Source organism: Mytilus trossulus, chromosome 10 (genome assembly GCF_036588685.1).
Source record: "Mytilus trossulus isolate FHL-02 chromosome 10, PNRI_Mtr1.1.1.hap1, whole genome shotgun sequence".
Lineage (NCBI taxonomy): Eukaryota > Metazoa > Mollusca > Bivalvia > Mytilida > Mytilidae > Mytilus > Mytilus trossulus.
The window spans coordinates 65,236,402-65,366,905 of record NC_086382.1 but is presented as its reverse complement, the minus strand read 5'-3'; the positions used below and the strand labels follow the sequence as shown (position 1 = coordinate 65,366,905).

General features: G+C 32.1%; 3 protein-coding genes across 3 annotated transcripts; 2 read left to right on the top strand and 1 right to left on the bottom strand.

Annotated features, from left to right (window-relative positions):
* Window positions 1–38,399: 38,399 nt before the first annotated feature.
* LOC134688383 (uncharacterized) lies at window positions 38,400–40,197 on the top strand. The gene is made up of 2 exons (XM_063549066.1): window positions 38,400–38,431; window positions 38,598–40,197. The coding sequence occupies exon 2, from the start codon at window positions 38,606–38,608 to the stop codon at window positions 40,139–40,141; it is 1,536 nt and encodes a 511-aa protein (XP_063405136.1). The 5' UTR covers window positions 38,400–38,431; window positions 38,598–38,605; the 3' UTR covers window positions 40,142–40,197.
* Window positions 40,198–73,295: 33,098 nt separating this feature from the next.
* On the bottom strand, window positions 73,296–101,651 carry LOC134688382 (translocation protein SEC63 homolog). The gene is made up of 19 exons (XM_063549065.1): window positions 101,427–101,651; window positions 96,044–96,149; window positions 94,330–94,444; window positions 93,570–93,685; window positions 92,442–92,503; window positions 91,676–91,734; window positions 91,225–91,275; window positions 90,664–90,772; window positions 90,052–90,146; window positions 88,573–88,708; window positions 87,890–87,979; window positions 82,452–82,600; window positions 81,301–81,448; window positions 80,664–80,821; window positions 80,244–80,453; window positions 79,399–79,680; window positions 79,045–79,143; window positions 78,440–78,544; window positions 73,296–76,547 (listed from the first exon to the last, which is right to left on the bottom strand). Exons 1-19 carry the CDS (start codon window positions 101,545–101,547, stop codon window positions 76,422–76,424), a joined length of 2,337 nt encoding a protein of 778 aa, XP_063405135.1. The 5' UTR covers window positions 101,548–101,651; the 3' UTR covers window positions 73,296–76,421.
* An 18,843-nt stretch (window positions 101,652–120,494) lies between these two features.
* LOC134688381 (uncharacterized) lies at window positions 120,495–129,649 on the top strand. Its single transcript, XM_063549064.1, has 6 exons — window positions 120,495–120,782; window positions 122,070–122,255; window positions 125,301–125,460; window positions 126,157–126,227; window positions 126,576–126,706; window positions 127,770–129,649. Exons 1-6 carry the CDS (start codon window positions 120,648–120,650, stop codon window positions 128,002–128,004), a joined length of 918 nt encoding a protein of 305 aa, XP_063405134.1. The 5' UTR covers window positions 120,495–120,647; the 3' UTR covers window positions 128,005–129,649.
* Window positions 129,650–130,504: the final 855 nt, after the last annotated feature.

The window sequence follows — 130,504 nt, the reverse complement described above, 5'->3', positions numbered from 1 at the left end:
GTTTGTTTTCCAACTACAGACTATAAATATAAGAAGATGTGGTATGAAAACCAATAAGCAGTCTCCATCGAAATCACAAATTGTAAAGTAAACCAATAAAGGTCATAGTACGGTCTTAAAAAGTGACCCTTGGCTAACATTTAACAGGAAGCTTTAAATAGCTAAATGAATAACTAGTATAAAACCATTCAAACGGGAAAACCAAAGGTCTAATCCACCCAAAAAAAACGAGAGAAAAAAAAGAGAAACGAGAAACATTTATGAGCCACATCAACAAACGACACCTACTCATCATCCGATTCCTAGACACTTTATTGTTCTCTTATGTTGTTATTGTATTTTTAAAACTGAATGATAGAATTTTCACATAAATGTCGCACATAGCTTTTAACCACTTTTTTTCAAGAAAGGAAAGTATATATTACCTTTCCCTTACAATTTTTTTATTATCTTATTTTACCAAAGAAATTCTGCGTTTGTAAAGTAAATGGACTACCAAACGATACATCCTATGTTTTTCTTGCATTGCAATAAGCAGTCCCGTAAGAACTTATACATTACCATCAACATTTGCCAATTTCAGTGAATATTTTAATATTGATCCTTAAACAGGTCAGGACCACTACCTTATATGGAAATGCATAAATTAGCATACTTATGTTCTCGCACATGTAATTGTTTATTTACATGTGACGCAATTCATTTTTACCTAGGTTTTTGACCAATCCACTAAATGAGTCACAATGCATGATGGACTACTACGTGTTTACAATCAACCAAGAACACGTGCTGTTTAATGAAATACAACACATTTTTTCGTGCAATGCGGGATTCACAATTTTGCTTAGTTTTTCATTTTGTGAATCCTCATTTATAGTTCGTGATATAAAGTATTACTTCCATGCTCAGATTAACGAAGAGTTGTTTCTATGCGAAGAAAATAGGGTTTGAATTACCCGATATATAGCCATTAACATGTTTGAAGATGGCACAACGATTTCATGTATTTGTCAACCAGAAAGCAACGAAACAACAGCGAAAAAACACAATTACCCATGAGACAAACTTACTAGTGTAAAGTAAGCCGTCGATAACAGCCTGTGCTAATATTCACGTGTGCAGCAATTTTCGTATAGATAATTAAAGACAAATGTGAGATCCTTGAATTTTGTGTTCGTAAAAAAGGCGAAGAAATATTTACATACATGACAGACATGGCAGTGTTAACAAAATCTATAAGTATTTATTTTTGTCACATTTCATTATACAGAACTTCCAAACTGTTCCCTTTGTTTTAAAGGTAGTGAAGTCAGCAACTGCTGTTTCTGTTTGTTCGTTTTTAGGTCACCTGGCCCGAAGGGCCAAGTGAGCTTTTCTCATCACTTGGCGTCCGTCGTCCGTCGTCCGTCGTCCGTCGTCCGTCGTCGTCGTCGTCGTCGTCCGTCGTCGTTAACCTTTACAAAAATCTTCTCCTCTGAAACTACTGGTCCAAATCAAACCAAACTTGGCCACAATCATCATTGGGGTATCTAGTTTAAAAAATGTGTGGCGTGACCCGGTCAACCAACCAAGATGGCCGCCACGGCTAAAAATAGAACATAGGGGTAAAATGCAGTTTTTGGCTTATAACTCAAAAACCAAAGCATTTTGAGAAATCTGACATGGGGTATAAATGTTTATCAGGTCAAGATCTATCTGCCCTGAAATTTTCAGATGAATCGGTCAATCGGTTGTTGGGTTGCTGCCCCTGAATTGGTAATTTGGAAGAAATTTTGCTGTTTTTGGTTATTATCTTTAATATTATTATAGTTAGAGATAAACTGTAAACAGCAATAATGTTCAGCAAAGTAAGATCTACAAATAAGTCAACATGACCAAAATGGTCAGTTGACCCGTTTAGGAGTTATTGCCCTTTATAGTCAATTTTTAACCATTTTTCGTTAATTAAAGTAATCTTTTACAAAAATCTTCTCCTCTGAAACTACTTGGCCAAATTAATCCAAACTTGGCAACAATCATCTTTGGGGTATCTAGTTTAAAAAATGTGTGGCGAGACCTGGTCAACCAACCAAGATGGCCACCACGGCTAAAAATAGAACAAAGGGGTAAAATGCAGTTTTTGGCTTATAACTCAAAAAACCAAAGCATTTTGAGGAAATCTGACAAGGAAATTAATGTTTATTAGATCCATCTGCCCTGAAATTTTCAGATGAATCGGTCAATCGGTTGTTGGGTTGCTGCCCCTGAATTGGTAATTTTGAGGAAATTTTGCTGTTTTTGGTTATTATCTTGAATATTATTATAGATAGAGATAAACTGTAAACAGCAATAATGTTCAGCAAAGTAAGATCTACAAATAAGTCAACATGACCAAAATGATCAGTTGACCCGTTTAGGAGTTATTGCCCTTTATAGTCAATTTTTAACCATTTTTCGTAAATTAAAGTAATCTTTTACAAAAATCTTCTCCTCTGAAACTACGGGGCCAAATTAATCCAAACTTGGCCACAATCATCTTTGGGGTATCTAGTTTCAAAAATGTGTGGCGTGACCTGGTCAACCAACCAAGATGGCCGCCACCGCTAAAAATAGAACATAGGGGTAAAATGCAGTTTTTGGCTTATAACTCAAAAACCAAAGCATTTTGAGAAATCTGACATGGGATAAAAATGTTTATCAGGTCAAGGACTATTTGCCCTGAAATTTTCAGATGAATCGGTCAATCGGTTGTTGGGTTGCTGCCCCTGAATTGGTAATTTTTAGGAAATTTTGCTGTTTTTGGTTATTATCTTGAATATTATTATAGATAGAGATAAATTGTAAACAGCCATAATGTTCAGCAAAGTAAGATCTACAATTAAGTCAACATGACCAAAATGGTCAGTTGACCCCTTTAGGAGTTATTGCCCTTTATAGTCAATCTTTAACCATTTTTCATAAATCTTAAGTAATCTTTTACAAAATCTCCACTAAAACTACTAGGCCACAATCATCTTTGGGGTATCTAGTTTGAAAAATGTGTCCGATGACCTGGCCATTCAACCAAGATGGCCGCCACGGCTAAAAATAGAACATAGGGGTAAAATGCAGTTTTTTGCTTATAACTATGAAACCAAAGCATCTAGAGCAAATCTAACAAGAAGTTAAATTGTTAATCAAGTCAATATCTATCTGCCCTGAATTTTTCAGATGAATTAGACAACTGGTTGTTGGGTTGCTGCCCTCCAATTGGTAATTTTTAAAGAAATTTTGCCGTTTTTGGTTATCTTGAATACTATTATAGATAGCGATAAACTGTAAACAGCAATAATGTTCAGCAAAGTAAGATCTACAAATAAGTCAACATGACCTAAATGGTCAATTGACCCCTTAAGGAGTTATTGCCCTTTATAGTCAATTTTTAACAATTTTCATTAATTTGGTAAATTTATGTAAATTTTTACCAAATATAGTTCTCTGTTACTAATGGGCAAAGTTCATGATAGATATAATTGTAAGAAGCAAAATCGTTCAGTAAAGTAGGAACTTCAAACACATCACCATCACCAAAATACAATTTTGTCATGAATCCATTTGTGTCCTTTGTTTAATATGCACATAGACCAAGGTGAGCGACACAGGCTCTTTAGAGCCTCTAGTTTAACAGGCTCGGACTTTTGCCAAACTGTATAAATCATTACAGCTGATTTTGCATACATGCAAAGTAAAACTTTGATTGGCTTGCTTGCTTTGTTTGTATAGTTGTTTATACAAGCTTTGAACTAAGATTGACATCCTTAAACAATATATATATAGGCATAGTTTAACTTGTATCTTTCATATTTTGTACAATATACAAACAAACCAAGTAAGCCAACCAAAGTTTTGTTCTACATGCATTAGGAAATAAGCTGTAATGATGTTATCCATATGTGTGTGCGACAAGGTGGAAAATTTGATATTTTTTGTGAACATTGCAGCGTTGGATCTAAAATTAAAAAAAAGATGTGGTATGATTGCCTATGAGACTGCTGTCCACAAGAGACCAAAATGACACAGAAATTAACATTTATACTTCACCGTACGGCCTTCAACAATGAGCAAAGCCCATACCGCATAGTCAGCTATAAAAGGACCCGATATGACAATGTAAAACAATTCAAACGAGAAAACTAACGGACTTAATTATATATAATTACATTCGATGTATGTTACATTATAATACATTTTGTACTTTATTTTGATTGGCCAACTGCACATCACTTGTTATTCCGTAAGCAGTTGCATCACTCAATAAAACTTTTCATTCATGATAACACGTGGTCCCACAAAAAAGTGCACAGGTGAATAAAATACAAAAATTGTAAAATTCGTGTTTTTATGATCATAGCTAAAAAATGTAATTATAAGTATTGAATGCTTCTTTTTGTAACTTTATAGTTTTCGTATTTGATAAAATGGTCTTTCGAAAAATCTCATTGTAATTTTATTTGCTGTAACTCGTTTAAGGCCTTTTTCTGTAACGAAAAAGGAAAAGTATGCTAGATACACTTACTGGAAATGTGAGGATATGATTGAAGCTTTAAACTTTCTGCTTGATAACATTTATGTACGTTTCGGCGATAAAGTGTATCGTCAGGTAGTAGGTATTCCTATGGGCACCAACTGTGCCCCTTTAATAGCAGATTTATTTCTATATTGCTATGAATCTCAGTTTATGACCAAACTCAGGAAAGACCCATCATTGTTACATTTGGTTGATACATTCAATAATACCTACCGTTATCTGGATGATATTTTTTCGTTGAATAATCCAGAGTTCTCTAAATATACTTCAGAAATTTACCCAAACGAACTTACTTTAACTAAATCTAACATAAACAGCAGCAGTTGTCCTTTTCTAGATTTGGACATTTCAATTTCAAACGGGAAACTTCACACTAAAATTTACGACAAAAGAGACGATTTTTCATTTCCTATTGTTAATTTTCCTTTTTTAGACGGTGATGTGCCGTTGGCTCCATCATACGGTGTTTATATATCGCAACTCGTTCGGTTTGCCCGTGTGTGTTCTGATGTCATAGATTTTAACGAACGTAATCAATGCATCACTGGTAAATTGTTGTGTCAGGGAATTCGATACCATAAATTACTTAAAACTTTTACTAAATAGACCACTTTCGAGTTCATCCGTTACCGGAAAAAACTCGTCAATTATACGCGCCTTTATCACCGTCATTTGTGCGTTTAGGGGCGTCGTCACTTCCCTTCCAATGTTGAGCGAGTGGTTGGAAAACTATAATTATATATTGTACGAATTATTCGGCAAATTGAATTCTGAAAATTGACAATCAACCCTGCTGTCATTAGGGAATTGTCAGTAATTACCTACAGAGCAACCATTATTTCTAGTTTATCCTGCACAAAGACGATCACTAAGACGCTTGATGAACGTAAATAGTGCAGGGATACAGGTGACCCCCTCTATCTGGTAAATGACGTCATAAAGGCGTGCATAATTGACGAGTTTTTGCCGGTGACGGATGAACTCGAAAGTGGTCTATTCTTTCATAGATACAAAGATTTGATAAGTAAATTTGGCTATACCTGTAGAAAGCGTATTAAAAATGGTATTTCACATCCTAAATTTTATGGTAATATTGTACTTAAAGCGAGGAAATCACTATGTGATCCTTGTAAACTCATCGAACCTTTAAACAAACTTATAAGTAAGGGTTATCGTACCAATATTGTAATTAGATCTCTGAATATAGTTCACACTGGCACTAATATTGATTTTGTCATTAGCAAATTAAAACATAACTAAATTTCATTATCTTTTGAGGCGAGATGTATAGAGACACAGACACGTTAACTTTTATTTCTATAGAAGTCGCTCTTCGCTATACTACTACCTGTCGATACATTTATTTTTGGCATTGCACAAGTCATGTCTTCTTTGACTATTAATGACGTTAAAGTACTAAATCCCTGTGATGTGTTTTAGTCGATTTTAGTCTCTGATGCATGATTTTTTACTTTTTGTTGGTTTTGGCTTTTAACTAGCTGTCAGTAACTGCGAGTACTCTCAAATCGTATTTTCTTGTTAATTCGACCTGTTGATACTGTTTATAATTCTTTTTTGTTATTTTTTTATTTATATGGATCTTGTCTGTACACCAGCTTTGATTATTTGTAATATCTTCAATTTTTCACTTATTCTTACAACATTTGTATAAACTTCAAGATTATAAAAAAACGGTTTTTTTTCTAAAGTGAACATTGATTGGTTAAATATTTCTCAGTGTGTTTGAATTTGTTTGTTAGCTTTTTGGTCATGAATGTTTGTCTCTAATATTTAATTTACTGTGCATTTGTATTCAGATATCGCAGATCAAATTTATTCGTTCATTGTGTAATCATACGTTTTTTGATTGAGTTAAGTCTGCCAATTGATATTTTATTGTATGTTTTTCTATGTTGTGATGTTATGCTATTGTTTCAGAAAAAGGGAGGAGGTTTGGATCCATTAAAACGTTTAATCCCGCTGCAAATGTTTGCACAGGTCTGTCCTAAGTCAGGAATCTGATGTACAGTAGTTGTCGTTTGTTTATGTAATATATACGTGTTTCTCGTTTCTCGTTTTGTTTATATAGATTAGACCGTTGGTTTTCCCGTTTGAATGGTTTTACACTAGTAATTTTCGGGCCCTTTATAGCTTGTTGTTCGGTGTGAGCCAAGGCTCCGTGTTGAAGGCCGTACTTTAACCTATAATGGTTTACTTTTTAAATTGTTATTTGGATGGAGAGTTGTCTCATTGGCACTCACACCACATCTTCCTATATCTATTGTGGAAGCGTTGACCGTGTGCACATTTTTAGTATGAAGCGCTTCCGCGCTTCATACAAAATGTACTTCAGTCAACGCTTTTACACCCCAATAAATTTACAAAAAGAAGCATTCAATTCTTAAATAAAAAAAAAATGAACGAAAAACAAATATGTAACACATAAACAAACGACAACCACTGAAATACAGGCTCCTATACACTATAAATTTTTTTATGGGATAGATTTCGTCTCCTTTTATATATTTAATTGGGCCGGTTTTTTTTGTTGTTTTGTTTTTTTTTGTTTGGATTGTTTTACATAAGTAATTTTTGGGTCATTTATATCTTACTTTTCAGCATTGAACCTATGACTGCTTACTTTACTGAATTATGTTTTTGTTGGAAAGATGTCTCATTAGGCACTCATACCTCATCTTCTTATTTCTATATACAAAGCATGCTTAAGAAAAGAAATAATAGGTAATATGGCACCCACTATGATCCAGAGATTTTTAATATTGGAGATATTTTACATATGTCAACAGGACAGCAGCCGAACGATAAAAAACCTCTGAGGTATATTTTGTGATAAAATTAGCAACAAAAATTAAGCGGATATTATCGATGGATTAAACTATAAAAAAATGTATTGAACTATATACCGTACCCGCTCCAGGAGATCGGGGGTTCCGGGGGATGGACCCCCCTTTTTTTGGACGATCAGTGCATTTGAATGGGGATATGTAGTTGGAACCCCTCCCCTTTTGTCCAGGGTAAGGACCCCCTTTTAAAATGGCCAAATCCGCCCCTGCCGCTTTCATAACACTTATGTTTAGCCTACTGAATATTATGCAATTCTTACTTTTAGTTCAGGTCTTGATAAAAAAAATTACACATTCAGTACAGAAAGAAGTGTTTCAATGAAAGTTTCGTGTTTTTCTAGACAGAAATGAATTTGGAATGACATTATACCGGTCTAAAAGAGCTCAAATGATTTTCTTACTGGACAGTGGTCACTTCATTGGATATTTCACTGTTTCGTGACGTGAAATTAATGCAGTTTCAATTCATAACAATGCACAAAACCGGTTCAACTACTTTTGCAAGGCGGAAAAGAAAGTCGAATCGCGAAGCCAGTAAACCATATTGTTTTAATCTGAGCATGCAAATTGAAGATTACATTATATATTTAACATTAAATATATTTGCAGAATAAAAACATTGGTAATGAGAGTCCCACACAATTTATTAGATGACTGTTTTCCCACTAATTCCACGTGTTTTAAGTAGTAGTTTACTCGTAGTAGCCCACAATGCATTGTAGTTCATTGAGTCGATTGGTCAGTTTTTCAAGGCCATATTGGCCTTGTGTTTAGGAAATTACTATGCAAATATATTCTGACGTCAGAAAATCTAGAGTTCTCGACCTGTTAAAGATGACCGAACACTCCCATACTACATAATAAACGATAAGTATCACAGGAATAAATTAAATTGTGTTCATATTGGCACACATGTAGTATGCTGTTGAAATTTAATTTTGTCCATGTATATCTATTTACTTAGTAAAATTTTATAATCAAAGAATCCAATGTTTGATCAACAGTCGGGAATCGAACAATGTTTCTCTTTTTGAAATTGTTTGCTTCTACATATTACCTGCGGCACCACAAAAACTTTTGTTCATGATCAGAAAAATTCAAACTTTCACTGATTCCTGCAAAACTACTTTTCCTTTGCAAAACCTTTGAGTTCTCTTTGTAGTAGCAACTTTGAGACTTATAAACGATTGAATATTTTATACTTATCGTCAGGAGAAAATATTTCATGCGTGTTTATGGCGAGAATAAATTAAGCTATACATTAAGTGATATTTTTTACAAGAAAGGAACACAATTTTGCGTCCTAAGATCCCATACGGAACCATTAACAAGTTGCTGCAACATCAAGGCGGAAGATATAAGAAGGCAAGTCAAAACTCGAAGTCGAAGAGAACTTAATAAATATGAAAATATATGATGAAAAAACAACATAAACATCAAACAGTGTAGCTCCACCCAAAACTACAACTGATACTTATTTTAAGGTTGTCGAATAGGATTTGTTTTCGTACTTTCCAAAATATAAAACCAATCAAAGTTCCTGGCAGCTAAGCAAAGCAGAAAATAGAAACATGTTCGTCTGTCATATTGACAGTATAGGTGCCTACCGATTTCAATTATATTGTGCCTCAATGTTCAAAACGCGACCATTATGAAAGCCTGTGCTGGTACCATTAGGGCTTTCATTCTGAATTTTTAGGGCTGGACAAATCAAAGCAATGTGTAGCTTAATGTTCTAGAAAAATTCCTCAAGATCGAGATGAGCTATGCATGTGGCCACTAAAGACCGTTTTTTTCATGACCAAATATATTTTCTGGATATTGTTAAAACGATTTTGAGTTATGCCGCTTTATATATTTTTATATCTAACTAAATTTTGCTATCATTATCAAGTGAAATGTTTTTGTAATTTTCATTGTTGGGCGATCAATATCAATAGAGTTGTAATACTATCATTAAAAAAATTTCTATGGTTAAAATGTGTTATTAGTTTCGACATCCTTGACCTTTTTAGTTTTAGCGATACAAATATCTCTAATTTCAAGTCCAGTTGCAAATATTTCATGCATTGTTCAGGACTACGTATAACCTGGAAAAAGTGCTCGAACATTTTAAATGTCATCATTAAATAAAGGCATTTCGAGTAAAGTAGGAAATTTGTTCATGCAATGTATCTATCCAAGTACTAAGTATTGTTGTCTACGACTCCAAAAGAACACCTCAACATTTCTTTTCAAGGAAATACCAATTAGAGTATACATACTAAAAAAACCGATTCATATCTATTTTTCTTACAAAGTCACAGTACAACCTTTAAAAAGGATCAACATCTAAACGTAACTTCCGAGACTAAGTTCAACATGACATTTAGTCCTGGTTTGCGCGGCATTATTTCCTAGTTAAAATACATTTATACATTGAAGAAGTCTAAACAGAACACCGTTGTCAACATCATTTGACCCACATAAAATACAAAGATCAAACGAAAAATTACAAACACACTACACCATGAGCAAACGAAAAATGACGAACATACAATACCTTGGACATATGACGAACAAACAACACCCGGGTTAAACGTTAAATTACGAACAGACAACACAATGACCAAATGTCGAACAGACAACACCGTGGCCAAACAAGAAATGACGAACAAACAACGACATAGCTAAAGTTACCTTGTCAAATTACGACCAGATGACAAAAAACAAATGTCGAACAGTAAATACAATGACCAAACAACAAATGACAAACAGACAACACCATGGTGGAACGATGAATGACGCACAGACAACACCGTGGCAAACGTCACTTGACCTACATAAAACACAGACCAAACGCAAAATACGAACACACTACACCATGAGCAAACAAAAAATGACCAAACGCAAAATACGAACACATTATACCATGAGCAAACAAAAAATGACGAACAGACAATACCATGGACAAATGACAAACAGACACCACCATGGACAAATGACAAACAGACAGCACCATGGACAAATGACAAACAGACACCACCATGATCAAATGACAAACAGACACCACCATGATCAAATGACAAACAGACACCACCATGATCAAATGACAAACAGACACCACCATGATCAAATGACAAACAGACACCACCATGATCAAATGACAAACAGACACCACCATGATCAAATGACAAACAGACACCACCATGATCAAATGACAAACAGACACCACCATGATCAAATGACAAACAGACACCACCATGATCAAATGACAAAAAGACACCACCAAGATCAAATGACAAACAGACACCACCAAGATCAAATGACAAACAGACACCACCATGATCAAACGAATAATGACAAACAACACCATGGTAAGACGATAAAATGACGAAACTGTGTCCAATGTGTAAAATTGTTATTCAGTAAGTTTTTTTTAATTTTTATATCAGGCCGTTAATTTTATTTCGTTTAAATTGTTTGATATAAAAAAGAAGATGTGGTATGATTGCAAATGAGACAACTATCCACAAAAGACCAAATTGACAATCATAGGTCACCGTACGGCTTTCAATAATGAGCAATGCCCATACCTTGAGTTCTTTTCAGGTTTGGGCCTTGTAAAGCTATGTATTATATTACGGTATGGGTTTTTCTCATTATATAAGGTCGTAAAGTGATCAACAGCTGTTAAAATTCGTTTCATTTTTTACTCTTATTTCTTCCGCGACTCGGATCAATCAAGAGCATGACTTATTATATAGACAGCCATTATTGAAGACCGTATATTGACCTCTAGATGTCTTTTGGTTTTTTTCTTGTGTATCATTAGATCGCTGCCTCGTAGACGAATACTCGGCATTAGATTAGTCATATTCTATTTATGTCCTAGGAATTGTAAACTAGTATGTCGATTTAACCTGAATATGCCTTCCGTATAGTACTTGCTATAAATATGTATCTTAGTTCCTCGTATTCCTGGTACATGTGGTATTGTGGATTGTTTTGTTCGTGACATATGCTGTTTACAAATCTGTCTTGTCGCTGGTATATTATATTTGGCCTTGTCATTCAGATAGTCACCATGACAAGTCCTTTGCGTTGGCTTAGATCCATTATTCAATTATAAAAAAAAATAAGTAGAAGGTTATATTTTTTGCATATGATAAATCTATTTCATTTAAAAATCAATATCCAAGTATTGTCACTTTATTATTTCCATAAATCAATTTAAAGCAGACAAGACTTTTAAAGATAATGAAGAATAAAAATATATAAGACACTAAACTGACGAACTCAAATCATTTTCAGAAAATATTAAATTCGTTCAATATATTTAATTCTATAAATACACTGTCAAGGTTTGTTTACAATCATATCAAATGTTCTCAGTGATCTTTTAAAAGTTAATGTTGACAAAACAAGAAATTTTCAATTTGTGTGAAGGACTATAATATAAAAAATTAGTTACGCTGCATTTTGTTTTAAAATGTTTTATGAGATAAAAAAAGAAATGCAGCTATTTACAGTGTTTAAATGCAATGTTCTCTCTATGACTACAGTTAAATTTCTGCATATTTTATTTAATAGTCCAACGTTAAATTGATTGATTGATTGGCGTTTAATGCCACTTTCTTGAACACTATAATGCTATTCGTGGAGGTAAGTTTTTATTTGGTTTACGTAGCTGGAGTGCCTTGAACCACCGACCTTCGGTTGGAAAACGTACAATATAGTCAATTCAAATTGGAGTCGAGTATACCTGCTCTGTGCGAGATTGACTGGCTATTGAAAATTATTCAACTACTTTTCTCGGTAACCAAGGCGACTGGTCCTACGTTAAATTGAAACACATTAACAACCACATAAAAGTCACACATAGCAGTATTAAAGCTGTCAACAGAAAGTTTGAATCATTTACATGTACGACTATCCCTACGAACAAAAGTATAAATCGGGCAAGGATCAATGGCTTGTTAATTTGAAGCAAATATTAACTAGTACTGCTTTCAAAACAATGATACTATATTTGATATAGATGTTTTATATTTTGTTGAATTATAAAAAGTTATGGTACACAACTGTCTTGTTAAATAAATTATGTAAATAATCTAAAAAAATACCTGTGAAATAAAGCTACTTTAAATTAGGTTTCACATCCACTGGATTGATATTCCATTTATTTTTACTCACTGGTCATTTTACACTTATATAGAACTGATCAATGTGAAAGACTAGATATTATTATAAATCAAACGATTTTTCATCTTTTTTTCTATGATGATTCGCGGAAGATGCTTTAGCGGATGTACAAGGGTCTTACGACCAGAGGGGCAGAAAAGTTGATTAATGAGATGCCATGAGATATTAAGTTTCTACATTTGATAAAAAGAAATTAACATATCTATTAGGAATTGAAGTGGAACACAAGTGTTGCCTAATCTTGAATTTTAGATATTAAACTCCACTTCCTGTGTGAATAACCTTTAGACTTGTCCCGTGTAAATACATTTAAAGACGAGGATATAATTGAATTGTTTCTTTTTAAATTTAATTTTATCTTATCATGCGCATATTTTATTTGCTTCCCCGTTTTTTTCTGTCAGGTTTATTTGTAAAAACATTTATAAAAACGTAGTAAAAAAATTGAGAATGGAAATGGGGAATGTGTCAAAGAGACAACAACCCGACCAAATAAAATAACCAACAGCAGAAGGTCACCAACAGGTTTTCAATGTAGCGAGAAATTCCCGCACCCGGAGGCGTCCTTCAGCTGGCCCCATAACACATATATACTTGTTCAGTGATAATGAACGCCATACTAATTTCCAAATTGTACACAAGAAACTAAAATTAAAATAATACAAGACTAACAAAGGCCAGAGGCTCCTGACTTGGGACAAGCGCAAAAATGCGGCGGGGTTAAACATGTTTGTGAGATCTCAACCCTCCCCCTATACCTCTAACTAATGTAGAAAAGTAAAAGCATAACAATACGCACATTAAAATTCAGTTTTAGATGTAGATTTTAATTTAGATTTTTATTTAAACTAATAATCGATATTTCATTTTCCTGTTCTAAATAGTATATATCAAACTTTCATCAGATACGAGTTTTTTTTTAGCTTTATTTGAGCAAGGAGGTCATCTTATATAACCTCTTCGATTTGAGCAACTCGATGGTAAACAGCTTACCATTAATGAGGTAGATCTTGAGTCGGTTCGATCCTGTTTTTAGAAGAGAGTTCTGGAGCTTTTAATTTGAAACCTGTTTTTAGCAGGGAGCTCTTGGGCATTCGATTTATCTCCTGTGTTAGAAGGAGATTCGGTTTATCTCCTGTTTTTAAAAGGAGCGCCCGATTGAACTCCTGATTTTAGAAAGGAGCTCTGACGGATGTTAGTCTATTAGTTTTCATGCTAGCTAGTGGCTGCTAGCTTGAGCCTGGTAGTTTTAAGTACAATTTGATTTACCGTTTTTTTTTAAATTATTTCTTTTCTTCTCTAGACCATGGTGTTGTCTTTTATCATGGCCATCTTATCTCATTTGGATAAAGATTTAGCTGTGAATAAAAGGTTGGCAAGTGTTTAAACAACATGTCTTGTATCGTTGAACTGTCCCAATTAAGTGTAGTCTGTATGTTAAACTAAGTATCCGCACTTAGTTTTGTTTTAGCTGCGTACATATATGGCTGTAATATAACCTATGAATCCATCTATCCAGTAAAAGAAGCTAACACATAAATTGTACCGAGATGATACAGAAATTAAATACTAGCACCAATGGCAAATATGAAAAAACTGACATACATTGTAGTACGACACTCAAATTTTTAGTATTGCGAAAAAGCAAGATAAATACTAAAGATTAAATTTCGTCTACGACTAGCTGGAAATATTTGCTGTAGACATTCAGTAATCTAGTAACGATTTAAAAACTAAGGATGATGCGATACAACTCATGGATTGATGTCGTTAACCAACTATCTGGTAACCTAATACAACAATTTTAAACCTAGAAATGTTCTGATGGAGTCGGAAACTAAATATAATTAAAAGTTTTATCAATTATTGTTTTATATTTGCGAAAATTCCTGGATGAGTACAAAGAGACGTGAGTATATGCCTTTGAGTCAGCAACCCGACGAAACTTTTTATCATGAAAAACACTAAACTAATCCTTTCCCATTACCAAAGAAAAAAAGAAACACCAATAACGATTAACTGAATGTAGGACAGAAAGTCACAGGACAAAAAGTCACAGACAAAAAGTCACGGACAAAAAGTCACAGGACAAAAAGTCACAATTCATTTTTTCTGATTATTTTCTTTGAATAAAAAAAAACGCAAATTTCACAAAAATATTTTTGTATTTTTCTTGAATTATTGTATATAAACCAACTTTGTAAACAAAATTTACCCAAAAAATATCAAAGATGATCAAACAATTGTTAAAAAAACAAAATGTCAAAGTGGCTTGGCATTTTAATGGCTTCATTGTGCCAACTTACGAAATCTTACTTTTGCATGATTAAAATTAAATAAATCTTCATTTTTCAAATATAATGACACATTTCCTAAATTTTAATATGAATATACTAGTATGTATTAAAAAGTAAATATTTCAAGATATTTCTCTTATATATAACAATTGTCAACATATTATTTGTGACTTTTTGTCCTGTGACTTTTTGTCCTACCAAATTTGTGACTTTGTGTCCTGTGACTTTTTGTTCTGTGACTTTCTGTCCGTTTACCGATTAACTAACAGTCTTCAACAAGAGTGATAAGATTGTAACAAGTGTGGAAAGCCATTAATCGTAGAGGGACTGGTCTAGAGAATAAAGTTTATTTCATTTGGTGAAAGGAGTAAGTCCGGTAAGGACTCATTTTGGCCTTAAATTTTAGTTTCATCTGACGAAACATTTTGACCATTTTTTAAACACTTAAGTGTCTATTTCACTTGATTCAATTAATCTATGTGAAACATTTTAACGGATCAAGTCATTAAAAACGATCCGATTCAAGCTCAAATATGAAAAATCTCTCAAATATGCCATAAACGACACTTCAGATGATTTTTGTCAAAAACGACAGTGGCCGCATCCGTGTTCATCCAGAACCTTTATATATGTTATGTATTATCATGAAATACTACTGACATTTCAATATTAAGGATGAACACGAATGCGGCCACTTTCGTTTTACAAGGAAACCGTCTAAAATTTAACTAAAATGATAGAATGTTGAAGATTTCCGTAATTTAGCATGACTTAATAGTGCTACAACCAGATATATGTGCATTGTATTGTCAAAAACTGCCCATATTTACGTAGCAGAATCATTTAACTGTCCAATAAATAACTAAAAGTTTACATTTTAACAATTTTGTAAAACTGTTATATTTTGGGGCCAAAAAGGGGTCTTACCGGACCTACTCCTTTGTATAATCTCATACAGTACTGTTTTTGCGCGTTTTGATTTTCCCGGTTCAAACAAACAGCTAGATTAATCTAGTTTTATGAAACTCGAGTTAGATATGTCGTTCAACCTTTTTTTTTATGACAGGAAATATCACATAAAAATGTCAAATCTTTTCAAGGAGCGGCTAAAACCAACAGATTACCGAATATATCGCGCTTTCTTGGTATGTGTAGAGGTTTTATTTGGTTACCTAACTCGAATGTCAATAAAAAAGGAGAAATTTTGTGAACAATTTCAAACTTTATTAGTTTTATTGGACATTTATAACTTCACTTCAATTTGTTTTTAAAGTACACAGTTGCAACAAAATTAAAAAATCGTTCGCCAAAAACTTTAAATAGACATCCTTAACATTGAGTTATTATTAGTTGACATATATAATTTATAATAACAAAACACTTAAAAATAATTATTTCTATTTTCAACAAATATACGTTACCTAACAGTTTAAAGACTTTTAAAGTTTAGATGATCTTTCTGTCTGAACAAAAAAATATTAAACATGTCACAAATATCTAGACTACGGAAGCGTAGGGACATAGAAAAAATAAAATTGTCAGTGAACTTCTTTTTTTTCAAAGTCGAAATTTTGACTTCTCAAATTCCGAAATTTTGACTTTAACTTGAAATTTTGACTTTTCAAATCCCGAAATTTTGACTTAAACTTGAAATTTTGACTTTCTAAAATCTTAAAATTTTGACTTTCTTAAATCTGGAAATTTTGACTTTCTAAAATCTTGAAATTTCGACTTTTTGAAAAGTCGAAATTTTGACTTTTTTAAGACTCGAAATTTCGACTTACAAAAAGTCGAAATTTCCGCTTTAAACTCGAAATTTCGACTTTTTTAAAACTCGAAATTTCGACTTATTTGAAACTCGAAATTTCAACTTATTTTAAAACTCGAAATTTCGACTTATTTGAAACTCGAAATTTCAACTTATTTTAAACTCAAAATTTCGACTTATCTAAAAGCCGAAATTTCGACTTATTTAAAACTCGAAATTTCAACTTATTTTAAACTCAAAATTTCGACTTTTTGTAAACTCAAAATTTCGACTGTTGAAATCTCGAAATTTTGACTCTTTCTAAGTACTATGAAAACTTTGATGTTAGTATTCAAACACAGTTACGACAATTTTAGAAGGATTAGACATAGACGCAAATTATTAAAGCGTCATCCACACATTTTGGCAATTTATCTTCAGAAATTGGTTTTGTTCTTAAACTAAGATATGGATTAGCATTTAATATTGTGAAGAAGTCATTCGTAAAGAGCGTGCATGTTGACATAATCCCCCCCCCCTATTCCATGTTTTAGTTTCCACGACACTGTCATAGGATCGTCAGATCTAAGGACATTTAGCATCACAGTTTCAAAGGCCTGTTTGGTATCCCAATAGCAAGTCACTGACTTTGCCTTGTTTACAAAATGGTAAATCAAGTAGCCAAAAATGACATGCATATTTAGGACGACTAATGAGCTGCTCAGTTTTCTAGTTTTGGAAGTTTGCATTCTTATAACATAACTGTTAACCCTTGTCTCTATATATTAGACTGTTGAGTAAAAGTATCTCGTAATATAGGTGTGTCGGAATAGCGGGGTTGTCTTGATACACATATCAGAAGTCCAGACTAGAAATATGTATTTGAACGTGAAACCTTTTTTATTTATTCTTCAGCAAGAACAAGATTTTCGATCTATAATAACCTCTTTAAATTGGTTTAGTTTATTAAAATATGCTTATGAAGTTTGTGATGTATATGGCTCTCCGCCTTGCTGATATAAATGACTGTGAATATGGAAATCGCAAACGTACAAATACTGAGGAAAAGTCGAAATTTTAAGTTTAAATTTTTTTTTTAAATGTATTTGAAATTAACATAACAAAAGACTAGATGTACGGATACTTTGAAACTGCTTAAAAAATACAGGTAGCTTTTGTGAGAAATAAAAAAGATACAAAACATACTTTATCTAAAAAAATTATATATGGTGAGAAGCAAAGATATATAGATCGATAATGATTGCAGGTACATGTACATTTGTACAAGGACAGATAATATTTTTAAAGGTTGATGTTAATAATTTATAGTGTGAGTTTTTTTTCTCATGTGCTTTTCTCCCGACAAATGAGACTGTAACAATTGGGGCCCCCTTAGTTGCTCCCCTGGGCAACTGAGGGTTGATGTAACAGGCGATTGTTAATAAAATATGTTTTATATTAAAAAAAAAAAGAAGAAAAGAACAAGATTTTCTATCTAAAATAACCTCTTTAAAATGGTTTATTAAAATATGCTTATGAAGTTTATGATGTATATGGCTCTCCGCCTTGCTGATATAAATGACTGTGAATGTGGAAATCGCAAACCTATAAATACTGAGGAAATGTCGAAATTTTAAGTTTAAAAAAAGTCAAAATTTTGAGTTTAAAAAAAGTCAAAATTTTGAGTTTAAAAGAAGTCGAAATTTTGAGTTTAAAAGAAGTGGAAATTTCGAGTTTAGAAATAGTCGAAATTTCGAGTTTAGAAAAAGTCGAAATTTCGAGTTTTGAAAAAAGCGAAACTTCGAGTTTAGAACAAGTCGAAATTTCCAGTTTAAAAAGAGGTCGAAATTTTGAGTTTAAGATAGGTCGAAATTTTGAGAACGAGTATACAGCTGAATTAATGAACTCTGATATAGAAAAAAAATACTTATGGTCTCAACAATGGCTTGTTAATTCTAATCCAAGAAAATCTGAAACCATGACTATATCTAGAAAGAGCAAAACCCCATAATCCACCAATATATATATGAATGATACACTGATACAAGAGGTTGAAGAACATAAACATTTAGGGTTAATTTTTCAAGAAAACGGTTGTTGGGAAAGTCATGTAAACTATATTATTGATAAAGCTACGCCTCGCTATGCCCCCGTCACACTAGACCAAGTTCCTATCACGTTCCCAGTGCGTTCTGAAAAAGTAGGCGAACGTAGTGGGAACTTCTAAGTCGTGGTACGAACGCAGTGCAAACTTATATGGTCGTACTGCGAACTTGCATGGACGTGGTTAGGTCTTCATGGACGTGAAGGACGTGAAATAATTTTGAACATGTTCAAAACAAACGTAGTGAGAACTTACTGATGATAAAACGCAGTAAAGACCTAATAAGAACGTACTGAGAACGGCTTGGTCGTAGTAAGGACGTAGAGGACACTAGTTATGAACCGTATGGACGTAGTACGGACGTGATAAATTTGAAAGCCGTCTTCACTGCGTTTTTACTACGTTCTTGGAGATTGCACCAGGACCTTACTACGACTGCTCTACGTCTTTACTACGATCTTTTAGAACTTGGTGATTTAGGGAAGTTTTCAACACGACCTCGCGAAGATTATTCTACGTTCTTATTACGTTCCTAAAGACCTTAGTACGTTCTTTGTACGACCTATCGGTATGCAGTACGTCTTTACCACGTCTGCGGTGCGTTTGCAGCAGGTTTGCATCGGATCTCTGTTACCCATGTTGAATATGGTATATATAGGTGTTTTTTTTTAAGACGGAATCATTTGTAATTGTATACTGTTGAACGATGGAACAAGATTTACTTCTACTTCATACATCATTACAAGGACAACAAGCTCTTCTTGATGCTCAAGTTGCGCTTTTCTGCTTCAGGATAAAAAGAAAACAAAGGAGACCCAGAACATGGTGGGTGCGTCCCTGGCTTACTCAAGAAAGAAGGCTTATGTTTGGCCACTATGATAGACTGATGTAGGAGTTGAGAATGGAGGATCAACAGTCGTTTTTCAACTTTCTGAGAATGCCGCCCGAGATGTTCGACGAAATATTGAATAGAGTAGGTCCCAGAATTCAAAGGAGAGATACCCGGCTTAGAAAAGCATTGGATCCAGGCCTGAAGATCGCTGTCACTATACGACACTTATCTTCTGGGGATAGATATCCAACTCTACAATACGACTTTAGAGTTGCCCGAAATACAATTTCTATGTTTGTTCCCGAAGTCTGCCAAGCCATTGTAGACGAATATAAAGTCGAAGCAATTTCTTGTCCCACCACACAGCGCGAATGGCGTGATATTGCTGAAGAGTTCCAGCGAAAATGGAATGTTCCACATGCCTGTGGTGCTCTCGATGGCAAACATATAGCCATTAGATGTCCTTCAAATACAGGATCACTCTTTCATAATTACAAGGGATTTTTCTCAGTGGTTCTTCTTGCATTAGTTGACGCGGATTACAAGTTTTTGTGGATTGACATTGGTGGTTGTGGATCAATGTCTGATGCTCAGATCTACAACAATTCTGAACTTAAAGAGTGCTTGGAAGAAGAAACGATTGGCTTTCCAGACCCGGATCCAATGCCGAACGATGACAAAAATGTGCCATATTTCATTCTTGGAGATGACGCTTTTGGTTTGAGAACATATCTGATGAAGCCTTATTCTCAACGAGGCTTAACAGATGAACAATTGATAACTAATTACAGAATATCGAGAGGAAGACGTATGGTTGAAAACGCATTTGGTATACTGGCCCAACGATGGCAATTATTACTTACCACCATCATGCAGCAGCCAAATGTAGTACGAAACATTGTCGAGTGTTGCGTTTGTCTGCACAATGTGATGAGACTACGATATCCAACACAACAGAACGCGCAACTTGACATGGAAAATGACCAGCATGACTTGATTCCGGGCTTATGGCGAGCGACCGCAAATATGTATGAAGTAAACATGGTAATTGGACCAAACAGAGACACCGTAGCTGCAAAGAAGCAAAGGGAATACCTTCGACTATATTTCAATAGTCAAGCTGGCTCAGTTCCTTGGCAAAACCGCATGATAAGTGCATAGTTGGTAACTGATGGAACAGTTTTGATTTATAAAGAATGTACACATGTATTACAAGGATATTTGAATTTTTGACTATATTATTATATTTATATATTTGGCTTTGTGTTACTTGTCCTACGGGAAACCTTGTCTAAAACAAAACTCGTATTCCAGAATTACAACTTGGCTTATCCTACCTTAAACGATCATTTTTAACTCTTCTGTTTTTTTCTTGTGGATAGAGTGTGGTCTCTCTGACACTTACCCCATATCTGTTCTTTTTCATATTTGGTAGATTTTCTGTCAACTGACTTCTGTCTTAATTTCTGTCAATGATACATTTAAATCTTTGAAACTTATACATGTATCGGTACCGGTAAAAAGTTTACGAGATCGAAAAACTGAATTTTAGATGAAAAAGAAAACTAATACATAGGATTGTTATCATAGGAAGTGAATCAGCACTTTCCGTAATATTGTAGTTTCAGAATCAAATTTATTAGCCTGCTAACAGTTAACAGCAGGATGGATTTGCATGATTGTTTATTGTGCGAGAATCTCATAAAACTTTCAAGGTTTATTTTGAAGCCTATATTTGGTCACAATCAACAAGCACATTTGAATAAAAGTAGAAACTTAAGTTTGAAAAAAGTTTTCTGGGTGAAAGCACATACAAAAAACATTTAACAATAACGACCCTCATTTTAGCTAGATGAACTGTAAATGTTTGATAAATCAGCATCTCAATCTCAAATGAGTGCCATCATTTATTTTTTCATAGGGTTGCCTCGTAAAAAAAAATATATCACGAGAGACACAATAGAGGTTTTTTCTCTGTGATGTATTGTTTTCTGGTTGTCTCGCTTGTGAGAAAATTTTGGATGCTTGAAGTTTTTCTGCTACGTACAGTTTTGGTCAAAATATTAAATTTTATTATCAATCAAGTGACAGGTTTCATCCGATAATATGTAAAAAAGTATCTAACAAGTGATTACATTTATTTCAAAAATGCTGTAGCCCTCGTGCACAAAACAGTTTATGATTAAAGTTACATTAGAATGACAGTCATACACAGAGTTTCTACAGGTTAAATCAGTTTAATTGTCATATTTGAAAAAAGACCAGTCCATGGTTATAAGCACATTCCGTACCTTGAACAAATAACTAAAGTACATAACATATGTGATACTAGCAACATTAAACACATACCACGCTATAAACAAGTAACATGAGCTCACAGCTGTGATTACAACCCAAAAAGTAAATTGAAACCAAAACTTCTTTCAACACAATACGTTGCACCATAAAAAAAATCAGGTATTAGTAAGAAACTGTTCAGTGATGTCAGAGTCACTCATGTTGTACATTTGACAAACACTGCTCGACTCGCTAGACTTTGAAACCCCTCCTTGCAAAAAATTAGGATTCGATGTAGCGATCACGGAGGATGTTCGTGGCGGTGCCAGTTGCGTCAAAGGTTGCAGCTGGGTCAGTGGTTGCTGTCTTTGATGAGGAAATTGTTGAGACACCCAGTTGGCATCCTGTGACTGCCAGACGGAAACACTAGATGAAGGCTGACCTGGCCACTGCGACGGTTGAGGCTGCCACATAGCAGGACATCACTGTGTCTGTCCCTGAAGAGACTGTTGTGGCTGTCTGGCAGTTGAGGGAATTGTTACTCCTGACTCCTTTATTTTTTTCAACTTATCGTTCTCGCCAATATAACGATAAAGAGTTGTGCTAATTTCCTGCTGAAATTGTCTCCAAATATCCTTGTCGAAGTCATTAACGACAGACTTTATCCAGTCCACAAATGTATCTCGCTCTCTGTTAGAAGATGGCTTCATTGACTATATTCGATTCGTTGTGAGACTTATAAATCTGTTACTGTGAAATTACTTTTATTCATGGAAAACAATTTCAGTGGCTTGTTAAATATCATGGATTCGTGGGTTTTTTAATTTGTGGTTTCAAATAAATTTCAGTATTAGTCATCATCCTATGGAAAGAGCGAATCGAGAACGGTCATTTCTACTATAGCATTAGTATTGCGACTCATCGAGGGGTCATTTCTACCATAAACACGCGAATCGAGACAGGTCATTTGTACTATAATCACAAATGATTATAGTAGAAATGACCTTTCTATATAAATTAACTATATCGCTAATTGTGTTTAAAGTAGAAATTAAATTTATCGATTCGCACTTTCCATAGGGTTGTGAGAGAAAATAAGAAATTCGTGTGGTAATGGATTTCGTGGTTTAAGCTAACTGCTGAATCAACGAAAATTGGTTCCCAATGAACAATAGCAGATCATGGTACTTTTACAGTATTTAAAGAGAGGGAAAAATTTGAAACAAAAACAAAAGAATATAGTACCATAGTCGCAAGATGTACTGATAGTCAAGGAACAATAAATAAGACTTTTTGGGTTTATACGGGACCTACCATTCAACTTGCAAGGCAGTGTGGGACATTTTTTACGAAGAGCAAATTATTGTTTCCATAAACTTTACATTATGCTATAATGTGTAAATATTTATTTTTTCTGTCTTTCTGAGCCAAACTTCTTCTAAAACTTCAGTATCAAATTATTTTTTAAGTAAATACATTGTCTCTACCTTACCCCTTCAATGACTTTGATTGTCTTTGATATATATTATATTTCTCGTATACTTACGCTGACAATTGTTTTCTTCTGAACCTCATAGATATGTGGCCTCAAAAACTCAAAATTTCTTAGCACCCAGTCGTCTCTCTCAGTTAATTCACCATCACCGGAACCAGATCGTAACTTCTTGAGCTTTCCATATCTACTTCTCAAACTAGAATACCATATCTTCAAAACATCGACAGATTTTCCCATCTCAACTGCTTTATCCCGCCAAAGTTTTTCTTTTTTCGCCGTATCTTTATATAAATTTAACTTCTTATTATACAAAACTGGGTTGGCCTCTAACCACTCGATCATACTTTGCTCCTCTTCTGGTGAGAAATCAATAACTGGTTTCGATTTTTTACTTGCCTTAGGAACATCAGTACTAGCAAAGTCTGACTGAACTGACTGGGTATCATCTTCACTATGTCCCCCCTCTAAGTCATTTTGTGCATGAATTGTTGGTTCTTCCTCGGGTGTTGCTTCTTTTTCAGCAATTTCTCGCTGATTACATGCGGGTGTACTCCTACAAACTCCCGTTTTACTCTTTCTTCCGCGGCCTCTAGCTGGCATGTTGCTGAATGAAATAAAAAATGCCCGTGAATTTTTCTGTTTTGTATTGAGTAGTTAAGACGTAACTAGAACCTACAGAGGTCGTTCTGCAAACTTTATGGACGTTGTAAGGACGTGGTAGGAAAGTAGTGAAAACCTTATGGTCGTAGTAAGAACGTAGTGAACACCTGATGGTCGTAGTAAGAACGTAGTGAACACCTGATGGAAGTTATATAGACTTGACACGAACCTAATAAACACTTGTTGAACGTGGTGCGGTCTTTGTAAGGACGTAGAAGGGTCGTGTTAGAGACCGAATAACGGTATTATCAATCGAATTTGAGCAAGTTTCTACTACGTTTTAAAAAAAAAATAAGACGTAGTGGAAACTTCATGGACTCGTCTCAGTGTGACGGGGGTTAAATTAATTAAATCTTAGGAGGAGTTTAAAGTTTAAGCTATCGCGTAATAATCTACAAGTTATATAATATCAGCTTCATCGGGCCTATTCTCGAATATGCGGACACTGTGTGGGATAACATACCAATTTATTTGAAGGACAAACTAGAGAGCATTCAAATAGAAGCGGCTCGTATAGTCACAGGTGCCACTAAGCTTTGCTCTAAATCTAATCTTTATAATGATACTGGTTGGGTTTCTCTGAGTGAAAGAAGATCCAGACATAAAACTATTAAATTTCACGAAATGTTTCATGACCAAGCTCCTAATTATCTTTGTAGTCTCGTTCCTCAACAACTATATCAAGTCTATAACTATAATACTAGAAGTGCATTTAATTTTCAAAATATGAACTGTAGTACTACCTTTAATCGAAATTCTTGCCTGCCATCTGTTATTCGTGAATGGAACAGGCTCCCACAAGATGTTAGATGTAATCCTTCAAAATTTACACTTAAAAATTATATAAATCGAGATACTAAGAAAGTCCCCACATATCATGATGTTGGTTGAAGAAAAGGCTAAATACTTCACGCCAGACTCCGATTGAACTGCAGTGGCTTAAATGAACACCTTTTCCAGAAAAATATTGTTCTTTCCTCCTTATGTATATGTGGGCAAGTTGAGAGCAGCAAACACTATTTGCTAGAATGTCACAATTATCGACTCATCAGAACACAATCTATTTCTACACTACCAATATATAATATACACACATTATTATCAGGTATTCTAATATGACGTGCTTCTTTCGCTTTGTAAACAACACTGTGATAAAATTCTCGATATATCTATACTTAGCGCAGACTCCGAGATGTACATAATAATGGCTGTTACAATATACTTCCCACGTAAATCCACATGTATTGAAACCTGTTTGCAAACCCTTTGCCGATTTTATTGTTTTAAAAATTGCAATTAAAAAAGACAAAATCACTTTTATTCTTATTCGGATGCATAATAAAAAGAAGTAATGCAAAACAGCTCGGAGAAACCAACAAAATAAAAATAATTAAAATTCCGCGAAAGTTTATTCATGTATTTGGCGCTATCAAAGTCATTTCAAAACATGACGTCATACAAATGAAAACGCTAGAGTTGAAAGTTTTCTGTTACGTGAACCATTTAAATTTCGTTTCCTATTGTATTAAAATTGATTCTCAAGGTAGGTTTTGTTTGATTATCTATTCTATTGCATTATTCGCATATTTACTGATTTCAGCAAGTCAACATGGCGGCTCCTTAGTTAAGAAATGTCAACTTTGGATTTTACGGTAGCTTACGAGAAAAACATGTAAATCAAAATAGCAATTGTTGGTTTTGAGAATGAAACAGATTTTTTTTCGGCGGTTGTTCACGAAATAATCCATGCAAGCTACGGATTTTTTAGAATGTTCGAGCTTTATCTAACAGGGAGTAAAAAAGAACAGCCGCACACACAGCATACCCACCCTCGCTTCAGTTTTTTTTAATGATCGTATTTGTCCTATTAGAATCGAAATAATTCATGGAAGCCAGGATAAAATTCGAATATCACGGCCCAGGCCATGTGTAAATTTCCAATAATCTATGGCTTCCATGAATTATTTCTTAAGTGAACTAATCAGTGATGAGGAAAACGAAAATATTTTTAAAGTTCTACAAAGTTGGAACTTTATAGGATGTAACCTTATTTTCGAAACATTAACATATTTCCCAGCTTCTTGCACTATAATTATGAAAATACGAGTTGATCACATTTTCCGATCAAACTGAGTTCTGAGTAACGTGCAAACCACGGAATAGACATGTTAGTTAAGAATTGAAAATAACATTATACGAGTTTCTTATGCTATGTTTCTAATTTCGTCATTTTTTAAAGGGAGTCGGATTTAAATAAGTTTTTCTTGTTTCCGAATCCCTGTATTTCATATTGTATAATTATATTTGTGCACTTTTTTAAAACAAAATATTGTTTAAACTAAGCAGTTTCTACTGTAACCACTAGCCATTCAACACTGAGGCTGTGAGTTCGAGCCCCGGTCGTGCGGGTGCACTCGACTCCACCTTAATTGACTAGCATTTTATTTTTGTTATCAAAGTACGTGGTTTTCCCCGGGAACTCGGCCTTACTAAACCAATAAAAACTGACCGCCACGAAATAGCATAACTGCGGTGCTTAAAAGTGGGGTTAAAACACCAAAAAAATCAAATATATATCTTTCATTTTTATGCCATCGAATTAGCACATTATGAGGAATGTTTGCAAAGTGTCTCTGGAGCATCATGTCTATAACATAATAAAGTTTAATGAAGTTATCACATTGTTTACATTTGAGATCAGAAAAATTGACAAATAAGAACCAAACCTTTGTTGATCTCATTTTTACGCTCGATTACTGATTGAAAAAATCATCAATAAAAAAGAAGGTTCAGACATTAGACATTTAAGACAAGTTTGGTATCAAATAAATAAAATATTACCCAGGATGCATTAGATGATGACATGTCTAAATAACGACATAATGATGAATGTACTTATTTGCCTGTTGAGATAAATACACGTAAACATCAAATATGAAGAAAATGACAAAATTGATTAAATATACTTTATTGCATAATTATATAAAGCAAACATTGCAAAACATTGCATTTTGCAATGAGATTAATTTAAATTCGAATATATAAAATTGTTATTTAAGAAAACAAAAAACACAACATAAACCTTTTATCACTTATATATATATATATATATATGTCAATAATAAGAAAAATGCATTGTTGTACTTATATGTTGGCCGATGTAAATCTTAATGGATTCATGAAAGATCATTTGAATGAAATACAATATTTTGAAAGAAATATAATCCTAAAAAATAACCTTGAACAGATTAGGGTTGTTCTATTTCAAATTGAAATACGAACTTTGACAGCTTGAGGTTTTTGTAATATTTCATCAAATATGAGACCTTTAGACAAGTTAGAAGAAAGGCTGGTAGGAACATCCGGTTGATAACTTTTGTCATTTCAAACAATAAATTCCTTTACGTGAGTTAAAAGACTAAATTCTTGTCATTAATAAAACTTAACATGCAGCACATATTTTCATAGTTTCAAAGGTCCCAGGCTTATAATTTAATACGCCAGACTCGCGATTCGTCTACATTTGACTCATGTGACGCTCAGATGTAAACAGTTAAAAAGCCAACAAAGTACAAAGTTGAGAGCATTGATGACCCCAAAATTCAAAAAAATTGTTTCAAATACGATAGGTTATCTATGTTTGGAATAAGAAAATCCTTAGTATTTCGAATAATTCATACTTTTGCAAACAGTAAATTCATAAAAATGACCATATATAATTGATATTCATGTCAACACCAAGTTCTAACAAAACAGTTCACTAGAGCTTCATACTTACAACCATATCAATAACGAAGAAACATATTCATAAAAAAAAATAACGATAAATTCTATTAAGTTGCAGAAATCGTATTTTACAAAACAATGAATGGGCGTCTTGTGTTATCATTTTAATATTTCTGGATTACCTGACCGTATTATAGTGATATCAATCACGTGTTGTAAGGATAACAGGATCGAGTTCAATATCGTAGCAGCTACGTAGCTGCTATCAATATCTATGAAACAACAAGTATATAGCTACACGTTCAATAGTCAAAATCTACGTAGCACTACGTAGCCGCTACGATATTGAACGCAGCCCTGTCTAAGTTTATGCATTCGTCTTAAAATATCACTTAGTAGGTTAATGCGCAGAAGAAAAGGAAAATCCGTTATTATGTAATCGCCGTATTTTTAGACAAGTGTATTTATAAAGAAAACTAATGTATTTATTTTTAAGTCTTTAATTAAGCTGTTGATTGCAGATGATTACATTTTCTTTCCATAATAGACTGGAAATATTTGTCCAGACTGACGGAACAAATTTTTTTTAATTTCTTTTAGACATCACTCACAATTTACGGGTAGCGTCTAAAAAATGAAACAATTCCTTGATTTTTTCTATTCGATTTTTTCTTTATCTTAACTGCACCCTGTCAATGGATGATTAATTAGAAACAAATCGCGCAAGCGCGTGTGTGTGGGGGGATAATTAAATAAACTTAAATCAGGTTCCCTATTTCACCCAAGTATTTAAGGATAACCACCATCAGTAGAATTAAGGCTTGGTACAAACAGCCCGAATAATTCCATGATCATTACAAAAAAACATGTCCATGTATTTTGGTATTTAAAGTATTCTTAAAGATTTGCTTTGTTTTTACATTTTAATCTGACCGTATATTTTTCTATGACTTATGTGCTTGTGCATTATACAATGGATAACACCTGCTTGTAAATAAAGTAAGATAAACAAATATTTAAAAAATATCCACCGTAATGGTAATGCGCGTAAATGTATTGCGCAAAGAATAACTTAATATTGTTGAAAACCTACCTTGTAAAACAGTATTTCCAATTACATTTCGCACTACCTTTTGCGTATAACTACTTAAAAAACAACCCCAAAAACCGCTATGTAAATCAATTATTGTGAATGGTTGGTACCAAAACGTTTGATTTATACTGATACAGGAGCTATAAAATATAATTCTAAGTTCAACTTAAGTTTCGCTTTAAATATCATGTAGTCTAAGAAAAAAATGGCTTTAATTGTTATTTGCTGTTCTAAATTTGTTTTTTCTTTGTCCTTTCAAATGTTCAGCATTAACCATAACCAGTAAAGATGAGTAGAAATCGGAAGTCTTTTAGAGTTAAATTTTGTTAGTGGAAACTTATACTATTCTGGTTATCTGTATATATATATAGCTTTCCGAAATATTTGGTTTGAAAGTTCCTTATGAAACTGATGTTAATCGAAAAGAGTGATTCGAACGCAATAAATTAAAAGGGTTATTTCTATTGACAAAGTTAGTGTTGAGTTTTGTAATGTCCAGTTAAACAGACATAAGTATGCCAAATTCTATTCAGTGCACATTGCTATGGTCAACAATATAAGTTCGTTTATGTTCATTGTAAATAATAGTTACTTGCATACATTTTATGTCAAAATCTTTAATCGTTTCTTTGAAAATGTCATATAAAGAAATATTTAAATTTAAAGCAGACCTTTATATTATTCTTTGAAACAATTTGCATATCTTTGTGACAATACCATTTGTGTACATACATGTATATACATATCGTTTATCATGAGGTTTTATCTTTGTGCATGCTTTTTTTTGTATCACCTTCTGGAGTCATTCCAACTTAGTTAAACCTATTATTGTATTTATTGTGAGTCCCACCCGTGTAGTCAAGATGGTTTATTATCAAGTATTATCTTTCTATTAGAAAACAATCTTCTGACGGCTACAGTAAAATTTAAAAGATGAAGGTGTAATTCCATGTATTAACGATATATGAGTGTGAATATGAAGCTGTCGTAGAAACACAAAATATTTAGAAAATAATTACTAAAAAAATTTCTATTAAATATCTGTGTTATGCCACAATGCTTTGAAACCAATGTAAAAAAAAGGGGCGATCGTTTAGCTGCAATGGATTTCGGAATACTCAGTCACGTTACGTCAGAGTGAAGATCTTGAATTCGATACCACGTGCAGGAATAGTCTAATTCTTTTTACACTATAATACATTTACAACTTAGGACATGAAAGTGTAACAATGTAAGAAAACAGTTAAATCCACAACAAACCTTTTTTAAACGGCTTCTAAATTTCGCATCATTTATCACGTTTGTGCCATTCCGCAGAACACATTTATTTTTGTTTTTGTTTATAGTTATGTGTTTTTGTCTTGGATATACATGAGGCATTTACCAATGGGAATTCAGAAGAAAAAAAACCCAAAACCCAGCTAATCCAGTTGTCATTACGCGTAAATCGGAGAGTGTATCGAATGTCTTTCAGAGCACTTTAGATCACAACCAATTGCTAAAACATTTAAATAATTCCAAAAACATGTATGAATTGATGCCACGGCTTTAATAAAATTTGGTGATACTTTTAAGAATATTAAATTATCTATGCTTTTTTTAATCCGTTATTGGTTTGGATATCCATTTTTTCACTTTATACATAAATTTTGAGACTTGTGTAGACAAAACACGCGTTTTGAATTCAAAGCCTTTGTATCTTCGGTGAGTTTTGATACCTTATGGGTCATTGTCACTGGTGGTGGGTGTTTCGTCTCTGGGAAATCAATCAGGGCAGTAGTTAGTGCTCCTAGAATATTCATTGATATGAATTAAACATCAAATTCTTAATGGAAATAAGGTTAGTTTTGTACTCCAGGTGTAAATACTCTTAACTAGATTTGTCACCTTTGTCATATTTCTGATGATCTTCAATTCCTTTTCATTTGGGTTTAAAACTGTTTTTTGAGCAAGAACATCAAAATATCGTAGTTTTTGTAAAATACCCACAGAATATTGATTACTATTTGGAAACCTTTTTTTTTATTAAGAAAGTCTTGCATATTTTTTTTCTAAATTGATTAAACATAACGCTCGCATTTCATTAAAACCTAATTCTTATTTTTTTCAAATAGCTTCGAAACGTCACAACAATCCAATAATTGATTGTTGAAGTTATTTTGGTCATTCGTTTGGTGTGTTTAATCTTTTGATTTTGCCATTTGATTAAGGATTTTCCGTTTTGAATTTTCCCCAGAACTCAGTATTTTTGTAAGTTTACTTTTTATCTGCAATACTCAATTGCAAATAAATATTCTTTTGAACAATTGAGCATATTTGTTTCATAGATTGTTGACTTTTTGTAAGTACAGTCAAACAAACAGAAGAGTATATAAAATTTAGTGTAATTTGATTATTTGCAAACGGTACAATTTCGTGCACTTTCTTTTTAAAGAATATTTACCTACGTCATTTAATCGATTCTTTGAAAATGCTATGTAATGAAATATTTAGATTTAAAGCAGACCTATATATTATTCTTGGAAATAATTTGCATATCTTTGTGACTATACTATTGTTATTCATGTCCATAATATGTGTGCGTATTTTTGTTTTGCACCACCTTCTGAAGTTATTCAAGCCTTTTAAGATTTATTAATCATTTTATTTTGAGATCCATATACACTGTAAATGGTGTCAATAATTACACATTATGTTTACAGACAAACTATGGACGGTTTCAGTTACATTTATTGTATGAACGTCTTATTCCTATTATGATTATACATAAAAGTGAATGTGCAGGGTGCCACATGTGGAGCAGTATTTGCTTACCCTTCCGGAGCACCTGAGATCACCCCTCGTTTTTGGTGGGGTTCGTTATGCTTAGTCTTTAGTATTCTATGTTGTGTCATATGTACTACTGTTTTTCTGTTTGTCTTTTTCAATTTAAGCCATGGTGTTTTCAGTTTATTTTCGATTGATGCGTTTGTCGGTCCCCTGGCATCTTTCGTCCCTCTTTTATAAGAAAAAAAGAATAAATTCAGAAAATATTTTTTCTATTAAATTTTAAGAGTAATCCTACCAGTAACCCCTATGCTAAAATGGTGTTTATTTATCTGTTTGTGATGTATAAAATACAGTCTGGCTTGTTTAGACAGTCGGAGTGGAGACGTTAATTCCAATAACACTTGGAGGGAGAATGTAACTCTCTTCGCGCCTGTACCTATAAAAGGTAGAACTATATCACATGTTCTCCTTTTACAATGGCTTCTAAATTTCCCTTCTTTCATCCCGTTTGATCTATTCTGCGGAACATATTTACTTATTGCTTTTTTCTTGTCTGGATATGAATGAAGCATTTGCTACTGGGCGTTCAGACCCCCCCCCCCCCCCATCTAACCCAGTTGTGAGCACGCGTAGCGTAAATTGGAGAGTATTACGAATGATCTTTTAGAGCACTCGAATTCACAACTAATTTATAGAATAAATCACACAAATCATTCCAAACACGTAGGCATTGAAAGCCTTATTCAGATTTGGATAATTGTTTTGTTTGTGTTCTTTTTTATTAAGGAAAAGACACTATTTAATGCTCTTTAACTTCGGCACTGATTTAATTATCTAAGTTGTTTGCTTTATTCGTCACTGGAGCCACCTACATGTATGTAATAATAATAATAATAGTCTTTTATTCAGAAGCAATACAGCTTATAGAATTTACATATACAAATATAATAGCATCAGTGAATAATTACATACATGTTTTATAATTACAAACAGTTTGTGGTTTAGTACGCCAGACGCGCGTTTCGTCTACATAAGACTCATCAGTGACGCTCATATCATGTAGAAAAAAACATCCGCGTCTGTCGTATTAAATCAAAAGCCTTTGTATCTTTGGTAAGTTTTGATGGATGTTACTAATTGTTGAAATTCATTAGCCCAGTCGTTAGTGCTCCGGTAATATATTTGAAATATAGAAATAAAAAAATCTGGTATGATTGCAACGAGGCAACTCTCCATCAGAGACCAAATGACAAGGACAATATATCTTTAACACACATTGTTATATGTAAATGTTTTGTGTGCCTAACGTGACGGTACCCAAATTGCACCTATTTTGACAATTTTTTCACCTACGTTTTTTTATGATCAGGAAAAAAATGTCCATACTGTGTTTATTTTGTAGCCCTATCCTTCTTTGTCATATGGGTACACCAATTTAATATTTAGTCCATATTGAGTCATTAAAAAATGGGTTTGAATCAACCTCCAAACTATCCATGATTCTGTAATGAGGAGTACCCAAATTGCATCCATGCTTAAATTTATATCATCAAAAGTCTAATAACCGAGATTTTGTTTAATTTCTTCAAATATTTTGAACAATTGGATATTTGTCCATGCTTACTATTCATATTTTACGAAATGGATACTTATAATATATTGTATTTGCCTATTTTAAAAAGATGACGTTTTGATGACGTCGCATGGTGACGTTTTCGTACATTTTGTTTTTTTCAGTAAACAGTCCATCTGTTGATAAATACTGTGAACGTTTTGTGTATAACTAAATATGTTTACCTATGTTGAAAGACGGGCATAGTATCAAATCATAAAAATACAACTTGTTTAGTCTCTAGGATATCTTGCAAGATTTTTATTGCTATTTTTTTCTAAATAGGTGCAATTTGGGTACTCGGTGCAATTTGGATACCCTTACGTTATATTAGACTTTCCTGGTGGAACTATAGTCCTGTAATCTTTGTTTTTTATACACTTTTACGAAGGTATCACCAGCCAAGTAGTCAACACTTCGGTGTTGACATGAATATCAATAATGCTGTCATTTTTATAAATTTCCTGTTTACAAAACTTTGAATTTTTCGAAGCCTTAGCCGTATTTAGCACAACTTTTTGGAATTTTGGATCCTCAATGCTCTTCAATTTTGTACTTGTTTGGCTTAATCACTATTTTGATATGAGCGTGATTGATATGTAGACGAAACGCCCGTTTGGCGTACTAAATCACAATCCTGGTACCTTTAATAACTATTAATTGCGAAATATTTTCAAAATGACAAAGACATGTTTCAATTGAGGCAATAGTCTATATTCGAACCACAATGTTCTTAAAGTATAAAAGACGGGCGAAAAATACCAGAAAGACATTTAAACTCATAAATCAAAGAAAAAACTGACAACGCCATCGCTAAAAAAGAAAACAAACCAACAGAAAAACAATAGTGCACAAAACACAACATTCAAAAAGTAAAGACTACGCAACACAAACCCAACCAGACACTAAGGGTGATCTCAGGTGCTCTGGAAGAGTAAACATATTCTGATTCACACGTGGCTCCCGCGGTGTTGCATATGTTAATACAAACCAGGTAATAAGTCTAATTCGATAACTCACATTCGTAAAAATGGAACGGGTTTGTAGTTTCGACATAAGAAACATATCCGCTTATATCTTTTAAACGAATATTCCATAGTCTAGGGTCAACCAACTTGTGATGTCGTCCATAAAATATACGAAATGATGACCTCAACTTTACCATTTAGAACTCTTTGTTTAATAGCTTCCTTGTGAGTACTGCTGTGATGTTGTTCAATATGAACTTTGAAAAAATGGTTTGGAAAGCTAGAAAAATAACTTAAAAGATTTTAACCCAAATGAACATGCTATGGGATAACCGACTGCAGGTGTTTTTATTTAGGAGATTACCAAGAATTTAATACTTATTATATCACAAAGAAAATGCGTATGAGGGATCAAACTAAAGCACTCTAAAAAGTGATTCATAAGGAAGATTAATGTCAGATTTAAAGAAATAAAATATTTCCTCATAATAAAGGAAAAATGATTACAAATGCATCTGCTGTTTAACACATGGCCCTGATAACAAAGTGGCTACACAAAGTTTCGTGTCAATATCAAATTTCTTTTTTTCCCCAATATCGCTTATCAGATTTGTTTTTATATATAAACCAATAATAAACCAGTAAGAACTTTTTGCAGACCCTATTTGTATCCTTTGAAAATATCGGTATATTTTGTTTTTGGATGCCTGTGTTAGCCTTCCATTTAGGCAGAGAAGGTTTAGTAACTGGAAAATAGAAATTATCTGAATACGAAAGAAAAGAAAAAAGGAAAATGTAAAAAATAACGAATAAATATTTATCTACAGCCTTATCTTTTAACATCGATACATGCTTATACTACATATAGAAATGATGTTGTTTTCATTTATATGCATTATACTAATTCTAAGCACAATTTTCAAGAAATTAATTTTTATTTTAATGTTCTCCTTTTATTGAATTTATTCTGGTCGATATTTTGTATAGAACGTTTTAACCCTTTATTTAACAAAATGTCAGTAGTAAGGATAATGCAAGTATTAAAACGAATCTTTTTAAAGAAATTGTTTCGTATGGACAATCGAGGGGCTGTGAAAACAAACCAACAAAAAAAAAAAAACTACCCGAAGTTAGAAAGATTATAATGCATACATTTACTACACCATCACAATCACCTTTTCAATCAAAAGAACCTTTTCCTTTTTTTTGAATTATAATTTCATGTAACTAAGGTTTTTTAGTCGACACATAAATTATTTCTAATATGAAGTCTACCGAAGGAGAATTTAATACTTTATCAAGTAATTGAATTTCATATATGCCTTGTGATATTAAAATCCTCCTTTACAATTTTAGAATTTAATTTATATTTTGTATATTATGTCACTTGGGAGGTGTTGTGAAATAATTTCCAAGAAAATAAAATGTTGTCATCACCGACTTTCAATTTCTTGTGCCTTATTTAAATAGTTATTATAAAAAACTTCAAATACATTTAAATTCAAGTAATATATAACGTAAATTTATTGAAACACCTGTCAACTTAGAAGAAACAATATGCATGTTTACTAAGACAAATGATGTCCCAAAATGGTCCTTTCTATGTAGTCATTTACAGAACTTATACCAGACGTGAACAAAACTCTTTGAAAATCCGACAACAGTACACTGATTTAATTAATAAGGACACCGCTGGATAGTTAACCATAAAAGTTTTATTTAGTTTGGAATGAAAGTAGAACAATGTCTGCAGTAAAACGTGGGATCACCTTTGGGAAATACTCTCTATAAGAACCGATGATACGTTTTAAGCAAAAGTAGTTAGACACATATAATACAATATGCCTTCATCAAACTTCAATTTAGATAAAAAAAAATCGAATCACCATTCTCCACATTCGATACTTACAGACTAAAAACCCTAAATCACATTGACAGTATTTTATCTTATTGAACGCTTCTATTTGTTTTTTTTCCAGTTTTAGCCATGACGTTGTCAGTTTATTTTCGATTCATGAGTTTGACTTTTCCTCTGGTATCTTTCTTCCCTCTTACCACATATATTGTTTTACCCTGCCCTTCCCAAAAAAAGAAATTACAACCGTATTAGAATAAGTATCAGAAGTTGGCCACACAACAATAACAAAAACATTTTTTTTTATTTGAAAATTCCATCAGAATTGGTGTGTTTTATAAACAAAGTTATAAATATATTTTTCCTATAATTTTGAAATTTTTATGCAAATTCTGATAAATTTTTCTTTTTCCTGTTTTGTCAATTTACTTATAACCTATATTTATATGAAACTTTCAAAAAATTCTTCACAATAGAAAGATCACGATATGGCATGCAACTTGATAAGTGATATTTAGCAGTATGCAAAAGTATCATACACAGGATAAGGAAGCTTACCTGTGGTTATCATATGTGTTACTATTTTAGACAAAGAAAGAACATTATTGAATGTACTATACACCAACAATTTGATTATAAAAAGATAAGTTGCATGACAACACAATACATTTCAAAAAGAATAAAACCATAAAAGTTAAAAAGGTTATCAATGTGAAAAAGAATTGAATGCAATGCAAACACATATTACTTAATATATTTTTATTTTTTGTTTATCGGTTATTGTAAACCGTAACCAATTGAATAATGTCCTTGATTTTGTAAATCAACCTTTCACGGCCGATCAGGATATTTCGTTGATGCTCTCTTATCTTCAGAAAGCTTTGGTTTGTATGTTCATGCGTCCGTCGTAAACATTGTTACAATTTTCTGTTTCAAATGTAAACTTTAGTTAGTTTCAGTTTAATTCAATTTACTAATGAGATACAAATAATCTAAACGAAATTTATTTAATTGAAAGATGAACTGAGGTCAGGTTTATGACTTTTTGTCAGATGTTAGGACTTCATGTTTCTCCTTTACCGCCATTTAAAAAAAACCACTTAATTATATATCGCAAAAGCATTTCAATAACATAGCTATATTTTAGCTGATTTTGTTCCTAACCAGGTTCAATCCACCATTTTCTGCATAAGAAAATGCCTGTACCAAGACAGGAATATGATAATTGTTATCTATTCGCTTAATATTATTGAGCCAATGGATTATGTATTTTCCGTTTGAATTTTCTCAGAGTTCGATATTTTAGTTATTATAATTTTTACTAATGCTCTTCTGTTTCAATAACTTGAATTCTAGATTTGTTTATATTCACCTATACTATGTCCTTAATAAAACAAATTGGACACTCAATTAGTTGAATACTCAAAAAATTAAATACTCATGTGTTGATATTCCGCCGCATCTGTGTTCTTCAGTTAAAAAAAACCCCGAAGGATAATACCAATGTTTAACACTGAGTATCTTGTACTTTTATTTTTTCTATTTTAGCAAACCACAATCTAAAAGGCTTGGAAATGTGAAATGTATAAATACGCGGCAACACCTGATCGGAATAGGGACATTTAACTAATGCTGGGGGATAGAGGGAACGCACAAATCACTTTCAACAAACATTTCCGTAATTCTTTTTACCATCAAACAATTTTGTTTTATCCGATGACAATCTCGGAATTCCCCGCCTTCAATCCCGACTGGCCCATTTTTCTTAATCTACACGCTATAAGTTATTAATTATATCTGTCCTATATATTGACCATTGGATGCTATGCAAATCACAAACAATCATTCAATGCAATGCAGTGCACAAATGGTAAGATATCTACATCTAAGAAAGCTGAATTTCGTACGAAATTTGTTTCCCTTACAAATAATGTATTTTACTATAACGTTTAACATGTTTAGTATCGTACATTTAATTTAAGATATTTATAAGTGTTAAATCATTTAAACGATATGTGTTATCTCCTGAGTTATAACTGTAAGACTTAACGTAAATTTTCACTTAATAAGTCTATAAATATCACATACATATATTGCTTGTAATATTTCACTTGTCTATTTAAAAGCTCTCTAATAAATAGAATATTGTATATTATTTATCAAATCACATTTGTTTTTATTTCTTTAATATACATTAGGTAAACATCTGATAACATGGATTTCGTTACGTTTAGTATAAATTATTAAGAAACTCTATATATAGAATTAAACGGAAAAGGTATGGAAAGTTACCAAGTTCTGAATCGTACCCAAAAATAAATCTAGGTTTTCCAACTTGATCTTATATTACTGACTGTTGTTTAAGTTTGAAATTATTTGTACAGTGACAGCCAATTGGATAGGTATATCTTTTGCTTCAGTAAAATATAATTTGGATTAATTTTTGCATTTTACAGAGGAAAACAGAACATATAGATTTAGTAAAATTCAAAATTGTTATTGATTTAATAAAAATTAAATGATTTTTGATAAAATTTATGTATAATAATTTTTTTTTTTATATTTCAGACAGAAATATGACAAAAGGAGAGCTACCAATGGCACCGAAGGAGTCAGATGGTCCTAACATTGGACAAGAATTGACTGGAGTTATGGTTCCACATGCACTTAATAATTACCAGCCTTCAAATAAATATCTTTACTCTGGAAACGATATCCACAAAGACAGTGGCAAACATTCGATTCTTTACTCAGACGATACTAATAATAACAATATCGGAGATTGTCAATTTAACATTGCTGAATACGTTCAGAATCTGCATGATAATAGAGTTAGAAAACAACTAGTTAAAGCTCTGAGCACGGATGAGCCAGATGAAAGTTTGGACATCGAAAATATGGATCATTATCTTCTAGTCGCTAAAAGATCAAATTTACACAACACTCTGATATGTTGTGAAAATAAGTTAATTTCCAATTTGAATGCAGTTAACTGTGATGAATATCATGAGCTTGCTGTAGAGTATGAATTACGAAATTTACAATCAAAGGCACTCGCAATCATTGAAAGAATCAAAAACCCGAATGAATGCAGCAACTTCATAAATCAGAACAATAACTTTGCCATAAACAATCTATGTGACAATTCAACTGGATTGTCCGTGGGCAGTTCGAGAATAAAAAATTATAAAAACTACTTTTCACTTTTCACATGTGGTACCTCTGGGTCTAAACGTACTATAACGACAATTGTTTACGACTCAAACATGAGAAAAAGATGCTATAGAGACATTCAAAAGGGAAATAATATAAGCAAACCATTTCAATGTTGCTGTATTCAAGGTGATGAAAACAATCCACCAATAATTTATTGGTCCTTTGGGAGTTCAGTGTACCAGTACGACCCACTGATGAACAAATGCAAGCAAAGATCATCTCTTCGCTGCAAACGAGCAAAGTTCAGCATGATATCGCATGGAAACCACTGTTTTGTGATAGGGGGTGTTTACAAGAGTCGTAAAGTCTTGGAAATCGAAGAATACAACACAAAAAAAGATTCATGGAAAAAAGTGGCATACCTCCCTGGAGATTCACTTCCAATAGATCCATCATGTGTTGTTTTTGATGGCTTGATTTACATTTTTTCTGCCATTCTGGACATAGAAGGAAATATAAAACCTAGAGCTACTGCTGTCTATGTCTTTAATCCTCGTACACAAACAGTAAAACAGGTGGCGGAGATCCCGTTTTCGTTCAAACAGATGAAAACATGTGTTGTTGACTCTTATATTTACATTGCCTCTGACAGGAAACATTTGATTAGATTCTGCCCAAGTGACGGATCGTGCTTGTCATTACCGGACCAGATTCAGGAATGTAAAGACTTCGGCATGTTTACAATGGACACATCGATTATTCTTGCAGGAGGTGATTGTAGGGGAAAAGAATACAAAGACATTAACGTATATTGTACCGTTTCAGGACATTGGGAAACATTGTCAGAAAAATTACCAGACGATATGGCTATTTATGGTGCATGTGAACTGAAAATCCCAAATAGTGCAGGAACAATAGTCCCTTTTTACGAAACAAATCTTTTCGAAAAGAGGTGACTAGGCTCTGTTTTGTTAATATTATTTGTTGTTGGAATAAAATGTTTAAAATCAAAGGTACTGTCTTTTATTTTCTCGAAAAAAAAATGTTGTTTTCCCCTATTTTGTTTTCTATATGATATATTTTTTTCATTCCTTGATGTTCAGTATTTTTTTGTCTGAACTGTGTACTATACATGTCAAAGTCTAACAAAATACCGAGTTAACTTCAAATAGGGGAAGTTCATAAAAAAAAAAAAAAAAACGCTGTCAATCAATGGCACAAATGATAAAAAAATGTCACACTCCCGACTAGGTACAGGCATTCCGGAACATAATTGCGGATTAAACCTGGTTTAATGCTAGCTAAACCTCCCACTTGAATATCAGTTCTTAAAAGTTATTTTGTGAAAGTATTGCGGAAACGTAACTGAAAAACCGCAAATGTTTATTTTTTTTCTAGAAGTGGGTTAACACATTTTCAATTTGATTGATATTGAGCAATCTAAACGGTCAGAAGTAAATGAAACCTTTTAGGTTTGGAATAAAAGCTATAAGACATCACTAAGAAGAAAAAAATCATAAGTCGAGACCAAAACAAACAATTTAAAAAAAAAAAAAAAAAAAAAAAAATAACAACAAAGCAAAATGTCTTGTACAAATTTTTAAATTCAAGCCATATGGACACTTACTAAAAATGAGGGTAAATCTGTTGCTCTTTCTCAATCTTAAGTGGTTCTCTGACTTTTCTAAATAAATCGTAGTTTGGTACAAGTTATGGACAATAACAGGAGGATGGAAATGATGCGTTGACAGTGGTCATCTTTGGATGTTTAGTTTTCTTGAGTGGTTATTGTTTGACGCCGAATCAGCGCAATAGACGATAGTGCAACTGTGACAAATATACGTAAACTGTTAAACTGTTTCGACGTCGTCATAAAAAAATCAAAACGGAATACTTCTACTTGGTTCCAATTCAACATCAGCCCTTCACCTAAAAACTACTAACAATTAGCCAGCACTTGTTAGAATCGTCAATTTAAATGACGAATATCTTATAAAGGAGACAAAAATATATAACAAATAGCAACTGCTTGAATTGTTATATTAGATTTACAATTGCTAGTTTGATATGTATATGCAAGTCGTTTCTGCTTTTAAACTAATTAAAGTATACTTAAAGTCTAACATTAAAAAAACACATCAGATGATTCAACCATTAGATATAATGATTGCAACTTGAAAAACAATTATTTGGAATATACAAATCTAGGGATAACCAGATGGAATTAAACATTCTCAATATGAGCCGACACGGTCAACTGGTTCAGGTTCAGAGAATCATAAAATTGAGTATTCTGGTACCTTTGATTACAAGGGCTACCAAAGACTGAATGTTTAATAAGTTGAGAAACAGACATAGATACATTTCTCCGGTAAAACAATTCGTGAGTTAAAAACTATAGCCCACAAAAAAAAAGTACGATTCAAGCCAACCAACTGTAAGTCAGATCATTTGTGAAATGCAGCAAACAAATTAACAAATCAAAATAACAGCCATAGATATACTTGACATATATCATCACGAGTTAGGAATATCTAGAATTGAGAACAAAGTAAAATAAAAAAAGACCTGCTTAGTAAATATTCTTCTTGAATACGTAAAGTTACTTTGCATCTTTATAATTCAGTTTTGCCAAATTTAGGAAGTTATATTCGTAATAATGAATGATGTGTAATAATTTCCGTTTGGTGGTGTCCTATCAATTTAAAGTTTATAACAAGGAACAAATAGGTATATCTTATTACAGAAATTATTCATATGACTATAAATTCCGTCTTTTGTTGTCCTTTTAATGTTTTTATTCGGTATTCTTAAATATTTATCACACATAAATGATAGTTAACAAGGAACAAATTGATACAAGCATATCATATACTGATTTAATTTTTTTTTATTCATATGACTAATAGCTTACAGAATATACTAAACACATTGAAAACGTATATATCAATGATCTAAAAAAAAAATCAAAATACTTGGAAAAGGTGCTGAATTTACGATTGCGCATGTTACCGGTGTCAGATTTAAATACTGCCAATACTTGACGGTGTATGAAATGATAATTAAACTTTGCATGTTTGTAACTGATAAATACTTTATATTTTATATGTCAGCCAAGTATCACACCTAGACAACTCTCTCATAATAACGTGTTTAGCCCGCAGTCCCATGTGAACCAAGAAAAGATACGTTATTTAAAAAAATATTTGTTTCATTAGATCAATACAAGTTAAAAAAAAAAACATAATTTGTTTTCAAAAATATTTTTCTTTCAGCATTGTTGGCAGCACTTTATTTGTGTCGATATTACAAATGCCACGTCAGTTGTATTCGAGCAATGGCAGAGATGAAAATAAACTTTCATGTCGTATCTGCTCGTTCATTTAAAAAGTAAGTTTACATGACGTTTTAATCGTGAAACGACGGATATTATATTAAGTAAAGGCTTCATCAAATCTAAATGGCTATCTACGGTCAAATTCGAATTCAAATTTCTTACTAGAATTGAAATAATTTCATAATATTATTTTGTTTCTCTAAACATAAAAAAATAATGTTTATGACACAATAACGATAGTTATCAAGTAACAAATTCAATTTGGTAAATCAAATTATGAATTTTATCTTCACCGTTAATCTAACCAATAAGTTACAGTTGTAACTAAAGACCATAACAACCTAAAAACCTACGATCTCAAGAAAGTCAGAATACTCGGAAAAGGTTCTAAATTTAGTTTTTACAACTGCGCATATAACTAGTGTCAGATTTAAACACATTATTTCTAGCTACATAAAATTACAACAAGTTTATGCCTGTTTGTAACTGAGAAATATATTTAATTTTCTATGTTATACTAGTATCATTCTTAGACTCTTCTCTAGAAATGAGAGCTTTAATCCAAAATCCGATATGGATAAAGAGCCGGTGCGACTTTTTGTTTTTTTTAACTTATTGATTTCCCAATGCAAAATAAAATGCAAATAAATTCTAATTTGACTTTCTTCTTTCTGCATTGTTGACAAAGTCATGTTATACTTTTATCAGAACATGGACTTGGTGCACGAAATTGGTCAATTAAAATTTCACTCGTTCGTTATGCCCTTGTCTGTAGTGACATATTATATTTCGGTTATCGCAGTCCATGTAACTAGTAAGTTGTTAAAACAGGGACTATTCAATTCCAGAAATAACGTGCAAGCTTTACTTAATTCTTTCTTGGATACAAAGATTTGCTTTTGCAAAAGACTATGCATATAAAATCTTATTTTAGGCGAGATAGCACATCCTTGATTTACCGAGCCCGGAAATTTATATACGATCCGTAGTTAAGGATTGCCTTTTCTGTGTCTATTGTTGGTTGGTTTGTATGAATCCTGTGATAAATGATATAGAAAAAAATGATATAACAAATAAGTTCCCTGCCTTTAAAGGTCGAATAATATTGTCGAAGACTGTAAATATTTTATTTTCCAACAATTTAATTCCCAATTCAAGAGAATTATCCTACATAACATTCCTGGAAAGGGATTGATATAGTTTTTTATAAAATCTTTTCTAGATTACAAAGTTGTCTTTATCGAAATGGATTAATTACTAAACTTTAACAAAAGATATATGTATGATTATACCTGATATTCATATGATGAAGACATAATCTTTCAATCAGTTTAATTGAGGTCTGGAGCTGGCATTTCAGTTAACTGCTAGTAGTCTGTTGTTATTTATGTATTATTGTCATTTTATTTATTTTCTTTTGTTACATCTTTTGACATCGGACTCGGACTTCTTTTGAACTGAATTTTAATGTGCGTATTGTTATTCTTTTACTTTTCTACATTGGCTAGAGGTATAGGAGGAGGGTTGAGATCTCATAAACATGTTTAACCCCGCCGCATTTTTGCGCCTGTCCCAAGTCAGGAGCCTCTGGCCTTTGTTAGTCTTGTATGATTTTAAATTTTAGTTTCTTGTGTATAAATCGGAGTTGAGTATGGCGTCCATTATCACTGTACTATTATGCATATTTGGAAGGACACCTACGGGTGCGAGAATTTTCGCTACATTGAAGACCCATTGGTTGCCTTCGGCTGTTGTTTGCTCTATGGTCGGGTGGTTGTCGCTTTGACATATTCTCCATTTCCTTTCTCAATTTTATATATCATTTCCCTTTTAGTCATGATGTATTTTTAAGGAAAGTATTATGATTAGTAGCTTGATAAAATGCTACGTCAAGGAGACTGAAAAGTTCATGAGTAAAATGGAAAACAACGTCCTGTTTTTAATAAAATTGATGTTATCATTCAATTATTAAAATGTCTTGTGTATGTCCTTTAGGGTAGTAGCACTGCACTTATTGTATTGACATGCCTTGTTCATTTTCTGTAAATGTACTGTAAGATTTTAATTACTCGCCTTATCCATACTTTTCACATCTTTTCGAAATATTCTGTTTTAATGCTTTTTAAATTTGTATTTGAATCGCCCTACTACTGTTTTAAACCAAGCACTAAACTCCAAAACATATTAATGAACTTAAATTATAAAACATATAAGACTTGCAAAGGTCAGACGCTACTTTCTTATGACAGGTGCAATAATGCGGCGGGGTTAAACATGTTTTGTGAAATATCAACCCTCCCCTTAACCTCTAGCCAACATATAACAATACGCACAGTAAAACTCAGTTTAAAAGAAGTCCGAGTCTGCTGTCAGAATCCACATACAAGTGTGATAGGTGCATCTGAATATCTAAGTAATATATTTAAATTTTTTTAAAGATATAGTTATAATTTGTCTATATGATAGTGTAAAGGAGTATGTCCAGTAAGACCCCTTTTTGGCCCAAATATATAGCAGTTTTACAAAATTGTTAAAATGTAAAATTTTAGCTATTTATTTGAAAGTAGAATATTTTAGACGGTTTCCGTCCTAAATCAAAGTGGCCGCATCCGTGTTCATTCTTGATCTTGAAATGTAAGTTTTATTTGATTATAATACATAACATATATAAAGGTTTAAGATGGACACGGATGCGACCAATTTCATTTTTAACAAAACCATCTGAAAAGTGGCATTTTTTTTGCATATTTGATAGATTGTTCGTATTAAAGCTTGAATCGGAGCGTTTTTCATGAATAAATCAGTTAGATCTTTTACAAAAACTAATTGAATCAACCGAAATAGACACTTAAAAGTCAAAAGTCAAAAGTGTTTAAAAAGTGTCCAAAATCTTTCGTCAGATGAACCTGAAATTGAGGCCAAAATCGGCCCTTACCGGACCTACTCCTTTAGAGTACTCTTTAAAGAATGATAAAAGTTGACTGTTTAAGTTTGTATTGAAATTTACTGGTACGTCGTCGATTTTGTTTTCTTCCATTTTAAATTGAAAATTTAACATTGTTACCCCGCCACAAATCGTTAATATATGAATCCACTTTTTATGAATTCGTATTCAAATACATCTGTAGGCAACACTATTCGATTTGTATTTGATTTTGCCATTCGATTAGGGTCTTTCTATTTTGAATTTTCCTCGGTGTTCAGTATTTTTGTGATTTTACGTTTTGCGTAATAATATCAGGTGACATTTAGACAAGGTATGGCCGTTCAGCGATGCTATTGTTACTTTTTATAACAGTCAGAAATCTAATATAAATCTTGAATAGGTGACAAAATCTAAAAGGACAAGCAAAACCCGGTAAGTAATCAAAACTATATATGAGGAAAGATTAATTCCTCATCAAAGTTTTTCTCGAAAGGGATGTGGTGATGGCATACTTCTCATATTTCCATCAATTGGAATATTCTCTTCATTTTGTTGACTTAAGGTACAACAAATGGAAGTTTTTAACGACCTTGACTGGCTATACAGCCCTTGCATGGTCAGAAAACTTAAGGTAGATAGGGTGTCTTCCTCCGTCTTGGACTTGGAAATACCAGAAAAAAAAAGGTTTAGCTCTTTAATAGAATGTGCAAATTTTAAGAGTAGTAGGTAATTCATGTGTAAGAACTTTCACTTCATTATAAAAAATGACATGTATTATCATATTTATGGCTGGATTTTACAAAAAACTGTTAACTTTTGTAAAAAAAAATTTCCCCATATTTGCCACATAAGGGGGAGGTAACTCAAATTCAAGGGCAGATAATTCAGATAAAGAATTTGTTCAATAGAATGTGTTAGGAATTTACCTATTTTATTATGTAGCAAGAAAACGGGTTGGTGACCCCATTTTTTCTGTTTCTTAATTGAAAGCATACTATTAAAGATATCTTCTCCTCTGTTTCCTCAAAATTCTATGGAGTAGTTTACGCTTTATTGTAGAAAATTGGGTTTTTATGCATAATCTATACAAAATCTGTCAATTTTGAACACCGTGTAGCGTGAAAATAAGCACGGTGACCCATTCTTTTTATTAATTTTTTTAGGAAAGCATTATGAAAACTACATTTTGACAAATTATTAAAAAATTCTATGGACACCCATTTACCTAAACTTGACGATTTAAACAAAATAAGCATGCGCAACAATCCCCATTTATATGTAACGGTCTCATAAGTAATTATCGACTCTATAAAATAAATCTTAATTTATTTTTTAAAATACTTGTAACACATGTTCCTATCCTGATCTAGATCTACCAGTTTTAAAATATAGTTCGTGTAAACAAGCAAAACTTTTTATTAAAGTAGCACAATGGTTCGCAACCAACACGTTTGACTTTTTTTTCGGTTTTTATGGTCTATAATAATATAATGAATCGTAGAGTTAAAAGTAATAATGAGAGACTTTATTTTTGTAGGTTATCTGTTTTTTTAATTTTTATTATTTATTTTTGTAAGTTTCTTAGAATTAGACGTCGATTAGGTCTTACACACGTAATACCGGGAATATTAACACCATAAAAACTTTCCATAACACAAATATCAAAGTGATACAGCAAAAATCATAAATTAGAGCTTTCAAAATACAAAAAAAATCTACATTATTTAATCATCATAAATACCATGATTGAAATGTGGTACGACAGAGGCACGTATCGTCTATAATAGATGCATAAGTGAGTTCGATCAACACAGTTAAAAATACCGAATAAAGAATTAAGTAGAAGAGCATAGAGAACCCAAATAACAGAATTTTTTTGCAAATTCTGAAATCACGAAAAATCCTCAGTATTCTATATAAACTAACAGTTTACATATAGATATAATCATCAATGAGAACACATTTATAGGGTTTAGTACAAATACTACGTTGAGAGTCTGAATAAGCATGACCTTGTGTAACGCCAAAATATAAGTTTTGATATGGTGTTCCTAACTGTGAAACTATACAAAACACTGCACGGTATCGAAACACTCAAAATGCAGCATTTGAAAGTCAAAGTTACACATATTATACATGTACATTAAATGTACGGTTTTCCCCAGTTTTTATGTAATATGAAATAGCGCCATTGAACTTCCGTGATTTATACAGATTATCGTTTATCATCTCAACGAGATTGAATTTCCCGCTTGCGCCGGTACGATGAGATGACCAATGATAATCTGTTTATCGCGTTTTATCAATGGCGATATTGTTAATTTCATTGAAAAGGGGCATGTGCGCCCTTCATTTCTATCGATAATGTTTTTCACTCCATTGTCCGGAGAAGGGAAATAATCAGTCAGCAAGATCAAAGGAAAATTTCGAAAAATATAAGTGTGCAATCAACTGCCTCATAAACAGGGATAACGGAAATCAAAACTAGTATTAGAGCACCCCATGAATGATTAGGGATAAATAAATGAATTCATAAATTGAAAATTTAATAAATTAGTTTTGGATGTAACGTGTCTTCTGATTGGCTGACGTTATTTTGTTATGAGCCCACAGACACAATTTAGTAATGTGATCGTGACGTCATCAACGTTTTTTCATGGTTTTCTACGGGTTAAAATGGAATTTATAATTAAATTATTAGAAATGCTACGCGCGTTATTCAGTGTGCACCAAATTTTTTATGTAATTTCTTCATAGACAGAAAAAATATTACAGTCATTCCTTAAATAAATTCTTCTACAAATTGTATATTAACTACACATACAGCTACATACAATGGACTTTAGTTTTCCACAATAGAAAAATGAAGTTTTGTTCAATGTAAATTTTACATCTTATTTTGCACAAATTGGACTGTTAATGTTTTGAAAGGTACGGAGTTATCGTTTTTTTTAACTAAACTATATTGTGATTGATTTATTGATTGCTTGATTCATAGATTAATATAATGGATATCTTTGTGCTTTCAGTCATGAATCTTGTATTCCCTTTTTTCATTTGAAAATGATTATTCTATCATTAAATACAAAGATATTTTGTATATGCATAGATGTAATGTGATCTAACTGTAATTGTATATATTACAAACAGTCAGTTATTCTTCATTGATATTTAAAAGAACTATTATTTATATTTTATCACTTAAATCTGTTTAGGTGATAGTAATTGAAACGTTTTATGTGTTATTAAGTGTTTTGGCCTATAGCCATACATAACAAACCACAGTTTTATATTTTTGAAAAGTTTCCAACTATGTCAGTATATATATAGAGCTAGCTAATGCAACACGTACACACTGACCTTATTGGAATCCTACCATTATGTTTTGATTTTGAATTAAAATCGTGTTCTCTACATGATTTATGACCCAGGGGAAGTCTATTCACTATATGACATTTGCTTATAGTTCCCTTATATTAACAAAATGAGGTAAGCAATGCCCTAGTACTCGTCCTTATCTTTAAAACGAAACCACCAAAACCCGTGTACAAGAAAACTCGATCCGAAGAACTGGTGTTAGAGTTCTCACATGCGCACAGTAACGTCATATAAGTGAGAGGTTTAGCTAGCTATGAAACTAGGTTTAATCCATCATTTTCTACATAAGAAAATGCCTGTACTGTACTAAGTCAGGAATATGACAATTGATTTCCATTCTTTTGATGTGTATAAGCGTTTGTTTTTGGATTTTTTTCTCGGAGTATAGTATTTTTTATAATTTTACTTTTTAATGAAAAGTATTTCAAAGGTTATGCAACAAACAAAAAAAGCACGTTTAACTAGCAGTACACATTCAATGCTATAAGTGGCATAGGCAGTCTGAGAAAAGCATCGCCTTGTACAATGCCTAAATATAAATATCGACATTTTGTTATAAGTTAATTTAAAATTTCCAAACTTTACAGCAAGACACATTTAACTTTTTTTTAACTTATTAGTTTATATGAGATAATATTAGTAATTATAACGCTTGTACCTTATACGCATGTTTCAAATGAAACTACTTCTATCAACAAAAATTTCATAGGTTAATCAATAATGAAAAATAAAGTAAAATCACAAAAATACTGAGCTAAAAAAAAAAAATCAAAGCGGAAAGTCCCTTATCCAATGGCAAAATCAAATGATAAAACACATCAAACGATTAGACAATAACTGTCATATTCCTGATTTTGTAAAGGCCGTTTCAAATGTAGAAATGGTGGATTTGGATTGAACCTGATTTTATAGCCCTAAACCATTCACTCGTATGACAGACGGATAAAGTTCAATTATATTTACAACAATGCGTGAACATAACAGACATAATTGGTATTTTTTTTAAATAGGGTGTAGCATTCATCACTGTGTTACAATCTCAATTAAAAACAAAAACAATCAAATGTTTAAATAAGAAGCACACAAATCATCTATCAGGAAACACATTGTATTTTTCTCACATCAATTTATGATTTTTGACAGAGTGAACCCATTACTAGTTTACTCGAATTTTGTCCTGTTCAACATTCCTAATCAATGTTTGCATGATATATAAACATAAGGGTCTTACAAAAGAAGTTATAGTTTGATAACGGCATTTAAATTGTTGGCAAAAAAGAGAGCACACCAAATGGACCAGAGTGATACCGTATTTTTGTCTATGTCTACTAAGAAATGGTTCAAATCTCCTTCAGTATGTGGTTTTAAAATAATGAAAAAAATATCAGTGTACAGCTAAGTACGTGCTTTTATGAAAAGAATCATTTTTGGTACTATTGCAATATAAGGATTGAGGGAAAAAATAAAACATGTAAATGTGTCAACTACAACACAATAACCTAAGAAAAAAGTATTGGAGATTTTGTCTTCCTTTTCAATTATATTCGTGCAAAACAAACAACAAGCTAGACGAAACTTTTTGTCCACTACGATCGAAACGGTTTTGTCCACTACAAAACTCATCAAAGTTGCCACTACGTAACATGAGTTGCACGTTCATATGCGAAGTGCTGTCTTATTTTTATCGATAGAAAATGGTTCTCAAAATTAGAACAAAAAATGAAATCTTTCTAGTTAATAAAGTAAAAAAACTCGAATGTTTATCGGAGACATTAAAATGCAATAAGATGTGCGTTTAAAAGCAGTTTCATAGTGGACAAGCGTTCCCTACAAAACAGTACGTAAATTATGAAAATGATATCATTTTAAAGAATATTTCAGATTGTACTTTTAATCTAATGATAGAGGTATTCAAAATAACTCTAGAAAATAAAAATGATGACAAGTTGATTACATTTTTTAAGGTCTAAAATTCAAACTTTTATTAAAAATCGCCCTCATAACTGACAACAGTATGCATAACCTTTTAATATATACATGTACCTGTTAAAGATATGGAAAATAAAGCAGCTGTCGAGTTCATTCGTTCATTCATGTCTTTATTTTCTCATAATTGAGATACAGTGAATAAATACAATAGTTAAAAGTTTCAATGTTATGTGCGCTTCAAGGTTTTTTTTGGTTGATAAAATGGCGGGAGTATTAGGAATATCCCATATCACAAAAGTGCAGTTATTAATTTCTCGTCAAACTATCTTTGTCGAATTCTCAACGTTTTTCCTACTTCATAATGACATACTATGATATGGACTAGAATTGAATCAGCAGTGGCTTTCGGGGACAGAAATAACACATATAGACACCTGCAATAATGGATTTAAAACACTATTTGCTACATTTACTATGTTTTTATTCAGGATAAATCAATGTTTTTAACAATCTTTATCACAAATCTGATGTAGCGTACCACATGCATTTTGCCCGACAATTATTGCTATATATCTAACTTCCTTTCAAATTGCCTTTTCGCTCAATCCCATATTTTGTGACATTCATAGTTCTTGGGAGTTTTCTGTATTTTAACATAGTTGGTGTTTCAATTTACAAATGTCTTGAAGCCTGTTCACCTTTCAAATTTTATGATATAATAGTATGTAGCTGTTTTCATTAGACATTAGAACTATCAATAAAATATGCATAAACAGAACTGTCATAAGATGTTGAAACGTGATGAATTCATCACCATAATTTTATCATATGCTATCAAATATACGTTTAAGTGTCAATATCAACAAAACACTATCAAGGTACGATTATCTTCTAGTTTTTTAATAACATAATTACGATTATTTTTTTGCGAGTTACGATTATCATACTGAATTTTTCAACGGCAATTTTTAAAGCGCTTAGACAATTCCAGCGCGCCGTTACGATTAAATTAGATGTAATGGTATAGAAAAACCTTGAAGCTATTGACAAAAACATGCTACATTTGAGAAAAATGACTCCAAAGATTTTACCTATATCTTTCGTCGCTATAATGGGATAATCGTAATTTCATTTACGATTATCTCTTTATAACCAGTGTACATAAAATTGTATACACTACAAACAGACAATTAATGTTCATTGATTAGGAAAAAAACACGTTTATTCATATCTTATCGCTTCAATCTGTCCATGAACAGTATGAGAACGCTTTATTAAAATTTAAACCTCTAATTGAGTGTTGATGGTCTATACATGTAGCCATACATAATTGAACGAAACACGATTAATTTAATTTGAAAATTTTCGTACTACGTCAATTTAGATATAGCGCGAACTAAGACAATGTGTATACACTAAACCAATTGAACTCAGGTCATTGCGGGTTTTTGTTATTATAAGAAAAAAACATGTGTTGTTATTTACACAATTAACGCTCCACAAGAATTATGTCAGTTTATTTTTTACGTCGTGCTATTTAATTTGTTAACATAGGGCTGAAAGTCCCATTAAAAGAGAAACTTCCGGGTATGCAACAACAAATAAGTACTGGTAATATTCTGTATTCGTAAAATAAAATAGGATTGTTCAATAACTGAAGCCATCAATATATGCGATACGTTTTAAACACATAGACTACGTTTTCTTTCATTTACGTATGTCCAATCGAAAAGAATAGAAAGGGAGATTGTGTCAGTCTAAGCGTCCATCCGAATATTTGTAACGTACCGTAAAGTAATGTTAAAAAAAAATTGTAACCTAGTACACAGGTGATTATGATGTGAACGTTATATCCTATATGCGAACTAAGGATTCTGTTCTGATATACATTTCGCTTTTCCTTTTGTTTTCTATTAAATTTGAAATTTATTTGAGTGAACTCTGTTCATTCTTGGGTTGAATAATTTATTTTGGTTGATGAAAAAATAATTACTATGAAGAAATGATTCCTATCTTTATTTTAGTGTTATTTTAAACTATGTTTTCAGTTATAACTATATTCCTTATGAAAATGTTAGTCAGACGCAATATTATTTTTCATTTCTATTTTATTTGGACTGTCAATTTTTTGAATGTGCATTGAGTACGTGTGTATTGCCGTCCAACACATCAAAAAGTCATTTATGAACTGAAATTCTATGTACTACCTTGTTGAGATATTTTGCCGACATACACATTAACATGATGTTTGGAAACTATTTTTTTTAAGAAACATCTATATTTAATGGGTGTGTGATTTATGCAAAGGTTAAATATACGTTTTAAATTTATATATGAATGCATGTAGTACATGTGTCCTAAAATTATACATATAGTAAAGACATGACAGCCTAAACTTTTGGAATCCAAATACGAGATTTTTTCACAATGTGATCTAATTCATTCAACACAGACCGTTATAGTACAATAATATTAAGAAAAAAAACTTTAATTTATTTCTAATCGCTTGAATCTGTCCAAATTTCAGAAATATGTTTTGCTTGTAAGTACTAATAGTATATTTGACGTAGTTGATCTATAAGACTTTACACCAAGACTTACAGCAAATGTATTCATGAGCATATGATAAATACCATATTTTGCTGTTCACTAATATTGTAATGTGATTGCATAAAATCTTTTTATTTTCGGGAACAAAAATTAAGCTAAGTCAAAGAAAATTTATCACCGTGACGAGATGGCCATGTTCTTATTTATAGCGTCGCTTTATCTCATTTACCACGTATTAATTTTAATCATTAAAGTATTCCAGACGCAATATTATACAGTGATGACTGATTCATTCCCATATTATATTTCTTGGAGTCAATTCACTATGGGTTCATTGTTATCCTAAAATTTAAAAACGTACTAGTTTCAACGGAAAGTCTTTGTATCATATTGTTGAGATCTTCTGTAAAAAGTAAAATAAAAATTACTGAAATCAAGAGAAAAAATCAAAAAGGAAAGTTCCTAATCAAATGTCAAAATCAAATGCCCAAATTCATCAAACGAATGGATAACAACTGTCATTTTGTTACATACACCTAAGTCTTATGTTTGTAAAATGATCTTTTAGGAAACAGAAACATCTTAATATAAGGAGGGAGTGGACTCCAAATATGCCCAAAAAAATATTCTCAAATAAACAGTATACTTATTTATGCATGTCTATAATACGGGTGTCATATAATTATACATACTAATATAATGAAGACACACAAAAGAGCATTTTTTGTGGATCCAGCTGTGCACGATAATGGTATTAACGCTTAAAAATTTTAGATCTGTCCTTTAGATGTGCTTCATTGGATTATTAATTATCCAGGAACAGTACAGGAAACTTTTTTTATGAAAATGTTAACCTCTGATTAAGTGTTGTTGGCCTATAGCCATACGTACTACAAAACACAATTAATATTATTTGAAAAGTTTCTAACTACGAAGGGATAAACATAGAGCTAACTAATACGATAAGTATACAATGAACTTATTAACCACATGTCACTATGGTTTGCTATTATTTAAATGTTCTTGGTCTTCTAGTATACGTCTGGCGAAGGTTTCGAAAAGTAGGATAGGAGGAAACTCCAATCGTAAATATACTTCCGTGTATGTAACGACAGAATAAGGACTGGTCATGATCTATATTCGCCAACTGGTTTTGTTTTAAAACCATAATGGACTAGAATGATTTTTTTTCTATTTCAAGCTGTTGTTTTTGAAAAAGTATGAAGTAGACATACAATTTGTCTTACAAACAAAATTATCAAAAAAGAAAAAAAATATCTAGCAATACATACATTTTTTTTATAAAAATGCCAGACGCAATAGTATACAGCGAAAACTGGCTTGGATCATTCCCTTATCATAGTTTATGACAGTGTATTCACTATGGGATCATTGTCCGTACAAACATATAAAATAATATTTGTATGTACGAAAAATCCATTTATTATATTGTTGAAATATTCTGTAAACATACACCTTAGCATGATGTTTGTAAAATAATCTTTTAGAAAACATAAAACATCTGTTTAAAAGGGGGAGTGGATAAAAAAAATGCAAAGGTAAAGTACAAGTTTCAAATGACATTTTTCAAAATAATTTTAAAATAAACTAAAAACCTAATGTTTGCATATCTTTGATTAATGTGTCATAAAAGAAGGACATAACTAAACGGTCAAAACTTTTCGTATCCAGTTGTGTAACGCTAACATATATAAGAACTGTCTTTACAATCTGTTTCTTCGACTTGAAAGGTTAACTGAAAAGGGTTGTAATCATACCTTTAATAACTGCGTCTTTTGTGTTTTGAAAACATATATCAATTGCTAATATTTAGTTTGAAGCAAAACGCATTTTTCCTATCATAGTTTGTTTCTGAATAACCACAGGATCATATATATTTGAATGGCTATCTGTCCGTTCGTCCCTGATTAATTCCGATGCATGTTCATTATAAACTACAAATAATAGCTTTCTGACATTTGTTATTAGGCTTTATGTCAGCATGCTAAACCGCACGAAGCAGCTTCAAATTCATCGCTCATTAACTTTTTGTATTTACCAATTGTGTTTATTCTACTTAACATGAGAGAGAGAGAGAGAGAGAGAGAGAGAGAGAGAGAGAGAGAGAGAGAGAGAGAGAGAGAGAGAGAGAGAAAGAGAGAGAGAGAAGTGTAAGTAATACTAAGTATGGTAAAATTAAAATTTCCAAGATGATTTTATAGACTATTCCGGTCTACTGTTGTCTGACTTAGTTTAAACCATTCGCTTTTCATGATATATTTATGTCAGTTCAGTTGCAAAACATATGATACTTGAACGTTTTGTAAACATAACACAATCGAGCAATCAATTTAATTTGTACCTCGGCTGATGATTAATAGTCATCAATGGACAATAATAATTTGATGTGACTGATACAATTTCGCCAATTTCGCCAAATATTCCCTATTCACAAGTAAGAGAAAAATCAAGGTCAACTTATAAGGAATTAAATATTAATCGTTTTAATGTTGTATAATTTCCCCGCGTGAATATCTATGACAAATCAAACCTATAAATATTTATAAAAATGTATCAGACTTCCTATAAAGTTGGGTAGTCTGGGTCATTTCCTTTTAAATTTTACTTTGGGTTTTCCATAATATATCGGGTAAGATAACAAAAATGCGTGCTTAAGTTAAGATTTTAAATAGAAATAAAATTTGTTACATGATAAATAGGAAAAGTAGTTAGATTAGGCAGAAAAAGATCATTGAATAAGGTAAACACAAAAAATCACTCCGATATTAAATCTTCAACTCCATGAAAAATATAATCCAACAGATATTAACAAAAAACAGTTATAGTTTGCACAATACATGAATAAAAATGAATAAGAATGAGCAATAAAAACAATCTTATGGTCCAATTCTATGCATATATTACACAGTTTTACAAGTTAAATCATAAAATACTAAATAAACTTATGACTTTTTTACCCGTTATGTCTGTTTGTTTTGTTCACGCTTCGTTGTCAATATAATGGAACTTGATGAGCCTGTCGTACAGGTGAGAGGTTAAGCGCTATAATACCAGGTTCAACCCACCATTTTTTACATAAGAAAATGCCTGTACAAATCAGGAATATGACAGTTGTTATCCGTTCGTTTGATGTGTTTGAGCTTTTGATTTGGCAATTTGATTAGGGATTTTCCGTTTTAAATTTTTCTCCCAGTTCAGTATTTTTGTGATTTTACTTTTTATGTGAAAAGCACAAAAACAGTTCAGGAACATCAGAATAAGCCTAATCTTAAAAAACAACTCAAGATGAAGATAATAACTTTTGAACATAGTCTGGAACAAATCTATGACATCAATTCACTCAAACGAATGCGTCTACAGCTATACCTGTTTCGGAAACCAGATATAGCAGTTTTAAATTTAATACAAACGACTGCAAGGCAACAATCAAAACTTGTTGCCACAAACGATGCGCTTGCTTTGATACTTCAAAATTTCTTGCTTCAATTTAAAGCAGGTAATGCCAGTGAAACCAATTACCAATGCTCAGGACGGCAATGCAACTAAAATCCGTCGAGAAACGAATTTATAAGACAAAAAATGGTTAACTTGGCTGACTTCAACAATTTACATTTTTTTCTACAATATATATACAGCTCTTAATTGTCACTAGCCTCATAAAGATGTTAACAGATTTAACAGTGAAAATCATAAGATTTGCCTACAATTAAAACAATTCCGTATAACAAAAAGACAAAAGATATGAGATCAACAAACGATGTTCATGGTTTTGAACCTGCACATGATTCAACTAGGCTCTTTGTCTACATTTGTTTGAATTTTAATATTTTCCACATTGAAAGTGTTTAGTGTTATTCTGTTATTATTACAATATAATGTATACGTAAATCATCAATGTCTATAGAAATAATCATAAATGTGGTATGAGTGCCACATTCAAGTCACAATGTTTAAAAACTTAAATATCAAAGGTCACAGAACGGCCTTCCACAATGAGTTTGAGCTCACAACGAACTGCAAGGTATAAAAGGCAACACAATGAGTGTAAAACAATTCAAACAGGATTTGTAATCTATAAAAAGGAAAAAGATGTTATGAACCACGTCAGCAAACGACAACCACTGAACAACAGGTTCCTGACTCAGGCCAAGTGCAAAACAAATGTATAAGATTAAAGCGTTTTAACAGGCACCACATATTACCTGATGCTGTAGTTTACATGTTACATGTATTACCAAAAAGAGGATTTAGGGGGGGGGGGCGGACAGGGGGGCCGGGCACCCCCTATTTGGGAAAAAATTGGTTGCTTTAATAGGAAATCACTGAAGCGTGGCTGGAGCGGGCCCCCTCTTAGGAAGTCAGTGGGCCTCTACTTACAAAAATTCCTGGATCCGCCTTTGTTACGTTCAATCAATGCAGACAAGTACATCTTCTACCCACTTATCTCAATTGTAAGAAAACCAGATGACTTTGAATATTTGGTAGTTTTGGCAAATGCTTTCCATACTAGTCACTGCTGTATTATTTTGTTTTATCAAACATGTTCATCTATCGTACTATAACAAGCTGTTTTAAATCTATTTAAAAATATACAAAAGATGTACGGATTTTGAGCTAAATCTGTATTGGTCAATATTCAAATTTAAATGCATGTAATCTTTGAATATTGTGATAATGTCTTTTGTTTATTGTAATTGTTTAATTAAATATCTAATTAGATAGGTCCCACGCAAGTTCATTCGGTCCATGCAGAAAATATATGGACCAATATCCACTAGGTACTAAAAGTATATGATAAACAAGATAGATTTCCACGAAATTACTTATCAATGTTAAAAACCGTGGTACACATTTTTATTCATGCAGTGCTTTGACTTATGTGACACGGCCTGGGAGTGCAATTTTCTATTTGGTTTGTAAAGTCATTAAAAGGAGAGAAAAGTTATCAAATAGTTATCAAAGGTACCAGGATTATAATTTAGTACTAAGTATTAAACTTTGTTATGTCACTGATAGATGATTAGAGAGTGATAGAGAGAAGGAGGGAGAGAGAATGTTTTATACCGAAGTCATATTTTTTTTTATTAATAAACATGAAATGTATATGAATGCATTCTTTTTATTTACCTGCTCTTGCACTTATTTTTCTGACGATTGTATCGTAACAATAAACACATGAATCCGAGTTTTACATGTATCTGTCCCTTGGTAATATATTGTAGAATGATTGCAGTAATCGCTATTAGTCTAATGTTTTAACTCACCGAGCAAGTTTAAGTTGAAGAGTTGTTTATAAAGCTAAAAAAAACTATATTTCTGGTCAAACGTATTCAAAGGACAAAAAACGTAGATGAATGGTTTAAAATGTCCCCAATAATTTCAAAAATATTTCGATATAGAAAATTGGTTACGGCGTTAAACAAAAAGTAAAATCACAAAAATACTGAACTCAGAGGAAAATCAATACGGAAAGTCCATAATACATGGCAAAATCAAATAACAAAACGCATCAAAAACGTATAGACAAGAACTGTCATATTCTTGACTTGGTACAGGCATTTTCAAATGTAGAAAATGGTGGATTAAACCTGGTTCTATAGCGCTAACCCTCTCTCTTTAATAACAGTCTCATCAAATTCCGTTATATTTACATGATGCGTTAAATAAACAGTCACAATTAATAAAATAGTCAAAATATGGGTACATCAGTCATCATCGCATAACAATTTTAAAAGGGACAATTTAACAGAACACAAAAACATATATCTACGAACACATGGATTGACTTGAGTGTCTGACGTCATAAAATTTGTATACGTCACATAAATTTGTCGTTCAATGTGCATACAAACAGTTTTAAAATTTACATAGGCAATGTAAGCATACAGAGTTAAAAAATCAAAAGTATGTAAGAACAAATTACAGAAATAGACCGAGATTTAAACTAGTCCAAAAGTTATAGGTAGCTTTTATGAGAATCCAAAAATAGTTAATTCCACTACGCGATTGAATGATTTTGACGTTTGTGGTTCAACGTATATAGTAATTCATAATAGAAATATATCATAATGGCATATAAAAGACCAAAATAATACTGACGGGATCTTTTAAAGTACAGAGTCACGTAATAAGAACAAAAGAAATACAAAGAGTCGTATATACAAAACAAACCACCAAAAAATGAAAACCAATACACACAAATTGACGAGTGTAACCAAAGTAACCAAGAGGTGACCAAAACGTTTTGATTATTGGGTATGCTCCTTGACATGAAGAAAGCGCTATGCTAAATACAGCATCTCATCTTCCCTACTTTGCATTATTTAAAAAGAACAAATTTACAAATACCATTATACTAGTATATGCAAGTCTGCATCTTAAGTCTGTTACAGTGTAGCTTGATCATATAACACAGTATTCCGTCATTATCTTGCCTGATCGACTATATAAATAAAAGTGAGCTTTTTGCGTAAGTAAAACACTGTTTTAATTCCTACACATTGTGTATTTTGAAAATGCTGCAATTCAAAGCTTCTGTTTACCTTTCATTATATACTTTCTAAGACCTTAATCACTATTGAACTGCTTTTTAATCATCATGAATTTATGGTATGCACTGCGCTGGAATATTAGATATTAATTTAAAACATTTTTTTTTATCTTTCGTGAATTGCAGATTTTGGTCTGCCGTTCTGATCACCATTGCAAGGCAATCAAAGTTGCAATCATGAAAATCCGATGTTCACTTATCTGTATCACTGATTGTATATGCAGTATTGATAATCTTTATATAACTAAAACTGATAATTTAAAAACATAATCAACGTAGAAATGTTTCGAACCTTTTATGTAAATTATACATTGAAACTGCATTTGAATTTCATAAATGGCTGCCCTCATTTGACAACAATTTTGCCCAAATCTTAATCATTATCTATGAACTACCTTGTATGAAAATGGGTTCCGATTATATTCCAATTATGAGCAATATTTCATGATTATACATCATACGAACGTGTGATGATCATTTTTATAAATTTGTGTCACGTGTAAATTTGTTTTCATTTAACCATGGGTTGGGCATTTATATTCGATTATTTTACACTGCTTGTTCGCGAGGGGTAAAATACGATGATAAATGATTTTTTTCAATTCTAATAGGACACATTCGGTACTTTTTCTAACCGTGAAAGCCCTATACAAACGATACTGTTTTTGCCTTTCCATGTTACCCAATTTTTATAATATTAGTAATAATATATATTTCAAAATGAATGATTTTTTTTAATCGCATTTTTCACTTATATATTTTCGTTTATGAGTAACATAATCATCTTTGATGAAAAATACCCTTGTAATTTGAATTCAAATTAACATAAAGAAAATACATTTTAAATGGCCATATAAATGTTGACATTTAAATAATTAAATTCGAATTGTAAAATTATATTTAAATGACAATGAACCCCTAAACCGAAACCAAAATATAAACGAATTACACAAACCCTAAATATAACCCGGATGAATATGAGAATAAAGGAGGAAGTCCCAAGATTGGGTTTGTGCCGAAGACATTATTGCATAAAAATATATTTGGATAGGCCGGGACACATAACAATTCTAAAGAATTAAGCTTGCTTAAGAACGATGACACAGCAAGAAATAGTCCATCCAGCATATCATATAAAGCAAATATGGTTGTGCAATCTAAACCAAAAAAAGATATGTCGAAAGAAATTAATGAAGGGGTATCAAAAGTTAGTTATGAAAATAGGCATTATTGAGTTAAAAACACTAAATACGCAATTGGTAATTACTACGGTTGATGCTGATATTTGCGTTTTCGTCGTTGAAATGTATCACAAAATCACAAAGAAATTATTTATGTAGCTTTTTTTATTTTCAAAGCAATAAAAGATGTATCAAATTGGTATATTATTTAATAGTATGAATGTAAATACTAGCAACAAAACAATGCTAATCTACTTTAAAAAATGAAAATAACACATTAAAAAAGGCCTTGAGTCCGAAGTGATTTTGCTGGTTTAATTGCATCAGGGATGACCAAAACCAAATATTTGAAAGCAAAGAATGTATAATAACCGAAACATTTTAAGGGCTATATAACTAAAAACAAGATACTAAAATAAGTGTCATATCCCTCAAACTTACGGAGGGAGTTGAAACTATACATTTTTTGATCATTTATAAATTTATAAATAATATAAGTCACAATTAAGGAAATGCTTTTTATGAATCATGTCAATGCTGAACAGATGATATTGATAATCTGCAAGCAGTGGTATTGACCAACTTCTGCATAAAATGAAATCAAAACTTTGTACATCTCATGCGTCCTAAACGATTTTCTGGATAAAACCGCCAGAAACGCCAAAAAGCCGGATAATTGAAAGCCAATAATGTGCACGACGGAAAAAGTTGGAGAGATATAAAACACTAAAAGCCATAAAATTAATGGCTTTTCCATCTGACGTCAACTTCGCCTGAGGAAGTTGAAACATTAGATTCTTAATATTTTCTATATTTATCAATGGACAATTTAAGAAAGATTTGGGTCGGTTGATAACAAAACTTTTCTTACGCCCAGGAGTAGATTACCTTAGCCGTATTTGGCACAACTTTTTGGAATTTGGGGTCTTCAATGCTCTTCAACTTTGTATTTGTTTGGCTTTTTAACTTTTTTGATCTGAGCGTCACTGATGAGTCTTATGTAGACGAAACGCGCGTCTGGCGTATTAAATTATAATCCTGGTACCTTTGATAACTGTTCGACAAAAGAGATGATTTCAGATTTCCAATTGTGAAATTTCCATTTCTAAGAAACAACATTCCAGCAGCACCTGCATACGGGTTATATATCTTCCAATTGATACAATATTCCCGTGCTTGTATTTCCTATCGTGATTTTCTTGATAGAGGGTTGCTGCTCACAAGGCATCTATTAAACCAAGAGATCCAAATGGTGAAGTTGAAATCATCCCTTCGTAAATTTTACGGACGCAATCACGAGTCGGTTGGTCGTTATGGAATAACCGTTTCAATGATGATATCGGTTATGTTCCTTACGTTGTAACTACAATCCATTTACCTTTTATGAATGTGACCTACCGAATTGGACTATTTACCAGATTTGTTATAGCATGAGAAACACGACGGGTGGAACATGTGAAGCAGGATCTGCTCACCCTTTCGGAGCACCTGAGATCACCCTAAGTTTTTTTAGTGGGGTTCGTGTTGCTTATTCTTTAGTTGTCTATGTTGTGGCATTGAACTATTGTTTGTCTGTCAGTCTATTTCTTTTTTAGTCATGACGTTGTAAGTTTATTTTCGATCTATGAGTTATACTGTCCCTCTAGTATCTTTACCCCCTTTTGCATGTGATCTTTTTGAAAAAGACATTTTATTTCTATCCATATTCTGTTTTAACACTTCCGATTTCTTATTTTTTTCTGTCTTAAAAATATGAGTGAAATAACATAAACAAACTACCGGTATTATGCAGCGCCATGACACAGCTTCTACATACGAAAAACATTATAACCTACTAACAACGATATCATTCTGACAAAGTTATGGTTAGCTGAATTGGATTATTCATTTATTGTCCCCCTTGGTCTTATATCTGCTCAGGTTTTCAGTATCTAAGAAAATAAGATGTGATACGATGCCAGCGATACAACGGAATACAAAATGAAACTCTCATAATCAATAATAGGTAAAACTTCATAAATATGTATAAAAATTCAAACACGATAGACATTAAGAAAAGACAACATCCCAAACATCGGCCATAAAAACCGATATTATTCATATGCATGAAATTCTAATTTAGATTAAACACAAAATCTTAAACAATAAATAAATCTAAGAATGGAAATGGGGAATTTATTAAAAAGACAACAACTCGGCAAAAGAGTAGAAATCATCCCAAGGCCGCAAATAGGTCTTTAACACAGTGAACAAGTCTGCACCCGGACGTTTGTTTAAAAATGTTTTTATAAAGTTTATGTAAATGAAACTGTACTTTACGTCTTTTAATGTAAAATTGAATTACAATATTTCCATAACTTGAAAGTCTAAATAGACATTGAAGTCTATCACATGGTGTACACAATAATTTGTTTTTAAAGATTTATGTCTTGACATTGAAAATGTTTGTTACATCACTCCAATTTTTATTGTGATATTGTTCATGACACTGAAGTTCTTCATCAACAATATTCATACTTTTGGGCTATCGAAAGGACACAAACACCCCATAAATAAAATCCAGGAAGGATCTATGAGTTTCAATGCCAAGAGTAAATATAAGCACTTTTTAACAATTTAACTTACAAACATGCAAAATTCTGAATTAATTTTATATCCAGGACATTAAGTAAACTATGCATACTGTAAACTGTGAATTTATGCTAAGTCATAATATTAAAGGCACAGGATTCTATCGATCTTCATTAAATCTTCATAAAACTTCATATTTGAGTTAATGTGTTTAAAATCTGTGAAATAAAGCAAATTTGGTTAGCTTCTAAATGCTCCACTTTTTCGCCCTATATAATGTTAATAAACGTTTTCAATTGTATAACAATGAGTTATTGATAATTGAATCATTCAATCGAATGGTTAATCTTTGTTTCACTTTCAATGTTGACATTCTTTTCCCTTTAATAAATACATGTCATTTGGTAATCAATCTCTTAACAGATTTAGTGAGATCGAACTATTCACTTACTTATTCCGAAAAATTTGAACCATACTGGCTGCTTAAAGTGAATTATTATTTTACCTTTGCACTTTAATTAATAACTGAAAAAAAATCATATCTTAATTCTTTTTATATATCTCGTAAATAATGCCTCTTTAACAAAGTTAGACAAGTAATACGTTTTCTTTAATATGGCGTTTGTCAATATTTCCTATGTTTATTCTTTTCATTACTAAAGTAAACGGTGCCAATTTAAATTCACTGTCCATTTGTAAGATTTTCTGTCATCATAATATTTTCAGTCTTTGATTTGAAGAGTTGGTTCATTGGCACTGATACCACATCTTCTTATTTATGTGTAAAATTTAATAACGAAAAAGTAGTACAAAAAACATTTAAACAATGCATTTGATGTTTTCACTATTCAATTTTTTATAAGCAGCCATTGTCCGTGCATACTGACTAGATGTGATGTATTATGATGTGTAAAGAAGCCTTAAGAGACTATGGTATATAAATATGGCTTTGTAGAGTGAGGATTATTTTTACGTGTTGCTTTACATAAAAAAATAAAATAAATTATATAATTTTATTTAATGAATTGAGTTTAACGAAAACGTAAACACTAGTTATTTTTATCAATGACAACTGACCTATATTAGTGAAAATTTTCATCTATTTTTATAAGTCAGGGAATCACCTATCCTTTTTAAATTATAGAGTCAACGGTGGGTAGTCAACCGTCCTAGGTCATTTGTCACTATAATGACTTTGATAGGATGTATTTAAGGTTAGCAGTACTTATGCATTTATTTCAATTACGTCTGAATAAGTTCCTTTTTTGTAATGTGTATTTGGTAATTATTTTTCGTGATTAATATTTATTACAGAAAGTACCGTTTTTTTTTCAGTAAAACTAGAAAATTAAATGTCAGTGTTACAATTATGTTAAAGACACGATAATAAAACTTTTTAAAGTAGAATTGTGCATTCGGTTGATAAAAATCAGTTAACAAAAAACACTAATGTAGTAAAGCAATCTAAAATCGTTAAATTTAGAAACGGCAATACATTAACACTAGTTATTAGAATTCCGACTGACTATCTGTTAAAAAACGTCCACCATAGTTATCAAACAAAGTGTTAATTTAGAAATAAAGCATTTGAAGTATCAGATTAACAGATGGAATTTTGAAGACATAAAGCAATTGCATTAATTGCAAACTACAATACGATGGTTGTGACCTCAGTTGTGATATTCCTCAAATTGAGATCTTCCTACGGTAAAGTGCAGATAAGTCAAATGTTAATGCCATGACTATTGTATGTTGAAAAGGACCTTGAAATAAACTAAAATTTTGTTAAAAAAATTACTAAAATTTACATTATCTGCAAGCTGGGTAGTTTCACAGATACATTTTGCTCAAGGAATTGTTACAAGCTATGATGATTTTTTCGGAGCAACACGCAAACTCAAAAATACATTACTGTTTCAATGATTAGATGTAACTGAAATAATTTGATTTATTTATAGTAAGGAAAGATTAAGTTTCCATTCATAAGATGATATAAGATGAAATTTTAAAAAGATATAAAGTTTACTTAAATTTTTAAGATATTATTTTTGGTTGATGTATCCATTTTTGTAATTTTTGTAATGCATTGTTAATTATCATCAGGTTGTAAATATATATCCCGTGATTTTTATAGAAAATTAATATTGATGGGGACCTTAACCACAGGGACAGAAAATAGTTAGTATGATAGAGGGACGAAAGATACCAAATGGACAGTCAAACTCATAAATCGAAAATAAACTGACAACGCCATGGTTTAAAATGAAACAGACAAACACACAAGTGATAGTACACATTTACATAACATAGAAAACTAAAGAATAAATAACAAGTATAGTTTCCCACAGAATTTATTAGAACGTTTACCTTATAAATGGAAGTAAATGGTTATTGCCAAATGTTTTATAAGCAGATGCGCTAGTAAATGTAGACAGGCGTGTTATATATATGAATTAATAGTTTGTAACAGTGTACTGAATGCTGAAATCAGGCTTTCTGAATATTATGCGAACAGATTTTCATAAAGATCGTTTTCGCACAAACTTAATTATTTATTTACACATACATTTTTCAAAACTATCTGCAAAAGATAACAGTTATACTCAAAGAAGTTAACTGATAGTGCACATTTCGTATCCTTGTCATGTATAATATCTTACTCTACGGGAATGTAGTATGGTGTCAGTAAGAAATTGACCTTTGAAAAAATTGAAACAATACTACCTGCACCCTTTTTCAGTTATTTGTAGAAACAGTTACATTAATAAGCAAATTTCGGTTCTGGTTAAGGTATATGAGGTCAAATATAATGTGACGACCAAACGCTCAAAACTTTAGTGACACATCATGGTGTCTGTCTAAAAAAAATGGCACACAAAAAGCAAAATAAAATCATTCCTTTGTCACACAAGTCACATTTTGCATGACATCAATTGATACCAGTGTTCAAAAACACAATGTGCTAGGCCAGGTAGTTGAATGAGAAAGTCTGAATCTTGAACTAGCTACATTATGTGACTAGTGATCTTTCCTTGAAAACTCACTAAAACTTAGTAATGAATTATGTTTAATATATTACAGATGTTTTAACTTGTAAATCAATTAGAATATATAAAGAAACAATCTTGACTGAATCGAATGAGATGCAAAAAGGATCAAGATCTGATTAGCCAATAGGTTAAGCATGACATGCTATCCACATACCACCCAGAAATAATCTAGCCACACCCGAATCAGGGAGAAATGAGATTTACAAACCTAAAATTCGGTTCTCATGACAGTTATGTGGGATATATGGAATAAACAAAATATCTTTCTTTCGTTATTCCGATTTACAGTCTTTTCAGAATCTTATGTATAGTAAATACACATGCCTGCTTTTTAAATAACAGGATACATCAGTCAAATTTTTCTATGTGACATGTCTTAGCTTTAATCATTTATACAACAGCTTAACATTATGGATTCATTTATTGTTTGCAATTCCATATTGTCCTTTATATATCATTATATATTTAAAAAAAATCTAATTTCTAGTACACATACTGACGGCAATTCACAAAGTACAGGTAGTTAGCATCTGCAATAATAACTGTCAAACTTATTTCATTCATAGTTGCATGTATTTTCATAGTCATGGGAGCACAAAATATGTGTTGAAGGAATTGTATTACAAGTTGAATATCTAAAAGTCGTAGGTCCACATCAAGACAATCGTAACAAAAAATGATGAAAATGTATTTCTTTTAATAAGATGAAGCATTACCACTGAGGGAAACGCGTCGGTTGTTGCTGGATTACTTTTTTTACTTCGTTGCACGATTTATTTTTTCTGTCTAATATATTGCTTCGACTAATTGGTTTTCAACCTCATTTGCCATAGCACTTATTTATGTTTTTAAAATAAAAGTGAAACTTTCCAATAATGCATACTAGTTGGTTGACCAATATGTTATGTTTAAATGACAATGTATTAATCAGTTTATTGTTAAGTAGTATTTGGCGGTTTTAGAGGCCAACCGCAACTGATATATTAAATAAACAATAGTTAATGAATCATAGAATGACTATATGACTGAATGCAAATTTACAATCAGAATGTTACGTTAAAAAAATACGCGTTTGCAAAGCTCCTAGGCACAAAAACAATTGGTAATGGGATGAAAGTGTTCATTAGCTAAAATGAAAGGGCATATTTATAAAAAAGAAAAAGAAAGGAAAATAACAAAAATGCTGAGCTCCTGAGAAAATTCAAAACGGAAATTCCCCAATCAAAAAGCAAAATCAAAAGCTCAAACACATGAAACGAGTGGATAACAACTGTTATTTTTTTTTTATTGTTTGCAAGTATAACAATACTATTTCGTACAATATTGTAAGAATGGTATCTATGATGAGGATACGGTCTTATTTATCTTAAGAAATAATTTATAAGCATGTCAATATAAATATGTTATCTCATTCAACGATATGACATAAGAAAAGATTGCTTTCAACAAAAATATTCAACATATCACCTTTTTATAACTTCGCAAATAAAGTATGACTTAATATGGTGTTACAACTGTATATAATTTTGTGACAAAATATGCAAACAATTACTTAACATTTTCGTGGAAAACTATCTTGTGTAATCCTATATCTAGCATTTAGTATATGTTATTAACAAATTGAATACAATGACATAATTTACTTGCAGGGTACGTTTATATTCAGTTGTATTAATTTAATTAGCCGAATACATTAAATAAAAATCCAATATCGGAGTTTCAAAAGGTTCATTTACATTTAAACAATGACGCATGTTATAAGGTTTTAAACAGATTGTCACGTTTTGACAGATGCACGTATTTTCTTGTATATTAAATGAACTAAAGTTTGAATAATGTGCCAAAGATTATTTCATTGTTTTGAAAATATTACTGATTCATAGATATATGTTTTTGGATTGACTTCAGGCACATACTTTGAAGACTACCTTTCGTAGATTAAAATTTGTTCCGATTAATATATTCAATAACTTGTATACTATAATGGTGAATAGTTTTATATATAAGCAACATTATGTACAAGACTCTAGATGATTTAGAGCTGTATATATTATATAGACAATATGACTGTTGAATTGCTGAAGTAATCCCCGATTGTAGGAGTTGGTCTATTTAGAAATTATCTGAAATGTTCTGTCCATCTTTTACCTTGTTCACTGTATGATATTTTACATAAACCTTAACTTATCGTTTACCAGAACATAAAATGGCGCTCAGGTTTTTCTACACACACGTTTTATGATTGTATATAAATAAACTCATATATACCAGGATTAGATTTTGTACATACGCCAGACGCGCGTATTGCTCTTTTGTCGTTGCATTCCATTTTATTCAAGTCATGCCTTTATTCAAATTTCAGTGTACTTGGTAGTATTCGTTTTGGTCTAAACATGCTTAGGACATTGTGATTTTGCATTATTTAATTTCTTGATGCTTTTTGTCGAGCCTTCGACTTTAGTCGAAAAAGCGATCCTAAGCGATCCTACTTTCCGTCGTCGTCGGTGTCGTCGTCGTCGGCGTCCACAAATATTCACTCTGTGGTTAAAGTTTTTGAAATTTTAATAACTTTCTTAAACTATACTGGATTTCTACCAAACTTAGACAGAAGCTTGTTTATGATCATAAGATAGTATCCAGAAGTAAATTTTGTAAAAATAAAATTCCACTTTTTCCGTATTTTACTTATAATTGGACTTAGTTTTTCTGCGGTGAAACATTACATTCACTCTGTGGTTAAAGTTTTTAGAATTTTAATAACTTTGTAAAACTATCCAGGGTTTGTACCAAACTCGAACAGAAACCTGTTTATGATCATAAGATAGTATCCAGAAGTATATTTTGTAAAAATAAAATTCCATTTTTTCCGTATTTTACTTATAAATGGACTTAGTTTTTTTCTGTGGGGAAACATAACATTCACTCTGTGGTTAAAGTTTTCAGAATTTTAATAACTTTCTTAAACTATCCTGGGTTTGTACCAAACTTGGACAGAAGCTTGTTTATGATCATAAGATAGTATCCAGAAGTAAATTTTGTAAAAAAAATAAATCCATTTTTTCCATATTTTACTTTTAAATGGACTTAGTTTTTCTGCGGTGAAACATTACATTCACTCTGTGGTTAAAGTTTTTAAAATTTAATTAGCCTTCTTAAAATATCCTGGGTTTGTACCAAACTTTGATAGAAGCTTATTTATGATCATAAGATAGTATCCAGAAGTAAATTTTGTAAAAAGATAACTCCATTTTTTCTATATTTTACTTTTAAATGGACTTAGATTTTCTTCCAGTTAACATTACATACAGTCTGCAGTTAAAGTTTTCAAAATATTTAATAGATTCATTAACTATCCTAGATTTTTACAAAACTTGGACAGAAGCTTCTTACAATCAAAAGATAGTATCAAGAGGAATATTTTTATAGATTTTTTTCCTCATTTTTGTTGAGCCTGGGATTTACAGCAAAAGTAGGCGAGACACTGGGTTCCGTGGAACCCTTTCAAATTTTTCTTATAATAATAATATTTCCCCAGATTTAAGATGTTTGTTCCAATCTGTATGTGTCTTTTTTGTTTCAGTTCAATACTTTCATTTTGGAATGTTTCAGAGATTTCTTTGCCCCATTTATTCTTTGTGTTCTTCCTGATTCAAGTTTACCAACAGATGTTATATATTTCAAATCGAGGTTGTGTATACTAAATGTGTTTTTCAAACTGTTTCAACGATACATACTAGTAGTAGTAGTGTGTTCTTACCTTTAAGTTTAAGTTTAAGTTTGAGATTAATGTCAGTTGTAACCAAATAATAATCACTTTCAACATCAGTTCATCTCTTAACCAACATCCAGAAGAGATTGTCCCCATATTCCCTTATTTTGATTTAATTGATTTGATTCTTGTCCTTTGGATAGGAGAGCACCATGTAAATTTACGAATGCTACGTTGTTGAAAAATGGTCCCTGCTTCATGTTTTTGTTATGCTAAATAATTCTGCTATTCTTTTACCACCATTTTCATTCAAACGTCTATATCCACGATTTCAATATAGCCGGGGACCAGCTTTGCAAGCAACATGACGTGTCCATATACCATGCATCTGTATGCCTATGTCATAGTCATGTCTGAGACCGTGTGACACCCAGTTTAGATCCGACACCTAGAGAAGGATTCCATATTTGGTCACATAGGTCTTACTGCATGAGAGGATATTACTGGAGGCAAAGGCTTTAACTAAAAACTTTTTTTTGCATAGAAATTTAATATCCAGTGGTGAAGCATAAAGCGAGTTGGTCAACTAAAACAAACTTGATTTGTAACTTCCTATTTAGTCCCTCGCAAAATAAGTAAGAATCATATCAGAATGTTTAAATTACTATTTTTTCCATATCCCAGTTTACAGAGTTACATCCAGCACACACTGTGAACACATTCTACAACAATATATATCATTTACCACAAATATCACCAATTATTCTGATGATGTCTGTCGGTTTTATAAATTATTTTTTTTTTTAAAAGTTGATAGTATTTCCGTATGTTAAGGGCCCTATTCTTGATTGTGACATTTTTTACAAGTATGGATTTGCACGGCAGTTGATGAATGCATTGCAGTAGACCATTACCCTGTCAAAACACTTAGGTTGGAGTACTAAATGGATGAGATTCACATTCACTCATGTTTTTGTTTGTTATCTTGTTTTTTTTGGTTTATTATTTTTTTTAATTAAACATTGTTTAACTACTGTTGCTTTAATTTAAGAGGTCATCAATATAGCGTATCTAATGATTCTTTTTTATAACTGATTTGAAATGCTTAATAAACTCTTGACACAGAGAATTGTATTTATGTAATTTTGATATCAAAAGGGGAATAATTCTATGTTATACCATATATTTTACCATTGGCAGAAAAATCATAATGGTCAAGCTAGTATCCTTGATTTAGAACTAGTTGGTTTATTATTGAGTAAAGATATTTTATTGTAATAAGGTCTGTAATAAAATGGAAAGAATGAGCTTTCAAGTCAATGAGAGTGTATTATTAATGTTCATCTGGTTGGCATGAAATAACCAGAGACATTCTAAAGTTCTTTCTATTTTATTATACACACCGTAACTTGCTTAATCATTTGAGAAAATTTATAAAAACAAGAGTGCACACACTGAAATGTCTCGCCTTCTTTACTAATCATTGATATTATGTTGATAGTCCTAGGTATAAAGCTTTATTACAACTGTCACATAAACTTAACATTAACCAAGATAGCTAAAAATAATGAGGTCAAGATCAGATGAACCATGCCAGGCAGACATTTACAGCTAACAATGCTTCCGTACAACAAATATAGTTAACCTATTACTTATAATTTAAGAAAAATAGACCAAAACACAAAAACTTAACACTGTGCAATGAACCGTGAAATTGGGGTCATGGTCAAATAAAACCTGCGGGACTGACATATAGATCATAATATATTTCCATACACCAAATATAGTTGACCGTTGGCATATAATATTAGATAAAAAGACCAAAACTTAAAAACTTAACTTTGACAACTGAACCATGAAAATGAGGTCAAGGTCAGGCAACATCTGCCCGCTAGACATGTATACCTTACAGTCCTTCCATACACCAAATATACTAGCCCTATTGCTTATAGTATCTGAAATATGGACTTGACCACCAAAACTTAACCTTGTTCACTGGTCCATGAAATGAGGTCGAGGTCAAGTGAAAACTGTCTGACGGGCATGAGGACCTTGCAAGGTACGCACAGACCAAATATAGTTATCCTATTACTTATAATAAGAGAGAATTCAACATTACAAAAATTCTTAACTTTTTGTCAAGTGGTCACTGAACCATGAAAATGAGGTCAAGGACATTTGACATGTGACTGACGGAAACTTCGTAATATGAGGCATCAATATACAAAGTAAAAATATAAACCTTTTAAAGAAGTAAGCTAACGCCGCCTCCGGATCACTATCCCTATGTCGAGCTTTCTGCAACAAAAGTTGCAGGCTCGACAAAAAATTACAGCTTTCTTCAATTTTTTCGTGTGTGCGCTCATGTGTGCCCGTTGTATTCTTCAAGACCAATAACAGATAACCTATACATAATCTTCATTAAACAGACAAGGACTGCAGAGGCATGGTCAAAACATTTCCATAGAAATGAGATGTGCTACTGCAGATCAAATATGATTGTTTTACCAAAAGTTCTTTCCTTAAAACTGGTCCAAGACTAGTAAACTTGTCAAAAGTTTCACAAATTCAATTTACTATTAGTGAGGGACAAGTTCCTTAAAATATCCATGGAAATAAGATATACCAGTGAAAAAGCACTTGTTGATTTCCATAAACTGATTTAGACGCAAATTTTATAGATTTAGTAATATACAAACAAAACCTCCCCTGGAATAAACACTTTAGAGTTATGATAGGGGAGGCAAGAATCAGTGATTTATGACAATGTGTAAAGGCTTCGAACATTTAGTGAAAAAGATGTTTGCAAGGTAATTATGAATGTAAATTAATACAAAAATTATATTATGACTGATAATTATTATGTCAAATGTTCCTTACAGTTAACAAGCAATAAAATAACAACATGTTTAAATTCAATTTTATTACTTTAAAAGTTTATACCAAAATCTTTATTAACTATTTTTTCAATAACTGGCAGACTTCAGAATAGTCTGTTACTTCTCTGAATGGTATTATTCCACATAAACAGGATAAGCACAAAATATTCATTCATCACAATTTTCACTGGTTATTCTTACATTTAAATATTAATGATCTGAAGCCATTTATTTGTAGCTTTAAAATGTACTACATGTTCTGATGTTCAAACTAACATTTATTTGCACAGCTCAACTTTATTGTAAAGTTCCTGGTTTGAAATTTTTAATTTTTTAGTTTTGAACTTATGGAAAAAATATTGAATATTCACTACCAAAGTTCAGAAAAGTATGGCTTTTTGTAAATATAAATGGAAAGTTACAATGAATAAATATAAGTTGCATATCAATGTATAATTCAAATTTGAAAACGAGAAAATTTTGTTATTGCATATTTAATAGAAAACAACTTTATAAACATCCAGTCCTTCCTTCCCTATCATTACTTATCATTCTCAACATTTTTTCAATCTCGCCACTCCATTTAAAAAAATAAATAATGTTCATAGTACTAAACCAATAAATAATTTATTGTCAATGATGACCAATAAATTACTAGGAATTAAATTATATACAATCAATATGATTTTATATAACTTCTATATACAAATATGACAAAACAAAAAAGTATTGCAATTAAAATGAACATTATTGTGGGGCAAAGGAATGGACAATGACAATAGTGAATACCTCCTTCATCTATGAAAATATCTAACATAAACATAACTAAAAGATCTGATTATAATAAAGTTTTATAGATGCACATAGAAATTTATTAAGCAAATTTATTTTATTATTGGCCCCTTATATTCTGCATGTTCTACAGTAATACATGTTAAAAATTCAACATAAGATAAGACTGATTTTCAAATGATACAAACTATGAAAGAAAAAGGTTTGACTTAACCATATTCATGGTAAACACTTTCTAATTTAAAATCCCAACTATCAATTAGTACATTGTGTAGTAAACTTTAACATCAATAACAATTAGATTTTCTTGATAAAAGTGACTTAAAATAATACATACAATTCAAAGATGTGGTATCATTGCCAATAAGACAAGAGTCTCGATGATGTGGCTGTTAGCAACTATAGGTTTTGGTACAATCTTCAATGACAAGACTCCAAATGTGAGACATGTGTTAGGTTGAAACAACACACACTTTTATGCATCTTTAAGATCTAATGCCCCTAATATCATGTGATATGTTTCATACAAAGATGTTTTCTTATATTCCTTGACTTGCTGTGTCATAACTTAAGTAGTTTTACCTATCTTTGACTGACACTTCATTTTATTTTAAATAGCTTAATCAAATGCTATGTATTGTAAAGTAATGATCGCCTGTTAACAGTGACATGACATTGTTCAAGTCTTAAGGTAGAAATTCAGACATTCCTGGTTGAACTCCTTTCAATATAAAATGACAGATCATTTTTTCAAAGTTTGATGTTCAATATAAATTAAATATATGATGATCTGGACACCAAGCATTAAGATCACATAAACAAAAGATTTATTATACAAGGACAATCTTGTAATGTATATATGTATATTGATGGAAGTGAATGTTTGCTTAAAAAATCTAATAAATGATAAATTCCTACATAGAAAAGAGTTAAGCAAATGAAGTTGATGGAAACTTTTGATAAATAACCAGCACACCATTATTCTCAACAATTCATCTGTATTCTATACAAATGTCTGTCAATTCAGACACATTTATAAATAAACACACATATAAACTGCAATATTATACTCTATATCTATACAACAAAGCACCAATATTTATATACACTTTAGAGAACATGTAATACATATTCAAATTATGATTATGGTGTAACACACTGATATGAATAAAATCTATGTAATGAATCTATGATTTCAACAACTTTTCAATTGATATAAATATATAGCAAAGTCATGGTTTGTTGTTGTAAACTTCAAAGATAGCTTTGACTTAAAGATGACACAAGAGGTATAAAATGACTTAAGGTTTTCTGGTCACTGGTTTGTGACATGTTGGAGGATTTGCCAATAAGAAGTGTAGATAAATGAACTGACTAAAATGACCCATACATCTTTCCATTTTTTACTCTGCACTAATATGAAAATTAATAAATGCTTTGCTATAATTAAACATAAATGCCATAAAAATGTCATAAAAAATATGGTTCTATAAAGAAAAATGTGAAATGAGTTTTTTTCCCTTTAAATTCCAAATTCTATTCAAACAAATAGTTTTTTTCCAATTTCACATCACATTGAATTTATCCAGTCTGTCTAATTTCAGCAGAAATACCACACTTTATTTAACAGACGGTCATTATATGTCTAAATAGTTGGCCAGTATATATTCTAAGTAAAGTAAAATCTAGTAAAGATGTAAATTCTTTCTGTATGCCTGATGGATTTCTTAATAAGAATGAAAAGCTTGTTCAACTTGGCTTAAAATTATAACAACATGTGTATATTCAAAAGGTATACCAAATTTGTAATAGGTAATAGTGATTTTTAAGAACTTTTCTCATGAAGATAAACTGGTGTACAATCAATATTAATATTAAATTGGCAGCTATTTTTAAATAATACCCATTTACTTTGACTAGTGACGCAAAAAATTTCCTTAATAAATAACATCATACTATGATATTATTTTCATCCCCTTATACTTAGTATCTAAACATGATTATAATTAACGTATAGTCCTTCATTTATGGTACCTCTGAAATAGTCTCATTAAAACTCATGCCTATGTAATTCATATACAAACAAAAATGGTCACTTATAACGTTATATAAACACAAACTTTTCAATTTCCATATTTCCCATTTGTGAATAATAATTTAAAATTTCACATTGTTTACACATTTTTCAAAATGCCCTTGCATCATAATGCTCTATGGTAACCTTTTCCTGACCTAATGTATAATGTACAAGTTGGTCTATGATGATTTAGTAAAACGATGTCCAATAATCCAAGCTGCATCATGACTGACTTGAGCCACTTGGATTATCATGATAAGTTCCGTGTCCTGTGTAGTTATTAGAATCAATCTGAGTCGTCCCCTTCCGTTGAGTAGTCTGAATCACTATCATCATCTTTTTCTGCATCTTCATCTTCAGATATGTCCCATTGTGGATGATCTTCTATAATCTTAGCATCCTTAACGTCAAGCTAAAGATAAAAATAATTATATAATCTTAGCATCCTTAACATACTTAACATCAAGCTAAAATGGAAATTAAGTATAGAGTGGGGTGCTCATTTTCACCATATCTTTCCATGTTTTCTTCAGTTTATGTTCAGGTCTTTATGTTTTTCAAGTATACTGATATTTCTATATGAAGATAACTTCAAATGCAAAATATTCTTAGCTTGAAACGTGTTTGTTTTGAGTAAAATCATCTCAAAAGTTGGATTAAAGGGTGTTTGAAATTTCCTATTTTTTTGTCAACGGGGGACACATATTCGCTGTTGTTACATACCTATTTAAAACCAAATAACTGCAGCTTTAAACAATATTTATCAAATTAATTTCATTTTAGACGAATAGCAGACATTTGAAAGGTGTAAAAAACTGAAATTTAGGGCAATCAGTCAAAAAATTACTAAGGACTGCTTTTTTGAAATCGTTTTTGTCATTCAGGAAATTGTCTGAAAATCGTTGTCCATTTTTCGGACCTTTGCCGTAAGTGCCGAAATTAAGTCACATTTTCAAAAATAATCATAGTTGTTATAAAAATATAATTTAACGGCATATTTCTTCCATTTCAACCATCCTTTGAAGTTTTTACACCTCAAAATCACAAAACGGCGAAATTATGTCCACGGCGAATATGAGCGCCCCACTCTACTAGTAAGGGTGAAAGTTTGGTAACATTAAACATTTAAACCCGCTGCTATTGTTTGCACCTGTCCTAAGTCAGGAATCTGAGGTTCAGTAGTTGTCGTTTGTTTATGTGTTTCATGTGTGTTTCTCATTTCCTGTTTTTTTTAAATAGATTAGGCCGTTGGTTTCCCGTTTTAATGATTTACACTAGTAAGTTTTTTGGGCCCTTTATAGCTTGCTGTTCAGTGAGCCAAGGCTCAGTGTTGAACACCGTATTTTGACCTATAATTTTTTGCTTTTATAAATTGTGACTTGGATGGAGAGATGTCTCATTGGCACTCATACCACATCTTCTTATATCTATATATATGTAAATAATATATAATTACCAATATGAAAATTATTCAAATGAAAACCTGATTTATCTCCCAGTAGTAACTATATATAGTGTTTACTTTTCATTAGATCCTGTATATGGTGTCAATCAAATGTTAATATTTCTCGTTTCTCGTTTTGTTTATATAGATTAGACCGTTGGTTTTCCCGTTTGAATGGTTTTACACTAGTAATTTTGGGGCCCTTTATAGCTTGTTGTTCGGTGTGAGCCAAGGCTCCGTGTTGAAGGCCGTACTTTAACCTATAACGGTTTAATTTTTAAATTGTTATTTGGATGGAGAGTTGTCTCATTGGCACTCACACCACATCTTCCTATATCTATAGAATATTTAAATGAAGCATTCAAATATCACAAAATATTCAAAGAGTCACTGAACAAAACATTAATTCAAAAATGTGCATAGCACATGAGTCATTCATCTGTATTGTTCAGGCACAATTTGAATATTTTTCGATATTTAATTCCTTGATCAGTTATTCTACTTATTTCATTGACCATAGGTTTTTTTATAAAATCAAAATAAGAAAAGGTAAGGAAATTTATATTTTTCTCCACATTCACACTTTGCTTGACCATAACTAGTGCTGGATGCCATCAGAGGAGTGAATTAACCAAGTTTATTTAGCATGTGAAATTATCAGTTTTTATTTCACTAGGAAATCATGATATATTCATTGCTAACAATGTTAAAATATATGGCAATGTTTTTGTAATTTTTTTTCTCACATAAATCATATAAAACAATGTGTTAACAGTGTATATGTTTTACTGGTGTGATGTTTTAAATTTTGACCTTTTTTATTGCACCCATGCTACATGAATTACAAATGCCAAACTTACCTTAATATTTTGTGCCTGGTCAAAATCAAAGAAGGAATCAGACTTCAGATTGACTGTATATGTATAAGCACCGGGTTTGCCTGGGGCTAAAAATTTCAATGTAATCTGAAAAAGTTGAAAAATAATGAAAAAGTGAATGTGTAAGTTTTAAAATCATAAAAAATGAAGCTCAAATTGCTAGAAAATAATAATGGAATGATAATGCATGTGGGTGAGAATAACAGAAGTCAAGAATAAACATATACAAGAGTATAAGCCATTTAATAATATCTTCAATCTCAAACTAGGTTTGTCATTTGGTGGCTTAGAATACTACAGCTTTTCAACCTCAAAAAAGGATTACCTTAGCTGTATTTGTCAAAACTTTTAGGTATTTTTGGTCCTCGATGCCTTTCAACTTTGTACTTAATTTGGTTTTTTAAATATTCTTTTTTTCAAGTGTCACTGATGAGTCTTTTGTAGATGACACATGCATCTGGTGCAAATATAAAATTTCAATCATGGTATCTCTGATGAGTTTATTAGTAATATCAACACATACAGTTTTATGTTGGATTGTTTCCCCTTTCATTCAAGTTTCAAAATGATTAAGATAATATAATCACCTCTTCTTTTTCTTTCAGTGTTAATATTTGTACAGGTGCTGTAATTAACATATGTTGTTTCTTATCTGATACATATAACCACCATCCTTCTTGTTTAGCCTAGAAAAATAAAACATAACATATTATCTAGACAAAAGATGTAAAGAAATACATGTTTCTATAATCAAATTAGGTATGAAATTCCTTGAAAAACACAGAAAAAACAAGATATGATTATAATTTGGCAAAGACTGTATTTTAAAAATCTTTAAGAAATGAAAAATTGCTTGAAGAAAGATTGAATATTTTTTTTCTTCAAATCTTAAGAAATTACAATCATACTTATTCTGCCTACATCCTAGTTTGTGTGCTTACCTCTGGGAAATGTGGACAATGTACAGCTGGACTTTCTTTTGCTTTAGTTTCTATTGAGAATTCTTTTTTAGCTTCTTCTTGATAGATTTTCCATTGTTCTTCATCATCTAAGGCGTGTTCATCATCTTTATCTTTGTCTTTCTTCGTTTCAAATCCTGACCCTGATGATCGTCTTTTTGACAGTGCCGAGCTACTTGCAGAGTTCTCTGCCTCAGAATCATGTTCCTCTTGTTCAGATTCTACTTCAGATTCATCATTATCAGGATTTGTGGCTACAACTGCCTGTGAAATGATAGGAAAATATATTTTCTTATGTTGTTATAAATGTAGACTTACATTTAGATACAAAACAATTCTCAAAGACACAAATATCATTCAATTTTCAGTGACCAGTTTAAAATTTATCAAAATATTACAAAGGGAAGGAAAGAAGGGCGTTTTGATAATTTTACATTAATAATATGCATATTGCATTTTTTAAATCAAATACTGTGGACTCATAATTTATTGTTCATATGATAGTAATTTTCATGCATTTTTTGGGGTTGAGAATAGCCAGGAATTCAAATGATCAACAATTTTTTTTTTGTAAAGACTTGTATGCATACTCTGTCAAACAAAAAAAACCCAACAAATATCCATTATATTTTTCTAATCAACAAACATTTATATCCCAGAAATAAATGAATCTACAATAATCTTGCCATTCAAAAAAAAAGACATTTTTCTTATCATCATAATTCCTGGATATTCTTTACCCTTTCAATAAATATATTTATTCTAGTGTCTGAATATCTTTATATTCTTGTCTGTTTATTCTTCACGATTATAAAATTCCTTCTTACCTTTCCTTCGTCGTCAGTATCACCTTTTTCCTCCTTTTCCTCAGATTTGTCTTCCGTTTTGTCACTTGTGGCACCAGCGGCAGATGTTGATGCTGCTTTCCAATTAAATGCTTGTTTTGCTTTCTTTTTTGGTTTGGCTGGCTTTTTCTTTCCTTTCTTTGGTTTTTCCCAAGCTTTCTGTGCTACCTTCTTTTGTGTATTGTCATCATTCTGTGTGCAAAAATGAAAATTGCAAACATTGCAGAAAATCTATTCTGAACACCTGTCTTTGTTAAATTGATCAAATTTGTATTTTTCATCTTTGATTATATTTTCTTATAACAGTAATTGTGGAAAGAGGAAAAGTGACCCAAGCAAGATTTAAAATTTTGAAAATTGAAGTTAGAAACAGTGATAAGATATACAAGTATAATGACATACATTAGCTTCAGTTTCCTCTGTGTCTTCTACATTTTCAATTTCTGGAGCATTGTCTTCTTGTTCTTGTTCGAACAGAACTTCTAAATCTTGTCTAGTAAGAGTGACAGTGACGGTCACTATGGAACCAGCTGTAATTGTGGAATCTTCATCGTCCAAAACTGAAAAGAAGAAGATGGTTACTTCAATCATGCCATAAAAATAATCAAAGTTATTGTGAGCATAGAGAAGTAAAGATTGATTTATTTGAACTGCATGTCATTAAACTCTGGAACAAGTTAAGGCAATATTTAGAATTTTATTTCTAAGAAATTGAAGCTTTTGACTGTTTTATCATGTTTATTGGTGGTGTTTAGAGGCTTAAGGTCTCTATAGCCAAATGGTCTAAGTAATCTACCTATTATATTACCAGTCAGACAATACTGAGTCCAACAAATGGTAGGTGCACTTGATTCCAATCTTAATTGACTAGAATTGTCAGTTTGTGTACCTACGCTTGTGGTTCTCCAGTGACTTGGGATTCTACACCAATATACACTGACTGCCATGAAATAGCACAATAATGTGGAAACACCATAAAATTTAACATTCAATATTCTAGCTCAATACAGATACCAATGTAAATAAGACCTTCACCTACCTTCAGACCTTATTGTCATAACAACATGTGGCATTGTGGCACAAACACTCATCACATCACGATACTCATCAGGTGACAATTGTCTACACAAAGATTTCCTTTCACTGTCTTTCATTCCTATAAAATCTTTAATTCTTGTGATGTGTCTCTAAAAAGAAAAAAAACTCATATGAATTACCTTTTATGTTCATTGTAAAATAAAATAATTATAGAATAACTCATCGAAGAATTCAAATAGAGAAAATTATTCAAAGCGTAACACAACACATTAATTTAATTCCCGAAAGGGTGTAGCGCATGAGTTATATGCATGAGTAAATATCAGTGTTTTTCGGTCACCAGTTGAATATTTTCTGATTGCCCAAATGAATTTTTATATGAAATTAATGCAGAAAATGTAAGGAACTGTACTTTTTTCTCACATTCATAACTTGTTTTTATCTGACGTAATGGCAACGTTTATTGTTGTATGACTTCAGAGGAGTGAAATTATGGGTTTTTGTTTCACTGGGAAATCAATGTAATAATGAAGTTTTTATATACAAAAACCTGTGTGTTGCTTATTTTGTGTAATTTCTAAATATGTAAACTCTGTTTTTTTTATACAATAAATTGCAATCAGATGAGAAGTACCAAATTTCTGTTTCTATTTTGCATGACAAAACATGCTAAGTTGCTGTAGCAACAGACAAGAATTTACAAGTTCATATAACATGTCAATTGTTTTACTTAGATATCTTCAAATTTCATTTTGATACTATATATGGAGCACAATTGTAAACTAGAACTATGCCTATATCAAATGGGCTATTTGTTTTATTGAAGGTCATTTGATGTCCTACACTTACTTAGATTCATTCATTTGAATTCAAGTAGATAGTAAGTCTCATTAGCCACCATACAAAATCTCTTTATTTTTAAATATGCTCTAGACTGTTGGTGTTCCTATTTGAATGGTTTTACACTAGTTATTTTTGGGTCCTTTATAGCTTGCAGTTCAGTGTGAGCCAAGTCTGTGTTAAAGGCTTTACTTTGACCTAAAATGGTTTACTTTATATTCATTGTGACTTGAACAGAGCGTTTTCTCATTGGCACTCATACCACATCTTCTTATTAAAATGTAATCCTATTTCAAAACCTATATTTCTTACCTTCTTGGTGCTGAAATGTTTTAACATTTCTGGTTTGATGTGTGGTAGCTGTAGCAGTGGACTAGATTTCTGGTCCAGGCCTTGTATAATCATCTGTGATACCTTCATACAATTCTCAACAGTCTCCAGTCTTGGCATATATTGTACAGCTAAAAGTAGAAAATAATTAAATCAAAACTTTGTTTTTGTTGTTGTCAATTATATAATAAACCTTTGGTGTATCTTTCTCTTTATGTTCCATTGTTTGTATTGCTAGATATAGGAAGATGTGGTGTGAGTGCCAATGAGACAACTCTCCACCCAAATAACAATTTAAAAATTAAACCATTATAGGTTAAAGTACGGCCTTCAACACGGAGCCTTGGCTCACACCGAACAACAAGCTATAAAGGGCCCCAAAATTACTAGTGTAAAACCATTCAAACGGGAAAACCAACGGTCTAATCTATATAAACAAAACGAGAAACGAGAAACACGTATATATTACATAAACAAACGACAACTACATGTATGTGAATTGATCAACTATCAATTCCTGTGTCCCCTCCCCTTAAAACAAACCCGATCTCATCTAGTTTATTTTTGTTTCCACAGTGTTGTTAACTTTAGAATAGCTATCTTTAATCTTTTTAAATAGTTATCTAAACATTTCTTCTTTTGGTTTTATTCTTCAGATTTTCTATGTAGTTTAACCATGACATGAATCAGTTATATAAAATGTCCAAGTTTGTATGTATACCATGAAATTATTTATAGAACACTGCAAACAATGATTTTTTTATGAGTAAGTATATTTCATGTGAATTTATGAGTTTACTCCAAGATGTAAAATGACACTGTGCTATAAGTATAACCTAAACCACAAACTTATGTTCTCTCAAGTCCTTCCATAGCATTAGTGCTACTGTGTACAAAGTTAACCTCAAAATCAATGAGATAATAATATGATGTGATTCAAGTTAAACATTTTGTTAAACATAATATTAAGCCTCACTTGCTATAACATTAGAGAGATCTCAAAACCGCTGCAAACCTATAACTATGATATGACCAAGCCAAAATCAAATGTTAAAATCAGTATACATTCTTACGAAATACTTTTTCTTTCGAAAGTGCTAAATTGTAACAAATATATTTTGTTAAATACAAATAAGACAAATACTTATTTACTGGTTATTTTGAACTAGACAAAAACCAGATGCTCCGCAGGGCGTAGCTTTATACGACCGCAGAGGTTGAACCCTGAACGGTTGGGGCAAGTATGGACACAACATTCAAGCTGGATTCAGCTCTAAATTTGGATTGTGATTAAATAGTTGACACAGCATAGGTTTCGGACACAGAATGAATGCGTTCTAATGAAATTAAATTTTTTGTTTTCTCTTAGAGCAATTCACTATGCTGTTGAATATTATTCCTCTCAAAAAAATGTTTGAAGAAATTTTCTTTTTATTTATGAAATTTCAAATGAGAAAATTGAACCCCATTTTTTTAATCACATCCCCCTTTCCCTTATTCCAAAACTAATCTCAATTAAAATTTCTAATGGAGTTTGCAACAATTACTACTTATTTAAATACATCATAAAATATTAAGATGTAAAAAAACTGCTTGTTATCACTGAATGGTAAAGATTATTTTAATTTATCAGTTGGTAGTAAAAAGTGAATATACATTGTATATTGTATATATAACAAAGATTTAAGTTGATTCTGGACAAAGAAAGATAACTCCAAATAAAAAAAATTCTTACAATTAGATATTTCTTGCTTACTATTCTGGACAAAGAAAGATAACTCTAATTAAAAACAAAATTGCTATTTCACAATATTTTGCAATAAGATATTTCTTGCCATTGCGCAATACTGTGCAATTGAAAAGACTTGCTATTGCACAAAACTTAATATAATGATTTTAGATCCTGATTTGGACCAACTTGAAAACTGGGCCCAGAATCAAAAATCTAAGTACATGTTTGAATTCAGCATATCAAAGAACCCCAAGATTTCAATTTTTGTTAAAATCAAACTAAGTTTAATTTTGGACCCTTTGGACTTTAATGTAGACCAATTTGAAAACAAGACCAAAAATGAGGAATCTACATACACAGTTAGATTTGGCATATCAAAGAATCCCATTTATTCAATATTTGATGAAATCAAACAAAGTTTAATTTTGGACCCCGATTTGGACCAACTTGAAAACTGGGCCAATAATCAGGAATCTAAGTACATTTTTAGATTCAGCATATCAAAAAACCCAACCGATTAATTTTTTGTCAAAATCAAACGAAGTTTAATTTTGGACCCTTTGGACCTTAATGTAGACCAATTTGAAAACGGGACCGAAAGTTAAAAATCTACATACACAGTTAGATTCAGCATATCAAAGAACCCCAATTATTCAATTTTGATGAAATCAAACAAAGTTTAATTTTGGACCCTTTGGGCCCCTTATTCCTAAACTGTTTGGACCAAAACTCCCAAAATCATTTCCAACCTTCCTTTTATGGTCATAAACCTTGTGTTTAAATTTCATAGATTTCTATTTACTTATACTAAAGTTATGGTGCGAAAACCAAGAAAAATGCTTATTTGGGTCCCTTTTTGGCCCCTAATTCCTAAACTGTTGGGACCTAAACTCCCAAAATCAATACCAACCTTCCTTTCGTGGTCATAAACATTGTGTATAAATTTCATTATTTTCTATTTACTTAAACTAAAGTTATTGTGCGAAAACCAAGAATAATGCTTATTTGGGCCCTTTTTTGGCCCCTAATTCCTACACTATTAAAACCAAAACTCCCAAAATCAATCCCAACCTTTCTTTTGTGGTCATAAACCTTGTGTCAAAATTTCATAGATTTCTATTAACTTAAACTAAAGTTATAGTGCGAAAACCAAGAAAATGCTTATTTGGGCCCTTTTAGGCCCCTAATTCCTAAAATGTTGGGACCAAAACTCCCAAAATCAATACCAACCTTCCTTTTGTGGTCATAAACCTTGTGATAAAATTTTATAGATTTATATTCACTTTTACTAAAGTTAAGAGTGCGAAAACTAAAAGTATTCGGACGACGACGACGACGACGACGCCAACGTGATAGCAATATACGACGAAAATTTTTTCAAAATTTGCGGTCGTATAAAAATTTAATCTTATAATAATTTAATAAAGAACATGAAGAATGGTAATATATGATATGTTCTTTGAAATCTTCCAGCTGATTAATAATTAAAATTTCTACTGTTAAAAGATGCAGGTTGGGATGAGCAACATCATTAACAATACATGTACTAGATTCATTGTTTTTTTATAGCATTTTGCTTAGATATAATGTCACTTATTATATAACATTAAGCCAACATCAATCAATCAATCAAACATTACTATGTTTGTAAATTTCATTTACCATTACAATGTGTAATACAAAGGTGGTTTTTTTAAATTGTTTATTCTTAATAAAACTTGTAATAACTGTGAATTCATTTATTTTCGTGGGTATCAATTTTTCGTGGAATGACATGAATGAGGAAAACTTACATGGACGTGGATATTTGATTTCGTGGTTTTGCCGAAGTCTGCATACAAGCCATAATCAAAGCCTGAAAGGCTGTAAAAGCAATTGCTGCCATGTTTATGTTTTGGGGACTTTTTTTCATCCACAAATATTTAAGAATTAAACATGACAGGAGTGTTGTCTAGTGAGAATTAAGAAGGTTTTAACTTTATATCAATTAAAGACTTTAGCAGAAAGTCATTTTTAATATGTTTTATATTTCACAAGGAGACAACATGTTTACCAGGCTAAAGTTGGGGTCAAATATACATGTGCTGAAACATATAAACTCCAAGAGAAATTATTATGGATTATCCCCTAGTAGTGTTTGTAACTGGGCAATAATTTCCTTTATTGATTTAATTTTCATAATTAATTTAATTTTAACACTTCAGTTAAAACATTTCAACTTTCCAGACGCAAATGTTGAAAAACGGGAAAGAAACAAAATATTTTACAAGACATAAACATGTAAAAAATAAATATATATTTCAGCTGACTAAAAATATTTTCATAATGTTACTTTGTCATCATTTCTTAAAAACTAAGTCCCAAACATTATTGCTCAGTTGATATGTGTCATCCTCAGTGCGGTACGAGATAACTATAATTCTCATGCAATCCCGAAAAGAGGGGCCATCACAGACAAACATGACATTAAATCCTCATCATACGAACAAGAACAAACAGCTCTAAGTTGCTTTGATATTTATCCAATTTTCAGGAAACATTGTGAAAATGATCTTCAATATTTCGAAAACATGTGAAATAAAATTGCAAACACGGTGGACCGTCGAGGGTCAACAAACGTAGTAGACTCGTCCATTGGAAAGAAGAGGATAATGGTTTCATCATTTGTCATGCATACCCAGTTTTGAATATGATATCCAAAAAGGATGTACTTTTTTTAATCTATGAAACTAGAAAATTCCAAATTGTAAATATCTCTTCATCTGGACTTGGCATCTATCACGTTTGGACGGGTCATTTTCATTAGTAAGGTGATTGATAAATCTTAAGGAGTTATGACAAAAAAGGAAAACAAACTTATTGTTATGTGTTTCAACAAGGGTTTCGTTCCTCCAAATTATTTGCGCAAACAAATCAACAAAATAGGTCAGTTAACTTTGTCTATTTTTAGATTACAGGTAATCATTTGACACTACGTGATAACCTGTGTAGTGATTTTGATTTTACGATAAATTTATGAATGAACGACAATTTTATGAATGAACAAGAGCACCTGACCTCTTTCTTAAAAAAACACCAATTAAACATATAAAACCGTATATTATAAAAGATAATTCAGTCAAATTTTCAATACTAAATCAACAACTGAAATGATTCCATATTTTGTTGAAACATCGTACGAACGGAAAACGGAATCGCAGGTATAAAAATTCATTTTTTTCACTCGGACGTCTATGTTTTTTTGATAGTCAAACGGTTGTCCCCCTAAATACAAAAATACATCTACAAGAACGTATGCTGAACTTTCTTAAATCCACTAACGTTTTTCAAAAGTTTCAAGCTATGTATTGCATTAGAAAACATACATAGGTGTTTAAGAATGACAGACCAGGAGCCTGTTTAACAAAATACTATGGCTTGATCTGGGCGGAGTCTCTGATCTGGGTCACAAAGATGGCCATACGCGACGGCATGAAAGCAATTGCTTTAAAAAAAATTGTCATTTGTTGAACATTTAATTTCATGGTTCAACTGTTCCCACGAAATTCACAAAAATTGGTAATCAACAAATAATAATGAATCAACAGTAAGAAGAGATTGCTGATATAATAGTATTAAGTCTATTTGCTATTGTATATGTTAAAGACTTAAATTGCATATATGTGGACCATATAGCAACTGTACATACCATTTCTAGCAGCTCCTGACACTAACTGTGCGACAATGGTCACCATCTCATTGACCAGGAATGGAGTCTTCTTCAGGACATACATCTTGTCTAAATATAAATATTGATTTATATGAGAGTATTCCAATCAAATGATATAGCTAGTTCACTGATATAGAATTGTAAATGGTTCAGCTTGTCAGATACATTTATATACTTATTTTGATGGAAGATCAAAGTTTTCACATGTTAAAAATCCTAAGAACAAATAATGATGTACCTGTAACACACCTGTTGTTTTGAATATTTTCTTAACCTAAACCGAAAGATCCATTATTTTTCCAAAAGCTTAAGGCAGCTAATAGTTGCTGTCCTTTATCTTGTTGACCCATGCCATATAACAGAAACCAAACTGTTTATTAATTTTGAATATACATGACATTTTTTACACCAGACTTTAGTAAAACAGTATTCAATTAACGTTCAAGGAGGATGATAAGGGTTATTTTCATGCAATGTGTTTTGTCATTTTTATTTCACCTGCAGTCGTGAAAATGTCTTTATTCAGTGTTTCGTGATATCGGTAAAAAGATCAACATGCAAGAAATTTTTAGCATGTTTAATTGTTTTTTCATCGTTCACCGTCAAACGGCAATTTTATTTTGCATTCTTCCATGCAGATTTCCCCCCTTTAAGGAACTTACCTATTTCTAGTGTATTCTGTGATAACTCTAATCTGTTGAAGTGTGCATGAAGTAAAGCTCTGGCTTTTACACTGTATGGGTAACACAAGGGCTTCTCTTTGTGTTTCTCTTCCAAATTTGGTAACATTTTTATCAGCTGTATAAAATATCATATACAATATCAGTAATAGGATAAAATTGATATTTTTCTTTATATATTTATAATATAATTTTGAATGTAACACATCTTCTGATGGCTGACGTTATTGTTATGAGCCCAATGACATAATTTAGTCATGTGACCGTGACGTCATCAACGTTTTTTCATGGTTTTCTACAGTTTAAAATGAAATTTAGAATTAAATTATAAGAAATGACTGTAATAGTTTTTCTTTTTATTCGATATAACATAAAAATGTGGTGTACACTATTAAATAACCCACTACAGTGTGCACCAAATTTTTTATGTTATTTCGTCATAGACAGAAAAAATATTACAGTCATTCCTTAAATAATCTTGGTACAATTTCTATATTTCATGTTTTTTTGTAATTCATTTCAAATTGATTTAAGGGGGTTCACGGGCCTAAATCATTTATATAGGATTTCTCTATATTTTTCTATAAACAAACTTTATCTTATAGTTAATAGAAAAATAAAATAAAAAAGTGGGGTCACCGTTCATTTGCGCTCACAATCTGCCTTCGAAAGCAGCATACATTTTTGTAAAAATGGGGTTTTTCTGTTGAAGTAATGGAAGAAATAAAGTTAATATCGAAATAAAAAGAAAGAAATTTATTACAGAAATCGCTCAAATTTTACAATAGTTTAGTTTAAGTACAGCTTATATGGAAATCATATTAAAAAATTTAGGTCACCGATGAGTTGAAAAAGATATTTCAATTTTAAAGCAAAAAAATTACATTTTTCCACCAAAGGGAGATAATTTGGAACTTTTTCAATGATGTATACATTTTAAAAGTCATCTGGAGCCAACACAGATTGTTTGTTTTGAATGATTTTTGTACCATATGATAAAGTAACCACTACAAAAGGTAACACATAAAATTTGTAATGAAAAACAAATGTTTGATTTTTTTCTGAAATTTTTATACTCTCGAGCCTCCTTAAATATCTCAGATAAACTGTTTACATGCTACATGACCCATAAATAGCCTTGTTTGCAGATGCCCAAATTCTCAAAATAGTTTGAAAATGTAATCCTGAAGACATTTAATTTTCATATATATTGTATTAGAAAATTTCAGTCAGGTTAATTCTTTTCAATGTCACAGATCTGAAGTACTGTAAAATTACTTCTATTTCTTATTTTCCTTGATTGTGAAGTATGTTTTGTTTATGATTTATTGAATTACTGATTATTTTAATAAAATTTCACTAAAATGAATGATGCATTTTGTGAGAAAAATGTATCAACATGATCAATTTCTGAAGTTACAATACATTCAGAGAAATATAATGATGATTTGTATATCTCACCCATGGAACTTCTTCATTGTCACTAGGCCTCTCAACTATCTCTTGGTTGTGAAATTTGTCAAACTCAAATGATCCAGCTAGAACCATTACAACTTCTGCAAAACATTTAATCGAATATATATAGGAATTTCTATAACAAAAACAAATCTATTTACTTTTCAATGACAATCAAGTATAACATGCAAGTAAAAGAACTTTGCTCTTTCCATCTTGTAATATTTTTTACATTGACTTTCTGTCAAAACTAATCTCTATTTCTCTGTATCACTTTTGTTTTGTACTTTGACAACATGGTATGTAGGCCAGACTCAAACTCAGGATTATGTTGTAAGAAATAAATTCATAACACCAAGCTACTTAGAAAATTATTTAAGAACACCAAATTATGTAATAGAAGTATAAATGTTTATGCAATGCAAAAGAACCACCTGATTCACAAAATACCACATTAGCAAAAATTTGAAGCTGGTTTAATTGCTGTAAAACTCATCCTTCATTATGCCGTTAAAGTGTACAAAGGGGAATAACTCTAAATAATTTAGATTTTCAGGTTTTACATCTGATTGTATAAAGTTTAAACCTGTAGTATTCATGATAATGGCTGATACTTACTTTTTAACATCATGTTAGGAATTTTCTGGAAGAAGTAGTAATATAATCTTGTTGTGTCAAGTAGAACCTGATCTTTACTAAACTTAATAGATCTGTACCACCAAGCTCCCTGAGAAAAGAATAATCATATAAACACTAGATGGGTACTGATTAACCAATTAATACATTTTTCATATTTTTTTCTTCTTCATATTATGAGCAATTAACCAGCCAGAATTTTAATTTTCTATAAAAGCACTTTGTCTTATGCAATGAAAAGCTGCGACTGACAAATTATAGCTAATCACAATTTATTAGAATTTACAGTTAAATGTATTTCTTATCTCCCTTGGCATTCATTTTAGAAACAGCTGTTAGGCCATTTCATCAAAAGAAAGTTGAATTAATAAAGTTTTATTTTGAAATGCTTATGAAGTCTGGAAATATTGTAATCATAATCCTTGGTTTCATATAATGTTTCATTTTCAAAAAAAGGGTCATGAAGGAAGGGCAGATTTTTAATCTTCATATAAACATACAAGAGAAATATTAAAGTAAAACTGCATCTTTAAGTAATCTTACCACAACAACTGGTAGAAGTACCATGAACAGTAATCCATACACTGCCAGTACCTGAAAAATATCATAATTATTGTCAAATGATATTACATGAAATAGCAAATTCTTACATGCTTGAATAAAAGGTCATAGGAATTCAATTTATAACTCTTGTCCTCATCTGAATTTTTACTGGTAAAAAGTTTAACTATTGACTGAATAGTAAAACAACTATTTTCACTGAAAATTTTAGTAATAATCTGTTTCAAAAATTAAATTTAGAAATCATCTTGACTAAACCAGAGATGTAAAAGAAGTAGGAGTTTAACGTTACTTAAATCTCTCTATTCTCTTTTCATGCTGTATCATTATTTCATTTGATTCTGTCTGTAACTTTTACATATTCTTATTAAGTGCTACTTTTGGATATAGACACTTCCTGGAAATAGGGTACATATTTGATTATCTAACTTACCCATATTGAATTCTCCTTTTCTATTATCCATTTTGGTAAAGCAATACCAAATTTGGTAACTGTAAAAGTAAAAAAAGATAAACAATTATTAGCTAGAGTTATGAAGATCAAATCTGAAATAAATCTTATCAATTTGGAGAGTTCTATATGTTTTATCATACAAGAAATATAACCAGTGAAGGAACTGAAAAAAACATAGCACCACTTATAATGCATTATTCATACAAACTATTTATAAGAAGCCTGTTATATATTGTTTCTTTTTAAAGACACTACAATGTTAATGTCTTCCTTATTGAAGGCTATATGTTGACTTAAATGTGTTTTATATGTTCTATTTTTAGATATTTGTATCCCCCTTGCTAAAGTCACCTCTTCTTCAACATATGTGATCTGAACACTAAATACTTTTTAGACCCTGTCAAATTGTTGTATATATTCTAATATCTATAATAAGTTTCACTTAGCATTTCATATGTAATATACACATAGTTCTGGATTTCCTGTACTGTAAATTCAGAAATTATTGCGTGAATTTATTATTGTGATTTTGTCATTTTAGACTTAAACACGATTTTAATTTTTACGATTTTGAGAAAAATCCTGTAATGTTCATATAAAATATTTCAAAATGTGAGTTTAAATTATTGCGTCTACAACTCAGTCACACTTTTCGCAATAATAAAAACCTCGCATTAATTTCTGAATTTACAGTGTAACATTATGATAGAACTTAACATTGATTTATTAGTAGTTATATACTAACCTCCTGGTCCATCAGGATTTCCATATTCCTCCCAATTCTTCATTGTTTCCTCGTCTGTCAGTCTGTAAAATAAACAGAAAAAACGTAAAATGGCATTTTTTGTAGAGATAAACAAAAAATTCCAAAGCGATATGAATTTATTTTAATTCATCAAACACAATTGTATTGGTAATTGGGAAACTTGTCATTTTTGTAAGTTAAAGAGTAGTCTACCCTTTTTACTGGAAACTCTTGAAATCTACAACATTGCACTGCTTAATTAAGGAATAAATACTAATACAGAGTAATTACCATAAAAATGCCTGTTCCTTTAACTTGATTTAATGGGAGCTAATTACACAGCAACATTCTCACCAATTTGTGTACATTTTCTGTTTGAAGATTTTGAAAACTTGCATTTCTTTAATGGTAGTTTTGGGTTTAATGAAAATAATAAGGTTGAAACCTAATCATGACTTTTTTGTGTGTTGGTGGTTTGTCCACAGGATTGTGCATGCGTATAGTGTGGTTAGAACCATAGGTTCTCTATCACCGCTGGCTAGCCTGCTTTTGCAGGTGAAAAGAAAGCCGAGTGAGTAAGTCTTTTTGCCAGTACATAGCCTCTGCATTATTCAAGACTTCTACAATGCCTCCTCGCGACAGCACACGGTAACTAGGATCTAGCATCCTAGGTACTATTGTAGAGGATCTCAGAGGATCTCAGAGCAGCAAGGGCCCCAGAGATGCATTGTGTAGGCCTACCGGCGTGTGTACATGCCCTAGCACTCATCAACCTTGCCCCAGCTATGGGTAAATAGTTGGTCAGATGAAGATCATAGCTCTGTTAAAGCAGTTCATCTAAGAGAAGGATAACTTGATATAAAACCAATGGCAAGATGGGAGTCATAAGCTTTGGCTAGTGACTCATCTAGAGGAAGGAAACCTTGATGAATAAATCCCTGGCCCTCCTGGTAAAGGGGTTGTGCGCTGGGCTAGCTACTCAGCCATGGAAAGAAACTTATGATACAGAAACAGAAACAAGGGAAAATTTTGTTGATGCCTTATGTGTTCAAGAACATGAAGAGGATTAAGTAAGTAAGCATGACTTTTTTAGCATGTTGAGTTTTTTATTATACACTTTGAACTTACGCAGCATGGGCCTTGGCTATTCTCATAAACTTCTTATGGTCTCCGGTTTCTTTGTCTGGATGGAAAATTAAACTCAGCTTTCTGTAGGCTTTCTTTATTTCCTTCTGACTTGCTCCCTACAATGGAAAAATATCTAACATGTAAAGTTGTGTGGCAATCTTAATACCAATTAATTTGTTTAAGTAGTTATGACATGTGTGAACAACGTGAATAAGAAAAAAACAAATATTATAATACATCTATTCATGTTATTTGTAGCATAAAAAAATTACAAAATTTTAAGCACAGATTTTTCTTCAATATTCAGAAAATTAAAGTTAATTTGAAACACGAAAAGCTGTAAATTAGTGATGTGTTTTTTTCTTAAATTTTGCAACAATATCTTGTCACATTCCTTTTTGTAATTTTTCAAATTGTTCTTGTAATTGACTTTTTAATGACGTAACAAGAGTTTTATATGGTTCTTTTCTAGTGATGACAGATTCACAGTTTTTATCTGCTTCTGCTTTTAAAATCCAAATGAAAGTCATATTTTCAGTTATATGGTGTAGCATTCAGAACAACTAGTTACCATGGTTACCGGTATATCTTTCTCCTTTTTAGTTACAACTTTCAATTTTCTCATAAATAATCCTGGTCTTCTTAATTAAAAATGTACATTAATTCCATAAATACTGCAATATTAAATTCTAGAAAAATATATAGAAGGAATTCAAAGAGATCTGATTTCAATGACTGCCAATATGACAATAAAACCTACCCTTTCAATTTCTAGTTCCATATAAGGATCATATTCTACATATTCCATCTGTATCTTGGATACTTTGTACGCCAATAACAGAAATATTACCCATCCTATCACCAAGGCTATTTTCCTGTAAATGAAAAAGAATGTTATGAAAATTGACAATTTAAATTGATGATTTTCACAAATATGATAAACTATCAAAGCTTTCTTAAATCAATAATATAAATGAAACATGAAGTCGTTCTATGAGATATTAAATAGATTGATTGGTTGTAAGTGTTTAACGTTATTTTCAGCACACTTGAATATAAAACTATCGTAAATTTTGATTGGGAGGAGACCAGATTACCAAGAGAGACACAAAAAGACAGTTGTTATGGAAACAGACAATCATAATCAGTTAAAATTTGGGTCAAAAGCATTTTGCATTGCTATGTGTTTACTTTTCTACATTAGCTAGAGGGTTGAGATCTCATAAACATGTTTAACCCCGCCGCATTTTTGCGCCTGTCCCAAGTCAGGAGCCTCTGCCCTTTGTTAGTCTTGTATTATTTAAATTTAAGCTTCTCGTGTACAATTTGGAAATTAGTTTGGCATTCATTATCACTGAACTAGTATATATTTGTTTAGGGGCCAGCTGAAGGACGCCTGAGGGTGCGGGAATTTCTCGCTACATTGAAGACCTGTTCGTGAACTTCTGCTGTTGTTTTTTCTATGGTCAGATTGTTGTCTCTTTGACACATTCCCCATTTCCATTCTCAATTTTATTGCCACTAGTAGGATTGGAAATCTTAATCCAAATGTAACCACTGAGGTTCTGTGATATTTAATTGGAAATCTTAATCCAAATGTAGCTACTGAGGTTCTGTGATATTTAATTGGAAATCTTAATCCAAATGTAGCTACTGAGGTTCTGTGATATTTAATTGGAAATCTTAATCCAAATATAGCTACTGAGGTTCTGTGATATTTAATTGGAAATCTTAATCCAAATGTAACCACTGAGGTTCTGTGATATTTAATTGGAAATCTTAATCCAAATATAGCTACTGAGGTTCTGTGATATTTAATTGGAAATCTTAATCCAAATGTAGCTACTGAGGTTCTGTGATATTGAATTGGAAATCTTAATCCAAATATAGCTACTGAGGTTCTGTGATATTTAATTGGAAATCTTAATCCAAATGTAACCACTGAGGTTCTGTGATATTTAATTGGAAATCTTAATCCAAATATAGCTACTGAGGTTCTGTGATATTTAATTGGAAATCTTAATCCAAATGTAGCTACTGAGGTTCTGTGATATTGAATTGGAAATCTTAATCCAAATATAGCTACTGAGGTTCTGTGATATTTAATTGGAAATCTTAATCCAAATGTAGCTACTGAGGTTCTGTGATATTTAATTGGAAATCTTAATCCAAATATAGCTACTGAGGTTCTGTGATATTGAATTGGAAATCTTAATCCAAATGTAGCTACTGAGGTTCTGTGATATTTAATGCCAACAAAAAAGGACTGATGATATAGTGAACAATAAACATTTAGTTCGTAAAAATTGTTTTAATGATTTTTTTTCATCATTGTACATGTTGTACTGTAATGACAAAAATAAGTATAAAATAGATATAGGAAGATGTGGTTTGAGTGCCAATGAGACAACTCTCCATCGAAGAAACAATTTATAAAAGTAAACCACTGTTTTAATTTTTAATATAAAACTTACACTCCTTTCTCTGTAGTATGTTTCCATTTTCCTTGTACATTTAATCTTTGTCTTTTTAATTGACATGGTTCACAGTTGCACTCTCTCTTCTTTAAGTCAGGACCATCTTAAATAGACAAAAACAGAAATATATTATATACATGTGTCAATAAATCATTTCAAAATGCTGATTGATAATTATATTTTGACACATTTTCTGCAGCACAAAAAAATTGAAAAAAAATTAGCAAGAGTCCTCTCAAACATTACATTCTTTGGATATTGGGGTTTCTACATACATGACATAATAAACATACATGTAAGCTTCAAAATAAAAAAAAATGATTTTTTTTTTTTTAATTTCTAAAATTAAATCAATATTGTTTTTGTCTTTAAGTTTTACTGTAACACTATAGTATATCAAATCCGATGATATATACATATTTTGGATAAGATATAGCCTTCTTCAGCTTGTTCAGTATCAACTGTATCACAAAAATCAATACATATAAGTGATAAAAGCAAGTCAATAATCCTAAAAAAATAAAAAAATAAATTAAATGTCATACATATTGCATGTATTGAATATATAAACAAAAATAAATTAAACATGTTAAAGTTGGAACACAGAAACTGATCTTTGTAATCTTAAAATTTAGACTTCAATATATAGCCTCACAAATAATAAAATGTGGGTGAAATCTAAAATCTTAAAAAGGAATAACTATTGAGTATTCTACATGTTCATAGTGGAATTTAGATAGACGAAATTAATAACAGCCATAGAAGCTTATAAGACCTGCATTAAGTATTTTGTTTGCAAATTACCTTTTCAAACTATCCCCATTCAAAGCCTTTTGTTTTATTTTCCTAACAACACAACTTTCCCCTGATTTTTTCAAACATATGATAAAATCATGTTATAGTCAGCTGGTAGAAACTTGTCTGAATGAGTTAGGAGATATTAATTGAAGTCTAAGGACAGACATACTGGGTTGAAGTCATAATTACAAACAAAGATGGCCCCATTCAAATGTTTATGAAATAGCTGTCTGACTCACAAATATACACTTTAGGAGATACATGTATTTGTGGTTTTGTTAGTTACAGTACAAATAATGATGTAAGTAATCCAAGTGGTATTGATGTTTAAAGTTGTTTATAACCCAAAGCCTATAACAGGATAACATAGTATTACAATGTATTGCATGTAGAAAGTCAGATATCCCAGGAACTTGATTTGATTTATTTACAAAATACACATCTCAAATACCCTTTCCCCATTTTTTTTTTATTCAATCTAAACATTATTTCTCCATATATCTTTCATAAAAAGGGGTCAACAGTCTATCATAAAGAAAGGACAAAAACTATCATTATGTTCTGTGCTTTATTCTTATTTCTCTATCAATTCAATCAACATTATTACATGTATTACTTTGAAAATCAGAATCTTGGCATCCATATTGCTGTATTGGCCTTTCTTTTATTTCAAAATACAGTTTTAAATAGATGCCACTGGCAAAATATCAAGAGAGATACAATTATTGAAAAAAAAATTCCTCTGTTCCTTCACAGGAACAAGATTGAATTTTTCAATGTTTTAATGTTAAGAAAAAAAGAAATAATTATTCTGGTATCTGCATTTTTCACTTGTTGCAAGCAATAATATTTTTTATTCAAGAGTTTCCAGGTATTTCCATGAACTTTAATAGAGCAGCTCTAATTCTAAGACTTATTAAATCATCCTGGTGATCATAAATAAAAGATGTATTTGTATAAACATGACATATGTACATGAACTTTCAATTAAAAACAAAGAAGAAAAAAGTGACATGATGTAACTGAATGCACATGGTTAATATTAGACAAATAAATAACAGGATAAAATACAAAAACAAAATACAGTTTCATTGTAGACAAATCATGAAATAATTCTAAAAATGCCATATGGAAATTTTAAAATAAAATTGTAATTCATGTTTAATGACATATTGATCAGATAGCAGGTGCTCAGTACAAAAGGAAATAATGTAGTATAGGATGAACATAATGTAAAAGACATTTAATCAATTCACTGGAATTCTAACTCTACTTCCTGGAACAGATATTATATACATGTATGTAAGCATGACCTTCAGGCATTACCTGTTGACAAATTCTATTTTTAGTAACAATCTTTATCCCATCATCTGATATGACAATCTTTGTATTTACATTTCCTTGTAATTGTGTGTTTGATTTACTTTATACTACTTTAATATTGAAAGGATGTTGTTATATATTTTCATATTTGTTTTATTTTTTTTTTACCAGGTCTTGATTTATAATGCAATTGTTTCAAAGTAGAATAGACTCAATTAATTCTATGAATAAAATACTTTTTATTGTCAGGTATACCATGGTATGTCATTGTAAAAACTATATAAATCATATGAAATTCCCAAATTACTTCAAATTGATCTAGGGTTTTTTCATTCAATATTTGAAGAATTTAGATCTTGAAAAAGAAAAAAAAATCTATTCGAAAAGCCAATAATAAAAAGCCCCTTTTAATGCAAAGATACACATAAAATCAATCTACATTTGGACAATGTCAAACTCAATTTATATACAATCTTATTAGACCCAAATTTTCAACATCCACCTAAGAAACAGCTATAAAAAGCTCAGACTTTTATGGTAGAGGACTGGTAAAAAGAATAATCTTAAGTCCACCAACATGACCAAATACAAAATTTATTTTCCAAAAAATGTGTAAAATCTCAGCCTTTCAAGACATGTATTATATGTACAATGATTTATATACTGTATAGCCTTTATTTACAAATCGTTTAAATATTCCTTTTACACAATTTCAAAATTCAACCTTTTTCAACAAAAAGGAGAACATAAACAAAATTCCCTGGTGTCAGGACCTAGTTGTCCATCTAGTTGTTAAATATATACAAATGTAACCTCAAAGTGGTTAAATCCACTGAGGATTACATAACCAAGGTTTGAAATTCTGTTGTTCAACTTCTTTTAACCATGATGACAAAAACAATGGTAAAATTTTCAGTAAATGGGGATACAGAATGAGATTATGCCCCCACTTGCATATAACATGCATAATGTGAAAAAGAGATGTTACATAACTCAAAAATTGAAAAAGTGACTCTACCATGTCTTCCCATATGTGTACTTGATCTGAGTTCTGTGCACAGGCACTTGTCTCAGAATATTTTTTTCCCTATATATCTTTATATAATCATGATAACACAAGTTACTTAACTCGCTATTTAGAAAAATGTCAGGCGATGACATAATTACATTATATGCTGATTTCTCTTCTGTCAACCCCACCAAAACTTGGTATGTCGAAAATCTAAATTGATTTATCTTCACCATGTTCACAATGATGTATAACACTCCTACTCTTGTTATCGGAATCAACCGTAGCAATCCTACCCAAGTATGTCAATTGTTATTATTTCATCTACCAAATTTTTATGACATCACAAGTTTTAGTGCAGTTGACAGACGAGAAATCACAAGTGTAACGAAATTTCGTCATCGCCTGACATTTTTTTAAATCACGAGTAAAGTACCTTGTGCTAAATAAAGGTACATGCATATGTATATAGGAAATTATTTTTCTGAGACGAGTGCCTGTGGTTCTGTGGTAATAAGTTCAGCATAGTTTAAAAGTTTCATAACATTTATTAGAAGCAAACTATGTACAGTTCACAGCCACTTTTCCATTTGCAAAGGGAAATAACACAAAGAACAGTAAAAGTGACACCATCAAAATTCAAATGTGATCTGTGTTTTGTGGAAATAAGCATTGTGTACAAGTTTCATAACATTTGTTGAGGTAAACTAAAGTATGTACAGATGCTCCCTCCACTAAAGAGGCTTCACTATGGTGGGGACATAAAAAGAATTATAAACACTTTTCTCTTTACCTTGACAAACTGATTGGCCAACCTACATGTAGAAAGATGTTGACATGGTTGACTCTTGTTTAATTATGATTTTCTTTAAAAAAAAAATATGCCATTCAGTTTTTAAGTTTTAAAGTCAATCAACCAAGGAAGTCACAAAGAGCAGCTTTAGTTTGAACAAAAGTGTTGATCATAGAACTCATTATCAACTCTTGGAATAAGTTGGAATATTGTATTTCTTGAAAGATAATCTACATAATCATACTTTTTATTTTGCTACCTGCATAATCTTGTTTTTTGAAGAATAAAAGTTGCAACACCTTATAAGATCCTTAGTATAATAGTCAATGATAGTAAGGGTTAAAAACATGACCAAGTAGACATGGTAGAAGTTCAACATGTTCAAAATACATATTTTGAATATAGAATCCGGGTCCGTCTGCCCTAAATGTGGTTCGCCCTAGTTTTTGTTTGCTCTAAAACCTTATTTATAATAATATTTATTTATGATGTATTCTGTGGTACTGCTATTAGGAAATAAGTTTCTCAGAATTTCAGCACTACATTGTATTTTTAAATGTAAAACAACTAAAGACTAAGTTGTTGTCTTGCTGCTATGAGGATAAGTTTTTGTGAATTCAATGACTACAAAGTATTTGTTATTCTCATTATTAATCCATCAATGACAATTTATATAACAATCAGTGATATCACAGGTTTCAAAATGACAACTAATCAGCAATCAAAATTCAATCAACAGTTAAAAATAATTATAAAATAAAGTGTAACAATGCAGCCAAGAAAAAAAAAGAATTTTATTTAATTAATATAAATTTGGCAAATATTCTGTATTTAACTTTTAGTAGATATACAGAAATTTTAATATATATATTTCGTTCATTAATGTAACATATACATATCATAAATGAATATAGGGTGAACAAACCCAGGGGGAACGGACTACATGTATCAGGGAGAACTCAGTGTGAACGAACCTAAGGCGAACATGTAATCAGGGCGAACAATCCTGATATCTAGAATATTAACCCCCCTTTATGCTGGACAAAAAACCCTGAGTTTGGTTTTTATCATCATGGATATGCTCAAACACCATGTAACAACATTCTGGCCAAATTTCTGCAAGAAAACATGTCACTCTGTCAGACACAATATTCTGATTGCCAGCCAACCAATTTCTTTATTTCTGCATGATGTGTCTTAATTTAAGAATCAGCAAATACCAATGACCAAGTCTTCAGTGTGAACTGGTTGGTGAGACGAACCAAAGACATTCTGTAATTCATAGAAGCTTGCTTCCCCTTCCACCGAGGACGATGTGGTTAACTAGATAGTAGTGTATTACATTAATTTGTATTATACTAAATCATATGATAGTAAAAAGCAATTTATCATACACTTGTAATGGTTATCTTTAAACAAGACGTGAATTAGGTACATACACAATGTCAACAACTTACCATCTGTTTTGGTTCTTGGCCAAAAATAGTATGTTGCTGGAATGATGACAAGGCCCCAGAATGACAATAGAAAGTAGAAGAACGTCCCACCTTCCTCGTCATATTCAAATTCCATAGCCATGGTTTACAGTAAATTAAAATGCAATAAATGCAGATACCAAAAACACGTCAGCAAACTGCATTAGAGAACACCTGGTACCTAAGAAGTAAACACGGAACCAGACCACAAAGCTTCCGGATAATGTGGTAATTTCGTCCTCTATTTGTCTCGTACCAAGGTCGCATGCAGCCGTTAGGAAATATTTTCATGTATACTGGGTTTTTTTTTAAAGTATTCCATAGGATGTTTCTCCATGTAGAAATTAAAAAAAATTTGCAGTTGGTCAATTTTCACATAATAAAACTTTGCGGCAAAATACACCTGCTGGTTTCTAACTAGAATTTGCCTCTGACTTTATAGGGCCATGATTGGATAAAAAGGGATACTGAATTATGTTTATATCATTAATATAATTCATATATTAAACATAGAAGATATGAATAATATACCAATAGTTTAGTCAATCTGTTCTAAATAAGGGTCAACCTCAAACAAATTGCAACAAAAGATTTTAATGGTAAAAACCAAAGTTTATATACATATATACATCACATAGTACATATAGTACAAATATACAAAAATATATTTTGCGGAAAAGGGTCATTTTTGGGTAAAAAATGGAATTTTGAAAGTTAAACTGCGGAAAATTGGGAAAACTCTAAAATTCAGTGTTTTTTTAACTGATGCTGATTTTTATCTCTCTAGACTCTAGAGTGCAGAACCTTAATGAATGAATTATTAAAAGATAGTAAGACATTTATCTGCAATCAATTTGTTTACATATTATCATTGTTATACTGAAAAACATCATAAAAAACAGCTAAAACCGGGGAAAATCAAAGTTTTAAGATTTTGATTGTTTTTTTTTTCGTTTGAAAGCCGAATCCTACTATTTGTCATATTTAACCCAATTAAACTTTTAAAACTGGATTTAGCTTATTATATCAGATCTCTTTATCTACTATCAAAGTATGTCTGTTGTGTATTGCAATATAATGCATTTGATTAATTTGGTAATCAAAAATAAAATTGTTGAAAAAATGATTTTTTTAAAATTTTACCAAGAATTGTTTAGTGATTGTCTTATAACTAGTCAATTATTTGTCAATATAAGAGCCCAATAAAAAAGTCATTTTGTTTTCCAACTCCAATACCCTCTGCCATGGACTTTCCATTCGGCAATAATTTTTAAAACAGTTTTGGATTAACAACAGTAAATGGCAGAGGCAGCAAAACAAGCTATAGCTTTTGCGTAAATCAACATGATCAAGGATTTGTATATGTAGTCTTACTATACAAATCCTTGACATGATCATTTTCTCACCAGTTTTCAAGTTAACATTCATTTCAGAAAATTGCAAGGAAAACCATAACTATATAATTTCCTGCAGTTAAGTGTTGGTATAGGTTTTAACAATAATCTCTTAGCATTTAAGTTTTGAACCATCTAAAATTTGATTAATTTAATGTCTGGAAATCGTAGTCACTGTTGAAATAAATTCAGCCGGGAAATGCCCCGATACTTCTTTTGACTGACTCGAACAAGTTTTGATAAGTTTATTTCATGGTGAAGTTAATCCTATTACTGACATGATTGTGCATTCTAAGTAACCGCCTAGTACAATCCATGATCAATCCTCCTAGTACAATCCAGGATCAATCCCCCAGTACAATCCAGGATCAATCCCCCTAGTACAATCCAGGATCAATCCTCCTAGTACAATCCAGGATCAATCCTCATAGTACAATCCAGGATCAATCCTCCTAGTAAAATCCAGGATCAATCCTCCTAGTACAATCCAGGATCAATCCTCATAGTACAATCCAGGATCAATCCTCCTAGTATAATCCATGATCAATCCTCCTAGTACAATCCATGATCAATCCTCCTAGTATAATCCATGATCAATCCGCCTAGTACAATCCAGGATCAATCCTCCAAGTACAATCCAGGATCAATCATCCGAGTACAATCCAGGATCAATCCTCTTAGTACAATCCAGGATCAATCCTCCTAGTACAATCCAGGATCAATCCTCCTAGTACAATCCAGGATCAATCCTCCTTGTACAATCCATGATCAATCCGCTTAGTACAATCCAGGATCAATCCTCCTAGTACAATCCAGGATCAATCCTCTTAGTAAAATCCAGGATCAATCCTCCTAGTAAAATCCAGGATCAATCCGCTTAGTACAATCCAGGATCAATCCTCCTAGTACAATACAGAATCAATCCTCCTAGTACAATACAGAATCAATCCTCCTAGTACAATCCAGGATCAGTCCTCTTAGTACAATCCATGATCAATCCTCCTAGTACAATCCAGGATCAATCCTCCTAGTACAATCCATGATCAATCCTCCTAGTACAATCCATGATCAATCCTCCTAGTACAATCCAGGATCAATCCTCCTAATACAATCCAGGATCAATCCTCTTAGTACAATCCAGGATCAGTCCTCCTAGTACAATCCAGGACCAATCCTCCTAGTACAATCCAGGATCAATTCTCCTGGTACAATCCAGGATCAATCCTAGTACAATCCAGGATCAATCCTCCTAGTATAATCCATGATCAATCCGCCTAGTACAATCCAGGATCAGTCCTCTTAGTACAATCCAGGATCAATCCTCCTAGTACAATCCAGGATCAATCCTCATAGTACAATCCAGGATCAATCCTCCTAGTACAATCCAGGATCAATCCTCCTAGTACAATCCATGGATCAATCCTCCTAATACAATCCAGGATCAATCCTCTTAGTGCAATCCAGGATCAATCCTTTTAGTACAATCCAGGATCAATCCTCTTAGTACAATCCAGGATCAATCCTACTAGTACAATACAGAATAAATCCTCTAGTACAATCCAGGATCAATCCTCCTAGTACAATCCATGGATCAATCCTCCTAGTAAAATCCAGGATCAATCCTCCTAGTACAATCCATGGATCAATCCTCCTAATACAATCCAGGATCAATCCTCTTAGTACAATCCAGGATCAATTCTCCTAGTACAATCCAGGATCAATCCTCCTAGTAAAATCCAGGATCAATCCTCCTAGTAAAATCCAGGATCAATCCGCCTAGTACAACCCATGGATCAATCCTCCTAGTACAATCCAGGATCAATCCTCCTTGTACAATCCAGGATCAATCCGCTTAGTACAATCCAGGATCAATCCTCTTAGTAAAATCCAGGATCAATCCTCTTAGTAAAATCCAGGATCAATCCGCCTAGTACAATCCAGGATCAATCCGCCTAGTACAACCCATGGATTAATCCTACTAGTACAATCCAGGATCAATTCTCCTAGTACAATCCAGGATCAATCCTCCTAGTACAATACAGAATCAATCCTCCTAGTACAATCCAGGATCAATCCTCCTAGTACAATCCAGGATCAATCCTCTTAGTAAAATCCAGGATCAATCCTCTTAGTACAATCCAGGATCAATCCTCCTAGTACAATCCAGGATCAATCCTCCTAGTACAATCCAGGATCAATCCTCTTAGTACAATCCAGGATCAATCCTCTTAGTACAATCCAGGATCAATCCTTTTAGTACAATACAGAATCAATCCTCCTAGTACAATCCAGGATCAATCCTTTTAGTACAATCCATGATCAATCCTCTTAGTACAATACAGAATCAATCCTCCTAGTACAATCCAGGATCAATCCTTTTAGTACAATCCAGGATCAATCCTCCTAGTATAATCCATGATCAATCCTCCTAGTACAATCCATGATCAATCCTCCTAGTACAATCCATGATCAATCCGCCTAGTACAATCCATGATCAATCCGCCTAGTACAATCCAGGATCAATCCTCCTAGTGCATCCAGAATCAATCCTCCTAGTACAATCCAGGATCAATCCTCCTAGTACAATCCATAATCAATCCTACTAGTGCATCCAGAATCAATCCTCCTAGTACAATACAGAATCAATCCTCCTAGTACAATCCAGGATCAGTCCTCTTAGTACAATCCAGGACCAATCCTCCTAGTACAATCCAGGATCAATCCTCCTAGTACAATCCAGGATCAATCCTCCTAGTACAATCCAGGATCAATCCTCTTAGTACAATCCAGGATCAATCCTCTTAGTACAATTCAGGATCAATCCTCTTAGTACAATACAGAATCAATCCTCCTAGTACAATCCAGGATCAATCCTTTTAGTACAATCCAGGATCAATCCTCCTAATTCAATCCAGGATCAATCCTCTTTGTACAATCCAGGATCAATCCTCCTAGTACAATCCAGGATCAATCCTCCTAGTACAATCCATGATCAATCCACTTAGTACAATCCATGATCAATCCTACTAGTGCATCCAGAATCAATCCTCCTAGTACAATACAGAATCAATCCTCCTAGTACAATCCAGGATCAGTCCTCTTAGTACAATCCATGATCAATCCTCCTAGTACAATCCATGATCAATCCTACTAGTGCATCCAGAATCAATCCTCCTAGTACAATACAGAATCAATCCTCCTAGTACAATACAGAATCAATCCTCCTAGTACAATCCAGGATCAATCCTCTTAGTACAATCCAGGATCAATCCTCTTAGTACAATACAGAATCAATCCTCCTAATACAATCCAGGATCAGTCCTCTTAGTACAATCCAGGATCAATCCTCCTAGTAAAATCCAGGACCAATCCTCCTAGTACAATCCATGATCAATCCTCTTAGTACAATCCAGGATCAATCCTCCTAGTAAAATCCAGGACCAATCCTCCTAGTACAATCCAGGATCAGTCCTCTTAGTACAATCCAGGATCAATCCTCCTAGTAAAATCCAGGATCAATCCTCCTAGTACAATCCAGGATCAATCCTCCTAATACAATCCATGATCAATCCTCCTAATACAATCCATGATCAATCCTCCTAGTGCAATCCAGGATCAATCCTCCTAGTACAATCCATGATCAATCCTCCTAGTACAATCCAGGATCAATCCTCCTAGTACAATCCAGGACCAATCCTCCTAGTACAATCCAGGATCAGTCCTCTTAGTACAATCCAGGATCAATCCTCCTAGTACAATCCAGGATCAATCCTCCTAATACAATCCAGGATCAATCCTCCTAGTGCAATCCAGGATCAATCCTCCTAGTACAATCCATGATCAATCCTCCTAGTACAATCCATGATCAATCCTCCTAGTATAATCCATGATCAATCCTCCTAGTACAATCCATGATCAATCCTCCTAGTATAATCCATGATCAGTCCTCCTAGTACAATCCAGGATCAATCCTCCTAGTACAATCCATGGATCAATCCTCCTAATACAATCCAGGATCAATCCTCCGAGTACAATCCAGGATCAATCCTCTTAGTGCAATCCAGGATCAATCCTCCTAATCCAATCCAAGATCAATCCTCTTAGTACAATCCAGGATCAATCCTCCTACTACAATCCAGGATCAGTCCTCTTAGTACAATCCAAAATCAATCCTCTTAGTACAATCCAGGATCAATCCTCCTAGTACAATCCAGGATCAATCCTCCTAGTACAATCCAGGATCAATCCTCCTAGTACAATCCAGGATCAGTCCTCTTAGTACAATCCAGGATCAATCCTCTTAGTACAATCCATGATCAATCCTCCTAATACAATCCAGGATCAATCCTCTTAGTACAATCCATGATCAATCCTCTTAGTACAATCCAGGATCAATCCTCCTAGTAAAATCCAGGACCAATCCTCCTAGTACAATCCATGATCAATCCTCTTAGTACAATCCAGGATCAATCCTCCTAGTAAAATCCAGGACCAATCCTCCTAGTACAATCCAGGATCAGTCCTCTTAGTACAATCCAGGATCAATCCTCCTAGTAAAATCCAGGATCAATCCTCCTAGTACAATCCAGGATCAATCCTCCTAATACAATCCATGATCAATCCTCCTAATACAATCCATGATCAATTCTCCTAGTGCAATCCAGGATCAATCCTCCTAGTACAATCCATGATCAATCCTCCTAGTACAATCCAGGATCAATCCTCCTAGTACAATCCAGGACCAATCCTCCTAGTACAATCCAGGATCAGTTCTCTTAGTACATTCCAGGATCAATCCTCCTAGTACAATCCAGGATCAATCCTCCTAATACAATCCAGGATCAATCCTCCTAGTGCAATCCAGGATCAATCCTCCTAGTACAATCCATGATCAATCCTCCTAGTACAATCCAGGATCAATCCTCCTAGTACAATCCATGATCAATCCTCCTAGTATAATCCATGATCAATCCTCCTAGTACAATCCATGATCAATCCTCCTAGTATAATCCATGATCAGTCCTCCTAGTACAATCCAGGATCAATCCTCCTAGTACAATCCATGGATCAATCCTCCTAATACAATCCAGGATCAATCCTCCGAGTACAATCCAGGATCAATCCTCTTAGTGCAATCCAGGATCAATCCTCCTAGTACAATCCATGATCAATCCTCCTAGTATAATCCATGATCAGTCCTCCTAGTACAATCCAGGATCAATCCTCCTAGTACAATCCATGGATCAATCCTCCTAATACAATCCAGGATCAATCCTCCGAGTACAATCCAGGATCAATCCTCCTAGTACAATCCATGATCAATCCTCCTAGTACAATCCAGGATCAGTCCTCCTAGTACAATCCAGGATCAATCCTCCTAGTACAATCCAGGACCAATCCTCCTAGTACAATCCATGATCAATCCTCCTAGTACAATCCATGATCAATCCTCCTAGTATAATCCATGATCAATCCTCCTAGTACAATCCATGATCAATCCTCCTAGTATAATCCATGATCAGTCCTCCTAGTACAATCCAGGATCAATCCTCCTAGTACAATCCATGGATCAATCCTCCTAATACAATCCAGGATCAATCCTCCGAGTACAATCCAGGATCAATCCTCCTAGTACAATCCATGATCAATCCTCCTAGTACAATCCAGGATCAGTCCTCCTAGTACAATCCAGGATCAATCCTCCTAGTACAATCCAGGACCAATCCTCCTAGTACAATCCATGATCAATCCTCCTAGTACAATCCATGATCAATCCTCCTAGTATAATCCATGATCAATCCTCCTAGTACAATCCATGATCAATCCTCCTAGTATAATCCATGATCAGTCCTCCTAGTACAATCCAGGATCAATCCTCCTAGTACAATCCATGGATCAATCCTCCTAATACAATCCAGGATCAATCCTCCGAGTACAATCCAGGATCAATCCTCTTAGTGCAATCCAGGATCAATCCTCCTAATCCAATCCAAGATCAATCCTCTTAGTACAATCCAGGATCAATCCTCCTACTACAATCCAGGATCAGTCCTCTTAGTACAATCCAAAATCAATCCTCTTAGTACAATCCAGGATCAATCCTCCTAGTACAATCCAGGATCAATCCTCCTAGTACAATCCAGGATCAATCCTCCTAGTACAATCCAGGATCAGTCCTCTTAGTACAATCCAGGATCAATCCTCTTAGTACAATCCATGATCAATCCTCCTAATACAATCCAGGATCAATCCTCTTAGTACAATCCAGGATCAATCATCTTAGTACAATCCAGGATCAATCATCCTAGTACAATCCAGGATCAATCCTCTTAGTACAATCCAGGATCAATCCTCTTAGTACAATCCAGGATCAATCCTCTTAGTACAATCCAGGATCAATCCTCTTAGTACAATACAGAATCAATCCTCCTAATACAATCCAGGATCAGTCCTCTTAGTACAATCCAGGATCAATCCTCCTAGTACAATCCAGGACCAATCCTCCTAGTACAATCCAGGATCAATCCTCCTAATACAATCCAGGATCAATCCTCCTAGTGCAATCCAGGATCAATCCTCCTAGTACAATCCATGATCAATCCTCCTAGTACAATCCAGGATCAATCCTCCTAGTATAATCCATGATCAATCCTCCTAGTACAATCCAGGATCAGTCCTCTTAGTACAATCCAGGATCAATCCTCCTAGTAAAATCCAGGACCAATCCTCCTAGTACAATCCATGATCAATCCTCTTAGTACAATCCAGAATCAATCCTCCTAGTAAAATCCAGGACCAATCCTCCTAGTACAATCCAGGATCAGTCCTCTTAGTACAATCCAGGATCAATCCTCCTAGTAAAATCCATGGATCAATCCTCCTAATACAATCCAGGATCAATCCTCCGAGTACAATCCAGGATCAATCCTCTTAGTGCAATCCAGGATCAATCCTCCTAATCCAATCCAAGATCAATCCTCTTAGTACAATCCAGGATCAATCCTCCTACTACAATCCAGGATCAGTCCTCTTAGTACAATCCAAAATCAATCCTCTTAGTACAATCCAGGATCAATCCTCCTAGTACAATCCAGGATCAATCCTCCTAGTACAATCCAGGATCAATCCTCCTAGTACAATCCAGGATCAGTCCTCTTAGTACAATCCAGGATCAATCCTCTTAGTACAATCCATGATCAATCCTCCTAATACAATCCAGGATCAATCCTCTTAGTACAATCCAGGATCAATCATCTTAGTACAATCCAGGATCAATCATCCTAGTACAATCCAGGATCAATCCTCTTAGTACAATCCAGGATCAATCCTCTTAGTACAATCCAGGATCAATCCTCTTAGTACAATCCAGGATCAATCCTCTTAGTACAATACAGAATCAATCCTCCTAATACAATCCAGGATCAGTCCTCTTAGTACAATCCAGGATCAATCCTCCTAGTACAATCCAGGACCAATCCTCCTAGTACAATCCAGGATCAATCCTCCTAATACAATCCAGGATCAATCCTCCTAGTGCAATCCAGGATCAATCCTCCTAGTACAATCCATGATCAATCCTCCTAGTACAATCCAGGATCAATCCTCCTAGTATAATCCATGATCAATCCTCCTAGTACAATCCAGGATCAGTCCTCTTAGTACAATCCAGGATCAATCCTCCTAGTAAAATCCAGGACCAATCCTCCTAGTACAATCCATGATCAATCCTCTTAGTACAATCCAGAATCAATCCTCCTAGTAAAATCCAGGACCAATCCTCCTAGTACAATCCAGGATCAGTCCTCTTAGTACAATCCAGGATCAATCCTCCTAGTAAAATCCAGGATCAATCCTCCTAGTACAATCCATGATCAATCCTCCTAATACAATCCATGATCAATCCTCCTAATACAATCCAGGATCAATCCTCCTAGTGCAATCCAGGATCAATCCTCCTAGTACAATCCATGATCAATCCTCCTAGTACAATCCAGGATCAATCCTCCTAGTACAATCCATGGATCAATCCTCCTAATACAATCCATGATCAATCCTCCTAGTACAATCCATGATCAATCCGCCTAGTACAATCCATGATCAATCCGCCTAGTACAATCCAGGATCAATCCTCCTAGTACAATCCATGATCAATCCTCCTAGTACAATCCATGATCAATCCGCCTAGTACAATCCATGATCAATCCTCCTAGTACAATCCAGGATCAATCCTCCTAGTACAATCCAGGACCAATCCTCCTAGTACAATCCAGGATCAATCCTCCTAGTACAATCCAGGATCAATCCTCCTAGTACAATCCAGGATCAATCCTCTTAGTACAATACATGATCAATCCTCCTAGTATAATCCAGGATCAATCCTCCTAGTACAATCCAGGATCAATCCTCCTAGTACAATCCATGGATCAATCCTCCTAATACAATCCATGATCAATCCTCCTAGTACAATCCATGATCAATCCGCCTAGTACAATCCATGATCAATCCGCCTAGTACAATCCAGGATCAATCCTCCTAGTACAATCCATGATCAATCCTCCTAGTACAATCCATGATCAATCCGCCTAGTACAATCCATGATCAATCCTCCTAGTACAATCCAGGATCAATCCTCCTAGTACAATCCAGGACCAATCCTCCTAGTACAATCCAGGATCAATCCTCCTAGTACAATCCAGGATCAATCCTCCTAGTACAATCCAGGATCAATCCTCTTAGTACAATCCATGATCAATCCTCCTAGTATAATCCAGGATCAATCCTCCTAGTACAATCCAGGATCAATCCTCCTAGTACAATTCATGATCAATCCTCTTAGTACAATCCATGATCAATCCTCCTAGTATAATCCAGGATCAATTCTCCTAGTATAATCCAGGATCAATCCTCCTAGTAAAATCCAGGACCAATCCTCCTAGTACAATCCAGGATCAATCCTCTTAGTACAATCCATGATCAATCCTCCTAGTATAATCCAGGATCAATCCTCCTAACTTACAATCCAGGATCAATCCTCCTAGTAAAATCCAGGATCAATCCTCCTAGTACAATCCAGGATCAATCCTCTTAGTACAATCCAGGATCAATCCTCCTAGTACAATCCAGGATCAGTCCTCCTAGTACAATCCAGGATCAATCCTCCTAGTACAATCCAGGATCAATCCTCCTAGTACAATCCAGGATCAGTCCTCTTAATACAATCCATGATCAATCCGCCTAGTACAATCCATGATCAATCCGCCTAGTACAACCCATGGATCAATCCTCCTAATACAGATCTGGATATCCCAATTCTACTGTTGTTGATATCGAAATTCTGATTTATACTGCATGGATCTTGGTTTACTTGTAATGTAAAACAAAATATGACAAGGGAAAACCCAAATTTAAACATCAACAAAAATACCCTGAATAGTTACACATGCGCGAAACGGTATAAGGTGAAAATTGTACTTATCAAATGATAGAAAGGAGTGTTATCGGATTCCATTTTACTTCTTTACTGATTACTAGTATTTGGATTCAAAGTTGAAACCAACGGTTTATTTTTTAGACTTTGTCAAACTATCGTCGGTATTAACAATTTTATTAGCTCCGGATAAGCCATGTTTTCTGCGAAAGACACATAATTGATTTACTAGACCGAAGATGCTAGCAGTTCCATCACAATGTATATGTTTATTCCGCCGAAATTTCAAAGACGTTTTTCAGTGTGCTCTTCATTGGAGTGTGTTAATTTGAAGAAAAAAAGTAACGAATGATTAGGAAGTATACAAAATTTATTAAATATGTAAAACTAGGCAGTGACTATTTTGCTTACATTGGAAAAATATTTATATTTAGCTCTGATTTAAATATCTAAGGTCACGTCAGAAAAATAGCATGTTTTTATGTTACCGGTACCATCAATTTAGTGAATTTGTTATTTTGATGGTTCTTTATAAAGAGCGAAATTTATTATTTACTTATGAAAATGTGCATTGTCAACTAACATGATATATATATAAAAAAAAACTGATATGCCAGTAGTAAAGTAAACAGCTAACAATATTTGAGACACATAAAATCGCTTAAAAAATTTATCCGCTAAAGTGTTTTAAATAACTATAGGAATTTATAACAAGAAATAAAAAATAAAAAATGTTGTACATCACTTTGTTACAATGAAATCATATCTAAACATATGCTGATTTATTTCCTAAAATCAACGAGTCTAATAGTACATGTATGTTTAAAAATAAAATCTCATGCTTTTTAACTGTATGTTATAAATAAAAAAATAAGTAAAAAATCTCATTGCAACATAAATTTGAAAAAAACATTAAACGTTATAACAAAGTCAAACACATAGCTTCAAAAATCTATTTTTTATCTCCCCTGTAATGGCTGCGCCCATGAATGAAAATTTGTAGCAACATAAACTGAGATATTTGATAGTTTAAGGGGATGTAGAGTCGTCAAAAGATGTAGAGATGATTATTTTCAACGACTATATATAATAACCACACAAATATAAGGTCTCGATACTACACGGCTAAATGATTATGATGATAAGGTGAACGCTACTTACAGAGTCAATATACCATATATCTTGAATGATGAATTAACATTTCTTGTGTCTTTAACACTATATGAATCATTGTTTGTGTTGTATTAAACACAGTATTTTATCAGTGTAACGAACAATAACGTTGATACTGGTCCAATATCAAAACAAACTGTAAACTACATGTATATACAAAACTATCGTTTCAATATAGTGTGATCTGAATTGGACGCTATATATGTATTCATTGACATTTCATCTATACATTTTATAAATATTTACATAAAAGGTGCTTCTAACCGAATATGGCATCACTAGAACAATTTGAGGAATTAAAATCCCTCATTTTGGGTGTGGATAAGAAGGTCACAGTTTTTTCGGAACAGTTAACTAAAGTCGAACGTAACCTTACCAGTATGATACATGAGGTTAAAGCGGATGCTAAAGTACTCAATGTTAAGTTTGAAACGTCGCAAAAAGAAATAAAAACTCTTAGACATGATTTTACAGAACTAGAAAGAGGTGTACAAGGTATGGACTTACAGCTTCAAGAATTAGAAAATGACAAGCTATTCAAACAAAAATTTGAGTTGCAACAGCAAATTGATGAGCTTAAAGAAAAGGCGATTTTACTCGAAAAGCATGACAGAAAATATAATATACTTATTTATGGTATGGATGACAGCAATCCAGAGGAAAATGTCTATGCAACAACACGAAAGCTATTCTCTGAAAAGTTGCTTAGAGAAGCTCCAAAAGCCAATTCCATGCCGCTTGCTAACGCCCATAGAGTTCCAACACATGGGAAGGGCCCAAAGCCTATTCTTGTCCGTTTTGTACATTTTGGGGATAAACAACTTGTAATGTCCAAAGCCTATAATTTGAAGGGAACAAAGATTCGCCTACTAGATGATCTGCCAGTTTCTATGAAGGAGGAAAGATTCTTGTTATCTCATAACGCATTCACAATCAGAAAAAGGGACAAAGTGCAAACACGTATAAGAGCAAAAGGGGCCCATATGACTTTAGAGACCCGTAAAAACAACACAGAAAATTGGGCGTTATGGGAATAACTGTTTATTTGTCTGTAACATATACATATACACTCAGAAAAATATAGTTTACAAATACAAAATGTAATAATTAATTTAGCTTTGTGTTTACAGTGCATATATCATGCATATTTTCTTACATTAATCTTTATTGAAAAAAAGTACTATAATTTTAGTAAATCAATGATGCTGTAATGTTAGATATCTTTTTGCAGGCTTTGATATGAACATTTGAAGTAAGTATAGAAAAGAAAGAAAAAAAAAAAAGTTTTTGTGTTCATTTTGGTTGCTTCTTTTTATTAAGCTTTTAGCAGAATAGTTCAATTTGCTTACTTTGCCATCTTAGTTTTGCTTTCTCTTTTTGCCGCATAAATGCATGCCTTAGCTTGTTATATATAGTTATATGCTACATTTATATGAATGCTTAATCTGTTGTTTTAGTTTTGCTTTTTCATATGTTTAGTAAATGCATGTCATAGCTTGTTATAGATACTTATAGATATGCTACAATATGTAATATTATATGCTACATTTGTTGATTTAGTATTGCTTGTTTCATATTATATTAAGTAAATGTATGCTTGAGGTATAGCTTAGTCAATGGGCAGCATTATGGTTAAAACTTGGACATACACAATTACAGAAATGTAAGACAACATTTTCTTAAACAGTCCAATAAGATTATTACTGAAATTCATGATTACAAATTTTTTAACGCAAGATATAAATCTTTTTACATCTCAACAGTTTAACGGTCAGAACATCCATAGTTTCAAGTAAAATACAATGAAGTTTATATCCTTTATTCATGTATCATTATCACTTAACTCTACATTTCAAAAACAAAAACTTTGGATTTAAACTATACATCAAGCATGCATTTTTAGAGGAAATCACTGTCAGTTTAAGTGAGCTGATATTATATGTTGGTGATTCTTAGATCTCTTTTATCCATCTTTATATTGCCTTGTGTAAGCTTACATTGAGATGTGACTTATAGATGACACCATGCAGTGCTGATGGTGATATAAATTTTAGGCAAGTTTGACCAGATCAGATGAGAGAGCACAAAACAATGGACATTTTGTGGTAATGTGCTTCTTGTTTGATCTCTTCTCTTTTGCCATACTAATCCTGTTCATTATTCAAATGTATAATAGAGTTTACCAATTTGAATATATATTTATGATAAAGGTGTCAAGATAATGACATGTATTACAAATAATGAAGTAGATCAATATACATTAAAGCTTACATATACTAAAAAAATTTAAGTTATCTCCCCTTGACCACAAGTGTAAATCTGCATTAGAATATGAAATATCTTAGTCTTTTAAATGTGCTTCCCTTTAACTTGTTTTTGTTTATTTCATGTATATATTTTATATAAAATATGGACTTTTGTTACTTGGCACATATATGGTATATTTTTGAAGCAAATAGAGCATTATGTAAACAGTCCTGATATCTCAACTAAACCTTTCACTCCTTTGTGTTGGCAGCTATCCACTTTCAATCCTTTGAAGATTTATTATTGTAATGGAGGGTAAAAATATTAAAATAATGTCTCATAATTGTCAAGGACTTCAAATGAGAGAAAAAAGGAGGGATATTTTTAATTATTTGCATTCAAAAGATTTTGATATATATTGTCTTCAAGACACACACTTTGTAGAACAAGATGAAACCCTGATAAGAAACCAGTGGAAAGGTCAATGTATTTTCAATTCTTACGCATCTAATCAACCAGGAGTTGCTATCTTGTTTAAGAATAATTTTGAATATAAAATACACCAAGTTAAAAAAGATGAGGATGGCAATTTGTTGGGATTGGATATTAATATTGAAGAAAAGAGATTTACTCTGATAAATGTGTATGGGGCGAATACTGATAATCCTTGCTTCTATGACAAACTAACAGAAACCATAGACTTTTTTGATAATCAATTGTGTATGATTTGTGGGGACTTTAATCTTGTTCAGAATTTTGACCTAGATACCCATAACTATAAACATATAAATAATCCAAAATCTAGGGATAAAATTTTAGAAATTATAAAATATAAGACTCTTGTGGATCCATTTAGAGATCTTAAAAGATTTACATGGAGAAAAAAAAATCCATTTAAACAATCACGGTTAGATTTCTTTTTGATCTCTGAAAGCCTTATAGATGACATATGTGATATAAACATTGGCAATAGCTACAGATCTGACCATTCACCAGTAATTTTGACTTTAAAGATAAATGAGTTTATAAAAGGCAGAGGTCTCTGGAAATTCAACAACTCTCTCCTTCAAGATTCTGAATATGTAAAATTAATTAAAAAAACAATTATTAGCACAGTTGAGCAATATGCTGTGCTTGGTTATAACAGAGATGCTTTAAACAGTATTATTGATAATTTTGATATACAATTTACAATCAGTGACCAATTATTTTTTGAAACACTTCTCAATGAGATCAGAGGTAAGACTATTTCTTATTCGACATATATAAAAAGGGAAAGGGTAAAACAGGAAAAAAAACTTACAGAAGAAATACAAAAATTAGAACAAAACACAATCACTGAGGACAATATAAATGTAATAGAGATTAAAAAATGTGAACTTAGAATTTTGCGACAAAACAAGATTAAAGGTCAATATGTTAGGTCAAGAACCCAGTGGATTGAAGAAGGAGAGAGACCAACTAATTATTTTTGTAACCTAGAAACCCAAAATTTTATAAATAAAACAATTAAAAAAATTATTATTAATGATAACACTGTAGTAGAAAATCAAAAAGAAATATTGACGCAAACAAAATTATTTTATGAGAAGCTTTACAGAAGACAAGAGTGTATAAAAGATGTCAATCTATCAGAGGAATTACCATTTCAAACACCTAAACTAAGAGATAATGAAAAAGATTCTTTAGAAGGTAATATTACTTTTAGTGAGTTAACACAAGCATTAAAAAGGATGAAAAATAATAAAAGCCCTGGTTCAGATGGCTTCACAGCAGAATTTTTTAAAGTTTTTTGGATAGATATTGGAAAATTTGTCTTCAGGTCAATAAATGATGCATATGAAATAGGGGAAATGTCTGTCACACAGAAGCAGGGAGTTATTACATGTATCCCAAAGGAAGGTAAATCAAGACAGTTTTTAAAAAATTGGCGTCCTATTACCCTTTTAAACTCAACTTATAAATTAGCATCTAGCTGTATAGCAGAGAGAATAAAGTCGGTTCTTAATAAACTAATTAATTCTGACCAAACAGGCTTTATTCCGGGGAGATTTATTGGGGAGAACTGTAGACTTATATACGATATTTTACATTTCACAGAGGAAAATGACATCCCTGGTATATTACTCTTGATTGATTTTGAAAAAGCATTCGACTCTATCTCCTGGTCATTTTTATTTGAGACACTTAAATATTTTAATTTTGGAGAATCCATGATGAACTGGATAAAAACATTTTATAATAATATTTCTTCAACAGTTACTCAAAATTGTTGTCTGTCAGATTTTTTTCGTGTGGAAAGAGGTTGTAGACAAGGAGATCCTTTGTCCCCTTACCTTTTCTTGCTATGTGCAGAAATACTTGGCATTTTAGTCAGAAATAATAATGATATTAAAGGTATTACGATAGATGATACAGAGTTTGTATTGTCTCAATATGCTGATGATACATCACTTATTTTAGATGGATCTCCTTCTTCTTTAGATGCATCCCTCCGTATCTTACAATTCTATGCTGAGATATCAGGACTGAAAATTAACTTAGATAAAACAAATGTTATATGGATAGGAAGTAAAAAACATAGTCAAGATAAAATATGTGTAAAGTGGGGATTGAAATGGGGTTCCAGTACCTTCAAATTATTGGGTATCACTTTTTGTGTTGATTTGGATAGAATGTTAAATCTAAATTATGCTCCTCGAATTCAGGAAATAGAAAGTATTATACAAAAATGGTCAAAACAGTCGCTTACTCCGTTTGGTAAAATAACTATTATAAAATCTTTAATTATATCAAAATTGAATCATCTGTTCTTATCCATACCAAGTCCAGATGAAAATGTACTACAACAACTCAATGGTAAAATTTATGCTTTCATTTGGGATGGTAAACCTGACAAGGTAAATCGGGAGCTCTTATGTCAAGAATACTGCAGAGGTGGCTTAAAAATGATTAATTTAAGAAATTTTATACAAGGACTAAAATTGACCTGGGTTAGAAGATTATTTAATTCAAATTCAAAGTGGGTCAAATTATTTACTGCTACACAAAATATAAATTTTACAGAGTTGGCTTATTTTGGAACAACTAAAAAATTAGATAACGTTTTTTGGAAAGAAGTTATTTGTGCCTGGAAAAACATGTCGAGATTCCGACATCCTCGCTATTTTGAGGAAGTCATATCTTCATCTATCTGGAATAATGAGAACATTAAAATTGATAACGTCAGTGTTTATTATAGAAGTTGGGCACTAAACGGGGTATGGACTGTAAATGACCTTCTAGATGAGCAAGGAAATATATTGTCTTATCAAAATTTTGAACAGCTATATTCTTTTAAACCCACATTTTTACAATTTTATGGTATTAAAGTAGCATTAAAACAATGGCTACAATCTATGGGAATCAACACTGAAAGGGAAAAACAACAACAAGCTCTGTTACCTTTTAATATTAACATTTTTTTCAAATCAAACAAAGGTTCAAAAGACATGTATAATATATTAAATCTAGGTGCGATACCAGTTGTAATAGCAGCTGAGCGAAAATGGGAGGGTATATTAAATAAAGCTATAGGGGATTGGAAAAAAATCCATAACTGTGTCACTAAAATTTCAAAAAATACCAAGCTCTGTTGGTTTCAATACCGAATTATTCACCGTATTTTAGGTACTAATACTTTACTTTTAAAGATGAACCGTGTACAGTGTAATTTATGTACATTTTGCAAGGAAGAACCAGAAACCATAGAACACTTATTGTGGGGCTGTCATATTGTAGCAGACATTTGGCACCATCTGAATGCCTGGATTTTTGAAACAACACATATTGAAATTCCACTTAATATAGATATAGTCATGTTTGGTCTTTATGATAACTATAAACTAAATTTTATAAAAAATAAAGTCATTTTACTAGTTAAGTATTTTATATACAGATCAAAGATGCGAGAGGAAAAACCTCATATAGAGGGACTTAAAAACTATATCAAAGAAAATTTGATTTTAGAAAAACATATTTCCTTAAAAAATATGAGTGTGAAAGATTATAACATGTACTGGAACCCCTGGGATAAAATCATTAATTAATTTAATAGTGAACTATTTTATATAGATGTGCCTGAAATGTAATTTCCATTATCACTATATATTTTTTTTTTTTGATGAAAATGTTATACTTCATCCATATTTATATCATATCGTATTATTAGTTATTTATTTTTGTTTACTCTTTTTTGCTTGATTATGCTTATTTTTCTTGCTTGCTTTATTATGTGCCACTATAGATAATTTATGTAAATGCCTGTTAATCCATGAATAAAAAAAAAAAAATTATAAAAAAAAAAAAAAAAAAAAAAAAAAAAAATAGTACATGTATGTTTAAAAATAAAATCTCATGCTTTTTAACTGTATGTTATAAATAAAAAAATAAGTAAAAAATCTCATTGCAACATAAATTTGAAAAAAACATTAAACGTTATAACAAAGTCAAACACATAGCTTCAAAAATCAACAAATAGTCTATTTTGCCGGCTAGAATTTCTAATTGAGCCGACAAAATAGCCATGCACTGCCTTAAAATTACAGTTGGGTGTGCTTGGAGTTTCTTTTACTGGGCAAAAATGTCGGTTACACGAAATTTATTAATTTTCATTTCTCATATGGTATAAATTTTTAGGAATGAATTTGTACGTCTTGTTTCAACTGGATAAAACAGTTTTTTTTTTTTTTAAATATATGTGACAAGTTGATAGGGGTTATTTTCAAAGTGGGGGCGGGTTTGTTTGGCGAGTTTTTAGGGACGAGTTTTTCTGCTTCCGGGTCCAAACTGTTTTTGGGACGAAAATACCATTTTGGATATCATTATATAATAATTCATTCTAGTAAAAAAATACAAAACTTTACACAATAGACTTTTAAAACTGGATGCTCTCATTATCCTGGTGTTAATAATTCAAGTTACATGTTTTTTAAAAGTTTTTGTTTACTTATTATTTTCAATGATGTATGCGGTGTTGTTTACATCCGGCACATGTTTGGTTACGCAACCTCTCCCGCTTACAGAAGCTTACCTTATTTTAAAAAGAATATAACCAGGGTAAACATAAAATATTTATATGGATTTCAACTGACCATTTGATTATTTATTTCAGTCATCTAAAGATGCACGTTTTATGGTTTATGAATTATTAGCTGTGAAATTTTTCTTTAAAAAAACAACTTTTCAATAAAAAAAAACCAGGCATTTGTTTCTGTCAAACTGTCGACGTATATTTGTTCCACCTAATAGAAGTTCCAATGGAAACTTGGTTATAAACCTTGTCATAATATCTATTCCTGTTGGAACAAATGTTCTATACCATTTATTCCGTTGGGAACATTTATTGTAATAAATATTCCTTTGGAAATAATATTCCAGAACATTTTTTCCTTTTGGAACTTATATTATGAAGGAAATTCTATTCCGTTACAAATAACATAGCTATATTCACCAAATTTTTAGGTACACAAATAAGTATGGTCAGATAACCCTAAATAAACAATTTCTTTAGGCTTATGAATGACCAGAAGATATCATTGGATATTGTAATAGCAATACTGGAAAACCAGGATTGTGTACAATACTTTTTAACTGGAATGAATTTGCTCATGTAATTGAAAACAAACAATAAGCATGATTATTTATGAGACAAATTTAAAAAAGGAGATGTGGTATGATTGCCAATGAGGTGGGTTTCATGGGGGTCTAAGCGTGACGTAGAATTGCCCATTTTTTGTAAGGGTGACACGTGAAAGTCAAATTATTGTGTCTTGAAAACAGGAAATGAGGTCTAACGGGACCTGGGAAATGATAAAAAAATGAGAACTGTTTACCCACATAGTGTAAGTGGGATACAGGAATCTGACAAAACAGTAAGCGGGATCGGGGAATCGGAACCCCCCCAATGAGACAACTCTCCACAAGAGACCAAAATTTCACAGGAAAACAACTATAGGTCACCATACAGCCTTCAATAATGGGCAAAGTCCATACCGCATAGTCAGCTTTTAAAGGCCCCTAAATGACAATGTAAAATCCAATCGAGAAAACTAACTGCCTTATTTTAATATTTATAAAGAAATGAATGAATAACAAATATGTTATAAACAAACGACAACCACTGAATTATAGGCTCCAGAGTAGTTATTTTTAGGTTGTATGCATTTAAATTTCAATAATCATGATAATCTAACTTGATTATAGCGGGAAAGTGGAGGAGCACTATTAGCATGATTAGGAAAAGTTATTTCGGGAATAAATACTACACACTTGTAAAAATAGTTCACCTCAAACATGGAGAAGAATGCATGTCTAATATTTATTTCTTTCCTTAATCCATTTTAGTTTATAAACTACATAACAAAGATGCCAAAAAGGAAACTTGGAGAAGATGTTGAACCTGAATCAGGTTCAAAGAGTAAATCAAAGAAAACAACTCCCAAAAGCAGTAAAGAAAAGCCTGTAAAGGAATCTTCATCTAAAAAGAAGAACTATCCCAAAAATATTGATGAAGCTACAAATGTAGAAAAGGTAATTATCAATACATGTCTTTTCTTTCTATTTTTTCTGTGCAATATATATTTCCATCTGTAACTTAATTAGATTTATTCTCTCATTGAAGTATAGACAAAATGATAGAGTGAGAATGTGATGACAGTCATTACAGGCCTTACATCGTTCAGTAAAGATATAGAAACATCAAATTTAAAGGAAGAACTAGTGTGAATGCATTATTATTCATTGGATACCAATTTTTGTGGGTACAGGTGAACCACAAATTTAAATATTAAACATAGTTTATTACATGTATTATAATTTTGTGTAGGTTTGTAATGCAGAGATTGACAAAACAGCGAAATCAAATATCCATAAAAATGCAAGTTTTCTTCAATCCACGAAAATAAATGATCCACATTAGCAGTGTTCCAGCTAGGATTTCAAAAGGGCAGGGTAGGTTCCAATCCTGAAAAAGGGCATTAAACGTGTGATATGATAACATGAAAAGGGCATGTTTTAATAAAAGATACTAATCATACATTGTGTTTATTCGTTGAATCACAGGTTATGGAAGAACAACATCATTAGCCGACAGGGCCGTAACTACATTGAGGCAAATGAGGCAAATGCCTCATGTTTGAAATTTCAAAAAAAATAAAGATAAAAAAAATAATGGAACAAAAGATTGTCTTCATATATATCAAATTGTATTCACTAAAAGCGTCATTCTAGAAGCAAGTTCTCTTCTCTCTCTGGTGTCGCCCCTGCATTTTTTTTCGTGAACCATGTTTCTATTTTACTTTTAGTTTTCAGAGTTGATGGTGTATTGTTTGTACTTCTGTGTTTCGGGTTTGTTTTTTGCTCATTAATTGTCCAATACTGTATTACTTTAGTCTGAGGGTTGACTTTCATTTGTAAACGTCAGATTTTGCAATGGTGTATGTCCACTGATGTCCAGATAATGTGCGAGGAAATATTTTAAGACTATACGATGCTACTGATGACTGGACACAGAATAAAAATAGTCGTTCCTTCATGGGGAATTGAATTTGATTTCAAAGAATAAAAAACTGTTTTTTTTTGGGGGGGGGGGGGTAGATAAGACTAGATAGTTGACATGGTTTAAATCAAAGTAAGGTCACCCAATTCCTGGTATCAAATAATTTTGGAAAAAACCAACAATGCATTGCCATATGACCTTTTATATTGAAGGGTTAAACTTGCATTAAGTCTTGTTCAGACTCTTAAACAGAAAATAAAGGAATATGGAGTAAACGTGCACGGGCCTTATCCCACAGAAAATCAATGCATAGAAAAAATACAAAATGATCAATGGTCAAAGCTTTTATTCCTGTTCTTCATCTTGAAAGTTGCTTGAGGGTATTCCACAATAAGAATCATTAATACCGTGAAACACGGTCAAGATGGTTCCTAGTGTCGATTTAAGCAGTATTAGTACTCATATAAAGTATCATACTGCACTGTCACTATATTTTATTCTAGTCATAATAAAAATCACCAAAGTCTACGCACAATACAAGACAAGAACAGACAGACAGATTTGGTATTAATGATTATGAGAAATACGATATTTGCTTCATCCTACATATCGGTCTTTTAATGGTGTCCCTAAAACCTAAAAGACTTGAAGTCTTAAATTACTATGAATTTATGTTTTTGCTTTGAAACCAGAATTAAAAAAAAGCTAAAAATTCATAATGTTTCACTGTAAGAAAGAGTCCGGGAAACGCTCGGAATGCAGGATTTTGCGTTATTTCGCTCAGAGCTTCTGGGGGTCTTAAGCGGCCCCCAGACCCCTCGCCCAAAATTTTTCGCCTCGCTACGCTCGGCGAATGTATTTTGTCTCACTATTACACGAGGCTAGTTACGGCCCTGGCCGATATAGAACTCTATCTTTCTACTTTTTAGGCTGAAAAAATTGTCAAGCAGCTTGTCACACAAGTTTTTAGATCATTGCTTGGTACAGTTGAGCTTTATATGCAGTATGTTTTGAAAGGTGACCTGTTTCATTCTATTTCTATGGTCTGGCACATTTTACCAGTTTCACCTTAAGCTTTCTACCCTGGCTGCTGTGGTAAATGGCAATACAGCACAAAACAGCTGTGCTCAGTAAATGCACAATGTTAGGATATATAGCAACAGTGAAAAATTGTATCAAAAATAAAGAATACAGAAAAAGATGACAAAGGCATCCTACCAACACTGCTACTAAGACCCTCTTTAACTTTTCCCATAATAGCTCAAAATACCTAAACATATATATTCTTAAGCAAGAAGTATGTAAACATATTTTAGAATATGTAAATGGGTTACTCAATGCTAGGAAAAATCAGATTGAGTTATCTTTCTTTATTCAGGTGTGCTCCTTCTTTGGAGGATTATAAACAGTACATAAATATGATGTAAATAGGATCACAATATGGCGGCTGATTTTGTTATTTTCGTTTCAAAAATGAGGGCAGTCAATGACAAATACGTTTGAATTTTCTGTTTATTTCACGGAAAACAAGTAAAACAATGTCTTCAACAAGTTTGTCATTACGTTTCCTCCATGAAACTACGGTAAACACTGAAATTGTGCCCAAGTTGTTGTATGCACATTTCCTCAAAGATAATTGCCGACTGACCAATTCTATATGAATGAATTAATGTTGATGATCATTAATGACCCATCCGATAAACGGATTACCTATAACAACAGATTATGACACCAGTTGTACATTGTAACCGTTGATTAGCTTGGGGTCGTAAACAAAGTCATAAACTTTTCCCCAGGTTAAATTTAGTAATTAGAGTATCGTATAAATATGAACAAATTAATATATACAATTTCTTCAAAAAAGGCAGGGCACCCTGGAAACTGTAACAAGGGCACAGGGCAGCACTTGGTAAAGGGCGGGCGCCGCACCCTCTGATAATGGCCTAGCTGGAACACTGCATTAGTCACTTAATGACATTTCAATTGGTTTATACTTGTATTACTTTTTTATTTGCAGATGTCTGTACTCTCACACACCTAAATGTAGTAAATAAATCTTCAACAAAAATGTTTTTCAGAGCTTTGAATTCACTGCAAAGTTACCAACTCGTAACAAAAAGGGGGAGCTAATATTTGAAGATGTTCCAGAACTACGACCAAATATGACTCCCAAAGAAGTTCTTCAAGCTGGAAGTTTTGGTGGCACATATTTCAGACCAATAAAGTCATCAGTTACAGGTTATTTCAATGCACTAAATAAATATTATAGCACAGTCTTTTGATGATTATCATTTCAAGGACATCACTGTAATTTAACTGTTCAATTTCAATCTACATGTACAGTAAGTGAATCCAACCAACATCAAAATATGAAATAACCATTTCCAGACCTGTGTTTTACATGTACCAAATTCCTTACACCTGATCTGTTTCATGAAAAATAAAATCACAAAAATACTGAATTTTTAGTTAATTGACACCTTGATTGATTGATAATTATACCTTAAATTAGGAAAGCAAAGCAGAATAAAACAGGATCTGAAAAAAACACCTGCCTGTCTGGCTAAAATAATTTTGGAAGTCTTGATCAGAATTCTTAGGAGGAAATTTAATTCCAAATAGAAATTTGCTGCCTCATCAAATGGAAGCAGTAATGGTAATTTTTTTAAAATTGATGACAACTAAAACATATAGAAGAAAATAAAAAAACAAAAATGCAACAAGCAGCAATTTGTGCCAATAATTTATATGAAATTCCATCTAAATGCTTCATGCAAGTAGGTGGCCATAGTGATTTTTTTTATATCATTTCAAAAACAGCATATGACTATACGAGCGGAACCTTTGTTCAGATGATTTTACAGATTCAATTTATTTTTATTACTTTTTAAATCAAACAGAATGTTTATTAACATTTTATCTTCCATGTTACAGGAAAAAGTTACTCAGGAGAATGGAAAGAACTACCAAAAGACTGGCTGGAAGGATTAAATATACCTAGACAGGTAATACAGGATAAAGATAAACATATATCATATTAACTTATTTGACTAGGTGGGCAATGTCAGTTTTTGTACTCCATAGTCATTACACATGTTAAATATCTTTGTCCTTTTTTTAGTTTGAAACCACTTTGGACCATTTTAATCAAACTCCATACAATAATCTATAATTGCTTTATCATTTGAACTGTTTCATTGGCAATTTACCAGATCTCCTTTATTTTTATATTGGCTTGAATGATACTATAGGGTATGATCTATGAAGGTTGTTTTTTCCTCCCTGCAAGGTTAGGGGATGGTTTTACTCCAGCAAACTAGTACATATTTGAATACATGTACTATTTATTTAAGGTGGCATCAGGTCCTTACCATGAAAATGTTAACACCTATAAAGTGAAATGTGGTGGCAGTTTAGAAATGTGGGAAGAGAGTGGTTGGATACATAAACAAGATCCTTATGGCTGGTTCCAATGGTATTGTAGGTAGGTGGTTTAAAATATTATAGTTAAAATTGGTCTAGTTTATTTTTACATGTTTTTAGAGATATTGTGCTGTCTATGAAACAATTCCTTATTTATCAATGTTTATTTTAGTATTTTATCTGCTTGTTGCTTTTTTTGCTGGAATTTGATTAACATTTTTCTGAAAAAATGTCTATTCAATAGACCACTTTCAAGTTCATCTGTCACCAGAAAAAACTCATCAATTAGGCGCGCCTTTGTGACCTCATTTACCAGATAGAGGGGGTCGTATGTATCCCTGCACTATCAACTTTCATCAAGCGTCTAACATGCCTAAGTGATCGTCATTGTGCAGGATAACTAGAAATAATTTTTGTTTCGTAGGTACTTAAGCACAATTCCCTAATGACAGCCGTGCTGATTGTCAATTATGAGAATTTAGTTTGCCGAATAAATCCTGTAATATAATATTATAATTTTCCAACAACTCACTCAACATTGGAATGGAAGTGATGATGCCCCTAAACGCACAAGACGGAAATGCAACGAACTGGAAAGTTGTCTATAGATATTTAATACATCAAAATAATATATTGAAGAAAGTAAAATATGCGTGAATTTGATATGTTAACATTGCATTATTCTAAATATTGGTGGGCAAAGGAATTATCTTGCATAATGAAATGAAGGTACTTCTTTTAAAATATGTAAATGCATACAAAATCACCTTAAAAATAGGAAAAACCTGCATTTTGTTATACTTCACATGTTTGAAATTATTTTCATTGTAAATGTATGTATTGCAGGGTAAAAAAAATACAATAAAACATAATACAAAACAAACATAACACTCAAAGATCATTGTAAGCAATTATAAGGAACCATGGGTGCATGGTGAAACTGTTTGTTTTCAGAATTATACTGTCAGGAGTATATATTCTAACACTATACTTAACCAAAAGCGTAACCCTTTATTGTTGTTATTCATCTGCAAGTCACAATGTGGCCTTCATTATGAAGCACCATACTGTAGATTCAAGATTTTGTAAAGATAAAAATGATTGTGTGTAAATTATACTTGTAGATTTTACCAGGGCAGGAGAACTGCTGATGATGAGAGACAGATTGGGAGATGGCTGAGGTGTGCAGGAACAACAGGACGTTGGAGAAACAATCTAATCTCTAAATGTGTCAGAAGTGGGTGTGGCTACGATAACCATGGGGTGTCACCAGTTGTCAGACAGACATTACAACACTGGGGTTATAAACTTAACGAAGAAGACTTTAATTTTTATGCCAAAAAAATGAAGAACAAATAAGTCTGAATATTATAAAAAAATATTTAGATTATTGATGTCGATACTTGTCATTCTGGCAGCTATTCTTTTGTGAGAATTTTAGATTGAGCTGATGTTTTTAAATTTTGTATTTGTTTTATTCTACTTGCTACTTTTACTGTAATCAAAAAGAAGTTTTAAAACCTTGAGTAATACATATGTGGATAAGGTTCCTGTTATAATAAATACCCAGAGATTAAAACAAATACCACTATTCTTCTTTTCCCAATAGTTTCATTGGTGCTGTGTTTACTTTTACTATGGTATAAATGATTCATTTAGGATTTATATTATATGAAGATATAAATATTTGAATATAAATGTAAATGGTTAAATGATTTAAAAGTTCAAGTTTGCTTTCCCCATACATGTCAAGGTTTATAAAGAATTTCAAAGAAATTATCAATTTTCTGTCAAATAAGGATGTTCGAAAAATCCCTTAACACATAAGTGAGTGAAAATGACTTATAAAGCATTGTATTCAAAACTGAATAAAAAAATATTTTTAAATAATTTTTGGGACCATTGTATATATAGAAAATTTAGGAGGAAGAACACTCAACTTGTAAAATTGTACATGTTAAGCTGTAAGTAGCTGGTAATAATTTTATAACTGATTTGATCAAGTCTGAAAGTGTATAAATGTAGATAAATCTATTTTAATGTTTCTGTGATGTTTTAGCTATTCTGTTATTTTGTGTATGTGTAGAAATTAGTTTTCAACTACCTCATAAATTAATACTCCAATCAGATTGTAATATTAATGTAAGTTATGGCCAGTATTATTTGTATGCATGATGCTGTCTTAATCAGCGTAGTCTTCAGCTTGTAGTCTGAAGACACATTTAATTTCTTGACAATAACATTAAAAAAAACAAATTGTTAAATTTGTATGGATGACTATGAAATTTTGCAAGACGTTTTTTGGGGGGGGTTGTTCATATGTTTTTTTTTCATTTTTTCATATTGAAATTTTTGAAAAGTTTATAGAAGAAATCTATATTAGCATTGTATTGCACAGAAATATCTTTGACCACATTTATTTTGTGCCAAAAACCTACATTGTTTCAAAAGTTTGAGCACAATCCAAATTTAGACAGTATCAAGCTTGAATATTGTGTCCAAACTTGCCCCAACTGTTCAGGGTTCATTCTGTTGTCATATCAGGGTGTGCTCAGCTAAGCATTTTACTATATTTGTATCTTTGTATGTTTTCAAAAGTTACATTTTTACAGCCTGGCATCTTTTCTCATTTTAAACCATAAACAACAAGCCAGAAAAGAATCTGTTCTCTGTTTTTAATTTAAATATGTAATTTGTTGAGTACCTCGGGTTGAGTACTGATGGAAGACATTTTCAATAGAATTGTAGAATTTAAGATGAAACAAGATATTCTCATCAGCTGAAATTGTTGTATTTAAGAAAATAAGATGATTGTTTAAAATTGTCTTGTCAAAGGTTGTCCCAAATGGTAAGTTTATTTTTGTTAAATAGCATCTTCAAACTGTCTCCATAATGAAAATCAACTGTAATCATTATTTTTAACAAAGGTATAATTGTATTTCAATTTACTATGAATTTCTATGTAACAATTTTAGTTATGAGATTAAAATGTAATTATTTGTAATGGTGTATTCACTTTTATGAACATTTACCATTAAATAGCAGGTAAAAACAAACAAAAGTCTATCAAATAACACAAGAAAAGACAGTGGATTGTGCATGCATTTTATTTTTGTGTTTGATTTTGAGGCATATGTAGACAAAAGAAGATAGGGTATAAGTGCCAATGAGACAACTCTCCATCCAAGTCACAATTTGTAAAAGGACATAATTATTGGTCTTCAATATCGAGCCTTGGCTCACACAAAGCAGCAAGCTATAAAGGCCAGAAAAATTACAAGTGTTAAATAAAGGCAACAGTAGTATGCCGCTGTTCAAAACTCATAAATCCATGGACAAAAAACAAAATCGGGGTAACAAATCAAAACCAAAACCGAGGGAAAACCATTCAAACAGGAAAACCATATAGTAAAATGCTTAGCTGAGCACATCCTGATATGACAAAAAACGAGAAATGAGAAATACTTATGAACCACATCAACAAAAGACAACTCCTTAATAACTTCAGACTCCTGACTTAAGACAGGTGCAAACAATTGCAGCGGATTTAAACATTTAAGTAGGTACCAACCTTCACCCTTATCGGAAACAATAGTGTAACATCACAGCATAGAAAGACATATGGCCAAGATAAGATATAGGAGCATTTTTTGCACCGATTAAATTTGTTTAACCCACGATTTTGTAGGAAAAGTCAAAAATACAATTTATAAAAGCATTGACCTGTAGATGTTTGGAAATCACTGCCTATGAATTTTTTTTTTTTGATCAGCCATGCTGGACATATGTGATCACTCTGGATTTTGAGAGGGTGCAGCATTCTAAGTTGAAGACATGTCATGAAAATAATATGTTATTT

Excerpts from the sequence above, each read along its gene's own strand:
- LOC134688383 (XM_063549066.1), top strand. The coding sequence starts at position 38,606 with ATGACAAAAGGAGAGCTACCAATGGCACCGAAGGAGTCAGATGGTCCT.
- LOC134688382 (XM_063549065.1), bottom strand. The coding sequence starts at position 101,547 with ATGGCTATGGAATTTGAATATGACGAGGAAGGTGGGACGTTCTTCTAC. Across the intron at positions 91,735-92,441 it reads AAATCCTGATGGACCAGGAG|TTACCAAATTTGGTATTGCT; the intron begins GTTAGTATATAA and ends TTACTTTTACAG. Across the intron at positions 80,822-81,300 it reads TATGACAATAAGGTCTGAAG|TTTTGGACGATGAAGATTCC; the intron begins GTAGGTGAAGGT and ends TCTTCTTTTCAG.
- LOC134688381 (XM_063549064.1), top strand. The coding sequence starts at position 120,648 with ATGTTTTTTAAAAGTTTTTGTTTACTTATTATTTTCAATGATGTATGC. Across the intron at positions 120,783-122,069 it reads TTAAAAAGAATATAACCAGG|TTTATAAACTACATAACAAA; the intron begins GTAAACATAAAA and ends AATCCATTTTAG. Across the intron at positions 125,461-126,156 it reads AATAAAGTCATCAGTTACAG|GAAAAAGTTACTCAGGAGAA; the intron begins GTTATTTCAATG and ends TCCATGTTACAG.